At 35.8% G+C, this 144,179-nt stretch overlaps 2 protein-coding genes across 4 annotated transcripts; both read left to right on the top strand.

The window, feature by feature from the left end:
* The first annotated feature begins 2,309 nt into the window (after positions 1 to 2,309).
* LOC123866438 lies at positions 2,310 to 5,798 on the top strand. Its single transcript, XM_045908011.1, has 2 exons — positions 2,310 to 2,904; positions 4,713 to 5,798. Exon 2 carries the CDS (start codon positions 4,797 to 4,799, stop codon positions 5,718 to 5,720), a length of 924 nt encoding a protein of 307 aa, XP_045763967.1. The 5' UTR covers positions 2,310 to 2,904; positions 4,713 to 4,796; the 3' UTR covers positions 5,721 to 5,798.
* Positions 5,799 to 55,524: 49,726 nt separating this feature from the next.
* Positions 55,525 to 125,604, top strand: LOC123866411 (roundabout homolog 2-like). 3 transcript variants are annotated; one of them, XM_045907962.1, is made up of 11 exons: positions 55,525 to 55,686; positions 107,565 to 107,698; positions 115,830 to 116,159; positions 116,718 to 116,871; positions 118,294 to 118,424; positions 118,944 to 119,216; positions 119,377 to 120,693; positions 120,804 to 121,137; positions 121,225 to 121,397; positions 122,288 to 122,634; positions 122,757 to 125,604. In XM_045907962.1, the coding sequence occupies exons 2-11, from the start codon at positions 107,650 to 107,652 to the stop codon at positions 123,339 to 123,341; spliced, it is 3,693 nt and encodes a 1,230-aa protein (XP_045763918.1). In that variant the 5' UTR covers positions 55,525 to 55,686; positions 107,565 to 107,649; the 3' UTR covers positions 123,342 to 125,604. The 3 variants fall into 3 exon arrangements, with proteins under 3 accessions (XP_045763918.1, XP_045763919.1, XP_045763920.1); XM_045907963.1 differs by lacking the exon at positions 55,525 to 55,686 and adding an exon at positions 74,293 to 74,437; XM_045907964.1 differs by lacking the exons at positions 55,525 to 55,686; positions 107,565 to 107,698; positions 115,830 to 116,159; positions 116,718 to 116,871 and adding an exon at positions 117,999 to 118,090.
* The last annotated feature ends 18,575 nt before the right edge of the window (positions 125,605 to 144,179 follow it).

Raw genomic sequence — 144,179 nt, 5'->3', positions numbered from 1 at the left:
TCATGATAGCAGACATTAAAATCAAAGAACTGATTTAAATTTGCGCATGTTCATCCCACCAAGGACACAGTCCAAAGTATCACTTCTGTAAATAATCCAAAATTAATGAGCTTTTAATTAAAGCTATGTTTAGACAAGCAAAGGGACGCGTTCACATCAAAGGCATGGGATGAAGATTAAACAGGGCTGCGTCTGCGCCACGTGCCAGTATTAGAGAATATTTTGTGTAACAAACATACTACTACCACTACGAAAGATTTTAATAACTCTTCTTGAATCGCAATACGGTCGATTTTTAAACTTCACGTGAATGAGTAGATGGTAAATATAAAGTTGTTTATTGTACAAGTTGACATTGCCACTAGTCTCAACTATCAAGGGATTTTCGATGTAATAGGGTGTCTTACCAACAAACATTTAGAAGGAGATAAATCTGTGCTATCACTGCTTAGTCATACACAAAAATAATATTAAGTATAAAAAATATTTAACAAAGAAATGATACTCTCTGAGTTACAGAGGTCTTCTAAATAAAATATGGGGAGTAGAGATAGAATTATTACGGTAGAGGTAACAAAAACAGTGCTATCGCCTAAAAAGCGTTCTTTTTAACTAAGTTTTGAATAGCAAGTGAGGTCAACCGAATCAAATAACCCAATAAAAATAATAGGTATTCGATTTTCGATCAGTGTATCGGCTTCATTGTTATAGCCCGATAACCTAGATGCGTACCACTTAGTGATATGGCAGTAAGCAGGTCAGCTCCCTGGAGGTCGGACTTACGGTAATATCCGAAAGTCACGCGAATCTTTGGTAAAACTTTCTTTGGTCGTTTTCGCAAATAGGTAACCAAGATTTATTCTTGGAATTTTCACGTTCTTTTAAGAGATGATTTTGCGATTTTCAAGTTCAATTATTAGGTATATAATGAGATCTAAATGGTAATTATACCTCATTGCTTCGTCCTTTGAGATTAGGTATACATTGTAGTAATACGTCTAAGTATTGCCTTTCTACCACTTAATTTGAAAGCAGAAAATCTGCATTTCTATTTTTTGTATTTTTTGTTGGTACCACTGGAGCGTTCCCATCTCATTCGCGTTTTAAGTGACTTGCCTGTCACCACGTTAATTATAATTATAATTTTAAAAACGATGCCTAAACGAAATCACAAGAATGAAAGTGATTATTTAAGGAAAAAATTAAGGAAAATCGAAAAGAAACTCGATAAAAAGAAACGAAAACGCTTATACGACCATACGAGTAGTAGCAGCATTTCGGTGAATGCCTCACCGGAGCCTTTACTAATGGAGTCCGAACTGGAAGGTATTTATAGTGAAGACTATATCCGTATCAGACTGGCGATAATATATTACTATCGTCACATTCCAATTAGTGTTGTGTGCATCTCATGGGGATGTTGCCTTCACATAATTTGGAAGTTGGGACTAAGAAGATATTTGCCTGGTTTGTAAAGATATTGTGAATAGTTTCTGGGACTATTTCCGTATCAAAATTGGTGATATTACGTCACTTTCCAATTAGTGTTGTGTACATCTTTTGGGGATGTTACCTTCACATTATTTGGAAATTCCAGAGCATGAAGATCATTACATGAACCGTTACCTATTTCTAGTGATATTGTGAATAGTTGCTTGGACTATTTCCGTATCAAACTAGTGATAGGACGTCATTTTTCCAATTAATGGTGTACTAGTTACAAGGCAGTATTCCCACCTTCAAATCATTTGGGATTCCGAAAGTTTAATATACTTATATTAGTAATTGTGTACATTCAAAAGGAATGTTACTCTTACTTTACTTTCGTAATTTCGTATGAAGTTTCCGCATACTAAATACCAACCTACCTACCTATGGTTTATGCATTTCAGTTGTGGCCATCTATAAGGGATTAATCCTTCGCTGCGGGCATAGCAATGATATCAAATACCTACCTACACTTGTTTTATGTCATTTTTCAGACGAATCACAACTCGAACCCGAGTTAATGCCAGGGATTGTTGATGAGACGCAGCCAGGCACGTCCACCTCAACGGCAAATGCCGTCGTCAGGGATACACTGCAGCCAGAACTGCCCTCTGAAACAGGACTGGCAGTTGACCCTCCAGAGCTGGATGAGGAGATTCTAGTTCTATTGGGAGAAACGCCTTCAAAGGATAAAAAGTATGGACCAGACATTCGAAGTGAGTTAGCAGTGCGTTGGGAGCACATTGCCACAATGGGCTTATCCAAAGATGTCAAAAAGAAGCTATTGGAAAGACATCTTGTGCCAAAGAATTGTACTAAAATTGATGCACCAAAACTAAATCCAGAGATTAAGGCTGCTTTATCGGATATGCTCATTAAAAAGGATAAGGCGATAGAAAATAAGCAAACGCAGGTTGCAGCAGGTATATCGTGCATTAGCCAAGCTCTCACACGTTTGTTCTCATTAGAACACAGAGATCAATCCGTGATAAAATTATTGATCGAGGCCGCTCAACTATTGTGCGATACACAGTATAAAGAATCTATGACGAGAAGAAGCTTCATATGCTCTACAATAAAGAAGGATATCAAAGATCAACTCTTTAATACGGAAATAGACGGCTTCTTGTTTGGCGAAAAGTTGTCCGACACACTCAAGGCTGCAAAAGCAATATCAAAATCGGGTGCTGAGATAAAAATAATCCCACCCGCAAGAAAAACCCCCCCAGCGCAGAAACTGAGACCGGCTCCTGTCCAAACTTTAAACCGGAAGCCTCCGTTCCCGGCAGTTCGGCAAGCGGGAGCAGCGAGGAGATACGAGCCGACAGCCACGACGACATCGCGCTCACGGCAGCCGCAGCAGCAGCAACAGCCGCCGCGCTCTCAGCGTCCCCCACGCCCGCGCCGCTAGACCCGGTACGTTCCGCGGGACGTTTGTCTTATTTTTATAATCAGTGGCGACTGATAACTAATGATCCAGTCATACTATCGTGGGTGAAAGGAAACGAAATTCCATTCTCAAAAACAGTTTTACAATCTCACGAACCGAGTTCGCGTTTATTATCAACATCTGAATCCCTTGAATACAAATTGGCTATCAGAGATCTAATGAATAGCGGTGCTATATCACAATGTGATCCATGTGAAGAACAGTTTCTTTCTAGTTATTTTCTTATTAAAAAACCCAATGGTAAGAATAGATTCATATTAAATCTGAAGGCCTTAAACAAATACATCACAACAGATCACTTTAAAATAGAAGATTTAAGGACAACATTAAAACTAATATCAAAGAATAGTTGGATGGCCACTTTAGATTTAAAGGATGCCTATTTCTTAATAGCTATAAATCCTAGTTATAGAAAGTACCTTCGATTTAAATTTGAGGGAGAATTGTACCAATTTAATGTTTTACCATTTGGCCTGAATATTGCTCCTTTCGTCTTTACAAAACTATTAAAGCCGGTGATGTGTTTACTCAGATCTTTGGGCTACTTGTCAACTATATATTTAGATGACATATGTATAATTTCTAAAGCTTATCAGAGTTGTCTAGAAAATATTTTACATACAATCAATATTTTAGAGTCCTTAGGTTTTATTATCAATGTAAAAAAGAGCTGTATAACCCCAAATACTGTTTGCAAATATCTCGGTTTCCTGATTGATACGAAAAAATTTCACGTTAGTCTAACTGAAGAAAAACGACATTTAATTAAACAAGAGTTAGAATTATTTAAACCAAAAACTCGTTGTAAAATAAGACATTTTGCGCGGTTGGTAGGGCTCCTCACTGCGGCTTGTCCCGCGATTCAGTATGGTTGGATGTATACCAAACCGATGGAAAGATGTAAATATCTTGCTTTGTATAATTCGGATAACTACGATAGCTACATGTCGCTTCCTCAGTATTTGCAGGATGATTTTAAGTGGTGGTTAAAATCTATTGAAGTGACAGTCAATCCCATTAAACAAGATAGCTACTGTCTGGAAATTTTTTCTGATGCTAGTAAAACAGGGTGGGGGGCGGCATGCGGTGGGGAGACCGCCAGTGGTCAGTGGAGTAGTTCAGAATCTGTCAAACATATCAACTATCTAGAACTACTCGCGGCTTTCTTAGGCCTTCAGATATTCGCAAAAGCATTAAAAAATTGTCAGATTTTATTGCGTATTGACAACACAACTGCTATTTCTTATATCAATCGTATGGGGGGGGTTAGGTTTCCACATCTTACAGAAATAACAAGATCTATATGGCAGTGGTGTGAAGCTCGCGAGATTTTCGTGTTCGCTTCATATATATGTTCCAAAGACAATTAAATAGCAGATGCGGAGTCACGAAGATCCCATCCAGACACCGAATGGGAGCTAAAAGATCTTGCCTTTGAAAAAGTTGTACAAGTTTTAGGGCAGCCACACGTTGACCTTTTTGCATCTAGAATAAATAATAAGTGTAAGAGATACGTCTCATGGAATAGAGACCCCGGCGCATTCGCTATAAATGCATTTACATTAGACTGGAAAGATCTATTTTTCTACGCTTTTCCTCCATTTGCAGTTATATTAAAAGTTTTAAGAAAAATAATAACAGATCAGGCTGAGGGTATAGTCGTGGTTCCATTTTGGCCCACGCAACCCTGGTTTCCGCTATTTCAAAGCCTTCTCTGTTCTGAACTAATTCAATTTGATCATAATGATAATGTATTATTATCTGTTTCCAACAGCCACCCCAAGCTGACGTTGATTGCAGGGAAGTTATCAGGACGGCATTACTGAAGAGGAGTGTACCACCGTCATCTTTAAATATTATGATAGCTTCCCTGTCAAAAAATTCAATAAAACAATATGACGTCGCTATAAGACGTTGGGTAAGCTTTTGTAGAAAAAACAATATAGATATATATGAAGCGTCAACTCCAATGGTTATTTATTTTCTAACTGAACTGTTCCAGTTAGGTTTACAATATGGATCATTAAACAGTCATCGCTCCGCTCTATCGTTGATCCTAGGATCGAGAGTAGGGTCTGATGACCGCATTACTAGGCTTTTCAAAGGTTTCTATAGACTCCGTCCGCCAGCCCCAAAATATGATATAACATGGGATCCAGCCGTAGTTTTAGAATTTTTGGCAAATTGGTATCCAAATAACAATTTAAATTTAGAATATTTGACTAAAAAGGTCGTCACTTTACTCATGCTAGTGACTGCACACAGAGTACAGACTATCGGAAAAATAAATTTAGATAATATAACTATTAATAATAATCATCAGTTAATATCAATAAAAATACATGATTTAATAAAAACGTCACGTCCAGGTTCAGCTCAACCTTATCTAAATATTCCTTTTTATAAAGACCGACCAGAGATATGTCCAGCGAAAACGTTGGTAACATACATCGATAGGACGAAACCTTTAAGAAATAATGAAAAAGTCTTATTCATCAGTTTTAAGAAACCACATAAATCAGTATCTACAAATACTATTAGTCGGTGGATAAAAGACACGCTATCAGTTAGCGGAGTTGACACTTCTATATTTTCTGCTCATTCCGTTAGACATGCAGCAACCTCTGCAGCTTATAGAAAAGGTATCAATATTGATACAATACGAAATACAGCAGGCTGGAATGGCAACTCCAGGGTATTTGCCAGATTTTATCATAGAGATATTCAGTGTAATCAATCTAATCAGTTTGCTCTATCAATCCTTAATACCGAAGCTGATTGAAATGTAAAAGTATTTTACTAATTTTACTTTTATAATTAATATAACTAAGTATAATATTATGTATTGTATGTACTCTTTGTACTTGGATACGGATGAAGTAACCGTACTTGTGTTAAGATCATTTTTAGTTTTATTAGCTTGTAATAATAGATAATTTGATAATTATAACATTATTAAACCTAGAAGTGTTTTAATATTTCACTATCTTTCAAAATCTACAATGTATACCTAATCTCAAAGGACGAAGCAATGAGGTATAATTGATGATTAAACGAACTTACCTGAAGTGAAGTTCTATCCCAATTATACGAGTTGCTTCGTCCGAAGAGATTAGGTCCCTCCCAGCCCTAGGACCCCTGATAAGTGAAATATTAATGTTCCAGGCAGGCTTTCAACTAAATGAGATGGGAACGCTCCAGTGGTACCAACAAAAAATACAAAAAATAGAAATGCAGATTTTCTGCTTTCAAATTAAGTGGTAGAAAGGCAATACTTAGACGTATTACTACAATGTATACCTAATCTCTTCGGACGAAGCAACTCGTATAATTGGGATAGAACTTCACTTCAGGTAAGTTCGTTTAATCATCAATTATATGAGGTGTCATAGTCTGATGGAAAATTGACATTGATCATGATAACAAGTGTAAATTAAAAATTTATAACACCCCCGACGATCCAAAGTATCTGAGTTTTCCAAAACATCATTTTGAAATAAATAATTATGTATTTAGGCAACGTCCATCTTGACAGCTTGACATTTGTCTATTGACATAATATTATGAACCTAACGGTTATGTAACCTTCTTTTCTACAAGAAAACTAGAAAAGAGCTGATAACTCTTAAACGGCTGAACCAATTTTTTTAGATTATAGCTAAGAACACTCTCGATCAAGCCAAGCCACCTTTCAAACAAAAAAAAGTAAATTAAAATCGGTTCATTCGTTTAGGCGCTACGATGCCACAGACAGATACACAGATACACAGACACACAGATACACAGATACACACGTCAAACTTATAACACCCCTCTTTTTGGGTCGGGGGTTAAAAATTGACATTGATCATGATAAAAAGGCAGTGGTGGCGCTAGATCTAACGTAGACGTTGGGTGACATCGACTTTGCGCTGTGTCTTCCATTTCCCAGTCAAAAAGAAAACGTTAAAATGAATAAGCTGAATTTTGCACTAATGTATGAATATATGAGATTTAATGCTAATTAAATTATGACAAAGATTAGGTACATAAATAAGTACTAATCAAAATAGTCCAAAAATCTGCTAATTGCCTCTCATAATATACCCTCATCTGTTAGATTTAATAATGATAGAGAATAATATATATATGCCAAATATTGCATAAATTATATTATTGATACATAGCAAACAGGTTGTCTAGGTAAATCACGTGTCGATGATGTTAAACAATAAAAAAATAAATTAATTTTTTTCTATTAACTTCTCTGAGGAAGTCAAGAGTCAGCTGAGAGAATTTACCCCTAGGAGTTGAAAAATAAATGTTGCCTTTTTTTCCATCGAGCTGACAACCGTTAAACCAGCGTGATTGTTTGATATGCGCTGTCATTCAGGTCATAACTAGACCCCTAGATCTTGATCAGCTGATTAAACTACGCTTTAAACAGGTGTATTTTGTCTACATTAGACTGTAGAACACCAAAACAAACAGCTAAATTGCTCAAAATATACCTTTCGGATACCTACACAAAGGGGCAATTCAGTAGCGTCAAATGAAACGGCAGTCGGCTGTCATTGCAGGATGTGGCGGCTGCCGACATTAAATGCGACCGCCTAATAATAGGATAGGAGTCGCAGGCTTTGTGGACCCAGGGCTACATATACGGAATACTAATAGAGATTTCGACCTTTGCATAAAAGCTACGTGGCTACGTACAATTGCGTCTTTTTAACCCCCGACTTAAAAAGAGGGATGATACAAGTCTGACGTGTGTATCTGTGTATCTGTTTGTGGCTTCGTAGCTCCTAAATTAATGAACCGATTTTAAGTTAGTTTTTTTTTGTTTGAAAGGTGGCTTGATTGAGAGTGTTTTCAGATATAATCCAAGAAAATCGGTTCAGCTGTTTGAAAGTTATCAGCTCTTTTCTAGTTACTGTAACCTTCACTTGTCGGGGGTGTTATAATTAATTTACACTTGTTAAACATTTTTGATTTTGACGTACTTACTACTTACCAGTTCAAAGTTTTTTACGATGTTTTTTATTTGTCGGTTCTTTATTATTAAAATGTGTTTGACTTGGTAGGTATAAATGTACGTAGTAAGTGTAGTAATAGGAATATGATAGAATAGAACCCTGGATCATTAGGTAATAGAGCTGTAGGTCAAAACTTTGACAGATAACACCAGGTCATTCTTATATGTTCTTTGTTTTTAATTTGTTCTCCTTCAATCCTAATAATTTTATTAAAAAATCTTTGACTGGATTGGTATTTCTAATTTCGTTTGCTATCGTTTCGTTTTTTTTTGTATGTATGGTGTAAATACTCGTACCTCATAACTACCTGATAAATGAATAATGTATCGATATGAATTTCCCTTTTTAAGTGATTCCCCTTAACATCGTTAGTCTCGTCTAACCGTAAAAAACTAAATAGCGTTCCCGTTCAGTTTATAAAAAGGCTTCTATTCATACCGGAGTTACGTCCAACTAAGTTCGCTTCCCTATTCAAAAGGCTCGATCAAATTAACGGAATGCTTCATTTTGCATTTTTAAGCCAATTAACGTAGAGCCTTGGCCGGGGTTCAGGAGTTGGCAATTAATGTATTACGGGGGTTGGCTGCGCGTCATCAGGGCTCGTGGCAGAGTGGTTATGTCGGGCCATCGTCGGTGCCCGGTGGAAGCCGACAATGTGTATAAATAGGCAATCCCCATTGCGATCACGTAGCTCTAACGAGGCGTCGCGACTGCACTGCCTGTGATCGATCCGCACGGTATCTTGGAATTACATTCATATAGTTGCTAATTTTCAATTTCAGTGATTACCTATGCATGTCAAAGGATAAACTGACTGGCAGATTATATCAACGTACAACTCAAACCTCTGGGTCTTAAAACTAGAAATTTTACAGTAGATTTCCTTCAACGTAAATCACACTAAGAAAGGATTTCCAGAAATCCAAGTAAAATAACATGCTTTCAAACAATCGAGAACGTACACGCGTAGACCTGCTGCTACAATCTATACTTCCATACTTATAAATACGAAAGTCTGTCTGTCTGTCGGTTATATTTATAACGGGCATCCGCTATTTTGGCGAAATTTGGCCACAAAGTGACATCCTGGGACTGTACATAGGTCACTTTTGTCCTGTAAAATCAAAGAGTTCCATCGGGATTTAATGAGAAATCTAAATCCATGTGAACAAAGTCACGGACATCATCTCTTTGGTACAGAGGTAGCTTGCATCTTTTGAGGCTACTTTTTATCCCAAAAAATTAATAAATTCCCACGGGATTTAAAAACAAGCATCCATGCGGGCAAACTCGCGGGCATCATCTAGTTCCAACATGATTTTCATAAAACGAAAAGAAAATCTTATTTTACTTAAATGCAGAGATATTAAAAGTTAAAATATTCAGTAAAATTTAACATTATTTTTTAAACATATTTTTCGAAGGGTCTACCTTTTTCCATGATTATGTAAGTAAATAATATCCGCGGGAGTCGGTACGGAATATTATCATGGAATATTAAGTTTTTGTCGAGCCCTATCGTTGAGATTATAATAAATGTGCTGCATATTTTCCAGAATATACTTACATATTATACGTTTTCGATTTCTTGGATGAGATGTTATGAATATTTTTATTATAAAAATACTACAAGATGAAGGAATGTGTTATGAAAAAAATATGAAGCTTAGGGTGCGTACCGATCAAGAGCTTTACTTGTAATGTGGAATTCGATTGGAAGCATTAGGTACATTACAATGGCGCATTGTATTACATTATAATGTGATGGAACATTCGCTTTTGTAATACCTACTCACTCACTACAGAAATGTTCAAAGTTGTGTTATTATTTATTACTAGCTGACGCCCGCGACTTCGTCCGCGTGGATTTAGGTTTTCCGAAATCCCGTGGGAACTCTTTGGTTTTCCGGGATAAAAAGTAGCCTATGTGCTAATCCAGGATATTATCTATCTCCATTCCGAATTTCAGCCAAATCCGTTCAGTAGTTTTTGCGTGAAGGAGTAACAAACATACACACACACACATACAAACTTTCGCCTTTATAATATTATAGTGTGACAGTATAAAAGTAAGTAATTAATGTTCGTTTTCACTTTGACTTGTACTCACCGATGCTAGCAAAATGTTCCTGCGAGGTGATTCGCTAACTCAGTGATCAACACTGAATGATAGCTACTGAGTTCATTTGAGATTTATTTGTAATCCATTGAAGGTTTTCTACGATTTTTTTTAAATATCACTCAGTGAAGCAGCAAGTTAAGACCAACCAATGTGAAATGAGTTTGGTGGCTATCATTTAATACTGATCACTGAGTTAGCGAATCACCTCGCTGCGATCAGCGGCGTGATTATATAAGAAACGTTTCAACATTGCCAGCAACGATGCAGTATGCGATGTAACATGCTAAAGGCACAGGCACTCTTAGTTTCTATTTGTTGTGAGTAATAATGAATCATCACTAAGTTGCAGTGATCCATTATTCAAAAATGCAAAAATCTGCTTCATCAATGAAAATCTTTGAAATTATTATTTTCACGTTAAAAGCTTTAGGCGGTATGGTTTAATTATTGCGTCGTATAGCTAGGCTAGAGCCAAAGCGACCCATGAGAGTACCTTAGCCTCTTGATAATCTGTCACAGCACAGCCACAGGTCGAATCGAACGAGAACCTCTTAGTTAGAGGGTACATTAATGCTTACCTATTACAAAATACATTCCCTTGTACCTACTTCCCTATAATACTTGGTATGCCACATACAATGATTTTAGATGTATTTAAATAAAAATAAATATTTTAGATTTGGGTTACACTCATAGACAGCTATCTCTTCTAGTCTTGTGCGTTTGTAGCTTGTCTTACTCTTCAGCGAGCATGACTTTTATACACCATATTTACCTAATAAGATCGTAACATATCTAAGGCGAGTATTTACACGTCCATGATCTAAGGCATAATATCATTGGTTACTTTTTGTATAATAGCAACTTTAGTTTTGTATAAAAGGTTAAATCTATATTACATCTTACTTAGCACAAGCTTAATGTAAACCGCCTCGAACAGATCGCAGCATCTGTTTTCCATTAGCGTTACAATCTGGTTCTATTGTAGGTAATTTGTTCAGGCTATACATTTATACAACTATGTACTTACGCGTGGTATATTAGGCTGTTTGCTGTTTGACTTTTTCACTACTGCTCATATGGCGAAAAAGCTGATAATATTCTTATCACAGAGTTGAAATAGGTATATATTATGTATGAGTAGGATATCACGCTACGCTTACATAATTTTGAAAACTAGGGAATCACTTTTGTAGCTTAGCAGTTTGGCAGTACTCTATTTTCAACCGACTTCCAAAAAGGAGGTGGGTCACAATTTGGCCAGTTTTTTTTAATTCTCAAAAAACGGGGAATTTCCCAAGGGAAGGGAAGTGGACTATGGGCAGAAAACATTTTTATTCTGAGAGGAGATCCACGCTCACCAGTGGGCCGGTGATAGGTTGAGATGATGAGGAAATAATCACAAATAAAGAATAAGAACATTACAATGAATGAGTACCAATCGCTTTAAACTCAATTCAGAAGCATTATTGCAATCGAAGCATAAAATTGATTTGTATTTTTGAGATAGTACTATCCAGCGGATATTCTATTACGAGAAACTGCAAACCACACCCATGAAAAATTTCATACCTCTCCAATACATTCTCAAGCAATAACCATGACTAAACAGAACTTGCTTGGAACATATTACATTATGTACGAAAACGTGTTCCGGCACGGTAAGCCCCGACGTTTCATTACAAGTATTTGATTTATCGGATGGGCTCCGGAATAGTGGGCACGTACAGCGGCACAAATCATGAAGACATTTTGGCAATATGGCTCTTAAACTATGTAGCGTAAGAGTCTTCTGCATGTAGAGTCATTTGCGTAAGCTTAATTATTAAGATTCAATGTTTTCTAAATATACCAAAGTTAGCTGCTCTTTCTTGGCTCGGGGGATATTGAGGCGGAGTTTCCAAATATCCTGAAACACGTATTTCTTAATTTTTAACCGAAAGCCCAAGTACTTAAATACCTATTAATTGTCATGGATATAATTTGAAAAATAAGGGTCTTTCATAAATATTTTCACACCAATTTAAACCCTTGGGGGTGGTATTTCCACAAATCCTGAGTAACGAGGAAATACGTGATTTCTTCATTTTTACCAAAAAGTCCAAATACTAAGTTTCATGCATACATTTAAGCTTGACAAATGACAGACTTTCATTTTAAGTTTCACCCCCTATTTAACCCCTTTGAGGTGGAATTTCCATTATTTTCTTAGCACATACTTAGTAAGTGCCAACGCTATAAAAGGAGCAGCTATTGTCAAAATTTAAGGTTTCTTAAATTAGATAGATAATAATCAGACAGTCAGGACAAGACTTTTTACTAGGTATAGGTATAGGTACTTGACAAATATTTTATAGGTAGTTTAGATTTATTTTGTCTTTTTGTATTTCTCACGTTTAAATTTTATGGACCGTTTCTGATTTGAGGCACATTATTTTTCAATCAGAAAAACAAAACAACTTAAACACAAACTCAATTTATTTTCAAGCATTCTATTAAATAATAAATAGGTACAAGTTATTAACTCGCAATAAATAAAGCTTCCAATAGCGTTCGCAATATCTGGCGCTATTCCAGAAACACTTTAGATAAGAAAAAAACCTCTTGTTGAACGAGAGCAAGGAAAACTACGATTGGGACATTCGAACATTGAATTAATGGGATACGGGATACGGTCACGGATACAGATATTCATTGAATAAAAGGATAAAACCGTTCTATAGTCATGAGAGTTTTAAACTTGGCTCCTATTCGCTGTTCTGAATGTTATGTAAATGGCACAATCGCGATTCATTTTCCAGAGAACTTGAAATGAGTTCTGGCGGTCGGTATTTTATTATTTTCATTTTTATCGTACTCACTCAATGAAGGACAAACTGGCAGCAAATAGCAATAACTTAGCTTACAGTTTTGTAACGTTTCTGAAGTAGGTACTTTGGGGTTTTATATTCACCTATCTCTTCTTCCCCATTAAGGAAGGAGAAGTTACACTATTTTTCCTCATATTCGCTAATCTTTACTTCTATAAAAATATACCCTTTAGGTGGAAAAACAATTTCCAATGTCGATTTAGCCATTATAATAGAGTACATCATGCTCGTGTCTTCGTACGTGTAAGTTTCAGTTTTTTTTTCTTTGATTGTCCAAAATAAAAAGTAGCTTAAATATCATTTTACGTAAAGTTACTAGAAGTATTTTTTGTACAAGTGGCATCGTGCTAGCAAAAAGGCTAGTTTATATTTTAAAATATGCGTCTGAAACCACTTGAATTTTTAAATGCATTATTCATGCATTATTGAAGTAATAAAGCAACGTAGATTGTCAGCAAAGAGGGCTCTTTTTCACGTCACGATCCATCGCGTCAGGCGCTCAATGGTCCGGAAAACCCATCGATAATGCCTTTCTCCGTTTCCCGACTCATCCCCGAATATGGAAAATATCCTTTTGACACCTGACGTGTCGCAGGTCGCCCTTTCGACGGAATTAACTTATAGCTGATTCAATCAAATAAAAATTCGTACCTGTTTTCGGCTTTTCAGTTCAAAATATCAAAAAATGATTTACTGCGACTTACGTAACTATTTGACTACCTCTAATTATTATTATTTCTTGTACCAACCTAAGTAATCATCATTATCGTCATCCAATAGATGCCCACTGCTGGACATAGTCTCGTGTAGGGACTTCTACACGCCACGATCTTGCGCTGCCTGAATCCAACGGCTCCAAGCGACTCGTTTGATGTTTTCTATCCATCTAGTGGGGTGCCAACGCTGCACTTTTCGGTGCGAGATCATCATTCCAGTAACACATGAGCCCAACCAACACTGCTATCTAAATTAATTACTAAGTTTGATATGGGGCATTCTCATTCCGTACAATATAATAATAAATCACTCATTGCGCACTTACCTACTTAATTCTACGTTTCGGATAATTCTTTTTGAAGCTCATGCCTTAAAAACAATTTGATGAAATTTTAATAGGGTAGAATAAGCCGCCCGAATTTCTTAAGGAGGTTAACCCCAAGAGATAGTGGGAGTTACCTATTATTTAGTTAATGTTGTAACTTATTCCATATCCCTCCAGTTTAAATAGATCTCTAGAAGTACGTCAAAAAAGCATGTTCGAGGGTCTTTGAAATTGGCTGGTTTTTGAAATCCCTCGCAAGTTGGAGTACTAAATCTGCTGAGATCCCCATCGATTGCCAATAATGCCTGTAATTACTTCCCCAGTGCCTTCGGTTGTTAATCTTGCTTAGGCGTATGCCCTCACCTTGCCAAGTTTAGTTAAAAATTATTGGCTTAAGGTTAAACGGTAAACGATATTTTATATAGAGAAACCTCTTTATAGTATGCTCATAAAGCTGTATTAGGTATGTATTACATTACTTACCTACTCAAGAAAGCTTTCCTCCTGCTGTTTAACTAAAATGTTACCTTTTCTTATAATAAGCAATACGCGGAACTTCAATTGCTTTTATACATGGCATAATATTGTATATCAAATCTTTGAAAAGAGTAACCGCCGAGTTTCTTGCTGGTTCTCGGTAGCAAAGGCATTCCGAACCAGTGGTAGATGGTTTTGACAATTCAAAAGAACTTGCAAAAGTCTAATTGAATAAAAATATTTTGAATTTGAAATTGAATTTGAATATGATCCAACCATTTGAGTGTATGATAAGTGGGTATCTGAAAACTTGATCACACTAATATTATAAAGGCGAAAGTTTGTATGTGTGTGTGTGTGTGTGTGTGTATGTTTGTTACTCCTTCACGCAAAAACTACTGGACGGATTTGGCTGAAATTTAGAATGGAGATAGATAATATCCTGGATTAGCACATACGCTACTTTTTATCCCGGAAAATCAAAGAGTTCCCACGGGCTTTCAGAAAACCTAAATCCACGCGGGCGAAGTCGCGGGCATCGGCTAGTGTTAAATAAACGTAACAAGTCTCACAATAATCGTAACACTAAATTATACTATCAATGCAACTTGAACAAAATGTATTCAAATCGTTAATATCAGTATCGACAACAAAGCGCCAACATTGGCGGAAATTCAACAAATGCTCGGGAAATCTACACTGGAAAGGAACTATTCTCCAGTATTGTAGATCCTGGTCACGTGGAGGCGTTCAGTTATTCTTGCACCGGCTCCCGACCACGCTTGATATGGTTTATAGGTGCACCGCTCACTGACAATGGCGCGGAAAATAAATTTCAGATTATAGTGATCACTGTTGTTATAAAATGATACGTTAATTTCTTACGTGACAAAAAGGGTTTGTTAACTTTTCTTTTAATACTTACCTACCCTATAAAATATGAATTCGATAGATAAAGTTTGTTGCATGGTCTCTGACAATGTTATTGATACGTCAATTGCTTATGTGACTAGACTTATATCTATAATATATGAATCCAATAGTAATAAGACCTTACAATGTAAAGTATTTTGCAATTTAGTTCAATTCCCAAAATGTGTTATCCTTATATTTTGCAAAAGACTCGGATGCAATAGAACATCAAATAAAATCTATAAAACCCGTGAGAAGCCAAAGTTAGATAAAGATATAAAAGAATTTGTATTTAATTCTTATTTTATTTAGGTACCTGTAGGTACAACTGTTTGAATATGCACCGAGCATCACATGTGATTCACAATTCCAGAATCGCTGTAAATCACTGAAATTCAATTCATCAATATCACTTTGTGTGCCGCCGTCCTTACGTTCGTTACGTAGTCTACTGGCAAGTAGATATAAATGTCCCAGACGTCGTGGAAGGAGCATTAGTAGTCAGGGACTATGCTAGCCCGTCACGGCTCAGCCAAAGTCCCCGCTATTGTTTGGAAGAATTTGCCAGAGGCGAAAGTATATTAACTGCGTGGCCAGGCTCTTTGGAGACCTATGAAGAATTTCAGCATAACGCGTTTTCGCTATCTTGATTTCTTTTCTGGGAAAACGGCCAGACGCTGTCAGGCTTTGTTCAAACTTTGTGTGCGAAAAATGAATGCCTTGTGTCAAAGGAAGTTTTAATTTAATGTAGTGAAAGCTACATTAAATTAAAATTGACGACCGCCTTGGCGTAGTAGTAAGCAATGTGGTCTTATTAGAGGGAGGTCCCGGGTTCCATTCCGAGCAGGGATTTGGAATTTCATCACACTAATATTAAAAGGAGAAAGTTTGTATGTGTGTGTGTGTGTGTGTGTATGTTTGTTACTCCTTCACGCAAAAACTACTGGACGGATTGGGCTGAAATTTAAAATGGAGATAGATTATACCCTGGATTAGCACATAGGCTACTTTTTATCCCGGAAAATTAAAGAGTTCCCACGGGAATTTTAAAAACCTACATTTACGCGAACGAAGTCGCGGGCATCAGCTAGTAATTTCTAAATATCTGATCTGGTCTGGTGGGCTTTGGCCGTGGCTAGTTACCATCCTACCGACAAAGATTTAGTGTTACAAGTACAAGACTGTGTAGGAAACCAAAGGAGTATGGGCTTAATGAAAACTGCCATACCCCTTCCAGGTTAGCCCAATTCCATCTTAGACTGCATCATCACTTACCACCAGGTGAGATTTCAGTCAAGCGCTAACTTGTATCTGAAAAAAAAATGTGTAAGCGCAGGATGGTTTTGTTTATGAAATTATACTTATATAATAATAATTCTACAAATTATTATTAGGTAATAATAATTTGCAGCAGGAACTAACACGCCCATTGAGTTATTAAATATTCCACTCAAAGCTGTATGCAGAAGCGTAATTGTATAGACGCAAAAAATACACACTACATTGTAAGGCAACCTAGAATTTCCTACGCGAAATGTACAATTATTAACGTAAAATTTTAACGCGCATCTTTCCCCGTGTCTATTACCTATAATATTGGCGTTTATGCCCCGTAATTGATGGACATGATACGGTCAATGTGACACACGACACCCTTCTTTCTACCCTCAACGAAATCAAATAAAAACATTACAACAGAAACGTAGTCACGTATCTTGTTCGAGGGATTGCGTCTTATCTGACAAGTTGTATTAAAAATGTATGGCAAGTTCCAAAGAATAAAAAACAAACTTTTGCGTTTAAGTTAAGACCTTTAATCGCCACATCTATATATTTTACAAGAGTAAATTAAAAATTTATAACACCCCCGACAAGTAAAGGTTACAGTAACTAGAAAAGAGCTGATAACTTTCAAACGGCTGAACCGATTTTCTTGGATTATAGCTAAGAACACTCTCGATCAAGCCAACTTTCAAACAAAAAAAAACTAAATTAAAATCGGTTCATTAGTTTAAGAGCTACGATGCCACAGACAGATACACAGATACACACGTCAAACTTATAACACTCCTCTTTTTGGGTCGGGGGTTCAAACACCCATAAAAAGAGCTAAATCCCAGTTCTCTCTATTACTAAATATGTGTTTCTAAAAACTATCGTCGTCTTCAACTGATATGATCCACATAGGTTTCTTGTACTTTAGTTGGAGAATCTGCCAACGCTACGCTTTTCGGTGGGAGGTCGCTATTCTAGCTCTTGGAACCCCAACGTCTGTCAGTCTAAAAGTTATAGTAAGTATATCATAATTTTTAAACTATTGGAAGCCAACGTGTGTTAACGATGATAACAAGTGTAAATTAAAAATTTATAACACCCCCGACAAGTGAAGGTTACAGTAACTAGAAAAAAGCTATTAACTTTCAAACGGCTGAACCGATTTTCTTGGATGATAGCTAAGAACACTCTCGATCAAGCCACCTCTTTCAAACAAAAAAAACTTAATTAAAATCGGTTCATTCGTTTAGGCGCTACGATGCCACAGACAGATACATAGATACACACGTCAAACTTTGACATCCCTCTTTTTGGGTCGGGGGTTAAAACACCCATAAAAAGAGCTAAATCCCAGTTCTCTCTATTACTAAATATATGTGTTTCTAAAAACTATCGTCGTCTTCAACTGATATGATCCACATAGGTTTCCTGTACGGATTTAGTTGGAGAATCAGCCAACGCTACGCTTTTAGGTGGGAGGTCGCTATTCTAGCTCTTGGAACCCCAACGTCTGTCAGTCTAAAAGTTATAGTAAGTATATCATAATTTTTGAACCATTGGAAGTCAACGTGTGTTAACGATAATAAAAAGAAAAGTATTTTGAATTGATCGGATCGTTTCTTATTAGATTTTACTAAGGAAAACATTTAGGTAATAGAGAGTTATATCATAGAATGCCTCGATTTCACAGATAAATAAATCACATCAGATAAATTGTCTATCAAATAGAACCTACGGTATGCTATGATCAATGAAATTAAAGTGCACGTAGTTTCGCAGCTGGGTACCAAAATAATACTCCCCACTATTATGTGGGACATCAAAGAGTTTGTGGGGTGATGGATTAGGCTCGTATCGAGCCACGCGCCAGATAACAGACGAGATATCTCGTGTAATACTAAACGATTGTTTAGCCCGGGGGACGGATTTTGTATTCTTTATTGCGTGGTTGTAGATCTGTAGTTACAGATAAACAGGGTCTTAAAATGAGACAACTTTGTTGATATCGCTTGTGGCATGTGTGTGATCGACCGCTTTTGCCTTCAAACTCCAAAGGAAGTTGAACACTAGTAGTGGACTAGTGGCGGTTGTTTCTGAAATCTTCCACAATCTTTGTCACCTTCGTTCAAGTTGACACATGATTTAGGCGTCATTTTCATCACTGATATTGATCATTAGCGTGGCAAACCAACGTAAGCATTATCTTCGTTCTCCAGCCTCGCTCCGCGAACCCTCAGCAAACCTGGGCAGGCTACTTGCTTTCTAAAGCTATCTTGGATAGCTATAGTAATAGAAGTAAAGGTGCGTACGGAAACCTGCCCCGAAGAGAGAAGAAGAAGAAAAGACTGAAAAAGGTGCTGTATAGCGTTAGCACAGGTTGAGAATAACTTCTACGATTATTATGACGACAATAAGTAATAACTACCTTTAGAAAAAGTTAGTAGTTAGGATTAAGAAGTAGGTACCAAAATACTTAATACTTGCTTTTGCCAGAGTGAAATATATCAAGGGTTCTAGTCGGTTTTGATTAAAATTGGAGCAAGTCAGGCAGGCCTTATATTATAAGCTTTCGACTAAAAGTTTCTTCCACTTCAATCAAATGATTTATGCGTAATGAAAATTTAAAATTGTAGAGATAAGGTTTTCAGATAACGTAATAGGATTTTTGAATAATAAATAGGCTTCTTCTAGGCAAGCGTGCTCTAACTTAGACCTCATTATTGCTGTTTCTGATTGTCGTCAAGCGCAATCCTATTTCATAATAAAAAATTAAAAACTATTTATTTAAATACAATATTAAATATTTATCACTTCACGAACAACTTGATCATGTCGAAGACGTAATCAATGCACTCGGATATTGAATGTATGGGAGAAATTAATTCAATTTTTTGGGGGAAATCATTTGGATTGAAGTCAAGGGGAGAGGTTTATCATATTACAGATTGCGTCTCTGCACCCTCGGCTGTATTAATAGCGTGCTGGGTAATTTTCTAAATTTTAATTACAAATAAGACCTTTTACTCTTTTGATACTTGTATTAAGGATCATCTTCAGCATCATGATCAACTCATCGCCGGCCCACTACTGAGCACGGGTCTCCTCTCAGAATAACAAGTGTACTGGTCTATTATAATCGCAAATCGTACAACTTTATAATACAGTAAGTACCTACGAGTAATTCGTGTGCGAACTTTGAGATATAGAAAATCTTTTACATTTTCTACCCGCTAAATTGAAACTGATTTATAACTGGTTTATAAATACCGGAACATTAATTTTGTCATGAAAATTAAATCGTGAATATTTAATATTTTTCTGATGAATTTGAATTTATGGCGTTATTATTCGCAATTAGGGAGAGCGAAGTTCGCTAATTAGGATCACGAAACCGCCAAGCAACTTTGTAAATGTTTGAACGGATCAGTATAACTCCAATAAAAACCGGAAGTGATAATTAAAACTAATTAAAGTTCAAAATTGGCTAAGTTATAATGAATCTCATGACGATTTTTATTCATAATATTTATAATATGTTGAAAAAATTAAAATTATAATAACGGTACCATTAAAATTTCGAATCCACGCTGCGTTTTAGGTACTTTCTAGGAATTCTGGATAAACTTCAATAGTTATTTTTACAATGCTTTATTGAAAATCTGTAGAAATTTAGATAAAATAAAATTCATACTAACGTTACGTGTGCAAAGTGTGTCTGTATCTATCTGGTAGCTTTTCACGGCCCATCCGTTTTACCAATTTTGATAAAATTTGGCACTGAGATAGTTTGTATCCCGGAAAAGTCATTCCACAAAACAAAATTCCACGGTCACGCGGGTGAAGGCGCGGACGTCATCAAGTATAATCATATTCATAATTTTATCTACTGAAACGTTCACAGCTTCCATTAGTAAACAAATTCCACATATACCTACAACTATATTATGATAACCGTAGATTTTATGATTATCTAAAATCTATGTAACCAATAAAATTTTCATCTTTTAAGAAGCCAATTTATTTAGGGGTAAAAGTTTTTGTAATTTACTGTGAAAGGGTAAAAGAATTTTCCTGCTAATATAGTGACGGATGGGTTTTCTTCGCAAAACATATTACTTAGTTCTGAAGCATGATGCTAACCTTTTTTAACCCCCGACCCAAAAAGAGGGGTGTTATAAGTTTGACGTGTGTATCTGTGTGTCTGTGTATCTGTGTATCTGTCTGTGGCATCGTAGCGCCTAAACGAATGAACCGATTTTAATTTACTTTTTTTTGTTTGAAAGGTGGCTTGATCGAGAGTGTTCTTAGCTATAATCTAAAAAAATTGGTTCAGCCGTTTAAGAGTTATGAGCTCTTTTCTAGTTTTCTTGTAGAAAAGAAGGTTAGATAACCGTTAGGTTCATAATATTATGTCAATAGACAAATGTCAAGCTGTCAAGATGGACGTTGCCTAAATACATAATTATTTATTTGAAAATGATGTTTTGGAAAACTCAAATACTTTGGATCGTCGGGGGTGTTATAAATTTTTAATTTACACTTGTTTAGATTTGATAAGTTGTTTTAGGGCTTTACTTTTTATTCATTTAATAAAATCACTTAGGTAATACTACTTAATTGTTGGATGTTATTAATCAATATATAATTGGATGTTATTAATCAAACTTATTAATCAACAGTTTATCTAAATTTTAATCTTACTTTAAATTGAATCTAACTAAACTTAACATTAAAAAAATTTAAAAACACAACTATCTTGCCACACTAATTTTTTTTTCAAACAAATTATACCAGTGTCACTCGGGATGATAATACAAAGATTCTAACGATATTCCATACATGAAAATTTGTTGAGGCATTTAGAAGTTATAGTGGGATAAAGAAACTCACATATAAATATATACGTTTATACAATACATTTTGCCTGAAAACATTACATTCCTTTGTTTGGGCAAACTATAAAAACTTCAAGGGTTTTAATTTATAAAAGTTAAAAAGCTACAAGATCTATGGATTACTATGCACACCTACAAACATTAAAGATACAAAAACCTTATAATATGTGATTAAAGTTTTGTACCTTTCAGTTAATAATATAACTAATTAAGCTTTAACAGAGCTCTCTCCGTCACTTACTCCATACAATCGTAGTTCCCATTTCATTTGAATATTAAGCAACCAAAGTCCATGAAATTTTGCAGACATAGTCTAGAAACTAATATCTGTGTCTGTGGTGTTTTAGATTTTTCTAAAAATATGTAGTTTTAAAATTACAGGGGCTCAAAGATTTGTATTTTTCTTTAAAAAAAGGCCCAACTTTGTGCTCGTTTTTCTAGACAACGAAGCAATTTAATGAAATTTGGAAAAACCACAGACCTAGAAAATTTAATGAATATTATGTAGTAAAAAAATTATCGTTATATATTTTATATTGTTATAATTATGTGGGAACTACGAAAACCAGAAATTACACCCAGAAATCTTGAAAATTTCGTACTGTCTCGATTTGTGCAAGCGGGGTGGTGAAGTGCGGGGGACGACACGTGAAACTGACAGAAACTGACAGTCTAAACACACGGGCCACATTTAGACTGCACCCAACTCCAAACTTGTCGATAGGTCTAACTAAATACACTGGTACATTTCAACTTGCGTTAGACGTATGCGTTACCTACTCAGACGTTGCCTGTAGATAAAAATATGTCTCATGTTTGCTGGCAATAGCGCATGCATCAAACCCTGCAAGTTGCAACTCTCTTGCAACCTATTCCTCACGCAATACGCACAGCTTTAATATTATAATTTTTGACAATGTATACCATATGTAATGCCATATCACAGGTCACTCTCTGATTTATTGCTAACAATTTACTTCCAAATGCAAAGAAATCTAAGTGTGTTGAATTCACACTGCCCAATACCAGGACCTTAAATGTCATAAATTCATTGATAAATAATCATATGTTGAAAATAAAGGAGAACCCCGTGTTTCTCGGTATAATGTTAGATGCAAAGCTTCTATGGAACACCCACATTTCAACACTAGATGGTAAACTCAGCTCTGCTGCTTACACTGTTAGAAAAATTCGACAGGTACTGACGTGGAAACTGCAAAAATTGTATATTTTGCCTATTTTCACTGTATTATGTCTTACGGACTCTTGCTATGAGATAAAGCGGTAGATATTGAGAAAAAAATGTATTACAGAAAAGGACAGGACGTGCAATTTATAATTTAAAACCGCGCGCTGCCATACAATAAAAATATAAGGAAATAAGTACCTTATCTATTATCTTATAGTAGCTTCTAAATATATTTACAACTAGCTAATGCCCGCAGCTTCGCTCCCGTGGATTTAGGTTTTTAAAAATCCCGATCCTTTCATTTCCCAGAACAAAAGTTGCCTCTCCGTAATAGCCCGTCCCCGGGATGCAACTTGTTTCTGTATCACGTAAGAATATTTAAACGGATGATCCTTTTTAAATCCCGAGGGATCACCAGGATTTAGGAATGCAATTTCTTACAGCATCAGAGTTGAGGTCAACGACAAAGTGTTTACTTGGTATAGATACCTTCAATATCAATTAATAATCGACACTTTTTAAATCCCATTATCTTTAGTAGTCAGGTCCCCTGCAACATCAGGGTTGAGGAGTTGGAATCCAATTTTTTTATTGAACAATGTCGCAAACTTTCTTTATCGATTAAAAAAACTAGCTAAAATTACGCAGTTAGGTTACCTGCCTTTCATGGTTTTGAGTCAACAGGAAGTACCCTAGAGGTTTTCTTGACACACACGACAGACAGAGAGATAGACAACAAAGTGATCCTATAAGAGTTCCGTTTTTCATTTTGAGGTACGAAACCCTAGAAAACGTAGGATCGGCATTCCGAACCAGTGGTAAATTTTTCTGACCATCCAAAAACACTTTGAAGTTTACCTAAAAGTTTACAGGAATAAAAATTTATCATTGTATTCCATTCCATTTCATTCTATTCCATTCTGTTCAAAGATAAATAGATAATAAAAATATTTGTCACCGAAACAATAATTTACGATACATCAACCAATATCAATTTTACTGATGACAATCTGACTATTACCAAAGTGAACGACTACTATAATATCTATTATATACGACTAACATAATATGTATTATAAATTGTGTGCCGTTTGCATTCTCACTAGGTTCTCATTAAGTTTGTTTTATTTGGTTAAACTTTCTGGCATTTATATTGTTATGACGTTTAATTGGCAAATAGTCTGTTTATTGGCTGAAACTCAAAAATTCAGCCAATCACAACAAAGAAAATATTGTAATAATGATTGATGCAGCTTTCTGTAATTGAAAACAAAATATTTGACATTAACTTGAATGTGACAGTGTTTTCCGAATAGGGTTGCCAGAGGCCCCGTATTTTACTGGTTACCCCGTATTTCAGGATACAGAAACCTGTAATTATGAAAATAAAATACGGGGCAAATAAAACTAAATATTTTTAGGGTTCCGTAACTCAAAAGCAAAAAAGAACTCTTATAGGATCACTTCGTTGTCTGTCAGTCTGTCAGTCGTTCCGTCTGTCCGTCTGTCCATTTGTCCTTCTATCCGTCTGTCATGTGTTCATGAACAAATATTAGTATTTTCAATTTTCAAAGTAAGATAACTACATATATCAAGTGGGTTATCATATGAAAGGGCTTTACCTGTTCATTCTAAAACAGATTTTTATTTATTTTTATGCATATTTTTTTAATGCATAACAGTTTTTGATTTCTCGAGTAAAATATCGGAAAAAATACCCGAATACGGAACCCTCGGTGCGTGGGTCTGACTCGCACTTGGCCGGTTTTTTACAAATTCAGTAGGAGCTGGCTGGCGAAATCAAACACTGACGTTATGTCCAGTAGAAAGAATATTTTCCTTTTGCGGCAATGCGTAGCCGAAACCCACTCGATATTGATCATGGTCGTAGCCAAGGCGGCGGGGCTTGGTTTGAGGATGTAAGCCTTTTTTATACAAGTTAGCCCGTGACTTTAATCTATTCTAGTGGTAAGTGATGATGCAGTCTAATTTCTTGGCCGTTAGGGCCATACTAACCATATAACTAGCCATGACCGAAGCCTCCCACCAGACCAGAAATTTCGAAATGGCGACTGCGCCTGGGAAGCCGTCAAAAACCTAAGCCTAAAATAATACTTACACTATTTCTTGCATTTGCTTACCAATTTTTTTTTGGAAATATATCAAACATTTCGCGCTCACTTCACTCGCGCTTTGAATTTCTATTACTTGGTGTAAACCCCGCAATTTCGTTTGCATGAATTTAGATTTTTAAAAATTCCGTGGGGGATTTTCCGGGCTAAAAAGCCGCCTAAAAAAAATGTCTGGGATGCAAGTTACCTCTGAATAGTAAGTACCAAAATTTTGGTAAAGAAGATGGGCCGTGAAAGGGTAACAAATAGATAGGCAAATAGATATATACTGTCGTATTCGTAATATTAGTATGGATAGGAAGCTTTAAAAATAAAATCTTGCTATGGCTACACTCGTTTCCCTTTCACTTTAATTTTTTCTGTATTGAACCAAAAACACTTACGCTCACTGCGCTCGCGCTTTTTTATTGTTGTATTTTATCTCACTGTCAAATTGAAAGGCGAAATTCCACTAACCAGGTAATTAGCCCATAAAGTTGAGCGAATGTTTTTTCCTCATGACAGGATTCAGTTCCGGCCCTAATAAAACCTCTCCCGCAATCGATTCCTGGCTATGGCCATAGTATTGATACTGTGAAGGTGGAATTACAAATTAAATGTAATTTTAAGTTGAAATGAGAAGATTGTATGCATGAAATGTATAACATTTTGCTTTACAACACTAAGAGTTTTTAAAAGCTATTTAAATAAATAAATCTTTTATTTAAAACCACATTGCAAACACAGTTAACCAATCAAGATACGGCAACATACAGAGAAAAAATACAAAACTTATAAATAAACTGAAATATCTAAATAGGCTTTCCATGCATTTCAGAGAGAACCACCGCCTATTTCTTCAAATACTTCAAATTTTCAAATTTCTTCAAATCTAAACCCCGTATTTTTGATGGTGGTAGCCTGTAAATCAAAAAGAGCCAGGTGGCAACCCTACTTCGACCTAGACAGAATGAAAAATTGTTTTCATTACTCGGTATGCCTACTGCCATAGTGTGACAGAAAGTGTGACGGTAGTTGTGACCTCTGATTGGCCGACTCTCTTTCACTATTTGCTAAAATTGATGATTGCAACAACAATTTTTTCTTTTTTGTAATCGAAAACAGAACACGGACGTCAAACAGGTTGACTAATTGCAATCATTTCTGACCGGCTAACATTGTTCCGCTAGTGGCTCAAACTCACTGTCGCAGCAAGAACATGGTAAATTCAGCCAATCACAGCAATTTGAAATTTGGTTATCACAAATGTACCGATCTAGGAACCGAGAATGCACGAACCAGGGCAGATAGAGATAAGAACAATAATATCATACGTAGGAAATCGACGGGGGATCGTTGGCAAGGATAGCCTTAATATACAAGAACAACCTTAAATCAAACTAGGTAAGTGCCTAATTCTGAAACTCGTCACAAAATGGGTGTAAACAAACGAACTCGCATCAATCACGACTCGTAGGCAGCATTTTAATGAGATTATTTCCTAATACTGAAGGACAATTTCCCGACTAACTATATTATTCATCTCTTGATGAATCGATTACGTGGTAGGGATTAGAAACTGTACCAGGTAAAGAGAGATTTAATTTTTGATGCTTTCTTGGCTAAAAGGGAGCAAAGTAGGCCAAAGAACCCAGAAAGGCTGTAAGTTCAAAAAGTTAGGTAAATATTATTATCTAGCCTGTGTCTACCCAACTTTAACCAATTTCCAAAAAGGAGGGGGTTCTCATTTCAGTTTTTTTTTATGTATGTCTATACAGGTTTCTCCAAAAACAAGATTTGCAATTTTTATACTCAATAGTTTTAAAAAATTTGCGAAATGGTCCCATAATTTCTGTGTTCAGGCAATAGTAGACAATGGGCGTCCAGCCTTAAGGCTTATTCAGTTTCCTTGGCAAAAAAATGCAAATGCCTTTTTATAATAAAAGATGAACCAAACAAGGTTTATAAAAGGCTAATTCCGTAATAAAATTAATAAATCATCCGGTGTATTTCATCATTCATCATCATCAAAAGGAAAATGTTTACGCACAAAACAAATTTCTAAGCAAATAGAATTACGTTGTGCCCTCAACAATACGAGAGGAAAATTATGCGCTTTAGGCAGCTGTTCGACCGCCAAAAGTGAGCGAGAAACGAGTTGAAGTAATAACTAGGAACGAGTTGGCGAGCAACGAGAAGCGAGTGTGTAGTTGGGATAATTTTGTCGCTGGGCTATGAGTGAATGTAAAATACATAATAATTAATCCCTGCGCAAACAGCGCGAGTGTTTCGACCAAGAGAGCATTGCTGAGCGAGTTTTTAGCTCTTGTCGCTGCAACAAACTAGTGGAGAGAGTCCTTGCCGGAAGTGTCGCATAACACATCACAGTCATCGATAAACTATTAATATAAAATAGAATAGAATAGATTTTTATTCAAATAGACTTTTACAAGTGCTTTTGAATCGTTAAATAATTTACCAATTTTTAATAATATATATTCTTTATTCTTCTCTTTTATTGTCACGGAAGCATACCTACATCGATTGTACGTCTCTTGAGCAAGGAAATAATCGATAGCTAATCGCTTCCTCGTCAGCGATCTGCTTAAACCCTAAGCCCTCTGCAGTTACTGAGGTGAAATAGAACTTTATATGCATGTAAATTGAGGAAGCTTAACTATTTTACTACAACAGTCGCTTGCTTAGTTATAACATACTATAGACAACCTTAATACTACGAGATAAATATTTAAAAAAACATTTGCCAGGACTTTGGAATAATATAAACACAACTAATAATGTTAATGTTTCGTCATCTATATACATATAATAAAATTGTAGAAAAGTGGTGTCTGTACAATGGAAATATATAAAAAAAAAGTAGCAGGGGTTGTTATTATATCGATGCCGAACCCGAAATTGTAATTAATTTTTTTTTGTCTGTTTGTCTGTGTGTTTGTGCACGCTAATATCAGAAACGGCTTATTCGATTTAGATACGGTTTTCACTAATATATTGTAGTAAGCTTCACTTAACATTTAGTGTTTATTTCATGTCAATCGGTTCATAAATAAAAAAGTTATGTCAATTTAAAGAATCACGGCGAACATTTTTAACGTACAGAGTATATGCTGCCCGAAAAGTCACTATTCCACGCGAACGAAGTCGCGGGCACAGCTAGTAAGAACTATGTCCTTGTGACGAAACATTTACATCACAGAGAATAAACTTAACTTAAAAACCTGCTTAATAATAATATCGATATAAGATACTCCATAGTGAAACTATATGTATACTATATAACATCAGTTTACATAGTTACCTATATTTAATTACTATACATGTCTAATAATCGTTTTCCCCAAGCACGTGCAATGTTAAATTAGCCAAAAGCCACCCGTGAATCCCGTCTCTAACATAGGGCATGTAAACTGGCAACGTCTTCATTTCATTAGGGAGCCGTGCTAACTCACCCCTGTAAAGTCTTCGAACGTAGAGTAAAAGCGAGGTAAGTCTTATTTTGAGAAATTTCTAAGGATGTATAAGTTCATTTTTAGGGTTCCTATAAAGTATAAGTAGTAGCTTTGAAATTAGGCATTGTAAGGTCTACATCTCCTGAGGATGCTCCGGTGTCGGAGCGAAACATACGTCAAGTGGTTTTGGGATTTGTGTGGTGCTGCGTGATACCATTAAGATTTGTCTGGTTTAGCGGATTAGCAAATTAAGCTTTTGGTTCCTTGTGAAAAATGTTGGAAAAAATACCCGAGTACGAAATCCTCGGTGCGCGAGTCTGACTCCCACTTGGCTGGTTTTTTCCCATTTTCTTTATTATTAAATTATAAAGTACCAACTCAAATTACAGGAATTACGAAATATATTATTGTTGACCCCTACTTCATCTGTGTGGATTTAGGTTTTCTAGTTAAGGTTTACCTGGGATCTCCCTGGTTTTCCGGAGTATAAGTTAAGTCAAGTTTATATTGTCATTCTACAGGTTTTTAGTTAAGTGCATGCAAAAAATCACGTCAATCTGTTACTTCGTTGCGGCGTGAATGAAGGTTAAACTAACAAAAAAACACACTTTCGCATTTATAATATGGGTAGAGATGCAACGTAATCGTTTTTTTTAAATCTAGCCGAAATTACTTTTAAGAGAAAAAAAATTCTAAATGTAAATCTTTCAGAGCTTAAAAATAGATTGTTTTGGAGTACTATAAAATTATTGGTTTTAGCATTATTTTCTTGTCCTATCAAACTGACAGCGACTCTACATCATTACAATTTTCTGTTACACTTTACTTTTTAATATAATTGAGATATACCACTTTACTTGTTGCTATGTGTCTAGTTTATCGAGTACCTACCTTATGTTTGTTGTGCACATTGCATTAGGATTGTTTGCTGGCGAAACCCCCTTGTACGACTGTTACATTTGAGATCAGTCTGTTGCATTAAACATGTTGATAAAAAAATTCCTCGAATGAGATGAGGAATGAATTTGAAAGCGTCAATAGCTCAACGATTGAGGAGCGGACTGAATTCCGAAAGGTCGGCGATTGAAACCCCACCCGAGCACTATTGTCGTACCTACTCTTAGCACAAGCTTTACGCTTAATTGGAAGAGAAAGGGGAATATTTTGGTCATAAATGCATGTCAATTTTCTAAAAAATATATTTGTATTTTAACACGAGAAGATAAATTCGTAATGCTTGTGCGTGTGACTACTAAGATACTAACGCGAGCGCGGTGTTTACGCTACTTTGGACAAAGAATTCTCATAGGTGTACCTATGAAAATGCTGTAAAGTATGGAGGCCCATTACCAGTCTATTAATTAATAAAAGTCGTTACTATAAACACTAAAAAATAATTAATTATGTTGCCATTTTGGAAGTATATAAATTTTACGTTTGCACAAATAAAGTGGAATAAATATTATAAGACGGATGGAAAGCAAAATAATGAGCATAATGAAATTCGCTTCAGTTACCCGGCTACTAAACAGTAAACACAAAAACTAACATTCAACAGTCAATCAGAAACAGTCTTTATGAACATAACAATACTGGCTAATATTGTGAGCACCAATTGCGTTTCGTAGCAAAAGTTATAGCATGTTGTAGCTATAGACTGACGCAATCTAGGCTAGTTTGAGCTAGGCAAATTGATCAAGTGATCAATTTCGTTGCGATTCAATTGAATTGATTTTTGATAATTTGAATTGATATTGATGCAAGTAATATCAATGTATGCGTAAATTGGTGAACTGTTGATATTTTATTTTCTTCGTATTGTGTCGTAGGCCGTAGCATGCGTTATTAATTTTTCGACGTGTACATATGAATCAGCGAGGAGAGACCTCAAGTTTTGACACCATTTTAGGGTTCTGTACCCGAACGGGATCCTATTGCTAAACCTCCGCTGTCAGTCTATCAGCGGGCTGTATATCATAAACCGTAATAGGTAGCAAGTTGAATTCTCAGTGTATATTTCTGTTGCCACTATAACAAGAAATAATAATATGGTGAATTTCAACATGGCCGCCATGCATATGAAAAATATTAAAAAGTACATAGTGTTATATCTTAATCGATGGTATAAGATACAGTCTTCACATGCGTTATTTGTACCTACATCAAGAACGCGCAATGGCGCTTTCAGGCAGGTTGAGCCATCATGTTAGTACTTATACGTAGCAGACAACATTTGTTACATAGTACAGAGCTTTTTCAGTGTCTGGAAACTGAAGATACGAGTACGTTCTTGTTAGTCTGAGTCGGCTTGAAGATAACGATACTAATTAAATTTCAACTTCTCTCAACGATGCCAATCGATTTCTCGTATCAATTAAAAGAGATGTTCCGATATCTATCTTTTGATACATCATATCATTTTTCCTGTTGTTAACGTTTGGAAAATCTTTATTAATATTATTTATTACTTACAGATTATTGTATTACACGTTGTAATAAATTCGATTTTGAGAAAGTCAATGCGGATTCTTTTAAGCTGTATAAATCGATGGCTTACTTCATAACTAGGTAGTTGCATTAGATAATTTCAATATAGTTTAGCATCTGGTCTAGAGTTGTGATCAGTTGCTGAACTGTACTGAAAATATCTATTGTTTTTGTACTAGTTATAATCTGAACTTTAAAAATCCACAATTGTGTAGTTAGTGCAATTGTGAGATAAGCCATCGAAATATTTAAGCTGATTTTGTAAAATAATTATGTAGTATAATAATATCAACATATTCATATATATTTTGCGACAGGTCGAGATGGCAATCGGGGTGGGAACACCCTAAACTAGGGATATCTATTCATATGCCCGCACAACGCCCGCACTAACCTGGTGCGGGATAGCACGGGTGACGTGCGGGTGTGCGGGGCGCTCCCTCGCCTGCCATGTCGACCTGTCGCGAACTATAGGTACTACAACATTTTGACTAACATTCATACACTGACGAAGGAGAGTTCAGTCACAATTAGGATTCATAAAATTTTGGTTTTGGTATTTGTTTGAAAACATTTGAAACTGACGTTGGGGTCCCATAGACCTCGCACCAGAAAGTGTAGCGTTGGAAGACTCCCATAGGTACCAGGTCGACAGACGACATCAAACGAGTTGCAGGGATTGGATTCAAACAAAAGTGTGGCGTATGGAGGTCTCTACAAAAGACATATTTTGGCCAGCCGTGGACTCTGTTCTAACTTTTGCTCAAAGCTGAGATAAGACCGAAACTTTGAGCGGACAAAGCCGTGGCAAAAAGATAGTAAAATATGGTAAAAATACGAATTTTCCGAAAATATTATATGAAAATAGCCGTATATTCCGCTTCCCAAAGGAAAATGCGCTCGTAATTAGCAAAAACAACAAGACTTATGTAACGTTTGGTCATTATCTACATGGAACCGCAGCACGCGTTCCAGTTGGCACAACTTTCTGACAAAAAGTTAAATTGAAACATCTTTATTTACGACCAAATGGAACTTATATACAATGTTATGTTATGTCAAAAACCAAACCTCCGTCGCCTAGGTGAGACTAGTAGGTGATCTGGCAAATGAAAAATTATGGAAAAAGTCCAAATTTCCGACATTTAATTAACGAATTTTTGGTCAATTTTAGCATTGTCCAGACTTGTAGCACAGTTCACCCAAGTAGTCAAATAAAAAAGATAAGTAAGTATTTAATTTTTCGTAAATCACTCCCTTCAGGTTCAAAATGTTGAATTCCTAAAATGTTGAATTCTTATAATGTTGAATTTGTTCCATTTAATTTTTCTCGTATTGTGCGAGAAGAATAATTCTCAGATCTAAAGATTCAGTAGTCAAGTTTAGGCATCGATATAAGTGTAGGGTCGTTAGGACTTAGACGTTGAATATATTATTGTATACTTAGACCATAATATATACATAGCTTCATTCCTATTAATACAACTACGTAAAATACGTGAGGGTGAAGTGTTCCATGAGCGTTGCCATAATGAGTATACTAAGCCCCGTACGTACATTCTCGTATGTACAGGGTTATTATGCAGGCTTTACTTTGTTACAGTGATGTTATATTGGGAACTGTATAATGTATATTTTGTAGACATAGCAGGGGTCTTCGGTTACCTTAATAATAAAAGACATCATATAGATAGATATCATCATGTACTTTTTCATTTACTTTAGCGAAAAGACTTTCAAGTCACCAATGTAATATTAACTTTTACATAGTATGTGATTTGTCATTTGAAAAATATAAGAATGCTTTGGACGGCGGCAATCACTTATTATCAGGTGACCCTCTCCTAGTTGTCTCGTAATTAATTATTCTCGATTTGTTGCTTTGTTGTGGCGTGATAAAAGGACAAACCAACACACTTCCGCATTTATGAGTGTCCCAAAAAGTCTGTACTATTATTATAAAGTATAAATGCGAAAGTGCAGTGTCTGTCTGTCTGTCTGTCTATCTGCTAGTTTTTCATGGCCCATCCTTTTAACCGAATTTGGCGAAATTAGGTACAGGGATAGCTTACATTCCATGGACGGGCATAGGCTACATTTAATGCTCGAAAAAGAAACATTTTCTAATGAATTTAAAAAAAACCTAAATCCACGCGGAACAATTATCTGCATCATCTAGTAAAGTATGAGTATAAACAGGATTAAAGAAGTTTATAAAATTTCTAACAAGTTTTAGAAACAATTAAAGTTTTCCGTACGGAGAGACTGAGCCATGCTTCGCCGCTAAGTGCTTCGGTTGATTTGTTTGACTTTCCAGACGTAACGAGGATTCGGATGACGATTGATGAGATTGGAAAACGAGACTTTTTATTAAAGCCGTATCGGATCTGAAGATCGCTTCGAAACGTATTACGTTTTTAATTTCGACGTATCTACGAATATATTTCTTTCTGTTTATGTACCTACTAATGTGTTATTTTTTTCTATTTCTTGTTTTCAGTGTACCTTTATCAACCCATAGCTGGCTAACTACGAAACACGGGTCTCCTCTCAGAATAAGAAGGATTTCCCAGACCCCAGAAGTTAATTCCCAATGCCCTACGCATACGTGTAATATATAATATAACAAGTATACATATAGTGCGCGATAGGTTGAGATGGACACACACCCACCCCGCACACCCGTACACCACAACGTCCACGGCTCCTGCGCTACCTCACTGCGGGTGAGCGCGGATGACGTACGGGTGTACGGGACGTCTCCCGCCTCATACCCCGATGGCCATCTCAACCTGTCACTTACTATACCTACTAGCGGATATAACCGGCTCGTGCTACTACCGTGGTACTACGCTAAAAAGAATGTGCCTAATGCATTGTTTGAGTGCTCTAAAAGCATCTTCGCATTATTGCCTTTCTAATGATACTGATTTGAGGCAGATCGGTTGGATGGTTCCAAAGTCTATAACCGACATAGGCAGAAACATTTTTAGTTTAGGTTTCACACCTACTCGTATATTAGGATATTTTGATCTGTTTCCCCTCTTTCTCGGCATAGATTACAATTTTATTTACATTTATCGTAGTTCACCTGTGGGTTAACTTGATTAATTACAAAAGATAAGTAGGTTTTTCAAACCTGACGGAGAATTATTACGCAAGCGCATTAGTCAAGCGTAATAGCAGCAAGTTCAACGCTAAGTACTCCACGACTTTCGTCTCAATAAATTAAAGTGATTTATTGAGAAAACTCAAAAGACTCGCGGCTAACTTTTGTCGTTTGCGGAAAGAAACAGATTTGCCCCGACTAATGAAACAGCCATTTTGTCTCGGCAACACGCCCCAGCTTTTACCGAGTTAAGAATTGCTGCGCTAAAAATAAATTTTTAAATGTTGTTTTACTTTTTTTGTCAAGTGCTACCTTCTCCAAGTATTGTGTTTACACTAAGAGCACAACCAACCCAACGACTTCCACAGACTAATAACTGGGTGCCATGTTTTGAAGCAAGTTACCTTACAAGTTACGATATAAAAAAAACTTATAGTATGTCTAGTGTCTACCTAACGTGTACGCAACTAGCGTACTCGTAGGTTTCGTTTTACTCAAAAATGCGTAAATATCGCGCCAGTGTCTATGTAGTAGGTCTGTGCTGCATAATATGAACATGTGTGCGAATTTGTCTTCACATTTTAAAATATGATTTGATTCTACTGAGAAGAGCCAGTCAAGAACTCAGTAATTGCTTGTTTTTTTTTTCAGCTATATTAAAATATTAATAATATTAATTGATAAAATTCAGGCAATAAGTAGCTGATTCCAGCGAATATACTTACTTATGGCCCGAATTGTCCGGATTCAGATCATCAGACGCTGTCACTAATTTGACTATGATCACGATCTGTATTTTCCCGGATTTGGATCAGACAAGTATACAAACACTCAAAAAGTAGCATATTATACTTAGTTTTTGTACTTCGTACTTCATATTATAATTTGTCTCGACAATTCCGACGTCTATATAAAACGATAGCGACAGCACCCATAAATGTTTTGTCTGTCTGATCAAGCAATTTATCTGTGAAATCCTGCAACATGGAACACTACTTTACAGGTAGGTGTGATATTTGCCCCAGGGTACATTAAGACGAGGCAAATAAAAGACTAAACACCGTTGAACGCAACGAGTTCTGTGTTACTACATACCTACGACTCAATGAATCTATTTAGTAATCTTGTACCTAAATGCAAAAATGTCTGTCTGTCGGTCTGATAGACTTATTTTTCACGTACTGTACCGTTGTATCGATTTTGGCATCCCGCGGAACGACATAGCCTACATTTTGTCACGAAATCCTATATCCTACCTATATCCACGCGGATAAGTTGTGAGATAGTTCAAAAATAGGCAGTACATAAAACAACGATTAACAACCCGGAAAACACGAGGAGCCAAATTTTAAAACTTATATTTTTGGCACCGGCATGCTTTTTACAGTGCCAGTGAATTAAATTAATATTTCACACTTGAGTGTGGTATGACCTACTTGCAACAGTGCCTAGTGAAACAATGCCTAATAAAAAGAAATACTAAATAAAATTGCCGACTCAGCATAGATGAGTTATACATACAGCGTTTATTCGATACAGTGAGTGATATTTGATTCAAAATCTAACCATCTCTTCTGCTTCTGGTGAAACGCGCCTACCTATAAAATATCTATGCACATACCCATATAAATGAAGCCAACGAAACCCACAAAGTTATTATTAGTACCTAGGAAGATCCTATCTTAGCGTTAGGTACTAATTAGGGAAGCAAATGTTTCCTTCGTACGGTAAAGGCTCCAGATCTTATTTTCAAAATCCATATTATTCCCAAAAGAAATAAAATAAGTTAATCCATTAAACACTGGTTCAACATTAAAAGCCAAAGCACTTTTTATATTTTGTCGTTATTGTTGTTAGTATAAAGTCCCTCTACTTTTTATCTCTATCATTTTCATATTACCCTACTTTAGCTGTGCTAGTAAGCTTAAGCTTGGCATAACTGTTTGTTATATTAAAATGTGATAATTGCTTTTTAATGTCCACGCGGCCATAATAAATTCAAGATGGCCATAGCATTATGCAAAAGTATGAACATTCTCTCGCGACATTACTCGCAACTGTGTATTTACTTACACCGGAGTCGGGAATAAATCTGAATAAATAAATACTACAGCACGTGCAGGCAGTAGAGCCTCGTAGCTTCCTAGGAACATTGCAAAGAATTAGGTTACAACCTTACGCTGGTGACGCTGTGGTAGCTAGCAAACTGAAAGCTATATCAAGCAGAAAAATGCAGAAAAATGGTATCAGGTTAGTTTTTTTTTTCAACATATGGACATATTTTGAATTAAATCTTCCTTGTATAATGATTGCAACTAGTTCACTGAATAAGTTTGATGATGACCTAAGATTTTTTTAAAGTTTAGTAGTTCAGCTTGCTTAATTTAAATTAAAAAAAAAAATTACTAAAATATTATAAATCTTCTCTGTTTTATTATTATAAAATTAAACCATTAATAAAATAGTAAACCCGACAAAAGTTAATGAATTACTACCCATATTATAAAAAACGCGAAAGTGTGTTTGCTTGTTAGTTTGTTCTTCAATAGGCCACAACTGAGCAACGTATCGACGTGATTTTTTGCATACATATAGTTGAAGACCTTCAGAGTTACAATAGGCTACTTTTATCCCGGAAATTCAAAGGGTCCCCACGAGATTTTTAAAAACCTAAATTCATGTTGACATAACCGTGGGCATTCGCTAGAATATGATATTATGACGAATATAAACATAAACTATCCACAAAAAAGTGGCGTGAAATCGGACGTAGCTTCTTACCGTCTAAAGATGGCCGTTGTTGGACAGGAACAGCTCATAGACATAGACATCATGTAAGTCAGTGTTATAAGGCTGGCGAATTAAACTATTATGTAACTTAGCTATTGTAGCAGCGTATGATAACTAATAATAAAAGGCCGCTCACTTATTTATAAGTTGTATTACATTTTTACAACATGTGCCGTAGTTATATTTAGAACTGTGGTAGAAAACGAGGGCCGGAGCTTGATACTCGACCGAGGTGTTTCGGTCTTGATGTCTCTGAGGTGAATGTGGTGCTTTGAACGAAGATTCAAATTGTGTTCAAAGTGGCAGCTGCAAAGTGCAATGTTTTCTTTGCAGCAGCCAGTCTTAGAAGAGGCTGCACGCCTCTTCACTATTTACACTTATTGCAAAAGCTATACCATAACCTTAAAAGTGGAACACAAGCTTTACCTCCTCGACAAACATGAAACCGCGGGTCTAAGGCGGTCGCATATAAGCGAAGCATGTCGCGAGGAGCATATTTGCGTGACATAGCGACTGTTCTACGTATTTGGACTTTGAAATTCTATTTCATAACCCAGTTTGAATTTTTATCTAGGAATTTCGAGCTACTTTATGGAAACAATGGAAGTTATGAAAATTAGTAGTATGTTCAGAATTTGTGCATGATTTGTGTGAAGAATATGGTACAGTGCAGTGCAATTTATTTTAGAAAGTCGAGTCCTTGCTTACATAATATATACTTATGAGACACAGAGAATGATATCAAGAATTGGTTGATGAGTTAAGGTCACAGACGTAACTTAACTAGGTAGGTACCTACTCTAATACTATACGAAGACAGCATATAGCTGCATCAGTCTTCTCCGGATATCCTCCGAACTTCAGTTTGAAGCTCTCAATCGTTTAATGACGATAATATTCTTAATCTGAAGTTTTCATCTTGATCAACCAATCGCCGGCTCACTACAGAGCACGGATCTCTTCCTCAGGCTGTCTAAAATGATAGATGGACAAAGTCGGGTCATCAGAACTTCATTTGCTACTAAACTACAAAATGCGCTTTATATATTTATGCATTTCTAAGCTTTCATTGAATATCTTATCAATTTACACATTCATATCTCAAGTTTAAGTAGCTCAACGAGTAAAATTAGAACTTGATAACGCTATCTCAAGGGCAGTTTATCTTCGTACGCACCCACGCCCACATAAGAGTTAAGTGCCTTAATAAATAAGTGAAGAAGAATTAATACTATCTTAATGAGTGACATGATAAAAAAACGTGGATGGGTAGCAGGAAATAAAGCGAACGACGCGATAATATGTGGATGTTCGTATTATATTGACACTGTATTAGTATTCGGACATATTACACATACATTGGAAGGCCTGTCCCATACAAAATGACAGCAATTCTTTGCGCCAAATCTAAGCGCCCAACTGAGCTTACGGAGAATTCAAATTAACATTTTGAGTCACATGGACTTTGTGGTGACGCTATATTGACAGATATCTCATCACTATTCACTAACATTTAGTTTCGAGTGCGATCACATAACACTTACTGCTGCTATCAGTGTCAAAATCGCGAAAATAAAGTTGATTCAAAAACGGGCTGGCAATTGCAGGTCCAGCGTCTTTTAGTAGAGGTCAGTGGTTCTGTGCCTAAAGTATATGATGGAAATATAACAGCAACAGCAAATAACGAGGTAATAAAAAACTACTAATGCTCTACAAAGATTTTCTGTTGAAGTTCGATTGCGCTATGCAAATAATTAAGTATAATTAACGTCATATCAATCGATATAGCTGGACCTAGTATTATGGTTTCTTGAAGGGATGTCTTACTTTAGTGTGCAAAGGTTTCTTTCCACTCACTTGTCTTCTATCGTGTTCATAAGAAACGAGGGGTTCGTAAGAAAAACTAAAGAAACTGATATGTATAATACCTAATTTAGTAAAGTTCCAATGAATAGCACCGATAGGTAGGTTAATTATTATTATTTAAGTAGGTCAAAATACAAGAAATATACCTATTTTATAGCGTAGATAAAAAGTCAGCTAAAAATATTAAAAGCTTTGCTGTCTATTTGCTGTATAAAAAGCTGTAAAGACAAGTGCCTCGTTAAAATATCGTTGAAGGTTAAGTGGATAAACAAGCTAAACGAATTTTCCCCGTTTTAATACAGCCTCTCATACAAATGACGTAATTTTCCGTTGAATTGAAAGTACTACTTGCATCCAGCAAGGCACTGCAATTGCCCCAAGTCGTTTAGCATAATACGGTAATACCATTACAGCACAAAGACCAGGGTGGGGATCAAAAAATAAATACTAAAGCAGGTTTTAATGTTAGAGATTATCTTCGTTGGTTGGAAGCTTGTATGAAGCTGTTCTTTTACACAAAAAGTAAGTAGCATGGCATAGTTACGTGAAAAGTACGCAATTAACTTTTTTATTAAATGTGTTTTTATTGCATCCAAAAGGCATTTTTAGCGGAGTATGGTATTTGGTCCACTTTTTTATAATGATAAGGGTTTTGTGTTTGCTTGTGATTTTTATGATGGTTGCAATTACAGATTGGGCTAAGTAGGTACTTATTTTGTGATCACTGTATAAGACTGAAACCTATAAAGTGTACTTAGCAAAGACTTAAAAGACATAGTTAGACGAATCAGATTTATGCAGATTTAACTCAGCCTTAAGTCTGATCACTCCTTATTTGGGATTCGAATTTAAAAAATTTGTCAAAAAGTTAATCATTCCTAACTTATTAATATGGTTAAATGTCATAATAATAAGTAAGACATCAACGAAAATTCCTACGACGCATCTGAAAGAAATTTCGCTGACGGAACATAGAAGAGATTAAAATGCCTTAAAAGTGTCGCGAATAGCACAGAGCACATTGCCGGTATTTAATTTTAATTTGGACACTCGCGTGGCGCCTCGCAGTTTGCTATGCACGTGTTAACAACATTTTAGCACTAAACATGCTGTACTGCCATTTAGCCCGGTATTTTCATTACAGCACGTCTAGATTTATTTACACAAGGGTCATCTAAGAAAATGAGAATGGGCGTAAGCCAAGCCAGCGGCATGTTTGGGAGATTAACAATTTCTATTTGGACGCAGCTTTAGCCAAGTTCTTTGATGTAGAATGTACCTAGAGTAGGTGCGCATCTTTAACATTTTATTTCCTTCTGTTTAAATTATGATTTTTATGTAAATTTGGCAGGTATAAAAAGCTAAGTTGGCGCTTTTATTTATTTTTTGTATAATTTAACACTTTGGTTTGAATAATTGTTTAAACAAATAGGTAAAATGTTATGAAAAAAGTTCTATGGTAAATTGATGGTATAATACCTATAAGATAATTTTGAAGCCATATTCCTACCTACCTAGACTAGACTAGATACTTACAACTTTTTCACTTTTGTCTTTTACGGCATTACAATGCGATTCACGTGCCTTACGTGTACGTTGATTACACTATCAGAAACCTTCTCGCAAGCTCCAACAACAACTGTACGTAGAAACTCAATCGGATCAACATTGCACGAATGCATAGGTAACGAACAGGCAGACAGATAAATGATTCTATATACGTGCCGGCTCTTCTTAGAAGGATCTGCTTTCAGACTGGACATTAATTTTTCAGACATGAAATATACCTAAATATATAGGTAAGAATTAATTAAGTTTAAAATTACACTTAAGACAGGTGTATAAAGGTGTAAATATAGCTCTTTACAGTTTTATAAGTTTTATACTGCCTTGTCTTTTTATTGCAGTCACCCTAAATACAGAATTGCAGCAAGACGCGAGGTTTCTACATTTGCAGCGAATTACCAGCCTTGTTGTCTTCCCAACTTATTATACGCTCCAAACAGAGGGTGCCTCAAACACACCACTTAGACACCAAACAAGGGTGTATTAAGTGTGAGTTAAAATTTAAATTGATTCTACCCTCCCTATGGAGGAAATTCAAATAGTGTACGGTGTGACGTGAAGCGGGTAACACTGAGTTTGTGGGATTCTTTTCCTGCAAATTGGGCGCCTCGGGCCGTTTAGTCACTAAAAGAACGGGGATTGGACAGGGCATCTATTTTTTGTACACACACATGCACGCGCAATTATTATTCGGTTCATTTGCAAGGGTGGAGGAAAGGATGGCGCTCAACATCGCCTCCGGTAGAGAAAACTATTACAAAGATCGAAGTCTCACGTATTTTTGTCTAATTACCATAATACCGCAATGAAAAATAAATCACTAATCATCATCATCATGATTCATCGCTGTGCTATTAATTAGCACAGCTCTTCACTCGGAATGAGACAAGTTGGCCAAAGTTTGCCACACTGGCCAAATGCATATTGACACGCCTTTATGAACATCATGGAGAACTCTTAAACATGCATGCTCTCTCATGATGTTTTGCTTCACCGTTAAAGCATGGTGCATAATAGTGCGTGACCGGGATCGAACCTCCGATCTCACGGATATGGCATTAGGCTACCTACCATGGCTCCAATAAATCAGTATCAGTACATATTATAATATTTTATTTCACTAATCCATCAGTCTGACCTCCATTGATTTACACGGGTTTTATTTAATCGAAAAGAAATGTTTTCGAAATATTTAGATCTACATATTTAACATCAAAATAGTATTTTAAGAATCAGACAATGAATACTTTACAATCAGAATTTTTGCAGTTAAGTTTGTTAACGATACAGGAATAATAACCAGAACATGTACTTAGTTATTTATTTTTTTGTTGCCATTGTACCAGATAAGGATACGTTAACAAAAACATTTCGTTGAGACGAAGATAATACGGGCTATGTATGTAAATTTTATCGATTTTAAAGTGTCCATATTTTTTATTCCTTTCTACTGAAAAGCAGGTCGCTCCGTGAGAGCATTTTCGATCGTTAAACGTGGAATAGCAACAAAAGAGCGTCTATTTTCCAAAGTACAATACTTAATTGTCAGGAATTTTTAGAAGCTTTTAGAGACGTATTGTTTCACATTGGAACAGTGACTGGCTATTATTATTGGCTCGAAAAGTGAAGAACAGGCTACCAAAGGATTTAATCAGGGTCCCTTCGCACATAATTCAAGGCTGCTTAAACCCAATAAGTCTTTATTGGGTTGCGTGGGACATGTTGGGTTTTAGCAGCATACGCGCAGCTTCATATTCAAAAGCATACATACTCGAAGGTGTAAGCTGTAGTCGAAGAATACAAAAATGTAGAGTACAAAAAGCATTATTAGGTATGTTGCTAGGTAAGTAGTTAGGTTTGCACTCGAAGATCTAGCATAAGGGCATCCCCATGCATGCTCGACGAGCAAACTTCATAAACGTAGTGTTTATAGCCATGCTAAATATTACATTGAGATTCTGGGTGTGATAAAAATTCAATATAGGTACTTAGCAGAACAGTCGTGTTTAATTTTTAAATCATTATTAAGTAGGTAGGTACTTGTTAGCATGGATATTCTTTCCTGAAAATAATAAAGACTATTTTTATCCTAGAAGTTTTTAAAAAACCAAAATCTACGCGAATTAAGTCGTGGACATAATTTAGTAGTAAAAACAAAATATCTAGTGATAAGTAGGTATCTAGTTATAAGTATAATAACAAAATAAGTAGTTTTCAAAGTAAATGCACGCTTTCGCCCTTTTCCATAAGACGTTGATACCCTTCCGTCTGCCCAAATCAATCTTAAATATTGAATTTGCCATGTAATCTGATGGAAACTTTTACGGGAAACGGCCCTCTATTACGTTTTAACGCAATTTGTTTCGAGTTTTCACCTTCCAACGCTTTGTATGGTGCTTGAAACTTATGAGATGGGGAAGAAATTCAAATTTTAATTGTAGACGTTTCAGTCTGCCGCATGCAATTTTATACACGCTTTGTTTTGTATGAATAATTCATTTTTGTTCACTCTGTGTGACCATGTATAATAGTATACCTACTGAACTTTTAAACTTTGGTATTATCAAATTAAAAGCGTTAATGGAAAAGTTTGGGTGTTTGTTTCCAAAACAAATCAGGGTGACTTAATCTATTCCATTAAAATTACATTTGCTTTGAAATAACATTTCGAACTATTAAACATTCTTATATGTCGTAATTGTCTCATTATTTGAGCAGTTATGTATGTATGACAGGTAGTTAGATTCTACCTGTGCTAGAAGTAGAAGAATATTTGACGAGTACTTATCGCATCTGATCTTAGGTGATATCTTCTCCTTCTTGTGCCTATCCACTATTGAAGGTTGGCCGTCATCTCTTCATATAAGTAATTTCCTGGTCTTTCGCCAAACGGGAAAGTCGTGCTACGTTGACTAAGTATCCCGAACCACTCTTGGATACTTCTAAGCCATGACTTTTTATTCTAGGTACCAACACTTCTCTCTCCCTCAATTTCACCCATCAAGAAAATATCTACTTATAAAACGCAAAAAACCTCATGAATTTGGTTCAGTTCCAAAAACTTCTTACTTCTCTAGAGAGGTCTAGTTATTTTTTAAGGAAAAAGCCAATAGATACACCCAAAATAGTAAACGACTGTGGGTAAAAATAGCAAAGGTGATAAACTGATCAAACATTCTTATTTTGCCTTGCCCCGACTTTTATTCCGTGCACAGAAATGGTCCGCCATTATGCAGCTGAACATCAACTGAACAATCGAAAATGTAAAGCCGGATTTCGACATCGATTTATTATTGACAATTTTCGCTTACGCCGGCATTATTTCAATGGGACAGTATTAATCTATGATATGGAGTGCATAAAGAGAGGTAGATACGTCGGAATACGGAACAATTTTTAATCGACTTTCAAAAAGGCAGGTCAAGTTTTCAATTCGGCAAGACTTTTTTTGCATGGACGCACTCGCAAGAGTCGCAACTGCCATTTACGTGAACACCGATCGATTACGCAAAACCAAATCAATCATTGCTATAATCTCAATTGTTGTGATTTACTAACTTAATGAAATTCTTGTAGTAACTATGCATTTTAGCCAGTAGTAAGAGAGTATACCAGAGGTGAGTGCGATTGTCAAACTACGGTTATAGGCCTTCCGAAATCAGATTAGAGAAAAAATCGCACGCATTTTTTATCATTGTGAATAAATATTGGCTAAACTTAGGGCATTAATTCAGAACTTAGGTCTAAAAGAAGGCAATTATATAAGTGCATTTATGCATATAAAGATGAATGTATGACACTTCGGTTTGGTTAGGAAGCGACGGTGAAACTATGGCCATACAGCGGACCTTTACCGCTTTATATTATATTCAAGTGAATTTATTCGAAAAAAATTCGCAATATCACGGGGTGTGTAGCTGTGGCATGTCTATATTTTTTAAATATCATGGGTATTAATGCGAATTTTTCACGGTCCGTGCACTTTTCAGGCTCTGCCAATTCACGGCCGGATTACGGGCACGTCAATGGCCGCTCCTCGGAAACTTCCCGCTTAAACCTTTTCATTCCCCTTTAAGTACGTACCTTATTAATTAACTAATTCTCGAGTTTTGAAACCTAATCTCCGACGGCGCACAGTGAAACTTAACATTTTGAATCTTGCCATTTAGCAAGATTGCTAAAGCAGAAGTCTTATCCTTTTAATATGAAAATGAAAAATGACCATCGTCATGATAGTTATCAACCGATAGAGGTCAACTACTGGACATAGGCTTCTTGTAGAGACTTCCACACTTCTTACGTCGTCTGAATACGGTGGCTCCCTGGCGATTCGTTTGATGTCATCTTTCCACCTTGTGGTCTTTCAAAGTTGCGCTTTTCGACGCAAGGTCGCCATTGTATCACCTGGACCTCAACGTCTGTTGGTTTATCGAACTATTGCTAATTTGCCCATTCCCACTTCCGTTGAACTATGTCGGTTACGGATCACCTAGAAAAACTCCAAGTATATAGCACTCTTTATTGAGTGAGCATTTTTACTTACTGTTTTTATTCAGCAATAAGTGCGCTATAGTTAACATTAAATTTCTGGCTTGGATTCGCTGAAAGAAAATTTTGGCCTCCAAAATCAGATGAGTGGTAGCACTTAAAGGTATCAGGTAAGATAGGACAGAAGAACCAATAGGCGCAATACAGTGTCTTGTGCCTTTTGGTTCTATCGACGCATATCTTGCACCTAAGCCTACACCTATGGCTGAATTACTGAGATATTAAGAGAGGTACAGGGTGTGTGAAAAGCATGCAATCCGCACTAAATGAGAATATCCATATGATGGTCAACACGCTCCCTGAAATGCTAATATTGCGGTGCAAATTTCCCTCCACTCACGATAGAATATTGAAACCGTGTTTGCACCAAACAAAACATGATAATTAATTAGCATCGTCCGGATCCCCGGGAGGATATCAAAAGAGAAACATTTGATAAAAATGTCCTAAAAAAACAAAATGTACAGAACGTTTCATTAAGGTAATTGCTATTTGACAAATCGCAAAAATGCTGTACTTTGAAGTAAATTGTTTATTTTTCTAAAGCATTAACATCTATTAAATACATGCAATTAAAAACTTCAGTTTGTGAAGATTATAAGGGCCTTTTTTAATTTAGTATACATTATCCCAATAATAAAAAAAAACAAGTTGAAAACATTGCTGTTCGCAACTTGTTCTGTAAAAGTTTTCTTTAACATCTTGATACTTTGAAGCCAACCTCCAGAAAATGATATGTTTAGGTTTAGCAATCAATTTGAACTGTTAGTTTTATACTAAATGTTTTTCATTTCTTAAATAATCTAAAACTAACCAAAAAACTTCCTGTGCTATTTATTTTCTTGCAGGCGCTCTATGGAATTCAGTGTCCACTGGACTGTCATGGCGGAAGGACTGTGCGCGTCATTTCGTCGCAAAATATTATTTAAAATGAATTTAAGCTTATTATTTTTGAATGAAAGTTGTGTTTATAATCGTTGAAAAATAAAATAGGGATTTTTTCATTTCTAAATGAAGCCTGCTTATATACTAAAATTTATTCGAAAGTTACGGTTTTACCAGGTAAATACTCGGAGGTTGTCATAGATTATGATGACAGATAGTAAGTGTTCTAAATAGGTATTATACCTATGTTTTTTAGGAGATAGCGCGCCTCGTTTCGGGCGCCGTGTTCCGAAATGGATTTCGTAGTAGTGCAAGTTTGGTGCAAGCCCCACATGACGGAGGGGTATGCGTCAGGCATTTCCTGTGTACAAAAAAAGACCTATATTTCGGATCCATTTTTCATCACTGACATCATGCACTATTCAAAGACTGGTCTTCAAGCATTGAGGAATTTTGGACGAGAGACATCTCGAAGGTTCCCGAAGGCTGCCTAACTGAGTTAGATTTGTCGGCTAGCTAGCTTTTTTTGAAATTGGACCTACTTAGCTGGATTGTGTGTTAGAGATTTCTTATGAGATATTATATGTACATAATATAACCATCATAAGGAAGCTCAGATTCATGCTGCGGGCAATGGGGAGAGCCTAAAGGTTGGAACGCCATTTCGGCGGCCGTGTTTCCTGCCATATATACCATAGATACCTGCAAGCCAAGAGTGAATAGGCATCTTCCAGGTAAGCGTGCTCCAACTTGGACCTCATCATTGCTTTCTTTAAAGCATGATTGTCGTCAAGCGCAAGCGCAAAGATTCAGGCGGCGCAAACCCGTAGCATGTGGAAGACCCTATTAAAGACCTATGTTCACTGTGGACGTCTGTCGGTTGATGTTGATGATTATGTCTTTAGTGCAAGTAGTTCAGTAGTTTCAGAGTTTATCGATAACAAACAAACAAACCTTTCCTCTTCATAATATATGTACTTAGTAGCGCAAACTTGGAAAAAATCTCGTGGAAACTCTTTGATTTTCCGAGATAAATGTAATTTTACCTGGCAGCCCTAATCAATTTTATCACTGATAATAATAACTAATTCATAACCGTTAAAACTAAGAGTCAAAATCTCGTTTTTCTAGTCGAGTTCCGTAGGCTCTTTGAACCCACCGCATTATTATCCCAAGAAAACCTACCATTAGATGTAGGAATAATGGAAAGAGGTCACAACCCTCAGCAATAAAGAATACGATGCGGAGAGAGATGTCACTCTCAAGGTCTTTAAATGTATCCATGCAAAAAACCACGTCGACTGGTTGCTCCGTTGCAGCGTGATTGAATATTAAACCAACAAACACACTTTCGCATTTGAAATATGGCCAGTGATTATAAGAAACAGTTTAAATCTCTCTCTGAGAGACGTTAGGCAAAGTGAACACGAATTATGACACTTCTGTGTTCTTATACAAGCTTAGGTCTCTCAATTTTGTCAATTAATGTCAAATTTCTTTCTCAGATCAAAACCTAGTAAGTGGTTTAAATTCAAGAGAAGTTTAGGCCGTAGTCTTCAACAAGAAACTCGGCGGTTGCTCTTTTCAAAGATTTGATGTACAATATTAAATTGCTTAAAACGCACATAACTGAAAAGTTAGTAGTGCGTGATTCCAGGATCGAACCCCCGACTTTCGATTAGGAGGCGGACGTTCTAACCACTAGGCTATGACAGTTTTTAAATTAAAGGGGTTTAAATATTTTAGTGTGAAGACTGGCCTACACATTTATTCATTAGATGTGCATCACTTTCTTTTTTAGGGTTCCGTACCTCAAAATGAAAAACGGAGCTCTTAAAGGATCACTTTGTTGTCTGTCCATTTGTCCGTCCGTCCGTCAAGAAAACCTATACAGTACTTCCCGTTGATCTAGAATCACGAAATTTGTTCTCGGATTTATTCCTTTACTTGGGCTATGAGAGTTGAGACCTATCTACCTGCCCATAATTCTAGGTTAACGGGAAATACCCTATCGGTTTTCTTGACAGACACGACAGACGGACAGACGGACAGAAAGACAGACAACAAAGTGATCCTATAAGGGTCCCGTGTTTCCTTTTGAGATATGGAACCCTAAAAACATTATGTAAGTATGCAAAGTATTTCCCTTGCAAGCCATATTTAACAGTTGACATGTAGAGGTCATTGACTTTTCCTATCTTACTTTTAAGTTTTAATGCATCATTAAGTATTTACTGTTTTGACATGGTATTTAGATAATGGGTGATATTTATTTTATTTAATCTAATTCCTTTGAAAAACTTAGTAAGGCGCATTAATCTATAAAAAACCTAGCCAGTTCATAGACTTACTATGTTTTAAAATGGTCAAAGCGACTTACTAGCTTTTAATTTTACTTTAATGTGGGTGTCCTTACAATACAACGGGACATACTATGAAAGTTAGGCTTATGACATAAAACGATTTTCGGAAAAATGACATTTACTTTGTTTTGATATGGGGCGGTCGATATAATTAGGTACTAGGGTAAAGGCTCAAGTAAATGAACAGATTGGACGTTTTTACATGTATTAAGAGCTGGAATAAAAAACCGGCTGATATACCTTTTTTAAATATTTTCTTACAAATTCTTACACTTTTTTCAATTTCAATTTCAAAACCGTGTTCCGTTCAAACCGTTCAAAAGTGTGTGTGCGTGCGTCCATGTGTGTGTGTGAGTGTGTGTGAGTATATACTTGTCTGTATGTTTGTACGAGTGTTTGTTAGTGTGGTATTGCGTTGTATAACCACATGAGTAGCGAACAGAGTCAAAGCTTCATACAAGCGCGCTACGATAGGTACACTACTACAAGCTTGAGGCGCGTGTGTGCGTGAGCACAGGCGCTACGTCGCGTACGGAGAGAAATCGGTTTATACCGGCTCGGCCTGTGCTCAAGCTCAGGGGCTGCAGTACACGTCGCGCGTCGTGTTTTCATTTAATTTAATGTTAATGATAATAATTTAAATAGTGTTTAAAATCTATTTTCTTGAACTGTCATAGATTTTGTTCAAAATCAATATTTGAGGATCCCTAGGATCACAAAACAGGATATTGTTACCAAATTTAAAAAAATCGACGCCATTTTGAAATTCTTTGTTAATTGACCGATTTCGTTCAAAATCGATATTTAGAGCTCCCTGGGATCACGAAATAAGAAACTGTTACCAAAATTTAAAAAAGTCGACGCCATTTTGAAATTCTTTGTAAATTGACCGATTTCGTTCAAAATCGATATTTAGAGCTCCCTGGGATCACGAAATAAGAAACTGTTACCAAAATTTAAAAAAGTCAACGCCATTTTGAAATTCTTTGTTAATGGACCGATTTCGTTCAAAATCGATATTCAGAGCTCCCTGGGATCACAAAATAAGAAACTGTTACCAAAATTTAAAAAAGTCGACGCCATTTTGAAATTCTTTGTTAATTGACCGATTTCGTTCAAAATCGATATTTAGAGCTCCCTGCGATCACAAAATAAGAAACTGTTACCAAAATTTAAAAAAGTCGACGCCATTTTGAAATTCTTTGTTAATTGACCGATTTCGTTCAAAATTGATATTTAGAGCTCCCTGCGATCACAAAATAAGAAACTGTTACCAAAATTTTAAAAAGTCGACGCCATTTTGAAATTCTTTGTTAATTGACCGATTTCGTTCAAAATCGATATTTAGAGCTCCCTGGGATCACAAAATAAGAAACTGTTACCAAAATTTAAAAAAGTCGACGCCATTTTGAAATTCTTTGTTAATTGACCGATTTCGTTCAAAATCGATATTTAGAGCTCCCTGCGATCACAAAATAAGAAACTGTTACCAAAATTTTAAAAAGTCGACGCCATTTTGAAATTCTTTGTTAATTGACCGATTTCGTTCAAAATCGATATTTAGAGCTCCCTGCGATCACAAAATAAGAAACTGTTACCAAAATTTTAAAAAGTCGACGCCATTTTGAAATTCTTTGTTAATTGACCGATTTCGTTCAAAATCGATATTTAGAGCTCCCTGGGATCACAAAATAAGAAACTGTTACCAAAATTTAAAAAAGTTGACGCCATTTTGAAATTCTTTGTTAATTGACCGATTTTGTTCAAAATCGATATTTAGAGCTCCCTGGGATCACAAAATAGGAACCTGTAACCAAAATTTAAAAAAGTCAACGCCATTTTGAAATTCTTTGTTAATTGACCGATTTCGTTCAAAATCGATATTTAGAGCTCCCTGGGATCACAAAATAAGAAACTGTTACCAAAATTTAAAAAAGTTGACGCCATTTTGAAATTCTTTGTTAATTGACCGATTTTGTTCAAAATCGATATTTAGAGCTCCCTGGGATCACAAAATAGGAACCTGTAACCAAAATTTAAAAAAGTTGGCACCATTTATAATTCTTTCTAAATTGACTGATTTCGTTCAAAATCGATATTTAGATCTATCGATCGATATTTAAAGATCGATATTTAAACTAGGCAATCACAACAAAAACAAACTTTACCATCTTGTTGAACAAATAACTATTGTTAATTAAATTGTATCCTCCAGTGCCAGCCCTACCAAAATAGTTATAAATTTTGCTCGCTTCTTAGAAGCTTTGCCTCTGTTTGCTACTCTATGGTATAACACCATGTTAGTAAATCTTAGTATATTTTTAACCGACTTTAAAAAAAGGAAGAGGTTCTGAATTCGTTGGTATCTTTTTTTTTATGTATGTTCCCCGATTACTCAAAGACGCCTGGACCGATTTGGATTTTTTTTTTGTTTGATAGGGTATACTTTGCAAGTGGTCCCATATAAATTTGGTAAAGATCTGATGAATATCTTTGAAGATGGAGAACAGAACTCCTCAATGGATAAGAGCAAATTCAATTTTTTTTTAATGTATGTTCACCGATTGCTCAAAGACGCCTGGACCGATTTGGAATATTTTTTTTTTTTGAAAAGCTAGGTATACTTTGCAGGTGGTCCCATATAAATTTGATGAAGTTCTGATGAATATCTTCTGAGATGGAGAACAGAACTCCTCAATGGATAAGAGCAAATTGCTCGCGATCAGTGTAATTGCTTAGTAATGTAAGGTTATTTTTAAAAAGTTGATTTGAGTTGTCAAAAATAATATAAAATTATTAATTTACCTAATGCAGGTAGTTTGATAAAATCGATATTTGGCTCATTCGATGTCATACCTACAATCTGTTGCTAGGTGGCCAACAAGATTGAACTTGCATAAATACGGGTGTTTCGAAGGTTTTAGTTCAGTCTCCTTCTGAGATTCGGAGCGATATCGCATATTTTCGGTATTTGGGTTGTGAACTGATAATTAGATGTTGTGATAGCAATCACGCTCTAATTAAATTATTTATTTTGGCATTAGTTTGTTTAGATTAAAACTCTCGGATAACCTTACACATTAAACTTGTGTTTTTTTTTGTGTTGGTTTTGGAGAGGACATTCCAATAATTCGATAAAAATATTTAAATAATACCTGCTTTTCTGAGTGACGCCAATAATTCAGAAGCGGGACGTGTCTCACGTTGCCTTAACAGGGCTCTCTCCGTCACTCGTTTCCACTCGTTTCATACAATCGTAGTTCCAATTTCATTTGAATATTAAGCAACCAAAGTCCATGAGATTTTGCAGACATATTCTAGAAACTAATATCTGTGTCTGTGGTGTTTTAGATTTTTCTAAAAATATGTAGTTTTAAAATTACAGGGGCTCTAAGATTTGTATGAAAACTTTTAAGACCGCGTAACTTTGAAACCGAATATTTTAACAGAAATCTGGAAAACCACAGACATAGATATTAGTTTCTAGAATATGTCTGCAAAATTTCATGGACTTTGGTTGCTTAATATTCAAATGAAATTGGAACTACGATTGTATGAAACGAGTGGAAACGAGTGACGGAGAGAGCCCTCTTAATTTCGCTTTGGTATCTTTTTGTAAACAACCCACATTTGATTAAATTTTTTTATTGAGTTTGATTTGGTGATTAAAATTTCTAGTTTTTTTTTTAAGAATTTAGTCTTTTGTGTAGTGGAAAGTAATTTGCAATAAGTGGTTCAGATTTCGTATACATCGAATGAGAAGTTAGTCGTTTGGATTTATTGTTGATTTGATATTAAAACTGAGAGTTCGGCAGTTCAAGGATAGGTTTTAATGATTTGACGGAGGGCAGGATAGCCCATGATTTGGATTTGACTTAGGGCAAGGAAGCCCGCGACTGACATGACAAGATTATTTAGAAACACGAGGGCGTGTTAAATTCAGGACGGCCGAACTGTAAGGTTATTTTTAAAAAGTTGATTTGAGTTGTCAAAAATAATATAAAATTATTAATTTACCTAATGCAGGTAGTTTGATAAAATCGATATTTGGCTCATTCGATGTCATACCTACAATCTGTTGCTAGGTGGCCAACAAGATTGAACTTGCATAAATACGGGTGTTTCGAAGGTTTTAGTTCAGTCTCCTTCTGAGATTCGGAGCGATATCGCATATTTTCGGTATTTGGGTTGTGAACTGATAATTAGATGTTGTGATAGCAATCACGCTCTAATTAAATTATTTATTTTGGCATTAGTTTGTTTAGATTAAAACTCTCGGATAACCTTACACATTAAACTTGTGTTTTTTTTGTGTTGGTTTTGGAGAGGACATTCCAATAATTCGATAAAAATATTTAAATAATACCTGCTTTTCTGAGTGACGCCAATAGTAAACAGTAGGGTTTTAGCTGGGCATGGCATATTATTATAGTACAGTGGGGCCACTAAAAATTTTGAAATAAAAAATTTTCAAAATAAAAATAAAACCGACTTCAAAAACCACAATAACTTAAATTATTTTTTACTTTTTAGTGTTTGTGATTTTGAAGTCGGTTTTATTTTTCTTTTGAATTTTTTTTATATTTATTCTGGTATTCTTCTTTCTTGTATATGGATCCCTCTTGGGTATCCCCATTTCTCTCTGTCTTTGGTACTATCAAGCTAATTTTCTCTCGCGATTTGCACAATAGCATTAGACCAACGCGTTTTCGGTCTACCTACCTGTCCTTCTTTCATCTGTAAAAATCGATACAATATGACCATTTGCATTTCAGTTTTAGGGCATGTCTCAAGGTGTCTGTAGGCTTTGTCTTTTTTCTTATGTCTTCAATTCTCACTTTGAATATTTTTTGCTTAATTTATGCACCTTGCCATCGCCCTTTAGCAAGTCACTATTTCTTTTTATATTCTTTGTCTGGACCCATGTTTGGCTGGCATAGGTAAGGCATGGCAGGATGCATGTATCTATAACGGATCTTTTAAGAGGTACTGGGTAAGCTCCTTTCATTCTTTCCTTTTGTGCCCAGTAAAACAAGCATACTCGGGCTACTTTGAGAACCCATTAGCAGCTAACAGCAAGGCCTGGACTCCAATTTTTATATGTGGAAGCTGTATTTCCTCGTTGCGTTTATGAGCAAATAAGAATAGTTAACTACTAAAAAAAATTTATAATTTGGCGCAAACCATCTAAACACCATGATGATTATTATTTCTGCGTTGTGAATATTACCAGAAGAAACAGCAAAAAAAATTGTTCCAAGCGGCTCTATTGTAACTTGCAGTCTGCAATTTGAACGATTCTGACTTCTGGTGATAAATCTGTACCTCAGCCCCAACCCAGTACCTCTAATCTACCATTCTACTCTTAACACATTCAGTAGCTGATGTTGCACTTCCAGCGACTTGGATGCAACAAGGGCGTTAAGTTTCATTTTCTCTGTAGTCATTTGGACTGTTTTCCAGAAAATTTAGGTGACTTTCAAACTAAGATAACTATACCAAAGGGGATAATATCATATGAAAGGGCTGTATTATACATTCTAAAACAGGTTTTATTTATTATTATTATGTAAAATAGTTTTTGATTTATTGCGCAAAATGTAGAAAAAAATATACAATAAGTCAAAAACTGAAAATCTGACATTTTTTTTAAAATTCCAAGCCGAAAATATACTTAAGAATTTATTAATAGGAATCGAGAGTTTATGCACTAGATAGAGTTCGTTCATTCACTGAAATTCCCAGTTCATTTACTGGCAATTTATCCTTTTGTTAAATAAAATAATTTATAATAATTAATACCACGCATTTTTTTGCGTTTTTGATATTTAAATAATTTAAGAGTGTATACCTACTGTGTATAGACACAGATAAAAAAAAAAAAAAAATTATATATAGAACGATTCTCATAAATCTTAATTTTAGGTCAAAGTCAGGGTAGTCCTTATTCGTTCATTTACTGGATCTTTTACCCTCCTACGTCAAAATACTAAAAGTCCGCGTAAATTTCGCAGATTGAAATGTCTGCTTGATTAATTGTCAATAGAGGGTCATGACATGTCAAAATTGCTAGTTTGAAGGTGAAATCGTCAATGTCATTCGCATAGGTTTTCCTCTTAAAAGAAAACACAGCTAATGTTCTCTCGTAAAAAGGGAAACCGTTGTAACTTTCTTTCCCATTAAAAACATAGAGATAAGCTCCGTCTACGCTGTCAACTCATACATCGTTAATTTTGCGAGAGCCTCCAGTTTTTATTGTTGGTTATTTTTCCTTCTCCCGAGGAACATATCGTAGTCCTAGAGACAGCCGCTGTAATCATTTACAATTAATTTATTTACCTAGGTAATACATAATTATTAATATTAATAAAAATCCAAAAATGTTTTGTCTGTTACTTATTTATTTCAAAACTACAACTTAAATGCTACTTACTTGGGATACATACATAGTAGGGTACAATTCTATCTCTGGAAAATGAAGGTTCCTACAGGATTTTTATAAATTAAATCCACTCGGATAAACGTCAGTAAGCAGTCTGCGGATAAGTTAGTTACAATAATTTTTACATAAATTTCCAATTATACCTATGGGTAGTAATGTACGAGTAAGCTGTAAGTTAAGATAGTTTGATATTAAAATATAGACTGCTGACTAACATTTTTTTAGTAGGTAACCTATTTGATGTTAGTTGACAATACAACTTTTGTAACTTATCATAAAATTGCCATCCGTTCCGAAACTAAAGTGAACCGAAGTGAAACTAAAGGATTATACTCGTAGCTCATTCATACAATATATATTATCGTTGAACTGTATTATGTTTTGTTGCTCATCTAATTCTTACATCTATCTCTTAATTTAGAATTTTGTTTCATTACTGATGCGAGGAAAAAAGCTATATCTTTCTACGGTACTTGGTAGTGAGCAAAAACAGGCTTCCCTACAGTTTGTTTTCCAGACCATTAGGGAATTAAGTGTAGGGTCTTTATTGTTATTTCTTGCCTTGTTGTTTATACTTAGGTAGACAAGAATTTAATTAGGTTTCCTTCAATGACAAACAAAATTATCCTACCAAAACATGAGAAAGAAGAAAGAAAATTCTGTATGTGAAGTAGAACCTGTGAGAAAAATTGTAGGGCCTGAGAATTTTCCAGAATGTTCACAAAGGTGTATTAAGTCTGTCAATTCGCACTTAACCAGTGTGGTATTTGATGGTCTAAGCTCTCTAAGCCCTCTCATTCTGATAGGAGCCCAGCAAGTTTTTGATAACTCAGTCATAAAAAATGGGTTAAAATAAATTAACAAATATGTCTAACATAATAATAGTTACAACCATTACTTCAAATACCACGAAATAATTTCAAAAAAGTCTATTTCACGTCAGATTTTCTATTAACCGCTTTTCCATGTAATATGAATTCAGGAAAGCAGCGAAAGCGTAGAGCAATGTGAAACATTTCTTACCTGGCTCCGATATTACAGGGCCCTCACGCATGTATAGGGTACTTATGGTATGGGATGCGCGCGACTGTTATCGGGAGCCTCCGAAGGCTTTGACCCTCCCCCTCAGTAAGGTTCTGGCTGCCGGGGAGGGTGGACGCGTTTGGGCGGCATTTCCCATTTTCCGCCCACGGCGTTACGTACGTACTGGTGGATTTGCGATGCTTCCACCCCAAGTTTTCGTTGTGCTGTGCTGTGTTTAAATGACTCGGTGCGATTGGACTTGTTTGTTGCAATTGTTGGAGTTTTGAGGTAAGTTTGGATCATTTAAAAAAGTTTTGCTGGGTTTTTATGGGATTGGTGTCTTTTTATTATTATTATTAATAATTTTTTGTTAAATGTTTTATGTTTATTTAAATAAGAACAAATTCTAATTAATAGAAATTCCAATAGCTACCTACTTTGGTTCCCAGCCATTGGCAGCCAGCGTGCTATACCTATTACTTATAACGCAAAAAATAATTTATCAAAAATAAATATGTAGGTATTTTTTTCTATTTTAGACCTTAGCTTTTCTCTTATATTTTAATTAAATTACATTACAATTTTAATCAATTAATTAATTTAATTAATTATTATATATCTTTCTTTGCTTTCAACCCCTGTCAAGAATTCCCAGATTCGATTCTTGAATAACTTTTACAGCAGTGCCTACCTAATCCTAAGTAACACATCCGTGCCTTATACATAGTCAATTTTTACACCGTACAAAAATGTACTTATATTGCACGACTTTATCGCCCTCATAACGCTCGAACACCTCACGCCATGCACTAATACATTTTTGCAAGGTGTAAAAATTGACTTTAACTTAAGTCGCTTAAGTCACACGTAATATAACGATAATAATAGTATACGATTCTCGTAACCTAAGCATCTAAGCTCATTAGTGCACGACGTTTAGCACAATCGCTAAGACCGAGCACTAAATCATTGCGTGCATTAATGGCTAAAATCACACGTATGCTTAGTATACTTTTTTATTAATTTAATTATACCTAGTTTTAAATTACATGTAATTAACAGGGCTCTCTCCACCACTTACTCCATACAATCGTAGCCCCAATTTCATTTAAATATTAAGGAACTAAAGACCATGAAATTTTGCAGACATATTCTAGAAACTAATATCTGTGTCTGTGGTGTTTTAGATTTTTCTAAAAATGTGTAGTTTTAGAATTACAGGGGCTCAAAGATTTGTATGTGAATTTTTAAGACCGCGTAACTTTGAAACCGAATATTTTAACGGAAATCTGGAAAACCACAGGCATAGATATTAGTTCCCGGAACGTTTCTACAAAATTCCATTGAGTATGATTGGTTAGTATACCAATGAGAGACGAACTACGTTTGTATGGAGCGAGCATCGAGTGACGGAGAGGCCCCTCTTAATGTAACGTGCGTTGCAGTACTAACTACTAAGCCTTTATTGTATGTTTCTTTAAACCGATCTATACAGAATCACCATATATTATATCATTCTAATCTGTATCAAACACTTGTACAAACAGGAGACAGAAAAAAGAACATAAATTACAACCAACGCTTTTCGGGCAAACGACAATGCCGGACAAAGATGTCAGGAATAGAGTCATTTAAATCCATTGTCATCCTAGAGATTTCCACGTGAACTATACCCATTATACCAACTCGTTTCGGTAGTACGGAAACCTACTGAGTTGGAATTTTGAACCTTATTATGAAAGTAATACGAAATAGCTCTATTGATCTTAGATGCAGTTTTAAGTTTGTCAAAACTAAAAAAGAATCTGTGATAAAACAGATAGCAGCAAACGATACAAAGGAGCATGACAAAAGGTATTATTACAAATAAACACACGCAATACAGACAGTAATAATAATAAAAAAGTTTGTTTAAAATATATGGATTATTCGATGCAATATTGTTAATTTACGAGCCGCAATGATTCAAACACAGTTAATACATTTTGTAGTAAGTGCGTACCTATTTGCCAATTTATTTTTTAAGTAATGTACGTAAATTATGATCATAAAAAAACGCTAATTAACCTACCTACTTAAAATCATTCTAGGATAATAATAGGCTTATAAATTATCATAAAACTCTTAATTATTTAAAGTAATAAAAACTTTTTATTAAAATAATGCACAAGATAGTCAGAACTGTATTAATATTTTAAAGTACTCTGTTTAAAGATTAGTTAGGTAGGTACCTACATAATTTTCCTACAAGATGGCGAGACTGACAGAAGAGAGAAACAAAACAGAATGAAATTAATTGAATTGCAAGTGGCTATTAAAATAAAATAGCTTATAAATTTCTCCTACAATTCGTCAGTGCTTATCGCAAGCAGCATTGTCCAATACAATCGGTAAGTGACTCCAATTCGCCGAAACAATGTGAACAATTTATATACCTTTATCTGATGTCACATCAAGCGGGCGTATCTATTACGAAATTGCGATTTGATAAATCGCCAAACATTATTATGGGCGGCGAAAGAAATGGACCTATTCAAGTTGAAACGACCTCGCGACTCTAAGCTCAGCTGTACAAAAAACCACTTTGTCACCAAGCACTAAAGCTCATATAAGCATTGCGTCTTTTATACACACTTTTAGCAAAAATAAGGATTATTGATATAAGGAAAATATTATGGTACCGGCGGGCGTACCGGCCCTTTGACGATGGCAAGTCTTTTACTAAATTGGTTGCATTTTAGGTAAATATCAAACAGAAATATTTAACAAGCCCCATTTTTTGTACGTTGAAACTAGATAAGGTTACTAAGCAGCAAAACCTTCCTAGAAATAGTTGCCTGAAAGAATGTGATCATTATAAGAACCTATTTCTAAAGAGCCTCATATTTTCAAAGGTTAACAAGCTCACTTGTGTACTAAAAGCTATTAACCTCAATATAAACATGCCTTAAGGATTTTACATGATTACGCAAAAATTACAATTAGGTACAGTGCTGTACCTAATTGTAATTTTGCTGCAGTATTGTATTAATAAAACTGTTTACTAAAATATATTAAGCATTATGTATATTTATAGAGATTTTCTTATTATGCATATTATATGCACCTATACAGGGTAGAAATGATAAAATATGTAAGGTTATTCTTAATACATACAGAACGGTGAAAGTTAGGATGTTTGTTACTCTTTCACGCCACAATGACTGAACTGATTTGGATGAAATTTGGACCGAGGGAGATAGCTTAGGTATATCCTGAATTACACATAGCCACTCTTTATTTCGGTAAATCCGGACGGAAATAAGAGTTTCCGCGGAATTTTCATAAACCTATATCCACGCGGACGAAGTCCTGGGCATCATCTAATAAGAAATACTACGATTATATCGCCGCGCCGTCAGTTAGCGAGCAGGCTTCAATTCCGGCCACGTGACATTCGTCAATCGGAAAATCTCTGGATTGCCTTCCTATAAGAGCGTTCACCGTGACCTCGGATGCTGCGGCTGGGTCGCTGCTGCCTGGTTGCGACCTTAGAGTAGGCTGTATACCTACACGGTAGTTGCGACTGTACTCTTGTGGAGGGATCCTCGATGTAGGTCATCAAAAATGCGACGAAATTATAAATGTGAAAGTGTATATATCTGTTTTTCTGTCTGTCTATCTGCTACCTTTTCACCGCCCAAATTTGGTACAGAGTTAGCTCATATCCCGGGGATGGACATGGGCTACTTTTCATCCCGGACAATTAAAGAGTTCTCACGGCATTCCTAAAGACCCATCTGCTTAACCGATTTATATAAAATTTTGAACCGAGGTAGCTTGCGTCCATGTAATTGACATACTTAGGCAACTTTTTTTCCCGGAAAATTAAACAGTTCCCGCGGGATCTTTGAAAACCTAAATCCACCCGGACAAAGTCGCGGGCATCCTCTAGTTACTAGTAGGCCATATAGATAGGACAGCAGACCTACCACAAAAAGCTCTATAGGCACACCGCAAGCGCCTAGTTTCCACAGCGGAGTCTATTAAGGAAGCGTGCCAGAACATTATCAGTCCGCTTTTCCTCCTCGGCAAGAAATGATCGCGTGTCCGTGTCTGCCGGGGACGCACGCGATATCGAAATTTCCTATACTCCGTAGATTACGTGGCAACTGATACTTTTACACGTTGCAGATTACGTCGCAACTATGATTCGACAGTTCCAGATCAATCATAGGAAAAGAGAAATACTTATTATATTATTAATTGCCTACCTGCATGGGATTCATCATTGCTGGAGTCGATTAATCATTTAATGGTAGAGGATTTCTTGGTATGATAAAATGGTGGGCTCCCAGATCCTTCAGCATTATAAAGAGCGTGACTTCGATTCTAAGCTGAACTGGCTGATTTTGATTGAACAGCTGTTATTAACAGAAGTTAGTGGATAGCCTCGAGAAAGAAGCGGTGGTATCCTAGTAGTTAGATGTTGGCCTTCTAATTGGGAGGTTTGTGGTTCGATCCCGGTCGCGTACTTAACTACAACTACTACTCAATTACACTAACTTTTCGGAGCTGTGTGCGTTGACCGCAATGTCGTAGACTATGGCCAAACCCTTTTCATTCTGAGATTGATGTTCAGTAGCGACTAGTGAGCTAGCGATGAGTTGATGATGATGATGATGACTGATAATAACGGAGACAGATTTTACAGCTTAACTTGTTCTTGGAGGCATGAAGGATGCTAAAGGTACAGATTCAGACCTTCAAACTCGATCACCCATTCAGTTACTGACTTGAACCGACGTTGTTTAACTAGCCTAATCGATTAATATGCCTTACCGTAGCTAAGCTACGCCAACGCCACCCCTCAGTTAGTTAATTTTGTGGCAATAAGGTAGATTTTGTAAAGTCGCAGGTTTTCTTTGAAGCCGAGAAAAGGGATTATGCAACGTCATCGCAAAAGTAATTGGCCTGTTGGTTGGATTCGCTTTTTATTTTATTTATCAAATAAGACTCACGAAGTCATGGGCAGCGAGAGTTAACTATAGGTGTCGTACCTAACTACCTACATATTGTATGTAGACTATACTATGTACCCACTATGCCACTGTTCTCAGATTGCAGGAGCTTGCCGTCATAGTTAGGAAGTGGGAAGTATGTAAATTGTGCAGCTGTTACTATAGCACAAAATGGACGCTCCGATATGTGTATCCAAGCAGAAATTTGTTGACTTACTATGAGAAAGATATAGAATCACACTATCACACTAATATTATAAAGGCGAAAGTTTGTATGTGTGTGTGTGTGTGTGTGTGTATGTGTGTGTGTGTGTATGTTTGTTACTCCTTCACGCAAAAACTACTGGATGGATTGGGCTGAAATTTAGACTGGAGATAGATTATACTCTGGATTAGCACATAGGCTACTTTTTATCCCGGAAAATAAAAGAGTTCCCACAGGATTTATAAAAAACTACATCCACGCGAACGAAGTCGCGGGCATCAGCTAGTATTATATAAATAGAGTACTAGCTGATGCCCGCGACTTCGTTCGCGTGGATGTAGGTTTTTTAAAATTCCCGTGGGAACTCTTTAATTTTCCGGGATAAAAAATAGCCTATGTGCTAATCCAGGGTATAATCTATCTCGATTTTAAATTTCAGCCCAATCCGTCCAGTAGTTTTTGTGTGAAGGAGTAACAAACATACACACACACACATACAAACTTTCTTCTTCATAATATTAGTGTGAAGTATGATATACCTCAAGATTAATATTATTCTAAGTCGGCCCACTACAAAGCACGGGCATTCACACACCTTTATGTAGAACTCTCAGGTATGCAGTCCTCCTCGTCGGCCTCCTATTCAGAGGGTCGGGTGTTCGACTCCCGGTACGCATTTCCACCTTTTGAAGTTATACCTATGCGCTTTAAAAGCAATTTAAATGTCACTTGCTAATGGTGAAGGAAACCTGTATGCCTTTTTTTTTTTTTTTTTTTTTTGTTGACGCTGGGGAATGCATTTACGCATCCCCCCCCGGAGGGAGGGTATGTGGGACTCGCCGGCCGAGAGGCGACCGGAATACCCACTAAACCCCAGCGGCGCTACTGCGCGTCGCCTGGCGACTGGGTCACGGGAACGGCAGAAGCAAACAACCGCAACCCAGCCAGCGACGTCTGCCGAGGCAGACCCTCCACTGGGGACCTGCTCGGTCCCCACCACAGCACCTCCGGGACGCACCAACGAAGTGCGTCCCCCGACCCTGGGACGCGCAAGTCGCCCATGTCCCGTCCTATGCTTCGTCCACTGTGCCCTCTGCTAGTCAGAGGGACACGCGGAGAAACCTCCCTCCCTGCCAGGTCATTAGCCATAGCCAACAATATCTCCGAAGAGAAATTATTAGCCATGTTACCGGGGCGCACCGGCCCGAACACTGCTCTTCCCCTCGGACGCATCCGAAAGGGACCAGCAGAAACCTGTATGCCTTAGAGTTTTTTTACATTGGGCCACTCTAATAATCCCTTATCTTATGTACCTATATTATCGTAGGTACTTACTTATCTATATTTTATTCTAATTCTATCATTCGAGAATGACTCTCTTTCCATTTCCACACCTGCAACCGCAGAATCTGTGGCAATGTGTAAGAAATACATTCTCGTTTAGAAAATATTATTGCGTGTGTTTTTCTGATGGTCTCGCACGCGATGTGAAAATTTTCTTTCGTTGGCAGATTACGTCGTGAGTCCTGCTATCATGTTTATGATTATAACATGAACGCTCCCTTGTCATAATTGGGTTTGGAAATGACTCTGTTTGTGAGCAGAAATAAAATAAATATTCATTGGTAGGGACCATGCAGGAAAGGAAACATACATAAGAAACAAAGACTACCAAAACTTAACATGAAACATCGTATCCCTTCTGTGGAACACAGTATGAGGTATTCATCGCGTTTTCTTCTGCTAGGCGTAACGTAACCTTAGGCAACGTTTTATCACTTCGCATGATTTTCTTGAACAGTTTGTAGGTAGATTAAAATTAGAAGTTCAGGAAACTAGTTAATGAGTCGTGTAGATTTAGGTTTTCTGATAATCCCGTGGGAAATCTAAGCCACTTTCCAAGTACCCAAGCTCCAAGTCTTTAAGTTATCCTGTTTCCATGGAAAAATAAAGTCTGTCCGTCATTCCATTGTACCGTGTTAGAAAAACAACCCCACAAACTAACACTCTCTTGCATATAAAGTAGGATAAATATTAGTAGTACTTAGGGATTTACAGCCATAGCCTTAGATTAAGGATTGGTCTCCACTGCGCTCCGTAGTGGAGCTGATCCTTAATCTAAGTTATCAGTTATCACTTATCAGCCATATTCAAATCCACGATCTTTTGGTAAAGTTCATTGGGCTCTAACCGCTAAGCAATCGCGGCATTCACAATACACGAATTTTTGTGCTCTACAAAAATGCTTTCCCTAACTATTCGAAACGTGCGTTTTTCTTAGTAAAACTTTGAAAAGTTAAGCAGTGCGTGAACCGAGGGAGATCTGATGTGTTAATTTAGTTTGTCATGCGATGGGAAACAGCTATTTACCCAATGGGAGGGTGAGGAATGGGGAAATTAGCGACTCATTGTTAATACTAGGTTCATTGTGTTTTATTCGATTATTGTGTTACTAACTGATGCCCCCGACTTCGTCCGCGTGGATTTAGATTTTTAAAAATCTCGTGAATTAAAAATAGCCTATATCACTTCGGTCTTCAACTAGCTTTATCCCCGTGAAAAATCAGGTCAATCCGTTGCTCCATTGCGGCTTGATTGAAACACAAACCAACAAAGAAACACACTGGCATTTACAATATGAGAATGTGTAATGATTACATAACTAGATAGAATAGACGTTTTATTCCAGTGACGATCGTAAATAAGGAAAGAGTTTTTTATTGATGTGAAAACTTCTTTAGGCGCGCTGGGCGATTTTGGGATGGTTAAAAAAAAAATCGCGTCACCAACATGCTAATACAGACATGCTAATTTACCTATTAGTGTTCGAAGTGTCAATTGATGTAAAAACCTACTGTGTTATGTTTTAATTTAAGATGATATACCCACTTAGGATACTATAATTTTTGAAAATCTTAACTTATCTATAAGTTGTATTATAGGTATAGGATAGAGATGTCCCATATAGCTTAGGTATAAACTGATAAACACTGTCAAGCGAAGGCGATAATTGGTAACACACAAAATGCATTTAGGAAGGTCAAGGCGAAGCGGCAATTAGATTAGATCGCTCCCGGTAAATTGTCCAGGGAACAGACAACTTTCCCTACAATGCACCCACTGTACCATTACAGAGGCGTAAAACTTTGGCTAGGGTTGTGACTTGTGACTTGTGGTTTTACCACAGAATACTTAAACCATTCAGTGGTCGGTTCAACTAGTAGGTAACAGTGTGACTCGTTGGGAAATGGTCTCCCAACGAGTCACAATCACAGCTACAGTGTGACTCGTTGGGAATCACAATGGATAAAACAGTCGCAGATCTTTTGTACCATCACCCAATCGTGTCACAGTGTGACTCGTTGGGAAGTGAAAACTTGTCGTTTTTTCTTCCCATCGAGTGACATTCTTACTCGTTGCAATTTTATCCATTGTAATTGCCAACGAGTCACACCCAGATCTACTGAGGTCTACAGATGAGTCACACTGTGACACGATTGGGTGATGGTACAGAAGATCACTCCTCAAAGACGTTTAAATAAATAGCGACTGTTTTTTTAACTCGTACAGTGTTGCTAAAAATTAACAAACGCCTCTCTTTCTATCGTGTAAGATGTTACCTGTCTCTCTCTAAAGAGAGTCGAGTGCCATCCAAGGGGTGTGCCGCCGTAGGTATAGGTACTTCTCAGGTCATGTGATCAAATGAGCTCGAATGGTTTTACCGAATATACCTAATATTGTATTTGTTATTTTATTTTACGGTTTAGTTATATTAAACAGGATTAACAGGCAACATGTTATTTACTGAAACTATTTGGTACATCAAGTCAGGTTATGCTTTATATTAGGTACAATATTGAAAGGACTGAAAACTACCTACGCATAAAATGGAAGATAACCAAAGCAAAAGAATGAAATAATTATTCCACAAAATGTATATTCAGATATTTAACAAAGTAAGCCTTTATGCTAAATAATGTTTGCAAAAAAAGCCATTACAACGCTTCCCGCTGTTTTCAAATAATCAATTCGCTACGCGCTGCGGTAAAAATATTTTGTCGTACATTCCACACAATGTCCACCCGTACTGTACTAGTTTGGCTATTTAACACCCATAATGTATTTTTGAGAATCAACAATGGACCAATGATTATGTTATACTGTTGTAAAGTCAGCCCAACGTCCAGAGGTTATTGTTTACCTCAAAGTGCGGGCTATTCAAAATGAAATGACAACTGATGTGACCACAGGAAACTTAATGCGAAGGGAGTAAGGCTCATTATTGATTGGTTTTAGTTTTTCCAAAGTGACAATATTTCGTATTTGCATCGAAAAGCGTGGGGTAAGAGGTGTGTGATTTATGTGCGTCTTTTGTTTTTGGCTGTTTAGCCAGCGCCGGTATCAATGGTGTAAGCTTGGAAGGTCGTTATTCTTGCATTGTGCCACCAGTATTGTCTCTAACGACATCGTTAGTAAGTAGCGGGTGGTCTTGCGCATTGAAATTCTATTGATGACGTGATAAATCTTCACCTTCATGTTATTACTGGGAACGGTTTGGGTAATTGTTTCGATTGCACTGTGACATTTTACTTGCTTTAAATTCAAGAGTAGGTACTTACTAAATATGGTCCTACAAAAGAATACAAAATAATTTTGAGTTTTTCAAAAGGTTTAATCTTTTTGATAAACAAATATTTTGTACTAGATCATGCCCGCGACATTGTCCGCGTGGATTTAGGTTGTTGTAAATTCTGTGGGAACTCTTTGATTTATTCGGATCAAATGTAGCATTTCACCTTTCCAAGGATACAAACTATCTTTATATCAAATCATTTTATATTTTTTAAATCACTTTATATTTCATCAAAATTGATTAAACGGATGGCCGTGAAAAGCTAGCGAACATACAGATAGACACACTTTCGTAATTTATATAGTATTAGTATGGATGGATTATAACATTACGTATTATGCTCTTAAATGTACAATTTAAACTAAATTGATTGCTTAACAAACGGATAGTTGTTATTATATTAATTAAAACTTTACAAAGCATAATATCTGAACACAGTATTGAGGCATCAAGCTTTGTAGGTAAAAGTATTGATACTGCATCTGTTAGTATTTCTGATAGTAGGCGTATAAAAAAATTTCAAAAGAAAAATAAAACCGACTTCAAAAACCACAAACATTAAAAAGTAAAAAATAACTTTTATTTAGCTACACATGTAATGTACCTAGGTATGAAGTCGAGCGAGCATATTAAAACAAAATTAGAAATCCAAGAGTGAAGCTCGCCCGACTTCATACCTAGGTACATTACATGTGTAGCTAAATAAAAGTTATTTTTTACTTTTTAGTGTTTGTGGTTTTTGAAGTCGGTTTTATTTTTCTTTTGAAAATTTTTTATTTCACAATTTTTAGTGGTCCCACTGTAGTATAATATGTTATGCCCAGTGAAAACCCTACTGTTTACTAAGCTATTGCACTGATCGCGAGCAATTTGCTCCTATCTATTGAGGAGTTCTGTTCTCCATCTCCGAAGATATTCATCAGATCTTCACCAAATTTATATGGGACCAACTGCACAATATACTCTTTCAAACAAAAAAAAAATTTCCAAATCGGTCCAGGGGTCTTTGAGTAATCGGGGAACATACATAAAAAAAAAAAAAAAAAGATTCCGACGAATTGAGAACCTCCTCCTTTTTTGGAAGTCGGTTAAAAAGACACGTTTATGGCTCGGATTGTAAAATTTATTTTATGTTTTCATGCATTAAATCTAAAAGCGTATGAATGGGTATTTTTTCCCAAAACCGTGTGTCACATGCTGATATATCGCCCTAAATGTAACAAAGGGAATTCTTTGTACTTTTGTCAAAATAAAACGGTATCATGGTATCGTCCCACGCGATATGGGAATGTCACATTCACCAAAAACGTCACATGCATCGACGATCTAATACTTTTCACGAAGACAAAAGATATAAGCAGGAAAAGATTGAAAACATTTGTAAGCTCCGGCTTAGTAAAGCTATTTCACGCGAATTTTAACTTATATGAGCTTAGTTTTTGTCAAAGCAAAGTTTGATTTATACTCGTAGTATATTGAGTTATTATTAACTGATGTGCTTTATAGAAATACATACAAGGTATTTTGCATATAGCAGCGCGAAGACTTCAAGTCATTCGGCTGAGTTGAATGGCTAGCTTTCCGGTAACTTAGGTACCGCATAGCCGCTAGACTTTATTCAGGTTGCCGTAAACAATTCCGGACTGCAACATCTTACTATTATAAAGCGCACTCAAACGCGTGCCTTGTGATATTGTTTATTTTTTTTTCACCTCATTTAAATTAATAATTTGCTTGCATAATCCGCCCTATTTAAACTTTCATAAGATTAAGTATTATTAATGCAGGTTTGTTGGTTTAAAAACTAAAACTACTAAAATTATGTTTTGCCATCCCTATGAACATCGTTTATCCCGTATTATCAGCAGTATCCCTAAATTTTACAACAGCAAAGCTACTAAAAAAGATTAATTTATTCCCCAAAATTTTTTCAATTACATGAAAGACGTACCTAACAAAAAAACTCAATATCTGTTCGAAACTGTTCAAACATTTTTATTGCTCAAACTCCATGATCGGCTCTAAGTTATTACAAAACCAAAGTTGTATTGTTGTCCCGGGACGGGTGATCCATGATGTCGCATTGTACATCCTGGCGGTGAACAATAACTTGACCATCGGGAACAAGCTTTTGTTACCGGCAGCTGAATATTTCTGTAATTTCTGTTGAGAACGCCTATCAGACCGAAACGGGGAAAGACTTTTGTGGCCTGGCTCGGTGATTTTGCTCTCGATCTAGACAATGAAGTTTTACTTTTAACTTTATTTTAACTTCAGTTTATTATACAAATTAAACTAAATAATTTTATGGTTTTATTATATTAAAACTGGGCTGCGTTGTAGATAATATTTAATAGGCAAAGGGTCCAATACAAATAAAAGTTTTACACACATAATTTTTTCTTATTGTTAAAACCAAATTACGTAGGTTAGTATCTGGTTTTCTTTCATTAGGATTTAAGACCGCTTTGTGGTGATTCTCTTTTAAAGATCAAAGCAATCTACTAATCGAAGTTAGGATATACTTTACTCGTGTCTGATATACGATGTTTACATAAAGAACAATAATTTAAACTTAACAGTTAACACCAAAGGTTAACATTATATTACCTACTTACTTCTAATGACGTCGACCGATGTTTCAAAATTACGCTATTTTTTGAGTTGCAGGCATTTTTCTTATTCTGACATATTTTGGACTGCCCATTATTTTGTATTGTATAAAACCGATAAATGTTTTATGTTACTTTTTGCAGCAAGCGCTTAGTTTATTAAATACGATAAGTGCACAAAAAATAAACATAACACACGCTTAAAAAGAAGTAAAAAAAATTAATGTCCTCCGATAGATGGTGACGCGTAAGTTGCTACTATTATTGGCTCTGTAATATTAATGGTGTTATCCAGATCCTTTTTTATGACAATATTATAGTGTCGATGATGGTTCCTTGTGAACTGTATAAAAGAAACCATAACTCATATTCAGTGAATGAAATTTGAGATTTGATGCAAAAAAATGTGTCTATTTTCTGAATGCTATTTTTAACCCCCGACCCAAAAAGAGGGGTGTTATAAGTTGGACGTGTGTATCTGTGTATCTGTCTGTAGCATCGTAGCGCCTAAACGAATGAACCGATTTTAATTTAGTTTTTTTTGTTTGAAAGGTGGCTTGATCGGGAGTGTTCTTAGCTATCATCCAAGAAAATCGGTCCAGCCGTTTGTAAGTTATCAGCTTTTTTCTAGTTACCGTAACCTTCACTTGTCGGGGGTGTTATAAATTTTTGATTTACACTTCTTATTATATTTCTTCGTTATACATGATGATGTACTATGTAGACCACATAGTCATCAGACAACCGACTTTACAAAGTAGAGTCTTTAGAGAAATATATTTTATCATCTATTTTTTTTTAATGTGTGTTTGTTGTGATCTCAAAATGCCGAGTCAAAGAGAAGCCCAACCATCGAAATATTACTTAAGTCTTTCTCACGGTTTAAGCAATGTTGTCCCACTGATTATGCTTGGACTTATGATTCAATATGTACATTTAGTACCTTCCTAATCGTACCAGTTTGCATATTTTACAATTTATTTCTTAGAAGTAAATATAGTTTTATTTTAGCTGTTCGTGCAAAACATAACAATTTAGAGAGGCGTAAAATCAAAAAATTATGTGTTTAGATTTAAATATAGCTAAATCTCAGTCCGTAGTCCTTTATTCTCTTTTTTTCTTTCACTGCGAACAATGGCGTGGATTCATGCTTTCCCTCCTCACTCCTCAGCCAAATAACCTCTCAGCTTTAACGAAGCAAGCAATAAAGAGACAGAATTAAAACTGAGTGGAGTGTCCTCTAAGAGATTTCACGGACATTCGGCATTAACACTACTCCCATAATGAGGGAGGTAGTGAAACTTTGGAACGATTCCAGAATAACTCGTAAACATTCCTGGAAAATAGCTAATGGGGTAAGAGGGGTGGAATTTTAAAACAATTTATTACTAAAGTGTTTTCTGTTGTAAGTCAATTAGAGTTGGTTTATTTTAAACAGATTTTAAGCTCAACCATGTTTGAACTATCAGGCCTCGTTTATGAGTTCGTAACTTGTATTACAAATGTTAGGAACGGACGAAGTTCATAGCATAGAGTATATAAAATCATCACTGCCGAGAAGCATATAAGTTTAAGTACAGGTTTAAATAGTCTTACAAAATTGCAGCGTATGCCCTAGAAAATTATGTGAACTAGTACCTACATATTTAAGTTAAAAACTGTAAAGCTACCTTTACCTACGTAATTATGTAAATAGACTACGTTGTATCAATATAATTATATTTGAAAACTCTGACACAGTATAGGTACCTACTTACCTGGGCAACATAATATCCCTAAGACTCACTTTAATTTAGGTATTTTTCAGTAAATCATTATGTTATGTGCGCCCAATTCTATTCCATAAGATACCAGATTACTGTTCCCTACTCGGATTTGCATACCTAGTGGTGTTGCATGAAATTCTCAGCACTTACATGGAATTAACATACCGCAATCAGCAGAGAATGGAGATTACGAGTTTATTGTGAGCTTTCACATTAAACTTAGGAACAAAAAGCTGTAATCTGATATTTTATTTCAATACCTGAAGAGTTATAAAGTAAACAGTAAGTAAATATCAGAGCTTTTTAGACTTAAAATTCTACAAGGAAATTAATTATAGTAAGTGAATAGTTTGTGATTATGGAACTTAAATTATAAAGATATTAAAATGAAATTTATTTATTATATTGATATTTATTTTATTGACGATGCCTGCCACAAAAAAAAAACATACTTACATAATAATATATCGTTGTTACCTCATACATAAATTATTAAAAGCGGCGAGTCGCTCGGTAAAGTTAAAACCTCTATATCTCTATGTTTTGGGAGCTTAACCCGACGCCAGGTATTAACCGGCTTAAACTCTCTACTTCTACTTGCAAACTTCACGATTAACCTGCATTAACGTATCTCTACATCAAAACGCGTTATGTTCGACTACTCACTATAACATTCTAATATTACGAACCCAAACAAGTACATAGGAACTTACCTTTGTACATATTACAAGTTTCTTCATGTTTCTTGTCTCGCAAGTCGCAACCAATACCGTATCCAGGAATACAGGCAATGGCGTGCACAAGTTTTGAAAATATGGTGGGTTTAGGCAGGAACCTATTTATTTGCAGGTCAAAATGAAAAACCGAGGCAAAATGAAGAACCGAGGCATGTAAGTAGGTAAGTCTAGAGTATTCATACCTTATGTTAGCTTAGCACACATTTTGACCTTATATAGCCTTTGCTTGAATGTAGGTGACTTTTAAGTTTATTAATAATTTTTCTTGAATGAGTAAATAAAACATGAAAGGCGGCTTAGATTTCCCAGAATAACTCATTATGTATGTTTGTAAGACTTGACCGGTGTAATCTTATCTTGATGGGCTGTTTTAAGATATCCAATGTTTACTCGAGTTTGTTAAAATTATGTGTGCTTGATTAGATTGTGTGGGTGTATGTTAGATATACATACTTAATCGTATTTGATACCTATTATGGGCTTTCCCTAATTATTCTTTTTTGAAATACTTAGCACATTTACCATCTGAAACCAAAATAAATCACAGCATGTATTTAGTTTTTCTAAAACTTTTTACACATGATCTTGGACTCAAAGTAAAATAAAAATACAAGTATATTTTTTGGGAGTTTGTCTGATAATTTTGCTATGTTTTAGCTTAACCAATTTAAATGTGCGTTAAGGCTGCACGTAGCTGAAATGAAAATCTTGGGCAGGTGGAGTTAGTTACCTTACTTCATAAGGCACAAAATACACATCTTTAAAGCAGCGCCAATCGAAGATTTCTTGGATAGATGGCTGCGGTGGTATGGTCATGTTATGAGAAGACCCGAGAATTACATGACCAGAAGCGTAATAGATGCTAAGCGCAGGACCCGGACGATGAGGAAGACCTCGACAAACCTGGATGTTGGTAGTATTAGTCACATAGTCGACCAGCCTTATAGTCGACCTTAAAACAGCTCAAATTTATTTATTTATTTATTTATTCAAAGGTACACACACAACAGGTTGTAACTAAAAATGGTCGAAACATAAAAAAAAAAGATCCTAATCTAAGTGACAACCCCTAATAGGTGTACACAGCAATACTATACCTAAATACATTACACAAGATATACACAGAATTTTTAACATGAAGGCTTAATAAAAATTTACAATAATATTTACAATATAAAATGGTTTACTACATGAGATTAGTATTTAAATGACAAATATGCATAGAAATTAAATCTTATATATATACGAACAGTATTTAAAAAATAAAGATGAAAGAAGAATGTTACGAAAAAAGTTGATGAATTTCTTTTTTAAATATATTAATATTATTGTTAAAAGATCATTATACAGGCGACACATACGAACAACTGGATTATAGAAGGAAGTATTATTCTTGTAAACATTAAGGACAAAAGGTCTAGGGTTTCTTAATCGGACATTAAAATTAATATTGATCAAAGAGAGTAATACGGGAGAATCTATTTTGGAGTGAATAATCCTAAGTAAAGATATCAAATGGTAATACTTCCGACGAAATTCTAGAGTTTTCAACCCAAATTGACATAATGACCATCCAAAACAAAACAACTTGGAGAAATATGGTTAGGAGACCTGACCCCAACTAATTTGGGAAAAGGCTAGGTCTATTATATACAACGAAAGCTGCGAAAACCCAGAACCATTTAATTCGATAATAATACATTATTCCTGATAACCGCTAATTACCATAGCTTCCCCACAAAACTGGATTTCAACATAAACAACCTATTGTAGCTCTGTCATTGTAATTGTACCGTAATTTAGTCATACGATACGGAATGCCGTATCACCGCGCTCCTATTACTCAGTGCCACTTTAAACTCTCGTATTAAAACCTCCTGTCATGTGAACATCAATTTGTCATTTTACCCGCATCTTGTGTTTCTGAGGAGATATCCTGATACTATGACAGCTCAGATATTATGTTTTATTTAAGACATTAACGAGTCGCAGGGAGCCACTGGATTCAGGTGGCGCAAGATCGTGTGAAAGTCCCTACATGCCTGCGACTTATCCACGGAATAAAGGTTACTTTTAAAAAACCGGCCAATTGCGAGTCAGACTCGGGCACTGAGGGTTCCGTACTTGGGTATTTTTTCCAACATTTTGCACGATAAATGAAAAACTATTACGCATAAAAATAAATGAAAATCTGTTTTAGAATGTACAGGTAAAGCCCTTTCATATGATACCCCACTTGGTATAGTTATCTTACTTTGAAAATTGAAACACATTTTAATTTTCTTTTAAAATATGATGTAACCACAAATTCGCGGTTTTCAAATTTATTCCTGTACTTGTGCTATCAGACCTACCCACCTACCAAACATGATTCTAGTTCAACGGGAAGTACCCTATAGGTTTCTTGACAGACACGACGGACGGACGGACGGACGGACGGACGGACGGACAGACAGACAGACAGACAGACAGACAACAAAGTGATCCTACAAGGGTTCCGTTTTTCCTTTTCAGGTACGGAACCCTAAAAATCGTGATGAAGTGATCTTTTTAGCTATGATGCCGTGTAGATTTTATCTGTAGTTATCAAATTATTAACAGGGCTCTCTCCGTCACTCGATTCATACAATCGTAGTTCCAATTTCGCGTAACTTTGAAACCGAATATTTTAACAGAAATCTGGAAAACCACAGACATAGATATTAGTTTCTAGAATATGTCTGCAAAATTTCATTGACTTTGGTTGCTTAATATTCAAATGAAATTGGAACTACGATTGTATGAAACGAGTGACGGAGAGAGTCCTCTTAAGTGTAATCGCTTTTTATGCGTATTACGTGTCTACTAAGTCAGTCATATTGTATGTAGGTTAGCATCATCATTAATAATTGCCAGGTAGGTATGACTGTAATCAAGTATGAACTTACCAACTGTAAAGCTAGAATGCTATAAACTATAAAAAACTGCAATTAGTTTCACTTTGTTTCAATAAATAAACAACAAGGAACAAAGCAAACATTTTCAGCAGATACAAAATACAAAAATCAAAGCCTCTTTTGAAATCACTGTTGTTGGTATCCAACGGCTGTAGTTTCCTGTCTCTTTTTGGGCTGTCTTGCCTATTGTATGCCCAGAGCTTTATACGGAACTAAATTTAAACTTGATCGATACGGATTATACCCAGCATCCACAGCACAGACATTGCAGACATTTTATTAATAGATCGTCTATTTAACTGCAGTTTCTAGGTACGTGATGTGCCAACCAGTGTTCTATTTAAGGAAATAATACTCAAAAGGTATGTAATATGTACTACTAGAGCTTTAATCCGGTTGAAAAGTTTCTGAACATTGGGTCAGAGTAAAATTACAAAAGTTTTTGCAACATGCTACAAGCTGTAATAGGTTTTTGTGTGTGGACTAAAAGATTTACAAAAACTAGATTATTCTTGAGTATATAAATTTATTTGTGGTCGAGTCATATTTTGCGAAAAGAATTAGCCTGGCTGTAGGGTGCGAAAATACAGCTAGTGCTCCTGAAATTAGTACTGGCAGAGGTTTTATTTTTGCATGTTCAATAAAAAAGAACTTGTGTGTAGTTAATCTGCAAAAGGGAATTTATAAAGTGCAGGTAGGGACAAGAGGTATTTTACAGGTAGAGCCACACCGTAGTTTACATTTTCCGAATAGCCAAAAACGTTCGGAATTGACGAAGTTAATGAAAACATTGCCAGCAATTACCCAACACCCATACAATAATAAACCAAAGTGTATTGGATAGTGACGATGGTAGGCTCAAAAATCAGCTCTATGGACGTATGAGCTTACCATTTCGAGCAAATTCACTAGGGTTGATTTACCCCGCAACCCTCCTGCCCATCTACCCCGTCTAGACCGCCAGCCAGCCAGCCAGTCAGTTTTATTAAACCTCTGGAAGTGGGAGGACGTTTCGTCTCCGTTCCGTTGGCGCGAATTTTTAAACGCGTGTGAATTCAAATTCCAATCGTGTTTTTCAGTGGTTGTCAATTGACTCTTTTTTTGGTGTTTTGGAACATTCGCTTTGGAATTTTGGACTTTATTCGATCACGTAAGAATATTCATTGGTTCAATTAAATTGACGCACGCAGATTTGGTTTGCATTTTCATCAAATTGTTTTATTTTATTCAAATCCAATTAAATATACTTACAGGATTTTAACATGCATTTTGGCGTTTTAATTAATTCGATATTAATATGCGCTTGTTTTATTTAAACAAATAGTTTAATTAAGTTATATTTTCCATAACAGATGAAAACTTTATGCATGCAGTTGATAGAATATTTTTTAGTGGCTTTCATCAATATAGTTTCCTGAAAATCGTAAATCTAACAAGCTGTTAAAATACATAATTGTCATTTTTATGGTACTAACAATTAAAGTTTATTTAATTAAGCTCTATAAATAAAATGCTGCCGTTTTTGATACATTCGTATTTCGTAGCCACCATTTTTTCTATGTAATTTAATTTATTTAGGCATAAGCTATGTATTTACCCAAAGTATATAATAATTTAAGTGCGAGTACCTTGATAGGTACTTTATTATGTCGAGTGTATAATTTTTCAATCAAATTAAATTACTTACTACGGGCGTGGAAACATACCCTTTCCGCACGTTTAACCTTGTTAAAAGCTTTATGTTGTATAAAGTATTAATTTTTTGTGCGTGTAAAACAAACATACAGGAAGTAAAATGGAAAAGCGTTCATGCGTGTTAACTTTGTTACGCGATCGGACTAAAATTGCGGAACAATACATAACCATTGATCACCTAGATTGAATTGGGTGTTCATTTTATCTTTGTTTTTAACCCCCGACCCAAAAAGAGGGGTGTTATAAGTTTGACGTGTGTATCTGTGTATCTATGTATCTGTGTATCTGTCTGTGGCATCGTAGCTCCTATACTAATGAACCGATTTTAATTTAGTTTTTGTTTGAAAGCTGGCTTGATCGAGAGTGTTCTTAGCTATAATCCAAGAAAATCGGTTCAGCCGTTTGAAAGTTATCAGCTCTTTTCTAGTTACTGTAACCTTCACTTGTTACAATAACTAGAAAAGAGCTGATAACTTTCAAACGGCTGAACCGATTTTCTTGGATTATAGCTAAGAACACTCTCGATCAAGCCACCTTTCAAACAAAAAAAACTAAATTAAAATCGGTTCAGTAGTTTAGGAGCTACGATGCCACAGACAGATACACAGATACACACGTCAAACTTATAACACCCCTCTTTTTGGGCCAGGGGTTAAAGATACCTCTATTTAATAAGAAAGAAGGATATGGAGTTAAGGCCCACAACGTTCCAGACTCGTGTGCTGCAGTCTTCTTTCCTAACATCAATTTTCAGATAGAATGTAGCCTATGAACCTTGTATATACGTCGGTGTAGATATGTCGTTTATGTATTACATTAATCATAAGTTTAGACACATAAGTCGTGAGTCGTGACATAATAGCACACAGACAGACACGTTTTCGTAAGATAAGATATGCCTGACCAGGAGTAAAACCCATGACTCCTTGATGGGAAAACATGAGTTCTAACCACTAGACTACCCCGGTTTATATTTTGATTTACATTGCAATATTTTTGCGCTCATCGTTCCGGGCGTTCATTATTTTGAAGCTCAATGGGAGTAACGAAAGGGAGTGAAGTTGAGAGTTAAGTGGAATAGCATTGTAAAAATAAGTGCAAAAGGGATGTCAAAATGTACTTAAGAGCGAAAAGTCGTTTTTCGAAGACATTTTTGCAAAGCTCTCAAGAGTTTGAGAAAGAAAAAAACGACTTCCGTCCCGTCCCGACCCGTCCGCCACTTATCACTGGCGGGCAAGAAGCGATGAATTAGCGAAAATATATCCTACCTAGTATAAAGCCCTGGACAGATACGACGCTTGGCGACAGTGATGCAGGATGGCTCTAACACGGCGTGTGGTGTGATAATGTCATACACGGAGCTGCGACTGCATTTGCTGCCAACTAAAATCTTCCTTTCATTGTCATACACGGGACCACTCGAGCAGTCGAAAGAGGAAGCACGTAACACAGCATAAGTAGCGCCTAACAGCAGCATTGCAAGTCCTTACGCGCGCTCTGCAGTGTGAACGCTATCGACAAGTTTCTTACATAGACGTTGTTTTAATTGCAAAATAGGTTTGCACTTAACGGCAATTATACCTTATGGAAAGTTATTATATGGTCTAAGTCGGAGCGTGCTTATCTACAACGTGCCTATTCAATTTTTTCTTGAAAGTATTTAACAGGGCTCTCTCCGTCACTCGTTTTATACAATCGTAGTTCCAATTTCATTTGAATATTAAGCAACCAAAGTCCATGAAATTTTGCAGACATATTCTAGAAACTAGTCTGTGGTGTTTTAGATTTTTCTAAAAATATGTAGTTTTAAAATTACAGGGGCTCAAAGATTTGTATGAAATTTTTTAAGACCGCGTAACTTTGAAACCGAATATTTTAACAGAAATCTGGAAAACCACAGACATAGATATTAGTTTCTAGAATATGTCTGCAAAATTTCATGGACTTTGGTTGCTTAATATTCAAATGAAATTGGAACTAAGATTGAATGAAACGAGTGACGGAGAGAGCCCTCTTAAGCTACACGTCACAGGAGACACGGACACTTTAAAGGCCTTCCAAACCTTAAAAGCTTATATCAGAAACGTTGAATAAACTAGGAGCTATGTTGAATATGATTCCGCCACGCGTTGTGTATGCCCAACTGTTTACCATGAAATTCGGATCATCAGTTTTTTGGCAACATCAAAAAGTTGGGAATTTCTTGTCGGGGGATTTTTTACTTTAGCTTGATACAAAACACGATAAAATAAAACTTTAGAAAATTACATTATAGTACTAGCATAATATATTAATTATTATTAAGTGCTTATAGTCAGTTTTAAAATTAAACAACTCAAATCGAAATTATTCTTTAAAAACTTTAAGGATTTGAATTCAATAAATATCTATTTTGTTCATAAAATATACCTAAATGCGACAAAAATAAAATTATATAATCGTTTATGAAACAGCGACGTTTTCAACTTAAAAGCTGAACTTGAAAGCGCAACTTATGTGTATGACTCCCCTTACTATGAAAAGCTTGCAAATCGTCTAAGCACGAATAATTTTAACGCACTTAAACACTTGTGCGTCTAGCTAGAGTAATATTATGTTCTTTTTGTCTTTTCGTAATGAAAGTCATTTGTACGAATATGCTACAAGAGGAAACGTTTTATCTTTTACTTTGATACATTATTAACAGGGCTCTCTCCGTCACTCGTTTCATACAATCGTAGTTCCAATTTCATTTGAATATTAAGCAACCAAAGTCCATGAAATTTTGCAGACATATTCTAGAAACTAATGTCTGTGTCTGTGGTGTTTTAGATTTTTCTAAAAATATGTAGTTTTAAAATTACAGAGGCTCAAAGATTTGTATGAAAATTTTAAGACCGCGTAACTTTGAAACCGAATATTTTAACAGAAATCTAGAAAACCACAGACATAGATATTAGTTTCTAGAATATGTCTGCAAAATTTCATGGACTTTGGTTGCTTAATATTCAAATGAAATTGGAACTACGATTGTATGAAACGAGTGACGGAGGAGCCCTCTTAACAACATTTTTTTCTCTTGAATTTTTATCGTACGTCGCGCGTCATACCTTTCGGTCTGAAAGCCCAAAAGAAATTTGGCGAAGGTGATTTATAAGTACCTATTAGTTGAAAATTAGTTCAGCTTGTAGGACTTTAAAAGCAATGCAGATTTTGATACAATTATTAACTTTGATATAATATTACTACTATAAATATTATAATAAGAAGGTAGACAGCGACAGACAAAGAGTCCACGTCATTGCTGACGAAGCCACATGCATTTTAAGAAATTAATGAATCTATTAACGTATGAATCAAAGTTGAACTTTACCATGCAGTTTAACACAGATATTCGATTTTGAGTACAAATTAACACAACACAGAAAATAATGGCATTCCGTTATCCCTGAATCAGTAATAACATAACCGTACATTCGACCGTTGTTTATAGTGCATCGAATGTTCATACAATATGTAGGGACACATAGTTACCTATCTCAGTTAATATAGTAGGTAGGAAATATTATGTCTGTTCTGTCTTTTTCAGCATCATACAAGTTTGTAGAAAGGCCTACCTTTAGCCTACTAAATAGGTAAGTACTCGTACCTAGATAACAGTAGGTAAATTAGTACCTACTTTCTTATCACTAAACTAGTTTGTATGTTTCGCAATTTGTTAAATGGGCATGTTTTAGTTTCAAGAACTAAAATGGAACTAAGCTCTTCTTTTGGCTTTGGTTACAAAGTAATGATTTAATAATGGTAGGTATATTTACATAATTATTAATCTATATTCTATATTAACCGTAGACCAATCTGCGTAGCCATCTGAGTAGCTTACCTATAGAGTATAGATCCATACTTAATATTATAAATACGAAAGTGTGTCTGTCTGTCTGTCTGCTACATTTTCACGGCCCGACAGTTTAACCGATTCTGACGAAATTTGGTACAGGGTTAGCTTATATCCCGGGGACGGACAAATGCTACTTTTTATCCCGGAAAATCAAAGAGTTCCCACGAGATTCCCAAAAACTTATCCGCTTAACCGAATTGTATGAAATTTGGTACCGAGCTTGCGTCCCTGTAATTGACATAGCCAACTTTTTATCCCGGAAAATCAAACATTTCCCACAGGATCTTTAAAAACCTAAATCCACGCGGACGAAGTCGCGGGCATTCTTTATAATTAATAAAGGAAAAACCTAGGAAAAATTAACATATCAACTTACAGCTTAGATTGCTGAGTTAAGAAGCTTGAAATTTCGCAAGGAGAGTTTCTCTATTTAGCGTAAACAATTACCCGATAAAAAAGAATTTTTAGAACATTTCAGTTGGACGAAACCGATGGCATAAGCTAGTCGTTCTCATCACCATTAGTAGGGTACTTAAAGGTCAACTAAACAATCGCCATAAAACACTTAATATTTTTGTAACAAAATAGTAAATAATATACACATAAAGTACACAGTACAAATAAATCCTCAGTAATCAAACAAATTACACAAATATGCCAAAATAAACAATCAGAAATAAACAACAAATGAAAATCGGAACAAATACTAAAACAAACACGCGTATCTGAGGTATCAGCCGAAACAATGATTTATTACGCAAAAAATGTAGGTACTGTACGTATATGGTAGGTAAATATTTAGCGGAGATTGTGGAATTTCGTTTTATTAAAAATACCGTGTATTTGGCCATCAATCTCATGGATTCACCGACGTCAATGTTTTATTTTAATCCCCGGTGAGCTATTTGAACTACTAACGGATATTAAACGCATATCGTGTAAAACTTCATTCAGTGTTCCACGAGTGTTTTAACTTGATTACGCGACCATAAAAATGTAATAAAACTTTATAATTTTATATCCATATATATAGTATATTATATGCAAGGAATTTAATATTACTTCGTAAAATGATAAGAACTCATGGAAGTAAATTCTTTTTACTAGTTTTTAGAGTTCCTTACCCAAAGGATAAAAACGGAGCCCTATTAATGTCACTCTGTTTCTGTCTGTCCGCCGGCTCCAGGTCTCTACCTCGTAGACGAAATAAGTTACAAAGCTCAAATAATAGCAAGCAAGCAAATAGCAAAAGCTTTCTATAGTTTCAAGTTTAAAATAACCACTATCAACTCCACTTCCTTCTATAATGCAAAACTAATTTCAAAAGCTTCACAGTTCAAAGGATTCAAATCAAATTTTGACTTTGGGTAGGTAGGTACCTAAAAGTAAAATAATGTTAGAGCTTCTCAAGACGACGAGTAAATTCATATTTCATATTGCCCAAATATAAATCTTTTTTTTTACTTCAAGACGACATTGAAAGTAAAAGCCGGAAGCATGGCAGTCACAAATAGAAACATTACTTCTTGTAGCAGTGTTATATGATACATTTGCCTGTTGGAGATGTAAAAATCGTTTCGTTACTTCAATACTCATGTGTTAGAATTTTTAAAAGACACCTGGTATGCATGTTTTTATTTAAAGGAGGAATAAACGCTGTGAGGTTAGAGTTCATTCAACTTACTTTGCATCCGACGGCCTAACCTCTAAAAAGTACGCCCTAACAAGGACAAAATACTATGGAACTAGTTGTTCGTCTGAGCCAAAGATGTCTCAAGCGCTTCAACAACTATTAAGGGCTTCACACATAAATGCGGGTTTGGAGCGTGACTTACCATCACAACTGTTTTGTCGCGTTACTGTAACTTTAATAGCTGTATTGTTAACTGTTTAGATGTTTTACGACACTGTGCTTGTACTGAAAATAACTGACACCCTTATTCACAATACATTTAAAAAGAAAATGATTTTGCAATAAAACCTTTTTTAACCCTCGACCCAAAAAGAGGGGTGTTATAAGTTTGACGTGTGTATCTGTGTGTCTGTGTATCTGTGTATCTGTCTGTGGCGCCGTAGCGCCTAAAACAATGAACCGATTTTAATTTAGTTTTTTTGTTTGAAAGGTGGCTTGATCGAGAGTGTTCTTAGCTATAATCCAAGAAAATCGGTTCAGCTGTTTGAAAGTTATCAGCTCTTTTCTAGTTACTGTAACCTTCACTTGTCGGGGGTGTTATAAATTTTTAATTTACACTTGTTGCAACATGTATTTTAAGTTGATGCTTATTATAAGTACCTATACGTAATAAATCGTGAATGTAGTTTTATAGTTCTGGGTTTTGTGATTTGAGTTAGGCGTTTTTGATTACAATTAATCAAATAAATAGTTATTTCCATTGAATAAATAAATAAGGAACAATTCTTGTATAATACTCCCATCTCAATCTATGCAAGCTTACTTGAAATACAAGCCTCGTGGCTTGTGCAGCAACAAACACTGTTGCGTTCAAAAACCGCTAGTATGAAGATGGCTCTAGCAACTGAGTATCTCTCTAACTTCCAGTGTCAAAGGGGTCATCGGTTACCAAACGGATATATCCCATCTATTCCTGAACGTTGTTTAGCATACAATATGTAGTACATATACATATAATAGTGTAGAGTGGAGACCATACGAAATGTGCATACACTCAAGCCCACGCGGGTCACAGTACTTAGCGCCTTCCTCGTCTGTTTGCGAAAACCGCAGGAAGCGAAAAAGTTAAGACGCCCGTTATATTTACATAAATATTTATAAGTCACACATGTCGTACGTTACGGTTACCTCCTTGGCTATTTGCATACAAAATTGCAGGTATCCGGTTAAAAATATTTAAATTTATAATAAAATTTAAGGGTTAGTTTACCTTACAAATTGCTCAGTTCCTTAAATTTATTGCAGAAAAAATGTCACCTTATTTACTCATTAGTAAGCAGAACATCTAAACTCAGAAAAGTCATTAGCTAATTTGTTATCGGTCCCCCATCCTGTCTCTCAAACAACTCACCCGGTTTCAATTGGCCCATCTTGTAGAGGAGGAAATTTTTCGGTAATAAATATGGGCATTCACCGTCTAAAAATATATACCACCTAACTCACCCTATTAACTAGAGCTTATCTTCTTTTTACGATCCCTTAGGGACTATAGAATTGACCTCTTATCTGCCGTCAAATGCCAAGGATAGGATGGTCCAATTTAAAATTTAATTTTCCGAAACCCGATACTTTTGCCTTAACTTTATATAGCAAATGGATCAATGGAGCGAGCGTCGCTTGAAAGATTTTCCGATTCGAAGAGGTCACGTAATTACTACCCCGACGTTCCTATCGGGGGCCCTTTGCTTTAAAAGCCTATTCTTGTCACAGATAAAACGAAGATATCTCGTGACCTCGGTATATCGTACGTTTCGAGGATAAGAGAAACAATGAATTTTAATACAGTGCGCAACCCGACCGGGGGTCATAAATAAGTCTTATCGAATAGGTAATTGGTAACGTAGGCGATCGCTCCTAAACCACGGATAGTGATATCCAACACGTAACTATAAATTAAATTACACCATCTTAACTCTAACGTATGCTTTCAACGACTAAGTGATTTAATGAGTAATTTCATTCACGATAACTTTAATCGCTTTGAGAAATGTTGTTGTGGTTTTCGACTTCAGCAACTGAGCGTTTCAAGTATGTTTTCTTAACAAAGCTTATCTTTTTATCAACAAGTATACTAAAGTGCAACTTCAGTAGTTGTTGTGTACCTAAGATATTATGTGGAGTTAAAAAAATACAATAACTTTTATAGCTTTGGAACACCTAACACGCGATCCGAATGCACCTCTACATCTTTCTTAAAAAAACAACACACAATCTATATACATATTATAACAAGTATAAATTAAAGATTTATAACACCCCCGACAAGTGAAGGTTACAGTAACTAGAAAAGAGCTGATAACTTTTAAACGGCTGAATCGATTTTCTTGGATTATAGCTAAGAACACTCTCGATCAAGCCACCTTTCAAACAAAAAAAACTAAATTAAAATCGGTTCATTAGTTTAAGAGCTACGATACCACAGACAGATACACAGATACACAGACACACAGATACACACGTCAAACTTATAACACCCCTCTTTTTGGGTCGGGGGTTAAAAAGACTTAACCTGACTGACTGATCTATGTGTTGTACAGCCTAAACCACTGGGGTTAGAAAAGGATGAAAGTACATATCATTTTTCAAGTTATTTGTTATATAGTTAGTGGAATTTGGGCGTATGGTCAAAAATGAAGAAGTACGTAGGTCATAAGTGCCTAAGTAGGATTTTCGAAATTCCACCTCCTAAACCATTTTCAAAAAGTCCACTCGAGCGAAGTCGAGGCAGGTCAGCTAATCAATTGTATTTTCTAAAGATAAAAATAGAAACGTACATTTACAATCCGTTTGTAGGAAATGGTTAAATTCCCGGTAACAATATTAAAGGCAGTCAAAATCCTTGAGTGACGGCGGGACCTAAATCCATCATCAAGTCTATCAAAATCGAATAAAGTGCAATTTTCCCCCATTACCGCCCTTCATATCTTCCGTCATTTTACGTATCGTTTCCGAACCTAAAAGAGGGTAAGATGTAAAGACGAAAATAATAAATCCGTATCGAATGTATGCACGGTTGGAGCGAATGAGTCTACGAAATATGATATTCGCTCGTGAAATTCGTCTGTCAGAGTTTCTGGCGATCCATCACCAATTAAATGTTGGACTGTTGACGATACATTATCAGCTGCGAATGAACTCTGATTGATGGTGGCTGGTATCATGAAACCGTAATATTTGTTCGCTAAAATTTCTTCTCAATGGGCATTTCAAACTTTTATCAGCCGTTATAAATTGTGTGTAAAGAATACAATAGTTATTTAGGTATACTACAAGTGCGGCATGTTGAAAATTACAGTCGAGGTTCAATTATATTGATTAAATATTATCGACGAAGACGACGACGAGTAAAAATTAGAAGGCACAGTGAATACCCTCACCTTCGGCTCAGGTATTCAATAGTTCTGAAAGGGTAATTTTCAATGCACACGTTTTACAAAAAAACACACATAAAAAACTTAGTCAGTTAAATTACTTGATATACATAGGTACATCTATGTTTCATCAGAAGGCATTGAGATCATTGAGATTTGAAATATTTAACAAATAATAAACGCGCGCGGAATTCCATTAAAAAAATATTTAATCCTATCGTACCACTTGGATTACAATAATGTTCCTGCACGGCTTTGTAGGCTAATAATTGTGCGGTAATATTTTTACTGCCCAAAGTGGTAAAAGACTACTTTATAGTTTTAATAGTGGTGAAACAAGAGCCACTTTACGGGCAGATTTATAGTGTAATTTCTAAGAAAAGCATTTTTCTAACAAGATTTTTACATATTTTGGAATTGAAAACAGACAATGGCTAAAAAGTATAAAGCAGAAATACCTGTTGATGCGTTAAAGGAAATAAGAGCATTTGATATTAAAATTTACATATAAATATTTTAGAGAGGGTTGTAATCGCAGCTTCAGATTTGAGCTTAATTATTCTATCCGCTGGATAATTAATTAAACAAAGGACGCCCCGCAGGCTTAGGTATAAATGACTGCTATTGTTGTTTGGGTTCACGGGGAAAAATCTGCCAAGCTTCCGGCCTCTGCGCTACCATTGTCGTCTCATTCCAATTTACTCAGTTCTTTCATCACGCGATGCATTTATCATTCGAGATATTTCTTTAACTTAATAAATTGTTTATTGAACGGGCGTTTCTAATCGTCACCCCGATGACGCTGGATATCTTTTTGATTTGCGCGACAGATTTGTAGTCTCTTAGTCGGGGGTCCTGGCCGTTCCCATGGCATGGGGTGTTACGCTATTTTAGTGTGCTGTCAGATAATTTATGGGCATGCAATGCAACGCTTTTAGGGAGATGGCTCATGGCACATTCGAGACAACGATTCCTTAAATTTATGCCACCGTAAAAATGATAAGTGACGTATAAATAGGGATCACTTAAGATATTGCCTTTGGCGTTGAGACGCGACTTGATGTGTGTAACTAATTGTTAACATAAAATTTCTTCTTTATTGGATACAAGCCGGCTGTTTGTTCAATTTAATGCTTATTTTATTGCTTTATTTTTAAAGCACATATGTAATTAATTAGTAACATCGGGAGAAGAAACTTTATACTGCATGAAAATTATCTTAATGTTTATATCGTCCAAAAGTTATATTAACTGTTTTTACATACTTTCTCTGTGTTATACATATTATGAACACCAACCAGCGCATTTGCCAATTTTTAGGTACTCGAGATGACTCACATTCCAGTCACAGTCTAGTTCTGATTAAATAAAGGTAAAACAAAACCTGTTTTTCTGGGAAAACAGTATTAGTCAGCATAGTTTCTGTTTTCCCTGTCTACTTTGCTATACACAATCCAAATTGAGTTATCGTAATTTCTACATACATCACACATACAAACACACACTATAATTAGTAACCATAGTTTACCACGCAGGCCAAATGCGGAATGCGGATTGGCATTGGTAGACCTCAAACTTCTTTGAAGACATTGTGGAGAACTTTCAAGCCTGCAGATTTCCTCACGATGTTGTCCTTCACCGTTAAAGCAAGTAATATTTAACTGCTTAAAATGCACATAACTCCGAAAAGGCAGACCCCGTATTCGAGGGTCCGGGATTTGGTTCCGGCACGCACTATACTACCATTGCAGGTCCAAATCTAAACTGTCTACCCCTAGGTACATACTGTGTATCCCTAGGTACATACATACGCTTAAATAATCACCATGGCCAATTAGGTTTATTTTCTTCCCGAATAGATTTTCTGATGGAACGTCAAATATTCAGAGGCTTAACGAGGCCATTAAGTAGGTGAATCGTTGGAACAATTTGGTACTCAAATTATTTGTCAAGAGAGTATACTCCAAATCGGTTCCAGATTTAGAGTCGAAGGGTTCTGAAATCCAAAAACAATTTGTTGTTACAATCGAAACAATGCCGGTCGAGGTTATGGTAATCTTTAGAGGCGGCAGAAAATTTCTTTCGGCTTATTTTGTAAGCCTGTTCCTTCTTTATATTCATAGATGTAAGGGATATGTTGGATTGGGATACGATTACATACATATGTTCGGAATGTTTTGGAATATAAAACATCGTGTAAATCGATCTAAGCATGTCGGCATCGTAAATAAATAATTCATGCATAATAATTATTTCCGTATTTGGTAACTGGGTTTTCATTGAGACTGAGCCATCACAAGTTTATTCATTTGTTTATTTATTGGCATCCATCCACTAATTCCGTCAATCATGACTGTAATGAACGATTGACGGAACAGAGAATTATTATCCAGATTTTGTCATGCGAGCAAGTCGTTGCATTTGAGGGTAGGTTGTCGTATCTACAATAATATAAATACCTAAAGCCTATTCCCAATTTTGTTGCTATGACTGTGGCAAAACTAACAGCAAACCTATAAACAACGATTCAAAGTCAGTTTTATTTTGATTCAATATGGCCGTGATTACGTTGATATAATATTATATGTAATAGATATGTTTACCTGTCCAATTGAAGACTTAAAACTAGGACACTTGGCTCATTTGTTGAGTACTATCTCAAAGACTTAAACGCTATATTTTGCAATTTATGAGTAAATTCATGTGAGATTGTAGTCTGGAGCAAAAATCTGTCACGACAAATAAAAGTACACTAATGTTATTGCAAAAGTTGATATCCTGGCACAGCGCAATGTCATGGAAAAAGCAATGAGGTGTGATGTACAGCTGCCAGCATTGTGCCTCGCAATGACAGCGTTTGTCGTTTACACCGCAGTGTTTTATTTTGTGAATTTGTTTTTGTTTGACTATATTTTGGAGCGCGACTACATTTTAGAAAGCATTTATACCTGATAGCCTAGTAGTTAAGAGGCCGAATTCATTATTTACGTGGTCAGGGATTTGATCCCAGGCACGCACCTCTAACATTTTGGAGTCATCAATCAAAACATCATAAAGAAACCTGCATGCTTGAAAGTTTTGGGAGGAGACCCGTGGTCAATAGCGAGATGACGATCGGTTCAAATGATGATGATGGTGATTGTTTTGGAGCTTTTTTAGCCTGTTTTATGTACAATTTTCAACTTTTTCGATCTACCTACCTTTAAAACATCTGTAGATGCGTGTTAAAATCTTAGTTTTTGTAGCGTCAACAAATACTTTTCCCTAATTTGTTATAGTGAGGTAAAAATATCTTCCTCTTCTCTCAGGGCACTTTTAAATCTTTTTAGTCGTATCTAGGACAACTTTAAATCTATGGCTGCATCCCTCCGGGAATAGAACGGTAGTTGAGTATATAAATTAGCTGTCAGGGCGCTAATCGCTCCGCCAGCCCGCGATGAAACTTTAGAGTCCATCAGTGGTTGTCTAAAAGGCCAACGTATGTTTCTAAAATAAGCCTACAATAACGGTATATTTACTCTATCCGTTTAGCACATTGATGGATATTGTTTCTCGGGCGGTTGGGAAAGGATTATGTTTTATCAACTACATAATATTAATCCGTTTCCGGATTACTAATGGATCCGCTTCCTAAATTTTACCTAACTTTTTGGCGTGCATTTAATGTGAGTCAAATAAAACCTGTTATCTTCTTATTTTATGAGAAGAAACTGACTGACGTGGATGGGCAGACTGACTGATCGACTGACTCATACTATATAAACCTACAGCTCGAAGCGCTCGATAAAACATGAGTTGTCGCATCCAGGTTCTCTCTATAACGTAGACCCCTAGAAACGATTTCAAGTTATCCCAATGAGATTTTTACAAAAACGAAATCCACCCGGACTAAGTTGCGTGAAAAAGCTAGTTTATGATTAAGAATAGAGATCAAGAGCAATATCTCAATTCTTACCATCAAGCAAAATACAACGTGGTGCGTCCCGGGATTTTAGCCGGCAAGAGTCCGATATAACCTCAGTGTCCCATCGGGCGCGGTGGTATCTACGACGGATCCCTACATGAAAAAAAGGTCTGATGGTTAATACTTTAACCTCATATTACACCCATTAAGAAATAATACTGTCTAACTGCACAAAACAACTTAGCAAGTTCAAAATGTAGGCTCACTTATGGCACTTATGATAAATCAAGACTGGCTTTTATTTAGCTTGTTTTAGATACATTTTTTTGTTAGTACCTAATATTTTCACAGATTACTTAAAGTTAATGTAAAGACGATGGGGTGTTTAATCCTAATTTTGAATCCAAAGTTAGCGTGAACGTTGCGAATTAGGGCGGCCGCTACAGAATCACACGGTTAGCAGAAAAATGGGTCTGGAGCAAAGTACAATAGAGCGCAATTACGTTCCGGCCATAATGAGCGCACCAATGAGATAGCGATAAAATTTCGCCTCACAATACCGCCATAATTAGAATTAACTGTCTCACTCCCGCCCACATCCGATGACCGTCTCAATTGTGGACCATTGACATTGTCCAGAATTTAGTCCGGATGACTTTTGTCCCTTTAAATTAAATCTAGTGTTATTTGCAGGCTTAATGCTAAAAATGACGTGAACTGAAAAAATGCATAAGTAACCGTTATATACAGCAGTCCATTCAGAATTTTCTTATCTATTGTATCGCTTGTAAAGTGTGGCTCATAAAACGTGTGGAAAAGACAACTTAGTATTAGGCTTGGTATACACCAGTGCGAAAACAGGTGAAGATGAGTGACTAGCAGACCAATTACATATCTGATAGATGACGCGAAAAAATGAATACGTCACCTAACTACAATCTGATTGGTCTGCTAAGCATTTCCGTCCATCTCCGTTCTAGTGGATACTGGGTCATAATATATATTGTTTATATAATATTGTTTAATATTCTTTATTGTTTTTCTTGTGATTTTGTGGAAAACTTAACATTTAAGTTTTCAACTGCTGCAAAAAGAAAATATTATGGTTTCTTATTTACGGATTGTAACTGATATTTCAACGCGTTGTGCATTATGAACCTTGTAAATGGCGTAAAAAATATTGAGTGGCACATTTACGAGTGAAGTGTTTTGTTTCTGCAAACAGCTGCCCTATAAATAAAGGGGCCCTTGTGTAGCCAGCGTTTCTTTCATACCCCCGGTTTTTGTTAAATCAATTAAAACGATACAGTTTCTTGAGAGCGTTTGTTATTGAAATTCACGGATTGCCTCTCCAGCGGGTAATTTAGAGGATTTAGTGGGAATTAGGAAGAATGGCCGCACAGTGGTGCTATTGTTGGTGGTTTTCGGAAACAATGCCTTATTGTACTACGACTTGGACGACTTAACTGTACTTTGATATTTGATAAAGCTACGTCTCTAACTTGGAATGTTTATTGTTTAATCTTTATTAGATTAAAGCTACTTTCAGTATACGTACTATGATACGTAATATGTATATATTGAAATTTAGATAATACTCCCTTGACCTAAGGCCATCAATCAAAGCTTCGAAATTCAATCTGTATTTTTAGACCCTCCAATTAAGCATAATTTAAGATAAGCCTTTAATTTTTCGTTACGGGTGGGCCTTTAGTGTAAGCCGGTCATTAGCCACCTTTTGTAGATCCATTTTTATACCTTTTGTCTTAAAGCACATCATATTTCTCGAAGGTAATCCATAATGCATGAGATACTGTTCCCTTCATAGCAATTATCTGTAATAAATCTGAAGTTAGAGCAACAGCTGATGCCTTTATATACAGACATTACATGATATACAAAAACACATGCATGTTTTATGAATCGAAGTGAAAAAAATTGGGGTTCAGATTATAAAAAAAATTCAGCTTATCGTTCGAGTGCCACTTCAGTGACCTCGCCTCGTCGACACAGGGCGACCGACATTATCTCCCAGAATAAATGACCAATTAAACAATCTAATTCATTTTGGCCCCAGTCCTCGATGGGGTGGAAGCATAAATCAACATGTCGTTGAGTGGCGATAAACATTTTGTGACTTCCAGCCCAGGTGATAAAAAATTGACCACTTTTTTCGGCGCTTCGCCGCAACGACGCTTTTAAAGGGTGACATTTTTTAGCTTTAACAGCTCCTTAATTGTGGCAAGGCCACCCTTTATGGCTTAAATTCGTCCCTTTCAACAAAAAAGAGTCCTAATAAATGACTATTCAAGGCTCCGAGCAAAAAATAATCGGTAGCCTCGACTCTAATAATAATGAGAGTTTGATAAAATTGAATTCTTCGCTTGATTCGCCGCTGATGCGTCGCCACTTAGTCAAATATTTTTTTAATGGTCGCTTAGGCTATTAAGTGGCAGCTAATGGTGTAAGCAAATAAAAGGTGGTTACACTTGTGAGTATTAAAGTGCCACAATGCGTCGTTGCGGATAAGAGGGTCAATATTTTGATAGCGCGCGTGGTGACGGTGGGATTGTAGGAACATGTGGTCAAACATTGTGCAACATCGAATGTAGTTGTTTAATCGCCGCGGTTAACGGCACGTACGGTCAAAACAAACGGAGCTGCGCTTTCGCTACGCTCCTAAACCATTACAATTTACATGTCATGGCATGGTACAAGTATGCTCGGCGATAGTGACTTTTTTTCTCTCTCTCGTCTGGCTTTAGAAAGATTAGCCAATGTCAAGTTATTTGTAACAAGTTAGTTGAACTGTACAAGTATGGACCCCGTCTGTGCCGGCGCTCGCCGACATACACGCGGCACCCCCTTAGAGCGCTTTCCAGTCAGTTTTAACAAAAAAAAAACACTCCAAAAAGGCAGAGCACGCCCGCCAGCTAACACCAACACAGACAAAGTCCGATAGTGACTTTGACATTGTGTAATTTCCGAACGCGGCAATTTGTTAAAAATGTAGATTATGTGTAAATGTAATGTCGACTTGCGTTTGTTCACATTTGTTACACTTGTTGTATGTAGTCCGTACAAAATGAGAACCCGCTCGCCATTTTGACTTTATGTGTCAACTATCATGTCAAAAGTGCAATTTACCATTAAAATAAGGACTAAAATCGTACTTTTGACATGAAAATTGAATAACGTTAAAATGGCGAGTAATGTCCCGTTTTATATTCCAGTCCCACACCGGTCAATAATGAAAAATTCTAAATTTTCAAATCCTGATCACAAACCTACATCCTAAATGGCTGAAATTGGTAAGCGCCACAAGTACCTAGGTATGCCTCTCTTATCGAGAGTTAAATTTTTGTTCTGTTTGCCGTGGAGAATGAGTGCTAAAAAAATTACGAGACATTTCTCCGCGGTTAATAGTCTCGTCTGGTAGTAGAAGGGCTGGCTCAATTTTTGCACATAGGATAAAAAAAATTGTATTATCATTCATCACCATCATGGACTACTGATAAAAGGCCTATGCCTTTCTCAAAAAGCGCCACTATACCCAGTCCTCAGCCTTCCTCATCCATCCACTTCTCGCCACCCTCTTTAACTCAGTCGATCTAACTGGAGGGCGCCCCATTCTACGCTGAGATATATGTTTGCGGTCTTTACTCTAGAACTTTCCGGCTCCAGCGGGCATCACTCCTACGGAAAATGATATAGTTACTTAAGTATTGCCATAAATTCATCTGATGACACTGTTTCATTCCAACTTCCAAGTGAAGCTACCTTTTAAAGTCATCTTTACTGATTTTTAATGTCTGTATAGCTCCTGTACTATAAAGAGTACGACGAAGACCGAAATAAACTCCTGCGGTGAATCAGCCGACAAGTCAATAAATTCGTGGACTTCAAAGGCAGATGTTCGCGGAAATGCAGTTTTTCATGTAGGATTAGCGACAAATACTAATTAATTTGCGTAAATGCCACGTAATTTGCTTTACGAGTAGGTACATTTGACATCCTGCAAAGCTAAATTATTTTGCTTTTATCAAAAGGATGTTTCGAGTTTTCAGTTACGAATGAATGAGCGGCAGAACGTCAAAGCGGGTTTATTTTTATTTAAATATCAACAAGCATAGTTTCTTTTTTAATTCATTAGTTAGGCAAATTTTAAACATGGCACATTTTACATTTAGCTAGAAGTAGGACAAATAGTTCGGGTAGGATTCACCGATTACCATACTAAGATTCTCTGGTACCCTTGAAACCATTCTGCTGTTTACATTTATAAGGCTCCTATTTAATGAAACATATGATTTATATAGCAATTTTGCTCTTCTGTCCTCCTTATTATCATCTTATTGTTCAAATACTAGTCATCAATTTTCCAGACCACCTAAAAAACTCAGTATTCTCGCTTCGAAATCACCACCTATGTTCATATATTTCCTTTTCCTGAACTGACTGTTTCGTGTCTTATTTTAGACTTTCTATTTTGTATTATGTATGAAGTCTATATTTTCATTGTAATGTTGTGTTTCAACTATGTAATATCATATTGAATAATTGCGGTGGCATTTTTTAAAGTCTGCTTACATTAGTATTTGTTTTTGTACAGTAAAAAGTTAAGACGTGAATTCAGAAGTGAAGATAAATTATTTAGTTAACATCCAGTTTCTCATATTAAAATAACTGCCTTGAAAATAACTGCCTTGAAATAAAAGTAAAAGTTTAGGGATTGTAGTTTACTAAGACTGAAGAATTTAGCGAAATTCATTCCATCATCTTATATTTCAAGTGCTTCGCGAATCTTAAAGGCAAAAATGCTTTAATGACTTGGAAAATTCGACACTGCTTGCGGGCATCCAGCCGAATTACAGTTTTATCGACGGAACGAAAAGATTTACGCGCACAGCTGTCTGTTTCTTGAAAATGTACAAAATGCTGACACCCAAATTAAATTATGGAACATACGAGTACTTAAATAAAAAATTGGGAAAATTGCAAGCGGTAATCATAGGTCCAGACTTTTCCAAAAATTTATGACTATCCTATTATAACGAAGTTTATTTTACTATCTACAAAATAAAATATAACTGGTATTTTGATTTGGCATACTGGAACTGAATATTAAATCAAGTTTAAAAACACGTCAAACAGAATCACAAAAATAGTGAAAATTACATAAATGTACCTGGTAGGTACTTTTCAAATGAAACTCTATCCATTTTGAACTGGTAATTTAGAGATATTTTATTTTACTTTGTTAGAAATAAAACACTTGTAACATTTCAGTTCACAGTACTTCGACTCCTCGAAGTCCAGTAAAAATATATTTTTACGACATTTCCCAGAGTACCAACTCGGACGGGATATAAAACTACATGTTTCGAAACGCTTGGAAATTATAACGTGCAGAACGTAGTACCTACCTACTGTTTGAATTTTGCAATACTGTTAATTAAACTTTTATAGCGAAATACTGCACATCTTTAAGGATAGTACAACGTCACAGAATACCATAATTTTGTTTCATCTAAAAAACTGTTGGATCACATTTATTTTTAAAAATACTTTTTGGATGGGTGTTATTGATAAGATTCTAAGAAGAGAGGTTATCAATTCCTATTTATTGGATAATTTATCCATTTTGAAACAGATATATGCAGTGTATTTCAAAATAACACTATCTACTGTTTTTCGTGTTAATCTTCATCATGTTTCCACAAAGAGACAATTTGCGAGTACTCAAAGGCTTCCTATGTTCATTTTCATGCGATGACATAATTAAGTCATCCCATATTATGTCATGTTTTGTTATAATTAGCTTGAATGACATTAATTCTTATAGAAAAAGAACCAGTTTCTTACATAAAGCTGAAATTCTTCACATACACATAGTTAATATGTCAGCGTTCGTAAAGTTCACTCAGGTTTTCTTTGAAAGTTCCACCGTTTATATTTTATCGATGTCACAAAACTGCGCATCGGCAAAGTTAGCCGCCACCGCTAGTCTCGTAAACTAAACTTTTATACATTTCTGCGTTGTGACATTTCTATTTCAAACTTCAAAGTTGCTGCTTGTTCGTTTTTATGTCCGATGACGTTTTGAAATTTAACTAATGTTTGATACTAATATAAAGCAACTTTGGCATATTTATAAACGCTTCTAACGGCTTCGTTATCTTGGTCCAACGTGTTTAAAAATATGGCAATCACATAGATATCTACTATTTATATTCCCATTTCCAAAACATTTCCGAATAACTGACTAAATTAATAATACTTTATAGTAGGTATTTAGAAAAGAAAAAAATTGAAAAGAAAGTTTGGAATTGTGCAACTATCGGCTTCCACATGTTTAATTTGGTCCTAGTTAAGTTCTTATAGAATGAGACTAAAATACTAATAAGCCTAGAAAAATCCACTCATATTCAACATATTGGTGGGAATCCTATAATAATTGACCTCTACACGTCTACCAAGCATCTATCGTACTGATACATCATCAGTTACTTGGCAAATCACAGTAATTACACTTTGGCAATAAGGCTGTTAAAATTTTAATTTACTACGTAAACTACGTCAAGAAGTTCGTGAGCTCATAATATCTTCACATTACTTACTATTCTATTTCTAATCCTCAATCGTTCATAGGCTCAAAAAAATTACCCTCGACAATAATTTCGTTTCTGCTTTGTGATGCCGCTTCCGGCATACACAATAGATGCATGCAAACTTCGTGAAATGGGTAAAAATAATCCTCTACCAAAGCCCAATACATCACGCGAACTGTCAGTTGAGACCGCACGAACAAAAATAGTCCATTGTGAGACGAGCGATGCTTTGTCAAAAACTTTGGTAAAAACTTGTGCAATTTTTGGTGATACACGCACAGACGCGTCTGCACAAAAATTCTACAATAAGCTTAATCCTGCACCCGAACACGTTACAAATCAACACGCATCCCAATTGACCATCAACGAGATCGTTACTTTGAATCAACACAATGATTAATGACGGTTACAATTAAAAAATAACTTATAATGTCTCGACTGACGACAAATAGGCGTTTGAACTCTTTTAATATTAGATCATAGAGACTGAAGCTCTCGCATCGCAACCTACAATTAATCAATTCCAAAATGGGAGCGAGTTATATTTTACAAGGCTCCTTTCAATCCTTCTTTGTGTGGGTCTTAAACGTCGACACTCGCTACTCCACCATAAATATGGTAGCCGTCGTCAAAACAAACATTATTCAAAAGGCTTGTTTTCATTTATTTTTACAATAACACTCACGTGTATAAAATCACCGCGTGTGATCTTGGTAGGCGCAGGTTTCGTGAGAGTTCTCTATTTACTTTTAAGGCTACTGTTAAAGAATTTACTCAATGTTAGCATAATTCATTCGAGGACATTTACCTTATAATAAAAGTCTTGAGTAGGTGTTAGTAAATGTTGCGCTTCTGTGGCTTTATAGGCTGAGAGACGAAAAAGAAATCTGTCAAATCAATACATGACAAAATAAATGCTATATAATTTACTATGCTTCAAGCATAGATATGTATTCAAGACGGTACAATGACTTCAAGAGACCAAATCCAACATTTAAGAGGATACTTGTCAACAAGCCCCCGTCGATTTCCTACGTATGATATTATTGTTCTTATCTCTATTTGCCCTGGTTCGTGCATTCTCGGTTCCTAGATCGGTACATTTGTGATATCCAATTCAAATTGCTGTGATTGGCTGAATTTACCATGTTCTTGCTGCGACAGTGAGTTTGAGCCACTAGCGGAACAATGTTAGCCGGTCAGAAATGATTGCAATTAGTCAACCTGTTTGACGTCCGTGTTCTGTTTTCGATTACAAAAAAGCAAAAATTGTTGTTGCAATCATCAATTTTAGCAAATAGTGAAAGAGAGTCGGCCAATCAGAGGTCACAACTACCGCCACACTTTCTGTCAAACTTTGGCAGTAGGCCTGCCGAGTAATGAAAACAAATTTTTCATTCTGTCTAGGTGTAGGGTAGGTGTAGGGTTGCCACCTGCCTCTTTTAGATTTACAGGCTACCACCATCAAAAGTACGGGGTTTAGATTTGTTTACGGGAGACATTGTTTCTTATATATTGTTGTATTATTGTATTGTTTATTATTGTATTTGAAGAAATAGGCGGTGGTTCTCTCTGAAAGCTTATTTAGATATTTCAGTTTATTTGTATGTTTTGTATTTTTTCTCTGTATGTTGCCGGGTCTTGATCGGTGAACTGTGTTTGCAATGTGGTTTTAAATAAAAGATTATTTATTTATTTCAATAGCTTTTAAAAACTCTTCATTTTGTAAAACAAAATGCATGTTAACTTAAAATTACATTTAACTTGTAATTCCACCTTCAAAGTATCAATACCATGGCCGTAGCCAGGAATTGATTTCGGGAGAGGTTTTATCAGGGCCGGAACTGAATCCTGTCATGAGGAAAAATACGTTCGCTCAACTTTATGGGCTAATTACCTGGTTAGTTGAATTTCGCCTTTCAATTTGATAGTGGAATAAAATACAACAATGAAAAAGCGCAGCGCAGTGAGCGTAAGTGTTTTTGGTTCAATACAGAAAAAAATAAGTGAAAGGGAAACGAGTTTAGCCATAGCAAGATACTTCTTTACCAAAATTTTGATACTTACTATTCAGAGGTAACTTGCACCCCAGAAACGAACATAAGCTTTTTATCCCGGAAAATCCCCCACGGAATTTTTAAAAACCTAAATTCATGCAGACGAAATTGCGGGGCATACACCAAGTAATACAAATTCAAAACGCGAGTGAAGCGAGCGCGAAATGTTTGATATATTTCCAAAAAAAATTGGTAAGCAAATGCAAGAAATAGTGTAAGTATTATTTTAGGTTTAGGTTTTTGACGGTCTCCCAGACGCAGTGGCCATTTCTAAATTTCTGGTCTGGTGGGAGGCTTGGGTCATGGCTAGTTATATGGTTAGTATGGCCCTACCGGCCAAGAAATTAGACTGCACTATTACCACTAGGAGAGATTAAAGTCAAGGGCTAACTTGTATAAAAAAGGCTTAGATCCTAAAACCAACCTCCGCCTCTTTGGCTACGGCCATGATCAAAATCGAGTGGGTTTCGGCTACGCAGGTATTATTCTACGCATTGTCGCACAAGGAAAATATGTATTCTTTCTACTGGACATAACGTCAGCGTTTGGTTTCGCAAGCCAGCCCGGCTGAATTTGTAAAAAACCGGCCAAGTGCGAGTCAGACTCACGCACCGAGGGTTCCGTATTCGGGTATTTTATTTCGACATTTTACACAAGAAATCAAAACTGTTATGCATTAAAAAAAATATGCATAAAAATAAATAAAAATCTGTCTTAGAATGTACTGGTAAAGTCCTTTCATATAATAACCCACTTGATTTAATATTTAGTTACTTTGAAAATTGAAAATACTAATATTTGTTCATGAACACATGACAGACGAAGAGACGGACAGACGGACAGATGGACAGACAGACAGACGGACAGACGGAAAGACAGACAGACGGACAGACAGACAGACAGCGAATTGATCCTATTTCCTTTTTGCTTTTGAGGTACGGAACCCTAAAAATATTTAGTTTTATTTGCCTCATATTTTATTTTCATAATTACGGGTTTCTGTATCCTGAAATACCAACCAGTAACCAGTAAAATACGGGGCCTCTGGCAACCCTACTCGGAAATCACTGTCACATTCAAGTTAATGTCAAATATTTTGTTTTCGATTACAGAAAGCTGCATCAATCATTATTAAAATATTTTATTTGTTGTGATTGGCTGAATTTTTGAGTTTCAGCCAATAAACAGACTGTTTGCCAATTAAACGTCATAACAATATAAATGCCAGAAAGTTTAACCAAATAAAACAAACTTAATGAGAACTTAGTGAGAATGCAAACGGCACACAATTTATAATACATATTATGTTAGTCGTATATAATAGATATTATAGTAGTCGTTCACTTTGGTAATAGTCAGATTGTCATCAGTAAAGTTGATATTGGTTGATGTATCGTAAATTAGGTATTGTTTCGGTGACAAATATTTTTATAATCTATTTATCTTTGAACAGAATGGAATAGAATGAAATGGAATGGAATACAATGATTAATTTTTATTCCTGTAAACTTTTAGGTAAACTTCAAAGTGTTTTTGAATGGTCAGAAAAATTTACCACTGGTTCGGAATGCCGTTCCTACGTTTCTAGGGTTTCGTACCTCAAAACGAAAAACAGAACTCTTATAGGATCACTTTGTTGTCTATCTCTCTGTCTGTCGTGTGTGTCAAGAAAACCTCTAGGGTACTTCCCGTTGACTCAAAACCATGAAATTTGGCAGGTAACCTAACTGCGTAATTTTGGCTAGTTTTTTTAATCGATAAAGAAAGTTTGCGACATTGTTCAATAAAAAATTTGGATTCCAACTCCTCAATCCTGATGTTGCAGGGGACCTGACTACTAAAGCTAATGGGATTTAAAAAGTGTTGATTATTAATTGATATTGAAGGTATCTATACCAAGTAAATACTTTGTCGTTGACCTCAACCCTGATGCTGTAAGAAATTGCATTCCTAAATCCTGGTGATCCCTCGGGATTTGAAAAGGATCATCCGTTTAAATGTTCTTACGTGATACAGAAACAAGTTGCATCCCGGGGACGGGCTATTACGGAGAGGCAACTTTTGTTCTGGGAAATGAAAGGATCGGGATTTTCAAAAACCTAAATCCACGCGAGCAAAGCTGTGGGCATTAGCTAGTTGTAAATATATTTAAAAGCTACTATAAGATAATAAATAAGGTACTTATTTCCTTATATTTTTATTGTATGGCAGCGCGCGGTTTTAAATTATAAATTGCACGTCCTGTCCTTTTCTGTAATACATTTTTTTCTCAATATCTATCGCTTTATCTCATAGCAAGAGTCCGTAAGACATAATACAGTGAATATAGGCAAAATATACAATTTTTGCAGTTTCCACGTCAGTACCTGTCGAATTTTTCTAACAGTGTAAGCAGCAGAGTTGAGTTTACCATCAAGTGTTGATATGTGGGTGTTCCATAGAAGCTTTGCATCTAACGTTATACCGAGAAACACGGGGTTCTCCTTTATTTTCAACATATGATTATTTATCAATGAATTTATGTCATTTAAGGTCCTGGTATTGGGCAGTGTGAATTGAACACACTTAGATTTCTTTGCATTTGGAATTGATTTGGAAGTAAATTGTTAGCAATAAATCAGAGAGTGACCTGTGATATGGCATTACATATAGTATACATTGTCAAAAATTATAATATTAAAGCTGTGCGTATTGCGTGAGGAATTGCGTATTGCGTGAGGAATAGGTGCAACTTGCAGGGTTTGATGCATGCGCTATTGCCAGCAAACATGAGACATATTTTTATCTACAGGCAACGTCTGAGTAGGTAACGCATACGTCTAACGCAAGTTGAAATGTACCAGTGTATTTAGTTAGACCTATCGACAAGTTTAGAGTCGGGTGTAGTTTAAATGTGGCCCGTGTGTTTAGACCAGTTTAGATTGTCAGTTCCGCCCCCCGTCACCGTCGGGGGTTGGTCGTCCCCCGCACCTCACCACCCCTCTTGCAGAAATCGAGACAGCACGAAATTTTCAAGATTTCTGGGTGTAATTTCTGGTTTTCGTAGTTCCAACATAATTATAACAATATAAAATATATAACGATAATTTTTTTACTGCATGATATTCATTAAATTTTCTAGGTCTGTGGTTTTTCCAAATTTCATTAAATTGCTTCGTTGTCTAGAAAAACGAGCACAAAGTTGGGCCTTTTTTTAAAGAAAAATACAAATCTTTGAACCCCTGTAATTTTAAAACTACATATTTTTAGAAAAATCTAAAACACCACAGACACAGATATTAGTTTCTAGACTATGTCTGCAAAATTTCATGGACTTTGGTTGCTTAATATTCAAATGAAATGGGAACTACGATTGTATGGAGTAAGTGACGGAGAGAGCTCTGTTAAGGCATGAATTACGCAATAAATAATTAATTTATCTGATTTTTAACATAACTTATCATCATCAAAGCTTCAGTTTACTAATTTAACATTTTGTTTCAAGAATTTAAAAACTTAGGCTCATATTTATGAATTATTGGGCTAAAGACAATTTTTAAGTTTTTGTTCTGTATACAATTTAACAACTATCTCTGAACCTACATATACATTTCCTTTTATAAATGTTCCAAGGAATCCGTTTAAATAAATATGTTTTCATGCGGGACACATTCAAGTTATATTAACCAGCTCCGCACACAATCTCGAATGTTAATAAACTATGTTGACGCAGCCAGCCGTATGTGAAAAATAAACACGATGAAGACCAGAGCTTAGTGCATTTGCTAAAGTTATCTCTATGTCGCGCCTCGAAAGTTAAATGTCAACAGTCAAATTATGTTTCTGAGTGTCATCACTTCACTAACGATGTCATTGTAGCCGTACAACTTCAGTATTACCAATATTGAAATAAGAAATGTAATAAAGGCAGTAAGAAAGATTAAGAACCTTAACTTCTTTAATAGGCACAGAAACGTCTTCCTTTTGAACTTTATTAAATGTATTATCTACAAGGCTATAATTAGATTACGTGAGCACCTCAGGTTCAATCGGGTAGAATCCAATCCTTTCTTAGAATATGTAACTTGCAAAATCTCAAATTTCTATGCAGCAGTTTGAGCCCTTGGATGAATAAATACTCTTTGAGCCACAGTGAGTTTGAGTAGTACTTTGGTATGTCAGTCAGTCAGTTCTTCCTTTTGCATATCAAAAATCTATAAAATCACTTGTCTTGAATCGACTTCATCATGGTAGCGAACGTGAATGGCCAAACTGTTTGTAGTACCGACAGCTACCACTAGTCACCACTCTTGGGTATAGGCCACTCTCTTTTTTCACTTCTTCAATTCTAGTATTCTGGCCGTTATTGTCACTGGTTTTTAAAATTCATCTAGAAGTAAATAAGTTTGTTAGGAGTCATACTCATATAATACAACGAATACTTACTATTACGAATAGGTACTTCACATCTACATCATTTCGGCGCGTCGCGCCGCCTCTAATCGAAAGAGCTCTTTGTTTATTGGATTGAGCGATACATTTTTTTGGTTAACTGCCGTCCCGTCATCGTTCAAGTGGCAATAAATTATAAACTTAACCTTGGCCACGTTTGTTTTGGTTAACCGTTTGTTTCTAAGAGCATCTGTGTCTCGTGAGAACTCTATGGTATGAGGTTTGAACTTGGAAATCTCCGCACTGGCAACATCTTACAATAATGCTTATTTTTTCTACTTGAGTGGGTTATGATAAATTTCTTTTTAACACAGTCTCTTATTTTAAAATAACGTTCTGGTTTGTAGCAGATAAAGGTCATTGACTAAACTTAACAAATATTTCATTTGCATCTAGCAATTATATTATATTTTATATTTTACTGTACGACTTATGTTTATGTTAATGTATGCTGTGACTGCCCGTAAGTGGAGTTGCATAAGAGCCCTAGAATTTAAGGAACAACATGTATTTAATCTAAATGTGTAACTCTGTGGGCGGTACATAAATAAATAAATAAATAAATAAAATCTCTTGTAGTAAGCGATTAGGTAAGAACTAGGAAGTAGGTAAGTTGGGGTCCCAACCCAAGGTGCTACAATAACGGCCTTCCAAAAGAAAGCGCAGCGTTGGACAGACGACTTCAAATGAATCGGAGGGAGACGCTGAATTCAGGCGTCGCGTCGTCAGGTAGTCAGGTAGTCCCTACAAACGAAACCTATGTCCAGATGTGGAGTGGGGACGTCTATCGGCCGATAATGACAAATTATGATGTTAAGAAGTAAAGTGAATTGCAACGCTATACAAATATACAGGGTTACTGGTAATATGTCGGCAATCTGTTAAGGGGGTGTAGGCGAAGTAATTTGCAACCAAATGACCCCTAATGACCCCTAGGCAAATGTCAACCATTTTCGAGTAATTTGACTTTTTGTGTTTTTTAGAAGAATTTGAGGTATGCAACTTTGAAAATTTATAAAAAAAAATCAATGCATGAATTTTTTTTATTTTTATTATTATTTGCTTGCTAACACTTCAATACATAATAATCAACCATAAAATGATACATATCTTTAATAGTTTTTAAATCACAGCTACAAATCTGAACAAGTTTCATAATTTACACCAGGTGGTCTGACAAAAATGGTCGATTTATGTAAAAAATTACTGAAGAACTTTATCGGCAGAACACATGAAAAACATGTACAACTTCTCAGCTATCCAACGAGATACAATATGGTACCAGAAATTAGAAATTGGCCGAAAAAAATGCAATTATTTTGAAAAAAATGAAATCGTCTTAAGAATACGAAATAATATCTCAACGTCGAATTTTATGGTAATATTCTTATTTCTTATTTAGGATGAGTAATGAGTTATAATTAATCTTACAATTCATTTTCGAAGTATAAAACTCTAAAAATAACACTCTAAAAATAATGAGAGTTCCAAGAATGACATTTTTAATCCTTTGTGTGAATACGTGCACCAATCAGCGCTCTCGGATAAGAAGAGCTTAAAAACTTTATCTAGTGACTGGATAGAAAAAACAAAGGCATAAATAGCCAGATTTGCCTAACATTTTTCAGAGAATAGGATAATAATTAAAGCACTGGCAAGTACAATAACATTAGGTGAAGGGTGGGATCCTTAACTTATTTAATTGTATTGTATTTATAAATTCTTAGACTTAAAAGATAAGACATTTAAAATGTTTCATAATTTGCGCAAAACTGCAAAAATTTACAGTTTGGTTGTGCCACTCGTACTGTACAGATCATCTCTACCTAAGTTGGTACCTACATCATTGTGAATTTGGAAGTGAATTGACCTGGCTTTTTCTTATGGACTGTTTCTGGCATACTCTGTGATTTGGCTTGTGATTGGACTCTGATTTATTGCTCTCCCGACAATTTGGCGCGTCAAAAGGACTAATGGCTGCAGAAAGAACCCAGTACTCCAATGAGGAATACGCCAATATCCTTTTTTGTTATGGATATTGTGACGGCAATGCTTTGGCCGCTCGCCGTGAATATCTTCGCCGATTTCCTCCTCAGAGGAGGCCCAATTCCTTGGCCAGCAAGATGTCCAGACCTGACACCTATGGACTATTATGTCTGGGGACATAATATGAAGAACCTAGTGTACGATGTCTCACCAGTGCCATCAGTCGAAGAATTGAAAATTAGAATAATAAATGCAGTTAATTCAATAAGAACCAATTTGACAAGTAATGTAGTAAAATCTCAATTAAGAAAAAGAATGCGCCTGTGCATAAGAAATAGAGGATCACATTTTGAAAATGAACTTTAGAATTTAGTTTTAATGGCTTAGTGTAACTTATCTACGTAATTATTTTAAACTTCCTAAACGATTATTGTAATTTTTGATTGCAGACGATTACGTCTTTTTAACAATAATTGTATTTTTTTTCGGCCATTTTCTGATTTCTGGTACCATATTGTATCTCGTTGGATAGCTAAGAAGTTGTACATGTTTTTCATGTGTTCTGCCGATAAAGTTCTTCAGTAATTTTTTACATAAATCGGCCATTTTTGTCAGACCACCTGGTGTAAATTATGAAACTTGTACAGATTTGTAGCTGTGATTTGTAAACTATTAAAGGTAAGTGTCATTTTATGGTTGATTATTATGTATTGAAGTGTTAGCAAGCAAATAATAATAATAATAAAAAAATCCATGCATTGGTTTTTTTTTTATAAATTTTCAAAGTTGCATACCTCAAATTCTTCTAAAAAACACAAAAAGTCAAATTACTCGAAAATGGTTGACATTTGCCTAGGGGTCATTAGGGGTCATTTGATTGCAAATTACTTCGCCCACACCCCCTTAACGGATTGCCGACATATTACCAGTAACCCTGTAGACATTCATCTTTGAATGTACCTATTTATCTACTAAAAATAAAAAGTGTGGATGTTTATATGTTTATTATTCAATCACGCAAAAACTACTAGATGAATTTTGCTGAAATTTAGAGTAGAGATAGATTATACCCTGAATTAATACATAGGCTACTTTTTGTCCCGGAAAATCAAAGAGTTCCCGCGGGATTTTGAAAAACAAAAATCCACGCGAACGCAGTCGTGGGCATCAGTTAGTAATTTAGTATTTTTTATGAACATAGTTAATATCGCCTCCAAAATGATAATAATCAACCATTTAATAATAATCAGTTACTGCCAATCTAAAATTCAATACAGCATCTAATTTTCGATTCGATTTCCGATTCGTATGAGACTAATGAAGTTCCATTCGAACACATTATCCGGTGAATTACTGTGGCTCAGCGCATTGCTGTTGATTAAAATCGAAAATGAGCACGAATTTAGTTTATCTATTTCGACATTAACGGTCGGGTTCGGATGTGATTTTAGAACTATAGTGTTACGCTGTAATTCCGGGTGCATGTTAACAGACAGGCTACGAAAAGGCTCAGCTATTACGCTATAAACGTACGATCTCGCTATGCAAGTTGATTAATTATTCCTCATAATATAGTTACACATTTTGACGATAGGTTCTGCATCATTCAATTTTTTTTAATAAAAGTAGGGGCTGCTTAGCAAGTCTGCTTTTGACACAGCGAAGAACCTTACTGCTATAGATTAGGCCGTTCACAATATTTCATGTTGATCTCAAAATTTTCGTTATACAGTCCAGAATTCGGCCGTTATCACATACCAGGCAAAATTTATTGGCTGTCCCGTAATCTCCCTATATTTATAACATGTGTCCCAACCTTATCTCCGGCGGCTACTGCAGCATCTTATTACTGAGGATATTTTTATCATTGCCCTATAAAACGTGGACAAAAAATATTAAATGTTATAAAAAGGCATATGTATTTATGAGCGCTTTTACATGTGACTCTTTTTATATGCTTTTAAATGATAATAAATTGGTTTCATTAAGTGATTTCCCATGTCATCCTATAATGAAAGAGTTAAAAGACTATCTATACATGTAAAACAGTAAAGTGACTGACTGACAGACAAAACATAGCCTGTCAGTGGAACTAGGAAATCAAATATCGATAATTTAAAATTAGACAGTAAGTAGGTACCTACCTGGTATTTAGCAAATTTTTTTAAAAGAAAAAGTGTAATTTTTTGCGTAATTTTTTTGAATCGATAAAAGTTCTTACTAATTAGGTAGGATCTAACTTGAAGAAGCATGTTGGAATAAAATAATTAATAATTGAAGAATATTTAAGATAGGCGCTAAGCCTATACCTGTGAAAATATAATTTAACTCCAACGTATATTGCCCCCAGGCCAGTAGAGTATGACGGAAGTTTATATCAAAAGTAATTGAGCCAAGTAATTTAACCAGTCAAAAGTTAAATCAGGGTCATGGATTCGTGGAACAATACAAGCCAATAAACTCATCCTCTAAGGGTTACAGATAAAGATATTACCCGCACATCTCTTTAGATTGAATGTGTTCATTATAATATTATCTACAAATTAATGTTAACCACCATTGCGATAGAGATCATATTCCGATATTTCGGAATAAATTACGCAGTCCACTTGAAAATAAATTAAATACATATTATTATTTCCAATTTGTAGTAACTGAAAGGGTTAGGAAATGTCAATATCCATTGATTCCAAGTAAACCAGTATAAGGATATGTCAATCTTTTTATATATGAGAAAAATAATAATAATTCTTTTCGAAAACGCATGATATAAAAGTGACATTAAGATGTGACCCTAATATTTTGTTAGTTTAATGTAGGTAATGACCTGTGTTTTATGCAAGTACTTGTCTTGTCTGTCTGTCTGTGTTTTTATGTAAGTACCTGTAGAACATCGGGTAGTAATAATAATAATTATTATGTCATTATGTAATTGTACTATTAATCATATTACTAAGCGTAACGGTAATATTCTATCAAATTAATATTACATATATTAATTACTAAATACTCTACGAGGTCTATAAATCAGGACATAATCCGTCAGGTATTAGTGATGAATAGAGCTGCTGCAGCTACATTTGACACCGCCTTATTATCATTTACTGTGACCAATATACCTAGCTAATTATTATTATTAGTGTCTATAAACTGATCAATTAGTAACGAGTAAATGTTTCTTTATGGTAAAATATGATGTTTTTAATAAATAAAGTCGAATGCAGCATTTTTGTTCTATTTATTTACATTCTTTGTTATTAGAAGTTAACTTTGGAATGAAATAAAAGGATTGCGTTATGCGCAGTCAATTCGGAAAGCTATTCCACAACAAGTTAGAGCTTCAAATCTCACTCTGACAGATGTTTACAGTCTCCTTAGTATTCCAAATAAATATTATTTTGTTTACGTTAAATCTCCAGTCCGGGAAGTGTCCGCTACTTTATCAACGTCTGTTTGCGTAATTTGATTTTAAAGGTCTGACAGCGGTTGGAAAATTCGATAATAATAATTATGTATGTGTACGTAACGTAATTTCATTTGAATTGAAAATTGAGAAAGTCACTTTGTAATACTTGCTTTCATAAGCGTTGATCTTGGAAATGAATTATAGGTATGTTATCTAAATCACACTAATATTATAAAGGCGAAAGTTTGTATGTGTGTGTGTGTGTGTGTGTGTGTGTGTGTGTGTGTGTGTGTGTATGTTTGTTACTCCTTCACGCAAAAACTACTCGACGGATTTGGCTGAAATTCGGAATGGAGATAGATAATATCCTGGATTAGCACATAGGCTACTTTTTATCCCGGAAAACCAAAGAGTTCCCACGGGATTTCGAAAAACCTAAATCCACGCGGACGAAGTCGCGGGCGTCAGCTAGTGTAATATAAAAGGAGTATATGACTGACTGACTGATCTATCAAGTATCAACTCACACCTCAAACTACTGGATGGATTGGGCTAAGATTTGGTTTGCAGATAGACATTTTATGACATCCGCTAGAAAGGATTTTTGAAAATTCAACCCCTAAAGGGGTAAAACAGGGGATTGCAATTTGTGTAGACAAAGTCGTGGGCATTAGCCAATTATTCAAATACAGCAATAAGATTTCTTTTAAGTAACGAAGTTTCAGTGGTATAAGAATGAACATACCCAATTGGTTAAATTCAAATTCAAATTCAAATTATTTTTATCCAATTAAACTTTTACAAGTGCTTTTGAATCGTCAAAATAATCTACCACTGGTTCGGAATGCTGTTCCTACCGAGAAGAACCAGCAAGAAACTCGGCGGTTGCTCTTTTCAAATGTACAATTTACAATAATATTTACAATTTACAATATATTAACCTAATTAAAATTTGAAACTAGTTGTTGTCCGCGCCTCCGTCCACGTGGGATATTCTCTTCTATTCTATTTTTAATCTTCTTCTTTTCTATTTTTCCACGTCCTTTTCTATTTTTTTCGAGGGAATCTCTTACATATTTTTTGGATAAATAACGTAGCCTCCAGGATTTGAGCTACCTCTACGTACTCATAAAATTTTTAAGTGGAGTCGTAAAAAAAACAGACAGAGAAACACTTTTGCATTGATAAAAATATATTAGTATAAATTAATATTGATAACCTTTTTGAAAAATATTTTTTGTTTCAGATGGTAGTGCTGAAACATGATTAGAAGTTTGATTCGAAGATACCAAGAGTTGGAAAGATTGAATATGTGGGAGTGAACAGCCAGCATGGGATCATTGGCTGCGGTGACTGCTCTCCTGGGACTCTTCTGTCTTGGTAAGTTTATTTAAGTTTTATATTGGGGATTTTTCAAATGTTGGATAGTAGTTCGAAGAAGTAGAATGCGGAAGTCCATGATATAGAAAGAAGGATAAGCTTAATTTATTATAATCCGACAAAACAGACGGCCACCCTTTCACTGCTAAACATGCGGGAAAAGCAAGCTACGAAGCAAGCAAAAAGAATCACACAAATCCTCCAAAACACACTTAACCTTCATTTCTTTACAAGTTTTGATTTGATTTACAAAGTACGATAATAGCAAATTTTCTTTATTCTACTAATCATACCTACACTCGGAGAACATAGCCTACAAAATGACCTATCTTCTCTTCAAAACGAATAGACTCCTCACTAAGATAATATAATCAGCATTCGCCAGTCTTGGTACGTTATAATATTTGAAACAATCCATCAGCAGATTAAAGAAAACGCCCAATAAATGAAGATAATAATGTTTTCCATCAAAAACTCATTCCATATGTTGTACTTACAGAGAAATAAAGAATTCATGGTGAAGTCAAAGTTCAAGTCGCGCTAATAGTCGCCCTCCCATGGGGTTGCATTCCCCCGCACTATCTTAGGGCTGTCAGCTCACCACGAATCAATTTAAGGAGTAGGTATAAATTACAAAGAACATAAAAAAATATTTTTAGTTCCGCTGATATTAAACGTCATTTATTTATTTATTTATTTTATTTAGAAAACTTTATTGCAAACACAAAGATATTATATACAGAAAACATAGTATCATGTCATAATAGTAAAAAGCTTCGATTCATGTATTATATCTATGAATGTATCTATAATGATAATCATTATTTGATACTAACAACTTAGTCAAATTGTAGTGAATTGTTGTTATTATCATTTCTTAATAATAGAACTCTACAATCGCTCAAATAACAGTCAAGCAGGAGTATCAACAGACAGTACTCAACAGATAACAGATAAACAATATGGTTTATATACGTTACAAAGCTTTTGGTAAGTAACTAGGCTGTAATGCGAGAATTTTTGAAAGGTTGGCAGCCCTACGGACTATTAGATATTTAGTGCCACATCGTACCATCTTGGATTTAAGCCACCACTTAGCTGAATGTCGTTAGAAAAATAACTACTTACCTTCAATATGTCGCAGTTTTAGAGTAACTATTGAGAGAATTGTCCTGCGAATTCTTGCGAAAAAAGAAGGGTCTAATAGATTTCTTTAGGTAGTCAAAATTCACCGGTGAGTGTTTTACAAATATCTCCTATCTAGTGCAGATTTATCTATTACGAAATGCTAATTAATTACGTCGATAAATAAAATTATTAAAGAAATACAAATATCCATAACATCCATAATCTATTTAAAAAGAAGATCATAACTTCTTATGTGATAAAAACCATGTCTAACCTACAAACGTAATGAATCCCATGGGTGCTATAAAAATGTAAACGAAAGCGTAACTTATTGACAAAACTCATTAGTTTAACAAAACACACATGCAGAGATTTAGTGACGCATCTGTCTATTGCATATATTTTACAATCAGCCGAACTTGGAACAGACTACAAACTTACCAAACAGAATGATGTATATTCCCCCAGTTAGAGAAGTCACGCTACAGTATATTTATTTTAGCTGTGGTTCAGGAATCGATGAATAAAAACGCCGCGCCCCAGGCGGTTATCAAAGCGTAAAGAAGTTAAGCTAATGTTAAACGACGCCTATCTTTTGTATCTAATGTGTGATGGATGCTGCGTGAAATATGGTTAAAAAAAATGAAAATAAAAAGAATCAATCGCCCGAAGTACTCCGAATACAATAGCCATGCGTATAAATCTTTGTAAATGAGATGATATTATTTGAAAAATGACTCGTATTTCCAATCTGATTTCGAACAAAAGTGACTTTTATTTTATGAATATTGACACATTTTGACCCCTATTACTAATATTTAATGTATGTATAGTATCCGATTTAAAAGCATCGATACGGATCCAGCAGTAACTTGTTTTGAATGGATAGAAGCGGAAGTTTGAACAAAAGAGCGCGAGTAGTAAATTAGAGGTTACGATCGAAAATCATAAAATTCAGGTCGAAAATATACGTTGTTATACCTACTCAAACATACGTAAGCAAACAGGAGCCTCTCTTTATCATTGAGAATCGTTTTTTAAATACACACGTCACTGCTAACAAGCAAATCTTTATCTGGACGGTCGATCGCTAAAATATTTTTTGTGTCGCTTTAAGCACTTATCCGATCAGATAGCTTTCAACTTGCAAACTATACCCTTTTATCTGCCGGTATTAATGGAGACAGTTCAGAAGCAGATAAAAACAGATTGCTTAAGTGTTTTCGGTGCCGCCATATACGTTTTGCTCGTTTTTGCTAAATCTGTGATTGCGTAATGCCAAAATGTTTCTACATATGTATTTTTTGTAAAGGCAGTCAGTCCTACCAGAATTCTTGTGAATATCTACTTCTTTTCATAAAGGACCTTCTGGTTTATTTAGAAAACATTATTTATTATTCTGATATATATGAAACATTCATTAAGCTTAAAATTTTGTTTCATTTAAACGCAACAAACTCCAAAATCTTTACAAGAGTTCTGCAACTTTATTGACCGCTAATACTTTAAATACAATTGTTGGGATACCTATATCTTCATTCACTTTCAAAATAAATATAGTATGTACCTACATATACTTATAGAAATAAAAATAGGTATATCAGTATCAAAAACACACTATCAATGTCTATATTTTTTCAACTGTCCACGCGTCGGCATGCTGAGAAAACAAATTGAGAAGAAAAGAAACATCACAACTGTCGCCAACGTTTCCGTAAACTACTATAGAGAAATGGCTACAGCTCCCACAACGTTGAACTTTACTTTGCCAAATTCTAAACTCTCTATCCTTTCAACCCTATTTCAATGGTATAAAGCTCAAAATTAGACGATGGTTTTGCAACGGCTAGCAAAATCGGTTATGTCCGATTGTTTGCTGTAAGGCTGCTCCCATTTTACGCAGGTATGGGGACCCTATGAAAGACGACACTGTGTCAACAATTTGTCTCTGCATTAGAAGAACGCCTCGCAAGATAAACACAAGAATCTCACGAAATTCATATTAGGCTAATCCGGCCATCCGTTGCATAAAGACGGCTAATTTTCAACACATGTGTGACAGTGTTTCGTTTTTTTGCATCGTAAAGTTTAAGTGCTATTTCATTAGCCGTGACATTTCTTGAACTTGGAGCTATTATTCGATATTTAAGAAAATATGTCAAATCATGGAAAAACTTATACTTATTAAATAGTTTTGTATCACAACTAACAATATATATATATATATATATATATATATATTTATATATATATATATATATATATATATATTTATATATATATATATATATATATATATTTATTTTCATGTACCAAAGTTGTAGTTACAAAGTTAAGATAAATTAAGCTATGTACAAAGGAAATGCTTATCTCTAAACAGAGATTTCTTCCAGCTTCCCCGTGCAGGTTGTGAGTAAGGTGCATAAATACGTGGAATAGGTCCCATGGTACTAGATTTATAAAATGGTTAATACAAGTGCAACAATAATATTTACACAAATATCTTCCAATAAATACCAAAATAAAATGCTTACATACAATAATAATATAATAATAAATAGTTATGCATAATATAATAATATTTGAACCGACCAAGATAGTCGAGAGAGGAAAACATGTCAAATACGAATAAATATAATATATATAAAATATAATAAAATACTCTATTGTAATGTAATGTGTAATATAATTCATAACCGATAGTAATATCCTCTATCTGTGATTGAGAAGTTTGAAGATGTCAATGAAACCATGTACCCAGCATCAATATCAATTAACAATCACTACAATATCAATTCACAATCAGCATTCATACCTAATAATAAATTGTAATGTTCTATTTGTCATGGTAACCGAATTCATGTGCAGACTTCCAAATAAATCGATTCAACAGCTGCCTGTCGCAACGTTTCAATCCACGAACTTGTGAAATATTATTCAAAAATATTGAAATTACAGAACGTGACCAAATATAAAAGAATAGATTCCATTATTTAGTTATAGGTAGTTAGTTTAGTTATAGCTGTCTACTTGCCTTATGCATCCAGTAATTTAGCAGATACAAATCAGTTTTACCCAGGATAATATTCGTCGTTAGTAGCAAATGGTGCTAAATGACGCCAATTATCAAATGTTTCTATTATATGAAATAGCGTAATAACGGGCCAGCGTCACATTGCAGAGGGTCCCAAAATTTGAACACGTGTTCAAAATTCGAAAAATCATGATTGCCTCCTTAGGGAGCCAATCACGGTCATTAGAATTAGATATTCGAAGGTCAAACGACTATCGAATTACGTAGGGTACGAATACTTGATGCTAGGAAATAAGATATCAATGTGTCTCTTGATACCTAGAAAAAAGCAGACTATCTTCATAATACAAAAATCAATATTTATTCATGAATTTTTTTCCAGCGGTTTCATCTGTGTGGATTTGCTTTTAAACCCCCGACCCAAAAAGAAGGGTGTTATAAGTTTGACGTGTGTATCTGTGTATCTGTCTGTGGCATCGTAGCTTCTAAACGAATGAACCGATTTTAATTTAGTTTTTTGTTTGAAAGGTGGCTTGATCGTGAGTGCTCTTAGCCATAATCGAAGAATATCGGTTCAGCCGTTTGAAAGTTATCAGCTCTTTTCTAGTTTTCTTATAGAGTTTTTTGTGTCGGGGGTTGTTTTGAGTTATTCTTGAGTGCCATTGTAGTAGGTACTTAATGAACATGTTCTTTTTTAAAATTTCTAGGTCCAGTGATTAAGACTTTGTCTACTGTTTTATGTTGTCTGGAGACATTAATAGTAACACAAATATGACCATTAATTTAAGTACGTGTGAAGCGATTGTGTGACACCACGGAATTGGAAACCAGCTTATTCATTTACTGTGTGTGTTTATTCCTAATGTTTTCGAGAATATCTTCCTGAAGTCATTTTAATTCCATTTGTTTCAAACAATCAATTTAATTACTCAGTTTTTAATAAACTCTGAGTGCCAGAGATTTCAATTTGAGAACACTGAGCGATCAAAATGTATTACTTAATTATTATTTTACAAGAAAATATTTTAAACAAAAATGTTCAGAAGAATGCATTTGAAATATACTTAGATTTGAATAAAAAAGATATTTCGTATTCTACTAATGATTTTATTGCAAATAAGAAAGTTGAGTTTAACTCAGTCCACATGCCATGAAACATGAAAAATATCAATGCCGGTTTTTCATGTTTTTGTATCAAAATGTATGCGCCTGTAACAGCTGGAAATCAAAATATAACATCATTATGAAATCTCGTGTTACCATTATGTAGACTAGAATAATAATATCTATAGTATGTAATACTATTTGAAATTATTACTATATTTTTTTAATTAATAGACTAGCGCTTGGCTGCAATCAGGCCTGCTGGCAACTTGGCAAGTGCCACACAGACAACAAAGTGATCATGTAAGGGTTCCGTTTTGCCTTTCGAGATACGGAAGCCTAAAAAGTGAAGGTCACAAAATACAGATTTTTCTGAAGGTTTCTATATAAGGAAGTAGTAAAAGGAAACAGTGAGAAATGACACAAATGACAGGAATAGAGATCGCTGGCAGCAAATTAATGATCCAAATCCAAGTGTTTTCACAGTTACAAGCGACATAGAAGAGGTCTAACGGCAAAGGGAGTGATTTTTCATTTGCACGCGTGTAGTTATGTGCCATTGTTCAAAAATCTTTGTTAAAAAAGTTCGCGAGGGAGCGTTATGTCCCCCAGCTAATTTATACTACTTGCACATGTTGACACGCGTTGCGAAAAAAAAAATTAAAAAAAATCGGTTATAGTTACATGGGTTTCCCATTTAAGCCGCCACGCGGACGTTTTGATAGAGCTGCAGTTTATTTATTTGTTTTTGTCCAGTTCTTTTCTGACATCACGAGTCACGACTTATAGAATGAAGAGTCTCCTTCGAAAGAACGCTCCCGAACGCGTCTCGTATAAATTAATTTTTATTTTATTTTAATATTAAATCAGACTCAATAAAGTTTTCCGTAGAAACTCTCTAGAATCTAATATCATTATCTCTGAGTTATTTTTAATATCACTTGCTTCCAACGTGAGAGAATACTATGTTATCATTGGATTATTTTTTACATTTATTTTACAATAACTGAAATTTGTCGAAATCAAAAAATTTTCACTATCATTTAACAAAATATATAACATCAAAATAGTATTCTCAGCGCTATTATATTATACTCGTATTAAGTTATGTAGGTAATTTAGGATAATATGCTTAAGATTTTGAGCATAAAAAAACCGTGTTGTATCAGAAGTTGTGAATATTACTTATTATGAATAATAAATTAAGATATTATAGGCTTTCACTGTAACTCATCGGAATTTTTTCCGTCCGATATACCTATCGATAGTTCAAACGCAAGGCCAAGCTATAAACTTTAGTTTTATGTGCGATAAAATAACGTATCGAGATCAAAATAAACAATATTTTATGGACGTGGCTAAATCTTTTATCGTTTTGGTCTCTTTTTGCTATAAGATCTAAGACGTCGTATAAAGTATTAGTTAGATATGTAATTATGTAACAATGTTGTGCTTTTTATTAGAGGTAATAAACTATTTTGTTTCATTTTTGTTTTGTCAACGTTCTATAGGATCTCATAAACTAAAGATAAACATTAACATGCAGATTAGATATCGAGTTAAATGCAAAACTTCACTGGATTCACTTTTCAGTTCATCAAAGTAACATATACATAGATATATGTACCTAGGGCAGAAAATAGTACTTTGAAGGTACGTAGAATTTGGTTTTATCACTACGCAGGTATGGCTCAATATCAAGGAAACTTGAAAGTCCGAAAATCAAATCCTACCCGTAGCGGATATTTCACACTTAATCGAGCGGGAAGAAATCGTATTTTGCTTACGGAATTTAAAAAAAAATCCAAATTAGGTCAAGTAAAAATAAAGTAATCTGGAATATCAACAAGGGAGAAAAAATCGAAGGATAACAAATGTGTTCAAGATTCAATTATAGATTAGCTCTACCATCGCACCACACAATTGCAAATCGTAATACGTGAATAAATAAACACAATTATTTTGCACAATAGAGGCAATCCCTGTTTTGTAACACGAATATCGAGTCCCAGTATCGGTTCATATTGGATGAAATCGGCAATTTTTTTCAGCGATAGGTTTTCGCTATAATAATGGCCTGAGGCACAAAAGATATACATCAATTCAAGTGTCAAAAACTAACATCTGCGCTCGTTCGTTGTAAACAGAGTAAAATAGTGAGGGTCCCATACAAGATCCTGGGGGACGTAGGCCGTAGCCTGTGTTTATGGCTCATTATTATTGTGCACCGCTTTAAAGTAGCTGAGAATGACGCACTCCACCCATTATTAATATATGTGGAAGCCTACCGTGGTCTATTGTTGGCTGAGTTTAAAATAATACCTTGGTACTCTTACATTAACTGAAGTGGAATTTCACTAAGTATGTTTGTAACGATTTGCTGTTGTACCAATATTTGTATTGAAGTAATTATTGTGGTCTCTATTTTATAATGATAACTAACTAATGTTTGTTATGCACGTTGTCTTCACGGATATCCAAACTTTGGTAAAAATAAACTTTATCTAAACTGAAGTAGCACAAAGCTATCTAAAGCATATCTCGCACATTTACGTTAATAGGTATATCAGTCAGCCAGATCTACTTGAATATATTATGTACATGCATATTGACCACTTTGTCAAAAAACTTAAGATTTCCATATAGGTTCTCTCAATAACGTAGACTAGATTCTACATGTTCTTCTCGTTCTTAATCCTTACGTCTAGATACTAAGAAAGGATGTTTAGAAATCCTTACGGGTTGTTTAAATAATCTAAATTCACGCAGATAAAATCGCGCAAATTTGCTTTGAATAGTCTTCAACTCTTGTTGATAATGTTAGTAGTTTCTCCATCTTCATTAATATTGTTGTGTTTTCAACAGGTTCCGTAGATGGAGGTCTAAGCGATGACTACATGAGTAGCGGAGAAGCACCGTACATTATCGAGCAACCGCTAGATGTAACGGTTGCTCGACACCAACCCGCGACACTCAACTGTCGAGCTGGTGGTTCCCCAGCACCTACAATAAGATGGTACAAAAGTGGAGTGCTTGTGGTGTCTGACACCCATAGGAGCCTCCTTCCAGCTGGAGGACTGTTCTTCTTAAGAGCAACCCATGGACGGGCCCATTCGGATGCAGGAGTGTATTGGTGTGAAGCTACTAATCCGTATGGAACAGCTAGGAGTCGTAACGCTACTTTGCACGTCGCTGGTGAGTTGGATTCTACTTATCGTCGCTTAAGTTAACCATTTCGGTTTTAACATTTCGAAGCCATTCTCTAAACAATCGAGAGATGCGTCGTGCAAGCCAGTCAGAAACAACGCAACCTCAAAAATATACCGCCCAACAGACTTCAAAAGGCAACTTTACGGCAAAAACAAAACCTCTGAAGGCAGCAAGATCTACTGTAAAGTTGCTAAAGTTGCTAATTTTTATATATGTATTATTTAGTACTAACAGTCATCTTATGTACCTAATAGTTAATTATTTATGTAGATTTGTTAAAGTTACTACCATTTGTTTTTTCCCGGGCTACCCGGGTAGCTGGAAGTCAGCGCCCTGGAATATCAAATATTTGCGCATATTATTTTTATATAGAGCATAAAGCTGCAGTACACCCATTCCGGGTGTTGTCACATATAAACATATTAAGTAGGTACAATTTATTGTGTTTGTTTCTGACACTACCATAGAAATCATATAATTTTCTTTCTTTCTTTCATTCATTAATTACTTCTAATCTTATGTAAACTGATGCCTTTTTTATAGTTATTCGTGAAGAATTTCGATTGGAACCTGTCACAACCCAGACGGCCCAAGGGGAAACAGTGATATTAGAATGTTCCCCACCCAGAGGTTCTCCCGAACCCACAGTTTATTGGAAAAAGAACAGAGAAATCTTACACTTTGATGGTGATTCCAGGTAATTTTTCATCACAATTTTTTCACCTTAAAAATATTTTTTGTAATGTCATAACCCTTCTCAGTAGTGAGCCGGCGATCGGTTGATCATGATGATGAATAAAGTAAGCTTTGTATAAAATGTCTAAACTGCCTTATTGGTCTAGTTGTTAACATGTTCGACTACGGCGGTCCTGGGTTCAATTCCCGGGTTGGGCAAAAAATTAATCAAGTTTTCTGTTAAAAAAATCTCAGTACTAACCCGGAGTTAGGGAATTGGTGGTTTTTCATTATCGTACCTCGGAGAGCACGTAAAGCTATCGGTCCTGCGCCTAATCTTTCTCCGGTCGTGTCGTATTGCCATTCCATCGGGCTATGAAAGTGAGGGAATAGAAAGCACAGTTTTTACACACTATGATATCTATGAAGCCTTTTCTACAGAGATTGGCCCCCGCGGCCGAAATTTGGTTGGGAGAACCATATCTAAAATAAAATAAAGTAAAATTAAATAATTTAGTAGGTCAACGAACTCAGCTCAATATCCCAACCTAAGTGAATAACTTATGTGGGCACTAAACGACCATTCGTAACAAACTTTTGGATTGCGGAAAGCTGCCAAAGTTGGCAGATATATTAAAATGTGGAGCTTTGGGATATCCAATGAAAGTTGCTCGCCAGTTCGATAGAGCGCACTTTACGTAGAATCGAGGGTAGTCGATAAGAGCACTTGTAGTTAAATGGAACGGTGGAAACACGATAGTCTTGTGAATCTCTACTGTATAAAGTTGCATGATTTCTATGTCCCGTGAGTGAAATGAAACTAGAATAGATATTTATTACTTAAAAACTTCTTCACGCCAGAAAAAAAATCATCAAAAACATATACTTTAATATTCATTCGGAGTTACAGTATAGAAAGTCAGATCAATAAATTTACTCTGGTGAAAGTAAAAAATGACTTGTTGTTTGTTTAGGATAATATCGCACCTTTTTTGTTAGAGTTACGCGGCATATTTTCGGCTTATTGAATAACAATCTCCGCTAACATCAAATTGAATTCCGCAAAAAGTTTTATTGCCAATTCATTTCCAGTCGTTGTCTATGAATTTTGATGAGGCATGGCGTTAGGTAACATCTTGAGGGTACGTCGTGTATGGCGAAGCATGAAAATAATTAACAGTAGGGAGACTACATCAAAGTCATAAAGAAGGGGATATTTGAAGAGCTCGACAAGCAATCAAGTAAAAATCTGAATAGTTCTGACTCGCCGGACCCTTTATTAAATGTTAATTTCCTATTGAATTATTCCGCCCAATATTTGAATGACTTTGTTACTTTGAGCTTTGTTCGAAGTAATGAAAATGAAATTCTTAATATTATTGAATAGTAAAAAGACCCTATTTAATGTATACATAGTTTATTATGTAATATGGTATTGCTTCAGAATGCATTTAGTAGACGGCGGAAGTCTCGTAATACAAGACGCGAGGCAAACTGACGCTGGCAGATATCAATGTATTGCAAGGAATGCGGCTGGCACTAGAGAATCTGCTGTCGCCACGCTTAGAATACACAGTAAGTACTAAGTAATAACTAAACTCGTACTACTCTTATCTTTAGGTAATCTAATGAAAGATAAACGTATAGGAAAGGAATATTCATTTTTTGCTAATCCTTTGTTACGTAACACATTTTTTTTGTAAAGTACCTAACCACAAATTCACGGTTTTCGAATTTTTCCCTTTAATTGTGCTGTAAGACTTACCTACCTGCCCATGATTCTAGGTCAACGGGAAGTACCCTATAGGTTTTTTGACGGACAGACAGACAGACAACAAAGTATTCCTTATTTCCTTATAAGGGTTATTTTTTACTTTTTGAGGTACGGAACCCTAAAAAAGGTACAGGAAATATCTTTTTATCTATTGAAGTTGTATTTCTTTAAAAAATACATTAATTTTGTTGCAAATCTGCCCAGATCACTCAATTAATTTGCATAAAATAAATTGCGCTGTTACTTTGTTTGTGTATTACTGTAGAAAAAAAAGAATGTGTAGATTTTTACTCTTAATAATTTTAAGTGTTTTTGTGCAGTTAAGCCATACTTGATCGCTGGCCCAGAGGATGTAATTGCACAAACTAGCGGGAGTGTTACCTTCCAATGCAGAGTGGGTGGCGATCCCCTTCCTGACGTGCTATGGCGGAGGACAGCCGGCGGTGGTAACATGCCACTCGGCCGTGTCAAAGTCCTTGACGACAGGAGCCTCAGGCTTGACAATATTGTTCTAAGTGACGAGGGAGAGTACACATGCGAAGCTGACAATGCAGTTGGTGCTGTGAGTGCGAGTGGATACTTGACCGTTTACGGTGAGTTAGTTTTCATGATAATATAAATTTTCCTAAACGTATTTAATGAATTATGTTGCTTAGTTTTATATAATTCGAAAAAAACTTCATATCTTAGATTTTTTTTATTGAAATCAAACAATGATGAGTCATGAAAAATAAAGACGATTTTTTGTTCCAGATCCACCAACGGTAACATTGAAACCAACTTCAGTTATTGTAGAAAGTGGCTTTCCAGCTACTTATACTTGCACTTCATCTGGTAAACCTGAGCCTACAATGTTCTGGAGTTTAGAAGGCAATAGAACTATTATGCTACCAGGCACTTCCAAAGGAAAATTTCTTGCTTCGGCTTTAACGGATGGCGTAACTGTTTTAACAATCAACGGTACAAATAAAAATGATAGCGGACACACAATAGTTTGTTCAGCGGTTAACTTTGCTGGCAGTTCGTTTGTTAGAGGAAAACTAAGCGTGACGTCAGACGATGACCGCCCACCGCCAATCATAACAAACGGTCCCTCTAACCAAACGTTACCTATAAAATCGATGGCTGTTTTCCCCTGTACGGCTAACGGCACACCTGAACCAATCATTGCGTGGTATTTCGAAGGGGAAGCATTAATACAAAATCACAGAAGAAATATTTCTGCTGATGGAACACTTATTTTAAGAGATTTGGATAAAGATGACAGCGGTACTTATACTTGTGTCGCCTCATCCAAGCATGGAAAATACGTTTGGAGCGGAGTATTGATAGTTGATAGTCCAACCAATCCAAATATTCATTTCTTCAGAGCAGCTGATACATCTGCTTTACCTGGCCCGCCAACGAAACCGCAAATTTATAACATCACAGATACCAGTGTGACTATAACGTGGAGCCAAAATAATAAAATTGGTTCTTCTTCCATTATTGGATACCAAGTGGAGATGTTTTCAAAAGAATCTCTGACAGGAAATAATACTCCTAGAAATTCTCGAGGATGGGTCGTTGTATCTAAAAGAGTCCATCAGACACACTACATAGTGAAATCTTTAATTCCTGGGATAACTTATATGTTTATTGTAAGAGCAGAAAATTCACATGGTCTGTCTGGACCAAGTCCAGTTTCAGAGGCTGTGACCGTTGGTGAAGATAACAATTCATTATGGGAGGGACGAATATTTTCAAATAATACTGAGTACAGAAAAAATATAATGACTGATAATATTGTTGAACTTATTGAGGCGACGCCCATTGACTCTAAAACAATAAAACTTATGTGGGAAATACTTAATTTTTACTACCTCGAAGGACTTTTTATTTACTTCAAACCCTTAGATAACCAAACAATCGAGTATGAAATGAAAACTATTCTGCATTCCAACGATGTTTCCGGATATGAAATAACATCACTCAGGAAGTACACGAAATACGAATTCTTTCTTGTACCCTTTTATAAGAAATTTGAGGGAAAGCCTTCAAATTCCAGAGCGGCGCAAACGCTAGATGATGGTTAGTTGTTGTGTTTTTAAACAGTTGCAAGAGATTAATATAACATATGCATATAATGTAGTAGGTTATTATTAACATAGTAGTTAATAATATTAATATTTTTTTTGCAGTTCCTGATGGACCACCCACGAATATTGAAATGTATATTTATAATTCAACAACTGTGCATCTTAAATGGCATCCTCCAGAACCTGATTTACAGAATGGTGCCATTGTAGGGTACAATGTAGTATTAAATTGGTTAGATATACCAGCTAACAAGTCTATGGTAGCTATAAATACTACCGTTCATCAAGCTACTAGCCTTATTATGACTAATTTAACGTCTGGAGTCAGTTATTCAGTTCAAATTGCAGCAGAAACTATAGTTGGCTTGGGACCCTTTAGTCAAAAAGTCTACTTGAATATTGATTCGCGATCTGTTGGATTAGACCCATTATCAAGGTATGGCATTTTCATAACTGTCATATAATTAAATAGGTATAAGAATTGATTCAATTTCATTATTACAATTTTGTTTTCTTATTCTAGATATCCCAATAATGGAGAAGTCTCAATTGTTGCTGGAGATTTTGTAATGGAAACATGGTTTTACTTGTTGATCGGCGCAATTGTTCTATTCAAAATAATAATAATTGGTGGCATCATTTATATCCGAAGACACAATATTTTTGCGAAAAAATCAGCTCTTCCAAATATCTACGGTAAAGCAAACTTGATTTGTTCTTTGTATAACTATATTTAAAAGTTTATTTATCCATACTTAATAGTATAAATGCGAAAGTGTGTCTGTCTGTCCGTCTGTCTGTCTGTTACCTTTTCACGGCCCAACAGTTTAACTGTTTCTGACGAAATTTGGTACAGGTTAGCTTATATCCCGGGGATGGAATTAGGCTACTTTTTATCCCGGAAAATCAAAGAGTTCCCACGGGATTCCCAAAAACCCATACGCTTAACCGATTTGTATGAAATTTGGTACCGAGGTAGCTTACGTCCCTGTAATTGACATAGGCTACTTTTTATCCCGAAAAATCAAACAGTAGGTACCCACGGGATCTTTAAAAACCAAAATCCACACGGACGAAGTCGCGGGCATCCTCTAGTTATATAAATAAACAAGAATGAAACACTATCACGACATACTTAAATTTTTCCCTAGAATCAGCATCAGTATTTCAAAATTAAAAACATTCCACGGGTGTCGTAGGGTGGTAAGGGTGCCGAGCGTTTGTTTGATGGAGGTTTTGCCATGCGAGGGGTGGGAGGATGCTAGATTACTTTCAAGTTGAAAGGTAGCACGAGTCCTCTCTTCCTAGCGCAGTGGATCTCTTTCATTTCGCATTCATGTTGGCAGGCACAAAGGAATGATACAAATCCGAAAAATAAAGACCCAGTAAATGTAAATGTTTTTTTATTTTGTTTCCTCGAGCCAATTCGTTTGTTGATTCACCCAGTTACCTTTAAGCCAATTCTATTAACTTTGTTTGTGGCTCGTATACCTTTACTTTAGTTTATCCGATCTCCAGTCCCAGTAAACATGCAGGTGAAAATTGAATACCTATAGGTACATATTATAGTTGTTTGTTTGTTTTAGATTCAAATGGTACAAGTTTAGTGACTCAGATGAACATAAAAGCGGCTGTCTCTTTATCACACCCACTCAGTAGTTGTTACAACAAAAATACAGTTACGAAAACTGAGTCACTTTTATGGATGGAAAATCAGCCTGGACTGTGTATGTCTGGCAATCAAACGAGTCAATGCAAAGAAAAAACCAATTCCGAATACGACAAAGTGACCCAACAACTGCCCGAATATGCTGAAGTAACAACTTCCAGAGTAAATGGAAATGAATGGAACACGAGCAAAACCGCAACATCCCCCGCCGCCTATGCTTCGGTTACACTAGTGGCCAACACCCGACAGTGCGTCAGTTCTTTGGTAAGCAGTTACAATATATTATGATAATTATTATTGTTACGAATTATTAATTTATTGTTTCGTCTGCAGCATAAAGTGCTGTATATTTTTATAGATATATGAAATATTGTATTTGTTAACAGGGTTGGTTCCCTCCCGGAGGCAAGAATGTAGACAATTACGAGAGCCGCTACGCACCAGATGAAGAACTCTACCCCGCAAGCAATGGAGGATATTACAATAGAAATGTTTATAGTGAAAAATATTTTCAAGGACATCCTAATGTCCTGAAATTTTACGATTTGCCTTCCTTAGAGAAGACGCAAAAAGCTCAAATCAGATACAATCAGAGCTTAGAAGAAAGGAAACCTGACAAAAAGGTACAGACAGATGCAACTCAATCTCTCATAGGGAGAAGTTATGGGGGAAATTCTAGAAAAAATTCCGAATCTGAAACTACGTATAGAGCGTTTGGCGAAGACGAATCGGAAGATGAAAATTATGGTGATGATTGCGGTTACGATGAATTGCAAGCGATGCAACCGCAAAGACCGAGACCTAAGCATCAATATGAAAGGCCTAACTTTGACAACGACGCTACGCGAACACTAGCTCGCCTTACTTCTTTTAGACATGGGCAAAATCTTCTAAATGGTACGCAAGGATCACATGCGCCTACGCACCCTCCTGCCGCGCCTCATCCACGAATCGACTCAGTGACGCGGTAGTATCACGCCTTGCCGGCTTTCGGCGACTTGTGCCAAACGGACGTATAGACCGATGTATCTTTAATGTGCACTACAAATAGTGACATCGTTATAATCACTGTTCTTCCGCACCTTGCAAAGATTAACATTGTCTAAGAAGTAAAGACTTTCTATATACAAAACTAATATTGCGATAAGCTTTTTGGCTATGATTTAATTAACTTTAAAAGACTGTAAACTTATCTTCGTTTCAAGCCTAATATTTTCTTTCTAGTATTGTAGTATTATATTATTTTGTAACATAGTTTTATTACGTATGATAATAATTATTTATTACGTTCTATCGAAATTGTAGCTAGTCTTATGTAAAGTTAACACTTGTAAATTATGTAAATAACTACTATTAGTCGATTATTGAAAAATCTTATGGTAAAAGTAATTAAAACAATTATTATGTAAATGACAAGAAATGTTTATCGTATTATTGATTGGATTAATAAAATTAATTTAGTCCGGCGAATATCAATAAACGAATTTGTGAGATATATATCACTAGATTAAGTTTTCAAGTAGAAACTGAAGGAGTAAACGCTTGGCAATAATTCTGTAGTGTAAATATTTACTTAGATAAAACTTCAATTAGTATCATCCATGTGGTAGTTGTTTGTGAAAGAGACTTAGGTATTATTACTGTAGCACACTGATACACAGAACAGAATGGCAATAATAAAGGTTTAAAAATGTGTAAAAAAAATTAACAATGTATGTAGTAGTATGATTTAGAACAGGAGACGAAAGCTGGAATTAATTACACCTACCCTAGTTTGAACACTCAAGAAAGTTTATCGTTAGGTTTAAAAGATATTATTTTAAATTATAACAAGATTTGGCCGATCAATACAAATATTCTTAGCCAAATCTTTTTGAAATTATTTCATTAGCTTAGTCATCAATTAGAAATAATTAAACCCAACTAATTTACTAACATGTTTTTAGTTCCCAGTCTCAAGCACCCATAATTAGTTAAAATAAACCAATACGAAAATGCTTTTAAAATACCTAACATTGTAGAAAGCGGTCTGTTTTGTTAGTGACCTTAGGGATATTCGACTAATTTGTTTCATGTGCCATATTAATGTTTCCTATTTGTAGCAAAGTAACATTGGAGTTGTGAAATTAAATTCAGATGATACTTACGAAAAAAAAAGAAAATTAAAACTACGTAAGGTAATGTGATATGTATAGCCACTTGTTATAAAATATAGCACTACTTGTATCATTGCATATCATCTATAGGTACGTAATAGTTGCAAAATGTTAATTTAAAAGAAAGCTGCTATGAGTCTTATATTGATTGTCTTCATAGTCACCCTATAGCCCATGGCCACATTTGACGTTATCAATAAACTATTTTAAAATAGTAATTGATGTATAACTGTACCTATTTATATTTATTTATTTATTTGTTCACAATCTCACACTTTTATTATTGTTATAACGGTAGAATTATGAATGTATTTGAAAACTTTCAATTGAAAATTTCATATTGTTAAGTAAGATAAGGCATGTAAGGTACGCCAGAAATCAGGACGTAGTCTTACGTATGTCATCCCCCACGCTCTTGATTAGGCCTGTTATCCACCTAAGTGGAGCGGAAATGTTTTCAGTAGATCAATGAGGTTATTGATACATTGACGTGAATATATTTCACATATCTATCAATAATTATACGATTGGTCTGCTAAACTTATTTAGGTCATCTCCACTTAAGCTGCGGTGGGCCTTATTCTTTTTATTTTTGACAATTATTTAACTTAGAAAAGTGTGGTAAAGTTGACAAAACTGTATGATTTATGTAAGATACATAAGTCTTTAACTTTTCAATTATCAATAAATTCCAGAAAGTATTGATAGCATATTTATATATTTCAATATATTGTTCTTCTTTAGAATTCATAAATGGTTTTCATTGATAAAATTAAAAAAAAAATCATCTGATGCTCTCATCAAATGTGGCCACGGGTTTTAACTATTGTAAATATGTAAATCAAGTTGATCGTGTTTTATACTTCGATATTTAAAATCAGTGCGCTTTTGTTTCAATTTATCATTTTGACTGTCGTATGTAAATGATAAAAAAATCGTTGTTAAAAACTGTAGGTACGCGATTTTAACACAAGATACTTACTTACTATGAAAATAAAGACTAAAAACTTCGCAAACTTGCCACAACCCACCTTATGCCATCCGACAAAATACTACGATTGCGTACGAGCACAGTTCACAACAGTTATGTAGAGTTTACACGAAGCCAGTAATGCTGGCGCCAGTCTGCAGACAAGCCAGCGTTGGCCTGGCCCTTGTTGTTTAGACGCGGCCAATCATTCACGGATTTTTTCTTCTGGTGTGCACACGTTTGGAAAAACAACAAAGAACACACACCGTACGGACGTTCGCCAGTGACTGGCGAGACTCGTCTACACGTGTCCGCAACGCTGGCGCGGGGGTCGAAGGGTATGCGGGCGGAGGTCACTGGCTAGAAAAATAGACGGTCGCTCTATTCTCGCCAGCGTTGGCAGCCAGCGCTGGCTTGGCTTGAAAAACTGTTTACACAAGGCCAATACCAAGCCAGCACTGGCTGCCAGTCTTATTGGCAGCCAGTGTTGGCTCCGTGTAAACTATGCTTTAGGGAAATTCTAACAAAACGCCACTGGCAGGCGTCTTTGACTACATTTGACGCAGATAGCCCTAAAGTAGCCCTATTTTTCTTCGATTGTACGTTACCATAGCCTTATATTTGACTTATCGTCGATTCAGGACTAGACCGAGAACTCGCTCACATCTAGTTCACTCTGGCCTAGTGGCTAACAAGTCAGCCTCCTATTCGGAGGGCGGAGGGTTCAGTCCCGGGCATTAAATATCACTTGCATTAATGGTGACGGAAAACATTGTGAAGGTTCCTGTTTGCTTGAGAGTTTTCCATAATGTTCTCAAAGGTTTTGAATTCTACCAATCTGCACTTGGTAAGTGTGGTGGATTATAGCCAAACTCTTCTCATTCTGAGATGGGACCAGTGAGCGTTGATGGGATGGGTGATGATGATGATGTGATACAGCGCGTGGTATGGAATGGGTAGGATATTACAATTAGGGTAAGATTTATAGAGCGCAATTTGACTTTGCTTCGACTTAAGATTGAGTTAAAACGAGACAGATTTATGTGAGAGATATACATCTGTCTCGTTTTAACTCTGTCTTAAGTCTGAGCAAAGTCTGAGTGCGCTCTATAGATCTCACCCTTAGTGTGCTCGGGCCATAAGAGAATACAATGGTTTTATGGAAATAAAGATTTCATGTTGTAATAATTTTGAAATTTGAATTTTCGAAAATATCCTATGTAGTATAGGTATGATAAATGGTAAATAAACAGTTTATTAACATATAATGATAGATTTCAAAATGTTAAATTTGCTATATTGTACCTACCTAGTACCTACTAAGTACCTATAACGGTATCGCGCACACGAACCCAAACTTTGTGCACAAAAACGCCGATGTTAGTGGAGTTTAATAAAAAAAATGAGTAAACTTTTTGGGTAGAAAAAATGTCTTGATTAAAAATACAAAATACCTTCTAGTTCCTATTTTCACGCATTGTTAAATTATATGGTAAGTGGGTATAAAGTTTCGATGTCTTATTCACAAAAGCTAATTAAAATGTATAAGTACCTACCTACCTGCTTATTTCATTTTAAAAGAGGTATATAACTTTTGAATTTCCTCCCTGTTTGTGGCAGTATTTTTGATTAACTACTTATATAAAATAAAATATAAGCGATACAAATTCGTAGGTATTTAGTTTATTTATTTAACATACAAAAAAAATTCTGAACACAGCTAACGTACGTAATCACATGCGGCATTATTAATATATGCAATCTAGATGTTAACAGAATTATTTTTATCCAAAACACCCAAATCTGTAAGTACTGTGTAGCTAGTTGTAACAGTATTAAATATATATAAAATGCAGTAAAAAATGTGTAAGGGATTATGTTGTCGACCATTATGGCTTGCGCAGACGAAGGACTGTTGTACGCAAAGGACAAAAATGGGTCACTTAGGCTGAGATCTATAGAGCGCACTTTGCCTTTGCTCAGACTTAAGTCACTGTTAAAACGGGACAGCATTATATACCTACTGTTGGCGTAAATCTGTCTCTTTTTAACTGAAACTTAAGTCTGAGCAAAGTCAAAGTGCGTTCTATAGATTTCAACCTAAGAAGTAAGAACTGCATCGCATAACGCACACGATGGACTAATAGTATGCCGAAATACCGTAGTAAAAAGATGAGGGACTTTTGTCCTCTGCGTATAACAATCCCTCGTCTGCGCATGGCTTTATACTTAATACTATCATAGAAATGTTTATACGCAAAATATGAAAAGTATACTTTATAAAGTAATATGTAAAGGCCTATTTTTGTGTGTGATAAGGATACGGTTACGTTATTACAACACTGGAATATAAATATTAAATGACGTCACAATAATCAAGACCCTATTTTAATTTTGTAACGGTCTTTGGAAACCTATTTTTAATAAAATAATTTAAATTACTAACTGAAAGAAGTTTTATTTATACCTAATCAACTGTATAATGGTTAAAGAATGACTTCTCACTCGCAATTTTAACTTTATGTGTCAAATATGATGTTAAAAGTACTATTTTAGTCCTTATTTTAAAAATGAACCTTACTATTGGCATGACAGTTAGAGTTAAAATGGCGCTTGAGAACTCATTTTGTACGGACTATATCTACAATACTTAACTACTAGATCTAGAATACTTAACAGCTGTAATCTGTGCTCTAATTGTAAGCAGAGTGAACGAGGGTAAGATCTAATTGAGCGTCTTTAACTTTGCTCATCAGTTGAATCACAGTAAATTGCACTGATGAAATATTAATAGAGCGTTTTTAACTTGGTGCATGAGTTGATTTAGGTGTGTAGGCAACGGTAGAGGCGAAGTCTGCGTGAGACTAACCAAGCGGGACAAGGACAACGAATACTTAAGCAACATCAGTGCTTCTCCGAAGGTAAGTATCCCGGTGACGCTAGCGCGACCGCAGTGCTGTGCCATAATGGGAAAATTATCTTGACAAGGGTAGTCATTTCATATGTTTGTAGTCATAGATTTACCTCTATCACCTTACATTCTCTAGCTGGTAAGTGCAAGCCGGTTTACAGAAATAGCCAATATTTCGACATAACACAGGTGCCCATCTTGAATGATCTGCAAAAAGTTATAAGGAAATAATTCGTTATAGATATTAACTAATTATAATCTCCCACTTATTATGAAGGTTCAAAAGATACATAGGCACTTCTGTAAAAGTTGGTCGGTAGTTTAAAAACAATAAAAATAACTTAATAATAAATTAAAATAACGTAACTTCTACCTATTGATTTAAACCCTATTGAAAATTAAAATAAGTATTTTTCGTTTTTGCTCATGATATTTTTCGAATTTCATAAACGAGCACCATTGTTAGCTTCATATCAATATTAAATTTTCGATAAACATCAATTTACAATTCACTACGAAATAATTAAATAAACAAAGCGACCACACGAGCCAATCGTTGGTTTACTCTGAATAAATAAAGTGAAATTAAATTGAATCGAATGTAATGTATCCGCATCACTGACCTCTACTAAAAATAATAGACCCGCTGGACCAGCGATTGCTGGCCTGTTTTTTAAGTAACTTGATTTTCGCCATTTTGGCGCTCATAGCAACGTACTCAGAACAAATTAATGTTAGTCATGAGACATCTGTCAACATAATATCAACACGAAAACCATTTGACACAAAGAATCAATTTTAATTCTCAGCACAATCGCTTCGAATCGGGACAAAAAATCATTGTCGTTTTGTATAGCACACCTCTTCCAGCGTGCATGTATGTCCATTTCAGTGATCCGCATTGTATCCATGCTATTGTCATCACATTTCAATTTATGAAGCAGCAATTCATAAACCAAATCTCTGTTCGACACTCGTCGTAAGTACGTTATTGGCGGATATTTAGCATCCGCTTGTGGTCCGGTCGGCTCGTCTGAAAATGCCTGATAACATAGTTAAGCTCATTAAGGACTCTCGCATACGCTAGACAAGACAATGTGTGCGCTTCGAGCATTGAACATTTGAGCAAACAAATGAAACGCTATATTTTGTCCGTAGAGAACTGAAATACTATTATTATTTCATCGTTATAATATTCATATTAATGTGTATAATGTTATTTTTAGGAAAAAAACTACGATAAAAATTACTCACATCAGATTTTACAGCAACTAAATTCATTTTACTTTATAGTGCCCATAACTTCGTCCGCGTGGATTTAGTCTTTTAATCCCGTGGGAATTTGATTTCTCGGGATAAATAGTCGCCTTTGTTGCTCTCCAGGTAAAAACCTACATATCCATGCAACAATCACATCACTTCGTTGCTCCGTTGCGGTATGAATGAAGAATAAACCAACGAAATTACGCACTTTTGCATTTATAATATAAATAACTAGGATTTTAGGTAATGCTTATTAGTTAAAAAGTTATAATATTGTTAAATGTTGAGCTTACTTGACTTCCACTATATGAATAGTGGAAGACGAGAAGGACCTATTATTTTATAAATCCTTACAGAGTCGTAATGTCATTGATGTCATTAACAAGGACATTGTATATGCCTTTGTAGAGAATAAGATTATGTTATTCGTTGAAAACTGCTTAAGTGACTTCATCATGTTGATTACAGAATTTTAGTGACTGTATCCGCCCTAAACTAAAAGGTTACATCAACACCGATCGCGGATGCCATTCATCTTTATCTTCCTAAGTACGTAATGAATGGGGACATTTCCAGTTCAAACCCAGAGAGGTACCATAGCACTAGAGGCGGTGATGTCCCGCAAAATAGCCTCAATCGCTGACTCATGCGACATTCACCATATGATTTTATCCGCAAAATTCTGTGATATGTAGAAATCGTATGGAGGCACACGCACTCGAAAAAAATATGAGTGGACATTTTGTATTATTATGCTGCTACAAACAGAATAGACGCATGACAACCACCTACGCCAGCCAACTTGCGCTAACACGCTTGTGCCATTCCCTTACCATGGGACCCCACAAATCATAGCGCCTTTCTATAATAATATATAGACTAGTTCACCGTTATGGACGGGCCAGCCCCGGTTCCAAGCTTAAATCTTTCTAAGCCTCGATAGCTCAACGGTTGAGGAGCAGACTGACTTCCAAAATGTCGGCGGTTCAAATCCCACCCGTTGCACTATCGTCGTACCCACTCCTGGCACAAGCTTTACGCTTAATTGGAGGGGAAAGGGGAGTATTAGTCATGATTAGCATGGCTAATTTGACGCTTTATGTACGAGGTCTGCATTTCTATGGTCCATAACTCAACGTTAAAACCAGTGTCATCGAATCAATCGAATATTCGCATGTGCTCAATTTGCCCGGGATAGGAAAATCGTGTACATGCATTGAATTTTTGCACAGCTTGCGCTGAAACAGAGTTTCGTTGAAAAAAGAATCGAAAAATCCGTGCGAATCTATACTATGAAACCGATAAAGTTTTTAGAGCGAAATAAATCTGTACTATTTAAAACTGTTAGAGAAGTATTTTTATGCACTGAAAATACATCCGTATTTTTTATCAGCTAACATTATTTTGAGGAGATTTGTAGGAGATAAAACAATATTGCTGTTAGCTGTTAGTTGAGTCATAACCGTTTTCAGATAGAAATTTGTGAACATCAAAGTCACCGAAAGCGAATGTGAGTATGATAGAAAAGAGGGGAACCAACATAGAGTAACCAAGATAGCTCAACAGGTTGCAAAGCTGAACTGGCAATGGGCAGGGTACAAAGCTCGAAAAACCGATAGACAAGATGGTCCGATAGTCCCTACAAGAGATCTATATCCAGTAGTGGATCTCTATAGGTTGACAATGTTGATGTTGATGTATAATTCTGACTAAGCGTCTTCTTCTTTTCTGGTACCTAATTAAAAATCAGTGGGGTAAGTATAATTTTTCTATAGCAATTAGGTATAAGAGTAGGTAGAATCGCGGGCAAATGTAGTCTACATGAATATAAGCGCCAAGTTTCTCTCTTTCGTTCCAGTTTTTCATATTTTTTTCATTGAATAGTATGTGGACTGTGGAGGGCGCGGTCGCCCCGGGTATCGTTTTAATTTTCCGCCAGCGTGGAAATTTACACCATCTGAATGAACCATCAATTTTAATGAGCTTTAAAAGTTAACTGATCAACGGCCTCGGTGCGCCGCGCTAGGAAAATGTTTCTTCCGTTAGAAAATTATATGCACCACTGAATGCAAGTGAAATTTATTTTCACAGAGGTCAAAGAGCTTTCATTCGATTTATTTTATTTTATATGGGTTGTTATTACAATCGCCAAATTAACTTGTACTGACGAATAAATTTCGCACACAACACAGAAGGTGTGACATTTTCTATAGTTGAATCTAGAGTTAAATATTATTTTTGTATATAGTTAAAAATAATTATATGTATCGTTTCCATAGTTAAAATGCATTTCCTGTGTTTAAAAAAAGATCGGGCACAATATGGAATGGGCGTGTAGACTATGTGGTAAGAGTGAGCCAGGGCTCTACTACAGGTTTACCTATATCGGTATTATCTATAGTATGGATAGGTAGTGCTATTTGTGTTAATACCGCGAACAATATTTTCGCAAAGAGCTATTTTCACAAGCAATTACTCAGACAGGTATTTTAAAAGCAGGGCCCGCAACCACTCGGGCCGGCTATTCGGTGACGGATATAATTCAATTAAGAATTAATTGCTTGATTAAGTTGCGTCCTCATCGAGGGGTGTTTTGTTCTATTACCCGAAATATGATTTCGAAGGTGTGGCGTTTTTAGGGTCAATTTTGGTAATGGGAAACGTTTGTTAGGCTGGACGGTGACGCCGATGGATTTTATCGGTAAATAAAGCTCAAGAGACGATCGATTAGATAAGAACTAAACAATCGATTTGATAAGAATTAAAGTACCTATGTTTTAAATAGGTAGTTAGGATATATATTGACAACAATGTTGACATTGTATAACTGATTATTTTTGAAATTGATAACCCTTTTTTAAATGAAAATTAAAAACTTCAACTCGCGTAGGTACCTACTACACCTACTTAAATATACATATGAATATATTTAAAATTAGATGAGTACCATTTCATTTTGTATCACAATTTGCGTAATTGTATTGAGCACTATCTCTAAATTGACAGGCCAAAGTATAGTGGTATCCTTTCCGCGAGGAAATATTATATAATACAATAGATCTGTCATTTTAATTTGGATAATTTGTACAACAGAATTAGCCAGAATGTCGAGGATTGTTGTTATTTAAATATCTACGCAAGACTAGAACAAAAATGTTTTAGCGACCTACATCACTAAGAATACATTAAAATACGCGTGAACATAAAAAATTAACCAACAAGAGTAGGTTTATTTTCTACTTTTCGCCACGTATCCGTAATTACCTACTTAAAATTTAACGTCTACGTCTAATTAGGAAAACATAAAACGCATATAAAATTTCCTCTCATGTAGGAAAAAGGGCAGGATAATATACGGCTGCCCTTAAGCCCAAAGTGCCCTTAATACTGTGCTTAAGTGGGCGAGGTACAGAGATGTTCAGAGGCTTTTCGGGCCCAACACTTCTAAGCCTTTTAATATCGTACCCTCAGTAGGCCTTTCATCGGATCTCTTATAATGTTCTTTACTTTTTTAATGGCATTCGACGCTGAAACTGTTAAAGTTTGCCTTTACGTAATTGATATACTCGCGCTTTGATATGTGATTAGGGCTCTTTATAGCTTTTAGTTGAGTCATAGCCGTTTTCAGCTAGAAAATTGCGAACATCAAAGTCACCGAAAGCGAATGTGTGATAGAAAAGGGAGTGTGATAGAAAATACCGTAAAGTGGGCTAAAATATCTAGATATCTAAGAGATCTTAAAATAAATGTAAAAGATTTTCATGCTCCGAAATGTAATTAAACTAAATGGATGCACATTTTACATACGACGCTTGCAGCACGCGATAAAGCAATGACATACGTGATTCAGCCTAATTCACTCAATTCACAGTCATTGTTAGACAGTAACGTCCCATAAACCGGCGATGACGATTGCTCAAATTTAATTAAGGCAACTCGACTAACCCTTTGCAACGATAGGCCGTAAAGTTGGCCGGCACATGGGCCCGTGCCATACAGTTTTGTAATTTTATTAATGATGTAATAACAGTTCTGTCAGACCCATGCGTGTGCCCATGAGCGATAGAGCAGTCGTTAGCTCGGACGGGTTAATATCGAAGGGTAGGATTGGGGATTATCTATGGGTAACTGGTATTACTATAGATATTAAGTGCTCCGCGCATTACTCCTCTTTGTATAAGTGAAAAACGCTAGAGCGACACTTTCTTTGTGGGGCGTTGTTTTGTGAAAATTCTTGATTAAAACGGGGAGGGACCGTAGGCATTCAGGCCTTACAGCTATGCGTCGACATTCATACCATTGAGACTTAAATATTATACTCAGATATAAAATAGCTGTGCCATTAGTAGGTATTTGAATGGTAGTTTTGTGATCAGGGTTGTAAAATAGGTACTTACACACTTAATGCACATAATTCATACTAATTATAATTAATATGACAGTGTGTCTGTCTGTCTTTCTATCTGTTAGCTTTCACTGCTCATCCGTTTAACAGGTTATTACGGGTACAGAGATGGCTTGTACCCCGAGGACAGACATAGACTACCTGTTATCCCGAAAAATCGGAGATTCATGTCGGGATTTTTAATATCCCAAAACCTACGCACACGAAGTAGCTGACATCATCTAGTATGTATGTACATAATCATCACCTGAAAATTGTCATTGGTTACGTATAAAGCCTTTATAATGATTTTAATCTTAACGGTATCTTAAAATTTCCCAACACTTACTTAAGGGTACAAATTGATCCAGCAAAGTGGGTTTAAAGTCTTTCGATAATAATTTTTAAGACGCAATTTTAGCTGACTTTGTAAGGCCCTGCTCGTTTTTCAGGGAAGTTTGAAAACTTTAATGTCGTCAAGTTCCTGAGTAATTGAGTCTGTAGTCGACAATGCCGGTAATCTCCGACGAGCGACGACCTAGCCATTTATTGTTATGTCGGAAAGTTCCAAAGTTGCTCTCAAGTCGCAAATTGTGGCAATTTTGTATATACAAGTTGAGAGCGCAAATTTGTCTCAGTAACAAGAGCTCTTTTTCATCGAGCAGGTTACACAAGTTATTTTTAATTCATCGGGAAAATTATGATGGCTCTTTATGTATCCCATACGAATCCAAAAATTCTCGATCCGGAGTAGCCGTAGATTTGTATGAGAGGTTGCGCAGGATATCTAACTGTGTCCAAGTTTCGTTTTTCGAAGCCGCAATAAAATAACCTTAGTATGCAACCCCTCATATAAATATTACCACGGATACCTACTTAGGATTGAAAATTTTTGTATTCGGATCAGGTGCAGTGCGTCAAGAGCCTAAGGAGCAATGCATACCTCCAAGCAGAGTGGAATGGAGCCGAGGCGCGGCAGCTTTTTTGATAACTACTCATACTAAGCGTGTTTACTTTGTAGAAAGTGCGCCTAAAAGCTGGGACACACCAAACGCGTATGCAGCACGTAAGCGTAGACGTAGCGCGTACCATGACGTTGTAATGCATGGAACTGTATGAGATATGACATACCGCTTGCGTGACGTGAACGTTCGCGTAGACGTAATGCGTGCTGTCATCAGTGACGGATTAACCCTTAATCAAATTAAGCAATTGCCTAGGGCATCACGTCTGAGGGGGCACCAGAAGAAGCACAAAAAAATCCGTCTTTAGGGCATTCACGTCTTACTCTCACGTCACCATTAAAACCACACCAAAAAACTTTTTTTGGTGTGGTTTTGGTGACGTGAGAGTAGAAACTTTTCTAGTACTAATTTGAAAATTCACGCGTTTTAAGTTGACATAGAGTCCGATCTAGAATCATAACCCCACTCCCGCTTGCCCACTCGCTGCCCAACAATTCGAATGTCCCCGAAAGCCGCAAGGCGCATTTCAATAAATAAATAAATAATTAGGCTTTGGTTTTTATTGTTGTCGCACCTACTCCACTTCTAAAGTATGTTACATCTCATCATCTTATTTTACAAAACACTAATGTTTTTAGGCGGTAAAGGTTTAATTAAAGACCGATTCTAGTTGACATACGGATAGGGGGGCCCACAGGCATGGATTGCTTAGGGCATCAAGTAGTCTTAATCCGTCACTGGCTGTCATGTCTATGGATTCACGCGCGTCACTACGCGCGTGGTCACGTATACGTGCTTGGTGTGAATCGGCCTTAAATGTGCAACGCGTACTTTGAGTCTTCTCCTTGGTTTGTTTTCAGTACATCAATTTTAATAGTAGTTAGGTATGCCAAAAAACATAAAGGAATTATCAGAAACACTCTTCCCAAATCCACTCCATCTGTATGCATTGGCCCATAAGCACTATTTTTCTCGAAATGTTTTTCTTTTTTGGATCTATCTCATCAATAGTAATATCATCAAAATTAATACAATAATAGAGTTAGTTATTTAGGTACATTTTTAACCGATGTCCATAAGGTTTTCAATAAATATTTTTATAGAGCCAGGCAAGGGTGCGTGCATACTTGACATAAATTAGGAGGTGCTGTCGTCTGTACGCCTTAGTTGTTTTGCTAAAGTTCCTAGCAAGTCTCACCCCTTGTATGATACTTAGACACGAATGTGAAGTTGAAAAAGGTAAAATATTGTATAGCACTATCGCTAGCTTATGCTTGTGACTTTGCCCGCATGGACTCCACAAATTTCAAACATCTATTTTACCCCCTTAAGGATTGAATTTTCAAAAATTCTTTCATAGAATAAAACAATACACGTGGGGGCCCCAAGGGTCTAGAATGGTGACCTTGCACCAGAAAGCGCAGCGTTGGGAGACTAATATTTTTAGCCTTTAGGCTTTTGCTTTAGCAAAAAAACTTTTATAACTTTATGCATATCTACTTTTATCATATAGTAGAAATATAATATTTGGTTTCTGTAAATACTACACAATTCTTCAAAAAAAAAAAAAATCTTAATCTCATTTATATTTAGTTGCATTAGCTAACGAAGTAATCAAGCACGCTTGTATAACAAAAGGGAATTGTAAAAATAATCTTGTACATTGTGCTGTTAGCGATGTCGTAGCCAGATAAGTGTGCATCATCCATCATTGCATTAGAGGGGACGCAATATTTATTGATTTTTACCAATTTTCGCCCACCGGTCCATCGCCCATCCCAACTGCCGATAGCCGTGTTTATGTACAGCTAAAAGGATTTCAGCTCTTTGTAACACAAAGTTTCGATATTGAATTAAAAAACAGCGGCCGTGGATTTTGTTTTTGTAAACCTTGTTTAATTTTTTTATTGGAAATTGATTGAAAGGTTTTTTATTAAAAAAGAGCAGATACTTAATTTCATTCTATACGTACATTACCTATGAACTTTTGCCTATTGTATTTGATGATTAATTTACTTTTAATAAAGCAATAATAAGAGTTAGTAAGACATAAACAAAATAATGCATTAACAATCAAAAATATACAGGTATACCCATTTTGAATAAAAAGCTTTGGCTTTAGCTGTGTTTATTTCAATTAAAATTGATTATTATCAAAGGCATGGTTAAGTTTTTATCAAGTTGTGAGATGCGTCATCCGCGATATATAATATTGTCTACTCTATGACAACGATTACCAGCTACAACCCGAGCACAACAAATGCGACATATTTTCTTAGCGACTTTTCAATGCGTTTCTGATGAAAAAGCTGCGAGAGAGCGTTTTCACACCGATTGTTCTTGGGCTGCTAAAAGGAGTAGGTATAGACAAAAAACTCAATTTTCTAAACGTTAATGACTTTAGTAAGTGAGTAGGCAAGTACTTCTTATATCAATCTTTGTACAAGCGTTAATGATTTTAGTAAGTATTTGCTATAACAATCCTGGTACAAAAGTCCTTCTGTTTTATATAGTGTACGTTCAATTCGAAATGAAAATTGAAGTACATTAAAAAATACAACGTGCTTTTAATTTAAATGATAACGATACAAAAACAAAGCTGACTTTGACCCGCAAAGCGAGCAAATATATTGCGCTCAGCTGCTTATTCTTAATAGTTTATGCAAATGTGTCAACCGCTCCGTGTTTATTACAGCCTAACCCCCTCCCACGCCTTTGTCTTACCGCCATCTCATTTCAGAATGAAAACAAAATGCTGATTTGCATGTGCAAATAACGCTGTAGTGAAAACCAAATAGTAATTTGGCAGACAATGGAGAGTCAGCTGCGTTTGTCCTCGATGAAGAAGGGACAAGAGTTAAACAATAAATTTCTTGTAATGTTATTCAAGTTGTTCACAAAACTGCCCTATTCTGACACTGAAACACTGCTGTATTCTATTTTAAACAGTATCAATAGTTTTGTTATTGGATTTCAAAGAAATTGAAAAGTTCAAAGGTGTCAAACAGGGCCAATAGATCTAGCGTAACTTTTAAAGTTAAAAAACTTAAGAGGGGTCTCTCCGTCACTCGCTCCATACAAACGTAGTTCCAATTTCATTTGAATATTAAGCAACCAAAGTCCATGAAATTTCGCAGACATATTCTAGAAACTAATATCTATGCCTGTGGTTTTCCAGATTTCTGTTAAAATATTCGGTTTCAAAGTTACGCGGTCTAAAAATTTCACATACAAATCTTTGAGCCTCTGTAATTTAATACAACTACGTATTTTTAGAAAAATCTTAAACACTACAGGCACAAATATTAGTTTCTAGAATATGTCTGCTAAATTTCATGGACTTTGATATTCAAATGAAATCGGAACTACGATAGTATGGAGTAAGTGACGGAGAGAGCCCTGTTAACATTATCATCATGGTGAATCTGTTATTTAGTACGGGCAGGCAAAAATTGCGATTTAACATTTCTGTATTGGCAGATTACCGTAACTATCGAGTATCACATTTCTTAACTTACCTACTTTGCACTCTCTTTATTTATCAAATTTTGCGTTACTCCTATAAGTATTCATTTTATCTAGTCTCTCAAATAAACCACGCATATCCATGATATTTTATTTTATACGCATAATATTCTAAATAGCGAAAATTTCCGCTATCAATAACACACAAATGAAAAGGAATCTAACAATACTTCACTACCATTTTACTACCAACGCAATGCCGAAAACATAAAAGTGTCATGTGCATAATGCACCCCATAAATATTATTCCCAGTAGATTTAGCTAATGCTACTTAGTCTGTCTCCAGAGATGTAGGTCACCATTTTATCTATCCCTTCCTAATATAATATCCATACCCTGTTGCTTCCCATATAAAACTTGGTTTGAGGAACATTTTTGAAAAGTTTGTTTCAATCAAAAACCGCTCTTAAATATATTTTGTCGGATAGGTCCATATTCCGTTGTTCATTGACTCTTAAGTTGCATATCCTGTGATGGCAATGATTTGTTTGCATCTATTGCATAGGGTGTGTTATGTTCGAGACATGCGTCTGCACTAAGTACACAAGTGCTCATAATTTATAGCTCAAGAAAGGGTACGAAAATAATCCTTTGTCAACAAAATCTTAAATATTATAAGCTCAATTAAACAGCTTTTTAAACTTTGCTGGCTATAAATTTTGTTTGAGAATTTAGTTAGATTGTGTTTGTCGTGAATTATTTACATAAAAATTACTGACATATTTTATTCTATATGAAAACTATTTTAATAACGCAACTATCAGATACCCAAGGATTTCAATTCTTTATAAGTATTTACCTACTTAATACTAAGTTTCGTTGAGAACTGAAATATTTTACAAACTAGTCAAAACTATTCCTGTAGTTTTTCAACTACTTACAATTATTTACAATTTCATTTTTCAAACAAAAGTTTCATAGGCAAGAAAAAAATATAACTGGAACATAGCAATGCAGCTAAAGAGCTAGTAGGATATAGGTGTAATTCCTAGATGACTATCCCATATGATACGAGTACATTTTGAAAGTGTCCCCATAGTTCGTCTTAACCGCGCATTTGACACAGTTCGATCCCGAATCCCGAAAGGCCGATCACCCTACATTTCTGTTTGCACAGTAACCTACATTACATCGTATGAGGGATGCCATCATTAATGATCACAGCGAGGGTCACAATTTGGGGGATGACAGACCCTCCGTGACTGTGAATGCATTGAGCTACGTCTCATCATCTGTGACAATCGCTGAGAAATTTGACTAAGGCCTGCTTCACATACTTACTCGAATCGCCTCTGATAAATAACTGCCCAACAAGGTTAGAATTCGTATAATGCCAAATTTTGGAATATAACTAAGAGACTAGAATAAAAATAAATAGAATAATCAAAAACCTGACGAACAAATATGTGGGAGATAAAAAAATAAGTAGGTGCAAAATAGTTAATCAGTGAAATTTTAAATATTTTATAGAGGACCTAAGACACTCGAAAATACTTTCGTCCTTCACAGGCAGCTACAAGCAAGTCAAGTAAAAAATTCAATAATATTCGCCCAAAGATGAAAGTAAATAAAAGACATACAATATATTTTCTAATACAATTGTTCTCTTACAGTTGATCTTCACCGGTATTACCCTAAATAAGTAAAGAATCTAAGCACGTTAATAAAAAGGCATGTGAGATACCTACAGACGAACATATTGTATTATTAATATTATAGACTGGACGAAACTATAAGAGTTCCCTGTTTTATAGCAGAACTCTAAAAAGTTTTATATTACCTGTAGACTTCCAATCCAACGTAGTTTTGAACTTGTAACTATAATAGCAATTAACAACAATGTACACCGAGCCTTAATCTGTACATTGGAGACAATTTTGTAAGTTCTAAAAGTCAATATAAACAAGCTTCTTGGAATTCTGGTCACGTAGGCGGCTCGGAAGTTTGTACGGAAACCATTTTTATATTTGCTTGTCCAAATGAAATTGTGTTAACGATATTAGGGAAAGGGAAATTGCTGTTAATAAACGAACACAATAATGTGGACCATTGCTTTGATATTTAGACGAATATATTTTGTAGAGCCAGGAGTTGTTTGCCTACGGCTCCTAACCTAACCTATACTAACCTAAGGCTCCTCACTTATAAGACTGCAGCTATTGCGCCAGGGATTAATATAGTTAAGGTTAAGCTCTTATCTCGTCAAACATAAAGCAATGCAAAGCATAATATCAGTAAGGAAGCCGCCTGTTATTAAAGGAATATCAGAGCTGGTTCAGCAGCAATTTCAATATCGGATCGAGTCCGTGGCCGTTCCATTGTGACCACCGTCCGAGTGGTCGGAAGTACGCCTGAAGAGCGTAGTGGGCGTCACCGGCCTTTCATTTCTCCCTATACGTATATTCCAGCATTTACAGCGCTTCCCAAACTTTACTCAGGGGCCTAGTAACTTCTGTACTTTAGCAATTAGTATCAAGTACTTTCATTGAGTACTACTTATATCTATCTAGGCTAGGTGTGATGCGTCTGTAGAACTAGTAGTTTAAAAAAAGTCGAAGGCACCAACGAACCCGTTAGTTCACCCAGAAGGCTGATGGTTCAAATTAAAAAGTTGAAGCAAATTGACAGCTGTTGTGTGTGTATGAATGCAAGTATTGGCTTATACTCCATACATACGAGTAGATAGTGGTGCGGTGTTTACGCGCCTTTAGGTACAAAGACACCTACGAGCATGCTTCAAAACATGACGGCCCGTTACCAGTTTATAGTCATTGAGTCTATAATTGTAGACCATAAAGATATATATACATTATACAATAATGGGTTACATTTATACCACTACTACCTACTAGTTATACGCGGCAGTTTGAAATGGCAATCGGGGAGGGAACGCCCCACACCCCCGCACATCCCCCGCGCTAGTCCGTTGCGGTCGTGTGCGATGTGTCCCCCCGTCTCTTACACCGATTGCCATCTCAACCTGTCGTTGACTATACGTTTATGCTACTTTGACTAAAAGTTGTTTTAACACACCAAAATAATATGTCCTACCTAGTATGCCTATTTTATTGACCATGGCTTGTGGGTGAAGTTTAATTACTCGACAGGAAAAGACAAACGTTTCCGTAGTTTGGCGGGTCGTGATTTAAACTTTTGGAAACATTGGTTTATTCTATTCAAATTTTTACCCCCAGCTCGTTGGGTACGCTCGATGAGTGCTCTAACGTCCGTTCTATGCAATTTGATGAAGCCAACGCGGTGTACGCTATTGAGGATCAATAGGATTGCCCACGACAATGCTGTGATTTAATGGAACCAATCCAAAAACTAGCCCGATGCCCGAACGTGCCGTGTTTTTGATTAGTGCAACAGACTTTGTCTGTTTTTGGAGCACCTGGGGAACAAGGGTTTACGGTTTTATATATTTTTTTAAACAACGAACAACATACTGATTGTTCACTGATTTAAACGAATAAGACTGTATATTATTTACGTTGGAAAATGTTCATTTAGGGAACTCAAAAATTATATTATGTACCAACAAACCAATTAACCTGGAAAATTATGCCTACCAAAGATTTCCATTTTAGCGAGAAGATTGAAACGCAACTCCATAAAAAACTAACTTTGAAACTCACAAAAATAACAATAAACTGTGTAAACTAATTAAGCTACCGCGCCCATGTGTATCATAACCGTTATGCAAATAGCGTGGCACATTTCATTAAACTAATAAATCTGACAACAACGACAAACAACTAAAACTGAGTTATAACAACAAAGTCAAATTACTGAAGGAGTTTACCACAAGGGGGTGGGCGACAACCGACACCGGGCGGGCGGCGCGACTGGAATACAGATGCAGGCTGGAGACTCCTAACTCTCCCAAGATTTTCGGATCGGGATTTTCCTTTCTTTACAATGGGCCTACTCTGGGGGCATATCAATTGCAGGCGGTTATGTCGTTAGAAACTTCCTCGGAGGGTATACCGACGCCTCATCGATTTCCTGGTTAGAGTCGGATATATTTTTGAAACGTGTTTCGCTGACTCAGATTTCTTTTTGTTTTCACTAACACTCTTCATTTCTGTAGTAAAAAAAATAAAAATTATCGATTTTTAACTGATTTTGAGACTGAGATGGCAATAATGAGAAAAACTTAAGTCCCGATGAGTTTGTATTGTTGTGGACATAAAAGTTATCAATAGATAGGTAACCTATACCTAGTACGCCTATTATTGTGCCTTGTGAGATTTTCGCAAACCAACCGCATTTAGTATCCTCGTACGCACCTGTAGTTTTTAGGTTATTTCTTGAGAATTCTGAAAATTATTAAATTTTCAGTTAAAATACTGATTATCGTAAAACAACACTAGCACACGAAACCAAAATTTTGAACCACAAAATTGAACAGTAGTTTCCCTATAACCATAAACTTTACTGACCATCTGTAATTGAAATTGATACGTAATCGTCAATTAGAACAGTTGGCCATATACCTCCTACTAACTGCTTTTAGTATAATTTCCCCAAAAGTAATGCATTCCTTTGTACTAATCCGGTATAATAACGTCGTTCTTAAATCCCCATAATTTAATTTACATAAAAGTCCAGCCGATTCGTTTTTCTATAAAAGGGGATTATCTGTACTAAATAGTGATCCCGGGTGTATTAATTCTTTTGTTAAAATGTACATGTGTCCACCCACATAAAAGTTGTAATGTAGGGGAATATCGATTCATTCAAAACTCAATGGAATCAAAATAATAAACAATGGTTTGCTATTGAATTTACCAGCTAACTAAATTGTGGTCCATTTTTATTGTAGGCATAGGCACTACCTATTACGAACTTTTTTTGGATTCGATTGCAAGTTAGCCTTGATTGCGATCTCACTCGGCGAAAAGTGATGATGTAGTCTAAGATGCAAGCAGGCTAAACTGAAGGGATATAGCAGTTACCCTTTTTCTGTTTTTTATTCTGATCCAAGTCCTTGCTGCGATTTCACTTGGTGGTAAGTGATGATAAATGATGATGCAATCGAAGATGGAAACGGACTTTCTTGAAAAGGGTGTGGGTGTGCTATGGCAGTTTTTTAAATGCATATCTACCCTTGATTGGTTTCTACGTGGCATCGTATCACATCGGCACCGAAAGGCTAAATCACTTGGCAGCACGGCTTTGCCGTTAGGGTGGTAACTAGCTTAGCTGATGCTTAGAAAGGCAAGATTAGACCAGAGACAGATCAGAAAATTTTAATTTCCCAAATTGCGCTTGCCGGGAATCGAACCCGGAACAACTGCGCTCAGCGCTCACCATTTCGCCAGGTAGGTCGTCAAACTTTGCATGCATCACCGCACCACAAGGCACATCTTTGTCGATCAACGGCCAAAGCTTCCCACCAGACCAGACCCGAGACATTAAAAAATTCGTTTAATTTTTCTGGTCGGGTGTAAGCTAGCTAGCTACCACACTAGCGCTAAACCGGCTCGACAAAATTGCCATAGATACTTCTTTTTATGATTGAAGTGAACGAAGACTTTCATCATATCTATCCCGCTTGGGATTGGTATGATGAAATTTTCCTACCCATATAGCTAAGTTACCGAATAATAAAATTAGCCGAGTGTTGAC

This window comes from Maniola jurtina, chromosome 6 (genome assembly GCF_905333055.1).
Source record: "Maniola jurtina chromosome 6, ilManJurt1.1, whole genome shotgun sequence".
Classification (NCBI taxonomy): domain Eukaryota; kingdom Metazoa; phylum Arthropoda; class Insecta; order Lepidoptera; family Nymphalidae; genus Maniola; species Maniola jurtina.
The sequence above is the reverse complement of the archived record's forward strand: the minus strand, read 5'-3'. Positions and strand labels throughout refer to the sequence as shown.

Bases quoted from the DNA above. Each gene is read 5' to 3' on its own strand.
- LOC123866438 (XM_045908011.1), top strand. From the start codon at position 4,797: ATGATAGCTTCCCTGTCAAAAAATTCAATAAAACAATATGACGTCGCT.
- LOC123866411 (XM_045907962.1), top strand. From the start codon at position 107,650: ATGGGATCATTGGCTGCGGTGACTGCTCTCCTGGGACTCTTCTGTCTT. The intron at 118,425-118,943 runs GTAAGTACTAAG...GTTTTTGTGCAG, and splicing joins CGCCACGCTTAGAATACACA to TTAAGCCATACTTGATCGCT. The intron at 121,398-122,287 runs GTAAAGCAAACT...TGTTTGTTTTAG, and splicing joins AGCTCTTCCAAATATCTACG to ATTCAAATGGTACAAGTTTA.